Consider the following 144,179-nt stretch of genomic DNA (forward strand, 5'->3'; position numbering starts at 1 on the left):
TCATTCATCACTCTACACAAGTTGTCATAATTCCACCAAACTCTGGATTTTATTCAATACAATGATTCAGAGACCGGGTATTTAGCTTTGAGCATAAACAGAGCTCCAAGGTTTTGAAACCCTCATTATTGAGCACTTTTCCCAAACTGGGCAACTGCTGGTGTTTGGGCCTAGCCAAAAGTCTGTTATGGAACCATTGTCAACATAAATTTTCCGCCCGAGCGCCCGCCACCACCACACAGAGGGGGATCAGCCAAGCTTGAAATTCTGGGCCCTGTGGGCACAAGCTAGCTTTTGCCAACCCTCTACCTAGCCCACATTCAATGGCACACAATGGGTGGGTGTTTCCTGGTGATAAGTACCCAGGCTAGGATACCCCCAACTCCTGACAGCCAATGAGGGATATTAAATACACCAGTTCAACTCAATGGAAATTTTCAACAATTTAAAATCATTTTCCTCACTGGGGTGCCTTTATGACGCCAAATTATAGATGGCAGGCTAGATTTGACAATTTTCATTGACAATATCTTTTTCAATGATGATAGAGTAGCCTCACTATCAAATGAAGCGTACTTTACAGAAAAATGCATAGTTGTCATGCACTAGAAATCAGCTTTATGAGGAGCAATATCAACCTTAAACAAAAATAACAATGATTTTCATTTTTTTTTGTTTTACATTGGTTGTTTTGTTTTACCCAAAATTCAAACTTACTGAGTTTTCTTCAACAAGCACTACCCAGTGCAGTCAAACAGCACAGCATTTTTGTTGATAGTTTACGCTGCACAAGCAAGAGGCTCGACACCTCCTGAGAAGCCCTTTAAAGGATTTAAAAACAATGTTACAAAAATATGTCTTACATGCTAAAATAATTTTCGTCTGACTGAGACAAAAATTATTTTTGTGACTTGTTTAACTCACTTCTAAAAAACTACAGCACCTCAGCAAGTAATATTTTAAGGGAAGCTTTCTACTATCATTATCTTCAAACTGTTAGTTGAGTTTAATGTAAATCTGTGGACATTGTGTTTTGTGTTCTAAAAAATGTACCTTGGCCCTTTAAAGGCAATGGACACTATTGGTAATTACTCAAAATAATGATTAGCATAAAACCTTACTTGGTGACTAGTAATGGGGAGAGGTTGGTGGTATAAAACATTGTGAGAAACGGCTCTCTCTGAAGTGACATAGTGTTCGAGAAAGAAGTAATTTTCCACGAATTTGATTTAGAGACCTCAGATTTAGAACTTGAGGTCTCGAAATCAAGCATCTGAAAGCACACAACTTCGTGTGACAGGGGTGTTTTTTTCTTTCAATAATATCTCGCAACTTCGACGACCAATTGAGCTCAAATTTTCACAAGTTTGTTATTTTATGCATATTTTGAGATACACCAAGTGAGTAGACTGGTCTTTGACAATTACTAATAGTGTCCAGGGCTTTAAAATCGTACAACAGGCCCTATCTTCCCTCGCAGAGATCCCCTTAGTGCCGCAAAACACATCACTTCTAAAATAAGAAGAATCAGGCTTGGTGGAATACTTAAATATTATTTGCACATTTATCGATACACAAGGTGTATAGATTGCAAAAAAATATTCACTTTACAACCAAATCTCTGCTTCAAAGTCTGCCATGAAAGCTTGCAACACAGTTTTAAAATCAAAACTGTCTCCTATTGGATATTATTATCTTGCGCCAATAATTTTCTCATTTGTTCACAAAGGCAATCGCTATCTGAAGTGGAGTGCTGGCTATAGAAACAAGGTCACACAAGTGACTAAGTGGGGAAGCTTTTCAATCTGAGAAGTTCAAAAATTGACATGTCAAACTCACCATTGATAAATAAATTGGATGCTTGTTTGGATTTGGACTGCCTTTAAAGACAAAGTTGTGGATTATTTTTCACATTTTGTTGTTATAAATTTGTTTTAGCATTTTAACTATTCTTTTATCAATGTGCAATTCTTTTTTTGTGGGGGGGGGAGGGACATTTTGTTTTTATGTTAATAATTAATAAGTTTTAGAATAATTGTAATTTTGATTTTTACTGTGAAATTTCTTTGTGAAGTTTTTTGTTTTAGATGACACTTTTTTTATGAATTTAAAAAGAAATCACTCTTCATTTTCTTGATACAAAGACATTCCGTTCTACATCTCCGGTCCGCTGTTAACGTTTAAACAAAAGGGCTGCATCTCCTTTAATGCTGCAGAGGGTCTAAGATAAACCAACTGGAGCACCCGGAGCCCCGACCTGGAACAATGACCCCGGTTGACTCCAACTACCCCTGGACTTTGGTCTTGAACTTCAGGCATGAGATTTAGCTCATGATGATGATGGTGACGATGAAGTGCCAACTCAAGCACTGATGACAGTGTGTTCATGTCTATAAAAAAAAATACTTTTTTCTTTTTACACACCAAGAGTAATTATAAACAGCATTCCTCGTTTCCTAATACGGAGTTAATATTTCCACAATACTAGCATTTCTCACTGTCATCTTCGCCTGGTAGCTCATAACTCAAGCTCATTGATTGATACTTGAAATCTGGCCGAGTTTGCTTGGAAAATAAAGTTGGAAAAAATACAAGAAGGCGGATCGAGCATGGTACATTTGAGTTTCACAATACACAACATACACTGTGCATGCCTTACAGGAGCCTTTGTTACATCTAGACAGTACATTATTAATTCACTTACATTGTGTGCTGGCTCGATTTTTCTTTTGTCCTCCCCCAATTGGACTTAAGCATTGGACTTAAGCATGCCTCCTATTGGAGGCATGTCGCTGCCCGTCCCCTTTAATTGTTTTTCATTGATTTTCAGCTGACTGGGTTGTGGTGTGTAGTTAAAGTGGCTAACCTCTATGGCTTGCCTTTTGTCACAATTTATTCCAAGGTTTTAGGGTAGTGCGCACGCGGTTCTGTACTTCTACTCAACGACACTGCGAATGTTCACCGAATGCAACATTTTGAGAATTGCATTTTTACAACAACAACAAATTTACACAAGAAAATCTCATTTGGGAATTGTGTAAAAATATGTTGGCCTTTGCGTACACTGGTACAATGGATCTTTGCTGTACACACTATGAAATGTTCACACTAATTCAATTTTACCAGTGCGCAGCAATCTTTGTATTTCGGACTCTTGCATCTGCTCAGTGACAATGACATTTCTTTTTCTGTGTTTCTATTCTAAGTATTTTTTTAAAGGGCCATTTTTCGTTCCACATGTAGGTCTACATTCATTTTGGTTTAACAAAAAAGAAAAGGATACAAACACAAAATCAAAACACTCTAGTAATGTTTTAATTATGTGAATAATTTACAGCTCTACGGATGAAGAAAAAAAAATTGTTCAGAAATATTTCACGGGGCACCAAGGAATCCAAGGTTGCCCCCACTGCCTGTAGTGGAAGTGCCCCAATAATAAACCCTGCATCCCGACTCTCGCTTCTTCTTTATTTATAAATCTAATCAAGGAGTTTGAATCACCCATAGCCCATAGGAAGATGAAACAAACAAGCAATTTAAGGTATTTCCTAATTTTACATTGTATTTTAAAAGTGGGTCAATCCCTGATTCAAAACCCTTGCTTTTCTTTCAGTCAGGTGGAAATCTAAAATGCAAGCTGCGCCTTATCTTTTCCGTGAATCGGAATTTGTCCATGCCTGACCTATATCTTGCATTAGCTTTTAGCCCTACCATTTCCTTTTTTCTTTTCTTTTAAAGCTGGATTTCCAGATCAGCTTCTAGTATTCTACTCTCCTTCAACCTAAATTCTGCAAATACCTTTCGGAAATGCGCTTTACTTCACAGCAAATTTAAATAAAAGAGAGGTTTTTGCTACGGCACAAAAAAATACTAGAATATGCATCTAGTCACATCATTCCAATGCATACTGTAACGTTTCATGTCTCCATGCATGAACACAAGATCTATTTTTATTAAACAGCAGCTAAAACCGCAACTCATCCCCGACCGATGCAATATCTGTATGGTCCAGTTATTTCAGCCGGATTCTCAAATTGACGTCGCATATCCCCGGACTGTTTATTCATCGGGACCAGCCCCTGCCGCTGACTGCGAGTCGGCAGACGACAATCGTTCAAGGCGATATAAAACAAGACAACGCTGTCCTGGCAGCGGCATGTGCTGCAACCCATAGACTGTGCTCAATGTAGCGGAAGGGTTTCTTTACAACCAGGATCCCATGCAAATGTAAGAAAAAACCTGCTCTTGGAACGGAAGTTTTCTGCTTGTCTGCACTTGAATTGTGGGAACCCCGCTGATTAGCCCATAATAGTGGAGGGGAGGGTGAACTGTTACAAAATTTGGGCGAAATTCACAAAAATGGGAGTATTGATTGACAAGTACCACAGTGGATGATGATGTGTGCATACTGAGTTATAGTTTCAGTATCTGCTTGTTGGACTGTTTTCACAAGGAGATAGGCTCTCCCTACATGTTTGGTACCTTACACACAAAGACAATAATCTTCCTCAGTTGTGGTCGACTGATGGCTAAATGCTGCATAAAACAGCTGAAAACCATAGCTGGCAAATTGCTTTTTATAGCCAAAATTTAGTTAACAGCAACCTTTATGTTTTAAAGCAATTTCTCAAGAGCCTATTGAATATGACCTGAGAATAGGTCTCAAACAAACTAATGACATAGTTACCATGAAAGGCACTTGAGCTACTGGTCACATTCTGAAAGATTTAACTATTTTGAAATATGCAAACGAGTAAAATTAAATGTGGACCAAATAAAGCTCACTGGTCTGGCTGACAAGAGAAAGCACCGGTAAGAAAACGCAACATTTTCAGGACAAGTTTTGACACTCCTGGGATCGATTTCACAAAGAGTTAGAACTAGTCCTAACTTAGGACTAGTCCTAGGAGATATTAACAACGTATGTACAGTCCTACGTTAGGAAGGGTAACTCTTCCTAACTCCCTTACTCGAGATTACACTAAGTCTTAACTCTTAGTGAAATCCACCCCTGTCCTGTATTCAATGAACAATCCTAAGGTACTATGAAGGTACAATGTTGCACTGTACATTCCTCAAGAAATGGCAACCTTTCAAAATATAACTTGTTCAAAAATAATCCAGTAGAAGCAGTGAGAAAACAAGTCCACAAAATATCAATATATTATGTCACCCCCCCCCCCCTCCACCCCCAAACAGACACACTGCTAATGGTCCAATTACCAGGCAAGAAAAAAAAACAAGCAAGGCTAAAACACTTTCAGAAAGGCTGATTCCAAAAGCCTCCTCCAACAGCCTTTCTCCGTCACACACTATTGCAATGTGGGTTTCTTTTTATTATTATAAGGATGCTCAGGTGCAACACAAAGGAAACTACCGTTAACTATGCGTGATTACTGGGGTGTTTAAATCCACGCTGTTAAAAAGAGAATGGACCCGGACGATCTCATGTAAATGATGAGACCTTCGGAAAAACATTTTAGGATGTCTCATACTACTACAACAAGCAAAGCAACCTTCATTAAAAAAATGGAATAAAAAGCAAGTGCCGCTCTGAAGATTGACTTGTTTCTTTTCCTTTTTTTTCCATTCAACTTTAACTTCCTCAGGCAATTTGGACAGTTGGGGTTTCTTTCTTTCCTTTTTTTTACAACCACGGTGGTATGCATCTATAAATAGTTTCTATACCTTTACCAATCTCTAGTGATCACTGATGTCAGCCGAGTAACTAAATGTGTCAAGACCAATTCTCAAAATGATTATGGCTTCCTTTCTTATTGAGGGACCGCAGTGCACCTGCGTTTCTCTGTTCAGCAAAGGCAACTGCTTCTGCGAAGGATTTGGAAACAAATTGACAACGAAAACTGAATTACAAAGACAGACATATTCGGGGGATTTACATCAGTGTAACTTAGAAAGTAGTGTCCAACTCTGAACCAATCTTCCGCCCAATGATCGTTTAAAAAAACAGATGAAGATGTTATACGCTTGGAAAACATTACCTGATACTTTCTCCTTGTTTGGGCAAGAATACTTGCCCCCCCCCCCTCAATAAAAAAGGGGCTCCAAAAGATGACCAAAATGTGAACATTAGTACACAAACAAGGAAAAAAGGGCCGTAGACTTGGGCTCAATCTCAATTATCACGTTTAACAGGCATTCTTTGGAGGTTTAACTGCCAAGAAAGACTTATTCGGAAATCAAAGAACGCTAATGTAGCGAGTCATTTACTTACAAAAGGCCTATAAAAAAACTATGATCCAAATTTTAGACGGCATGTTAAAATAAAGGCACTTCCATAACAACCTCTTGAGGCAGTAGATTTCAATGAGCTTTCGGAAACAATATTCTCAGCACTAGAGAAGTAATAGATGTTAAATTTGCATCAGGGATAATACACATCGGTGTATGGGTAAAAACCAAAATTAATACTAGAGAAGTAGATCAAGAGCATAGTTTCTTGATTCTGTCTGAAAATGGGAAAACAGCTTTTTTGACCAGTCAAACATTAACAAAGTCAGCATTCTGATGAAAGTCTTAAATTTCTCTTTCCTGTGTTTGAATACCATTTTGCCTTGTGACTGCTAAAGCAAGGTGCCATACTTTGTTTTCTACTTCCATGGTTTCAAGTACTTGGTTGCCCTACTATGACTGGGGGCCAATGAGGTAATCTCAATAGAAGAGGGTATGTTCCTTTCTGAATGTTCAACCATGGAGCTTCCTCCATGGTTCAACCATGGAGGAAGCCCTCCATGGTTCAACTCAACCACCACTAATCAAATCAAGAAGCCTGACATACTACTCTCTATTAGAATAATAGGTTTGTAACCCATTACATGTACTCCCCATACAATGTACCAGTAATAAGGTGGAGGTGTTAAAAAAAACAGATGAAGAACCAACACAGGTAGTCAAGAGCTAACAACAGCCGTTTAACAACACCCCTGTATTCCCTCTGTGTTCTACCATCAGACTGTCTCTGGAGTATCCACAGTTATTTAGCTGTGTAGTACACAGTCTACACATCAAAGAGGTCTTCAATAGGCTATTGATCATGTACACCACTGGCCTCAGACACCATCTTGAAATATTTGACAGCGAGTTTAGGTCTCATGCTCTGTGTCCTTGGCTCTATGCTTTGACCTATTCATGAAACTCTTACTGGTCTCTGTGTACAACAAGCCACTGAATCATTTCTAATCTGAAATTATGATAGAATCTAACTCCAACCAAAAGAATTTTAACAACGCAGTATTGTTCAGATAAGTATCTGCTCAATTTCACGAGCACACCTAGCAGACACTGAGAACAGCAGGGGTCGCTCCGCATGATGCCTTTGAAAATGGCCGCCTGGTAAATTCCATTCTTCCTATGACCCAGTAATAGTGTTGAGACCCTTGGTGTAATTTCTCTCCTGTGAGGAGGTTCGAAAGAGCTGGACCATAAGGACTTTCAGTTTCACACGGTGCAGTCTACAAAAGTGTTGCCTGGGCCACAAGATGGTGGGAAATCTGAGAGGGCTTGTTGCAAATTGTTTAAAGGTGGCAGTCTGACATTGTCACAAAATATTGTGTGAAGATAACAAACCTGAAGCAGACTGTTTCTCTCACATTATTGTAAAACACAATGGCCTTGAACTTCAAAATACTGTTGTGACAGCTCAAGCACAGAATAGTCGTTTGTTCTTTGAACCAAAGGTAAATTTAGGAAAGAAATTTAGTAGAAGGAAAAAAAAGACAAATTTTCCAAAAGTCTGTGCAGCAATGACAGAATGATGGTTTTCATGAACAATGTATTTTCAAGTTTGTGTTTAAACTTGTAAGCCTGTGCTAGTATCAAAATCAACTTTTCATAACATAATTTTATTTTACTAAAGAACAAGACTTCCATGATTAAATTAACCTTGTTAAAAGGCATGAACTAAAATAAATCAGCAAAGTTGATAACATATGGCATCTGCTCTGTGCAAACTTAAGTTTATCCCCAGAAAATCTCAACACATTTAAAGTAGTTCAAAACAGTGGGCTGAGATGATTTATATGGAAATTTGATGTAGATTTCGCGAGAGTAATTAACTTGGATCCTGTGCAAAGTTAATCTTAAAAGGTTAATGCTTTAAAACTTTTAGTGCCGAGACTGTTGTGAGGAGTCTCTCTCGACGTTTAATTCATTTCCGGGTTTTGAAGCCTCAATGGAAACTTAATTAGTGAGTGCTGTCGCACACTGTTCTGTGAATGTAAATGAGGTTTTTTCCTCGGCTGACGCTTTAACTCTGTCGTGTTTTGACAGTGCCGCTCTCTGTCAACGAGTTTATAGAATTACAAAACTGATGCATACCATAAGAATAGTCATGAGTTTGTATTGAATTGTTTTTTAACAACACAGTTTTTCACTACTTAAAAAACTTGTTTTTTAGATAGCATAGCGTAGCATACCATTACCAATAAATTAACTATACTTTTTTTTTTTTTTACATTTTTCATTCTGGGTATTATACTCTTGTATAAATTTTGTTTTCTTACTGTGATATAATTTCAAGAATTTGTTGTCCAAACAAGTGAAAATGTGATGGTTGGTTTTATGACAAATTTTCCTTTAAAACTTTTGTAAGTTTTAATACACAGCAGTTTTTGTATCCTTATTCTGCATTACCAACCTCATGGTTCTAAGCGTACACTGGACCACACTGGGGGAAGTTCCGTTACTTAAGTGTTAGTGTTGTTCAAAGACTTATAATATCTTGTCTTCATAAAAGAAATACTGAGCTGCAAGGGAAGCCCTACAGTCTTGTGGATTGTTTTCGCCCAAATTGAGCCCTGACAATTAATTACACCTGTAACAACTTAAGACAAGCTTCCATGAAATATGCTCACAAACTCAGTCTTAATTGTGAAAGAATGGATGTTTTCGTTAAGGTAAAGAATAAGACGGTTTCCCAACATTTACATTGTACTACTACCTTTACAAGTAACAACATTGAACAAGGCTGTCAGTAAATACAGAGAAGATAATCCTTCCATCATGGTCCATAGGTTACCCTTTCTACCGATGTTGAAACACTACACTCATCCTTACAAACATAACAAACATCACAAAATACACAGCTTGGACCGTTTGTGGGCCCTCGACAACATTGACAAGACAGTTCCAACAGTGATTTGGTACTTACCATGGGTCGACCACATGCATAACACGATCACCACCGCACAAATCCTTCCGAACAACGACCCCATAACTGCCCCACCAGACATGCCGAGCTCACAGTTAAGGATCCCCGGGCGACTGCACCACATCAGCCCCGTACCGCTACAGTGTGCTGCCCCTTTCAACTGTTCCACGGAGGTATGCAGGCTCTCTCAAGATCGAGGGGTTCGTTCGAAGATCTTCACACGAGTTGTTCATTCACTTACAGAATCTCTCTAGATTTCTGTAAAGACGTGATTTCTCTCTAAAAGTGGCAATAGTCCAATCTTTACCACTCCTTTAGATCTTTTCACCGACAAACGTCAAAAATTACTGACATTCAGATTTATAAAGTAGGTTGCTGTTTTGTGTACACGATGTCCACTCGCACATCAGCTGTGATCATCAGCTTGTGACATTTCATGATCGATGTCACAGCACACACACACTGTACAGAGAGATAGAGAAGGCAGACATGTGTTGTTGATCTGGAAGATTCCATTTTGTATGGGTGCGTTATTTCTTTAACAATCAGAGTAAACCACTAAATTTGTATATGAATGCTCTTGAGTATTAAATAGTCGTACAAATAGTAATAATAGTTTCATGTGGTTTATAATTGATGTATTTTTATATAGATATATAAAAATACAATAAGTAATTAGAATCAGCAACACCCAATATATTGGAATATTCCTTTTCCTATAACCTGGACAGGGAGTGGCGATTGGTGGCGGTATATGAATTTCATGGGGCGTGCACTACACTCACAGACTAGACATCCACTAAAGCCCAATAAATATTATTACCAGTGCGTCGAAACTGCTGCCCTCAACTTTCTTCCTCGGTTTGACTATTGTTGGGGGCCATAATAATATGACAAGTTATCACAATTTTATATGCTTCAAATTTTGTGAAGATTTGGTAAATTAATGTTGGCTAAATTTGGCTAAACGTTGGTTAAACTTCAGATTTCTTCTTTAATCGAGGTGTTTTATCTTAGTGTAATTAGCAACAATTCCAGACGGTTAGCCTAAACAAGAAATCTGATGGCAGTCGGAACAATAAATCTAATTGGTTTTCAAGAGGCTGGGAGACTTTAATATTTTGCTGAATATTTTTGCGTTTTTGTCCCAGACCGACTCTGAGAATCCCCACATAATTGCTGGTCTTGTTTCGGTGTGAAAACTGCGCGAACTGGACACCAACGTTTTATTTTCTGATACAGTCATATTCGGGGAGATTTTTATCTAAATTGTGTTTCTCTACTCATTTGTAGTTCAGGGGTTATTGTCAAACATGCCCCAAAATTTGTAATTACGGCTCCCTCTGAAGTGGAGTAGTTTTCGAGAAAGAAGTAATTTTCCACGAATTTTATTTCGAGACCTCAGGTTTAGAACTTGAGGTCTCGAAATCAAGCATCTGAAAGCACACAACTACTCTGTGTGACTGGGTGTTTTTTTATTTTTATTATCTCGCAACTTCGACGGCAGATTAAGCTCAATTTTTGTACATGTTTGTTATTTTACACGTAATGTTGAGACTAGTCTTTGACAGTTATCAATAGTGTCCAGTGTCTTTAAATCCATTTGACACTTTCGGTAAACAGTATTGTCCAACGCCCACACTTTGGGTGTCACAACTTCTATAACATAATGTTGAGATACACCAACCGTGAAGACTAGTCTTTGACAGTTACCAATAGTGTCCAGTGTCTTTAAAGCCATTGAACACTTTCGGTAAACAGTATTGTCCAACGCCCACACTTTGGGTATCACAACTTTTATATAAAATAGCAAACCTGTGAAAATTTCGGCTCAATCGGTCATCGGAGTCGGGAGAAAATAACGGGAAAACCCACCCTTGTTTCCGCACGTTTTGCCGTGTCATGACATGCGTTTTAAAGGAACACGTTGCCTTGGATCGGACGAGTTGGTCTGTAAAAAGCGTTTGTAACCCTTTTTTACAAAATGCATATTATGGTTGGAAAGATGTTTTAAAAGTAGAATACAATGATCCACACAAGTTTGCCTCGAAATTTCGTGGTTTTCCTTTTACTGTGCGAACTAACACGGTCGGCCATTAATATGGGAGTCAAAATAAATGGCCGACCGTGTTAGTCGACGAGGTAAAAGGAAAATCGTGCAATTTCGAGGCATGTTTGTGTGGATCATTGTATTCTACTTTTACAACATCTTTCTACCCATATGCATTTTATAAAAAACGGTTACAAACGCTTTCTAAAGACCAACTCGACCGATCCAAGGCAACGTGTTCCTTTAAATAAATCCGTAATTATCGATATCGAGAATTGATAGTTTTCTCAAAAAGGAAAACATTTCATGGAACAATATTTCAAGAGAAGTCTTTTACCATTACCTTCTGTAAACCCTGTAAGTTATTTGTAAATCTGTGAATTTTTATATATTTTTTCTGTTCCGAAAGTATAATTGCAGTTTTACATGCGCGGTCAATTTCCCCGATCTGTAGATATTATACACATAATGAATGTTTATGAGTGCAATGGTGCGAATATGTTCATGAGTTGAAAGATGGAATGTTCTATTCAACGAGGCGGGGCCGAGTTGAATGGAACATTCCAGCTTTCAACGAATGAACATATTCGCACCATTGCACGAATGAAAAACATTCATTATTTGTTTTATATAACATCCAAGTAGATCTTTGTCATTTTGATTGAAAGATACAACTTTCAAAACAAACAAAGCGTAGGCCTACAATTTTTTATTGTATAATCCGAATGCTAGTAATAGTAATTTTACTAATATTATTCCTTGCAGTAACACTGCTAGCGTTACAAAGACGCGCACGCAGTGATGTTTTTACTCAGCGTGCAATGGTACTTTTCGGATGGAACGAAAAAGCACGGTGAGTGACTCAGCATGCAATGGTACTTTTATTTGCTATCACGTGACGGACAATCCTCCAATCAAATGGCAAGGATCGGCTTGGGTGTTATATAAAGGTTTTTATCACCACTCCATTCTGCCAATCTGATTGGATGATTAGCGCGTACTTGAAGATAAAGCGTATAGTGACATGACACACAAACAAAAATAAAAGAACTTTAACGAATGTTGGTCTCTGCAGCCAGAATAATAATGTGTTAATGTGTAGGATTTGAGGTATGTGATAATACTTTCTCAATTTATTTTACTATTTACATCAGCTATTAACGTAGCCTATAGCGTACTTAGAAATTGGCTGGGGACAAATCCTTCCATGCCATTATAGTTTACCTACAGTTAAAGATACATCAATATATATGTCTTCTGTATAAAAATTTTATTTCATCTACAAGGATAATATAAACTATACATTCAGTGTTCTTTTCCCTTAAAGACGGTCCCCATATATCGTGTTCCAATGTTGTTTTCTCTTATAACAGTACATTAGCCATCATACAAAATACATTACTGGCAGAATTGTTTTATTCGATCTGAAGGAGGATGTTTCAAAAGAGGGTGCTATCAGGAGTAGTTTGTACACAGTTGGCCGTATGGGAGGACAGGGGGGGGGGGGACATTCTTTCGTCCCCAGCGCCTTGCTTTAACCAAAGGCGCTGAGATTGGCAAACGTACCATGCACACGCGCGCATTGGTTGAATAATGCGCAGTCCCATCATGCATCACACTCACACTGCACCATGTTTGTATGCACTGCATACATGACGTACTTCCTGAACAAGAATATGTTCAAGCGATGAGCCCATCCCAGCGGTCCTGGATAGACTGGCCGCTGGGGCCGAGCGAAGGGGGGTAGACACAGAATCTCCTGCCACTCCCCCTCAATTTTATTTTACATTATGATTGTCTTTCTCTTTTATTGTCAAACGCTCAGGTTCTTTGTGCAGCCATGTGTATGATTTATACTGTTATTTAATTATAAAGCATTAGCTTCACATTTTGGTATGTTCATCATCGGTCACCATAGGCATGATAAAAGCTCCGTTTGTCGTTCCAGTGCCGTCATCAACCTCGTTCTCAGATATGACGTGACCGTTCTCAAATACCAATGTATCCTTTTCTCGTTTGTCTTCAGAGGCGAGATCCTTCCTGGACAGATGGGCAACGATTCCTGCTCCGATTGAGTCGCCCTCTACGTTGATCATGGTTCGAAGACGATCCCTACGGACAAACAGCAAGAGCAATATTCATAATCAGTTGATGTTTATCAGTAGGCCTACTCAGCTAACACTGCTTTCAGACGAGCGCTCTAGCGTCGTACTAAACCAAAATTGATTAGGAGCGACTCTAGGTCGACCCAAAAATATCTTGGTTTCGGACAGGCGAACTTAAAGACACTGGACACTATTGGTAATTGTCAAGGACCAGTCTTCTCACTTGCTGTATCTCAAAATATGCCAAAAATAACAAACATGTGAAAATTTGAGCTCGATTCGTCGTCGGAGTTGCGAGATAACTAGGGAAGAACAAATACCCTTGTCACACGAACTGGTGTGCTTTCAGATGGTTGATTTCGAGACCTCAAATTCTAAATCTGAGGTCTCGAAATCAAATTCGTGGAAATTTACTTCTTTCTCGAAAACTACGTCACTTCAGAGGAAGCCGATACTCACAATGTTTGGTACTACCAATCTCTCCCCATTACTAGCTACCAAGTGAGGTTTTATGCAAATACTTATTTTGAGTAATTACCAATAGTGTCCACTGCCTTTAACATAACACAATACATTGGCTCATGACAAGATCGACATTCGAAACCAATGCGTTCCAGAGTCGTTCCGAACGACTGCAACAGTCGATTTTTCGAATTCTAGCGCGTCCAGTCGCTCCTAACTGTTTCAGACGTCGACCTCTTGATGTACTTAATTCAGAATTGTGTTCGGCACGTCTCTGGAGCGCCGGCCTGTAACGGGTGTTGTTCGATTGTGGAGAAATTTTTAGAAAATACCAATTTGTTTGCATTTTCATGTGTAGCTCATTTCCTCATTTTCACAAAGACCTTCTGCCTGATACTTACAGAATAAAGTCTACCGCAAGAATGAGTGCGATGTCATCAGTTGGCAAGCCAACAGCACTCAGAACGATCACCATGGTTACCAGTCCAGCTTGAGGGATACCAGCAGCCCCAATGCTGGCAAATGTAGCTGTTAAACTAAACAATGCAATATTGACTGTTAGAAATACGAACAGGAAAGCTTTAAATAATTACTCAGAGACACACTATTTACTTGTTATGATGAATTGTTATGCAAATGAAGATGTTAAAAACTATACAAAAAGTTTTGAAATATTGACAGTTAGAAATAGGAGAATGAACGCTTTCAATACTACCCAGAGAAACATTATTTTGTTTGTTTGAAGGCACTGGACACGTTTGGTAGTTGTCAAAGGCCAGTATTCGCACTTATCCGTTGGTGTATCCCAGCAATCCATATGCATAAAATAACAAATCTGTGACCATTTTGACTCAATAGGTCATTGAAGTTGCAAAAGGATAGATGGGAAAAACACCATTGTTGCACATTATTGTGTGCTTTCAGATGCATATAAACGGCTTCAGAGCTGAAGTCTTGCCAATTGGTGACGTATTGTGCTCAAGTATAAGCAGAAAATAAACCGAAGGAAAAGTGTTTTTTATTTTTATTACAAACGATCAACAAGATTTCCCAGTGGATGTTTACGCGTCTGTACTTGAGTAAGAATTTACCCTTCCCCCCTAAACCACGTTTGCACTTCAGGGGGAGCCGTTCATCACAAAGTTTCAACATCTCTCCATTGTTCATTTTCTAGTAAGTTTTGATATATGGCTATTGATGCAAACATTTATCTTTAACATAGTTTCTAGTGCCTTTAAAGCAGAAGAAGCTTCGTCTTAAAAAATATTTACCTGACTGTGATAAGTTGGGCTAAATTCAGTGACACGTTGTTAATCTGCGCGATGAAAATGGCCGCCACTGCCTCGTAAAGAGCAGTACCGTCCATGTTGATCGTCGCCCCCACCGGCAACATGAAGCGTACCACCCGACTGTCTACGCCGTTCCTTTCCTCTAAGCAAGTGGTTGTGACTGGCAGGGTTGCCGAGCTGTATGAAATCATGGGCATTGATGAAGTGAAGTTGTGATTTAAATTAATGTCAACAAATCACCAGGGACAAATTTTCCTTACTGATTGGTCTAGAAGAGAACACGGTGAGCAGTGTTTATGGTCTGGGCATTGAGTCAAAAGAGGGCGCTAGCGAGGATGTAGTTTCTTCGTCCAAATCTGCTCCATCCAGCACCGTTGCACTCAGGGAGGCGAGTGAGATTGCCAGCTATAAAATCATGAACACTCATTGTAAATAGGTATGACTTATCTTGGTAAATAATGATTGTTTATGCTAATAAACTTTGTGGACTTTATACACATAGGAGGTCTTGCATCCAGAGACCAGGTGTCCACGGTGACTAATTGTTTCATTTCAATGCGTTGATGGCAAATATTAAAGTGCGTTCAGCTTTGAAGATGCTGTCTATTTTTTTCTGAGGTAGCTCGGAAGGAACATCACATTTCTACCAATTGTTTCCCTTCCATGCCACGTTGTATACCATACCTTGAAGATGTTCCAAGAGCTGTCACCAAAGCATAGGAGCATCCCACCAGGTACTTAAATGGATTCTTGCGGGTGAAGATGACGTATAACCCCGGTAGGAGTAGGAGTCCGTGGATGGCCAGACCAGCTATCACCGTGACCATGTACATACCAAGCTGAGCTAAAGTGGTAACCCAATCTTCAACCTGTGCCATACTACCGATGATCAGGAACAGGATACCAACGGGTGCGTACCTGTAGTTTGAGTGATAAACAGCTTTTTAAGAAGGCACTGGTAATTCTCAAAGACCAGTATTTTCACTTGGTGTATCTTACATGCATTAAATAGCAAATCAGCTGTGAAAATTGGGACTCAATTGGTCATCGAAGCTGCAAGGAATGATGAAACGAAAATCACCCTTGTTGCACAGCAAAATGTGTGTACTTTCAGATGCCTTTATAGGCTTGAGTGAAAAACTACCTCTTTCTAAAAAAAATACGTCACTTCAGAGGGAACCGCTTCTCAAAGTCTGTCTAGTGCTTGGTGAGCTACCATAATGTAAAGGATATCTGTGTTTACTCATTTTGCGCTTCCAACAAAATGGTGTGAAATTATCGTGTGCGAATTGATGTCCCCCACCTAGAAATTTCAAGGAATTAAGGCAAAATCTTACCACATAAGGGCCTGTACAAGCTTCATGATGATCGTGTTAACGGCTGTAAATAAGGCTAGCAAAATCTTCCCTTCCTCCGTGCGACCAATTCGCCCCAACGCGATCCCAAAGACGATACTGAAAACCACCAGGCCCATAATGTTCATCTGGTACACGTATGTCCCCTTGTAAGTTTTCTTCACCTCTCCTGTCGACTCACGGTGGACGAGGTAGTTAGTAGCCTCCTCAAGAATGACCTCAAGGTCAGATGTCATCGAGGTCATCTCCACTACCAAGGTGTTAAGGTCCATTATGTCAATGGCACTCATCGTCTTAGGCGAGTGTACGGTGGCTGATACTTGAGCGAGAGCAGTGGTTAGGTTACTCACGAGCGTGTTCACGGTTGTCATCATCTCTGTATCCATCCCCATGGTATCCATGAGGTACATGGTGTTCACTGTGAGGCGTGTGAGGCTATTTGTGAGGTGCCCGACGGCTAAATGCTGTTGTGAGTCCACGTCGTCCATCACGGCTGTTGAGAGGCTAAGGGTTGATACCGTCAGCTTGCCGGTCTGGTAATATGGACAGATAAAAAGGTTTAGATATCTTGTTTCTCGTATTCATGTAGAGTGTGTTTATCATAACGTTTAGGCCCTAGATATAAAATAACACATTTTGACAAGTGCTTACCTGTCGGTTCAGGTCTGCGGTAGTTAGAGAATCATGGTGCTCAAGAAGAGCCGTAAACTTATTCAGAATGGAAGTCATGTGCTTCATTTGAATTCCACGCATGCGTCCATCCAGTATATAAAGAGTTTCGGATAAAGCAGCCGTGTTCTCTTGTAAAGAAACGCCCATGTCTTTCAACATGGCCGCCGTGACGTCACTTGTGTCGAGGGCCATCAGGATGTCCAGCATCCTCATCTGTGCCTGGTGCATTTCGTCAAATGCGATGACCACGTACATCTGGAGTTGAGTCATATTGCTCTCGTGTATACTGGTAACGTTGAGGGCGTCTGTAAAAGAAGTCAGCTCCTCAAGAACCTGGTCAAGGTCCGCTATGTCCTTGTCCAGGTCACTTTTGTCGGGAGGAGGCGGGCTTGACGCCAAGCTGATACCGGTGATCGAGTCTCGGCTGAGCTCCATGCGGCGAAGAAACTCCTCGATGTCGATCATTACCTCCGTGTTGTTTAATCGTTGTTCTGCGAAGTCTATAGTCTTCATCCGGGAGCTGACAAGACTTGTCTCGACCATAAACAGAGTTTGGTTGATGGTCATTCCGGACATCAGGGTCAGCCCAAGGAGGTCAGCCGAGGTCAAAGGTAAGATGGGTATAACTTCTGTCTCCACGGACGTCTTGAACTGTGATGAGGAATTAACATGAGCAAACGATAAACTTTAATAATGATCTCTAATAATCAACCACTTTTAGCAGATAAGGTAAACCCTATGAAAGGAAGGGATAATGTTGCACATTATTATGTGCTAAAAAAGTCCTGGCGGCCGGTTAACAAAATAAACAATTTAGACTATTTAAACCCCCCAAAAAAACTGCAAGCTCTGTTCTGTCACCAATAAAGGTACTTAAATTTCAATTTTTAAAAAAAGGGGGGGGGAGTTGGTGATCAAACGTAGAACCAGCGGACCCTCGGTTTCCACATGTCTTGCATCTCTATGATAATAGAACCAAGAAGAAGGATGTATAGCGTCGTCACATACCGTTCTGAAGCAGGCCTCGACGATATTGGATGGAAACATATTCCTTGAATAGACAATGGGGTAAAATAAGATGAAAACAATTATTGCATAAGTAGATTGGGAGAACCTGTACTCATTGTATTGTGTACGCACATCGCACCATGACTGTCATGTTGACGACAGAGGACGTGAACGCCATTGCTAACAAATCGTTTTGGTAATGAAACCTAGGGACCCTCAAAGCAAATAGCACTGTGATCCGTGGGCCGGAAGATACATGGGCTAAAAGTAAAACAGTTGGAGACTTTGGAACGCTAGGTGGCAGCAGACTTGTCAGGTAAATGTGGGAGTGCAAACACAACCCATGCGAGGCTCCGGTCCCGGATAAGAACCGGGGTCTACAGAGCTGAAAGACAGGGAAGAAATATCTGAGCCAACCTATGTCCCCTCATTCCTAGTTGAAAAAGGAGACGGTGGAAACAATACAAACTCTACCTGGCAAGTAGACACACACATGGTGTCGCAAACCAACATATTGATACTTCACCATGCAATGCCACACTCCCTATAGGAACAAAATCATTAAAAAAGGGAATATTGCGGCTACGTTGCTTGTATATACGGAGGACAGAATATCAAATGGAGCAGAATGTCATTAACAGACTGACTCAAGTCTAAAGTTTATTTCTGATAGTGGAATGTGGCCATGATGAGTTAAGAAATAAATCCCACTTCTGACACCATGTAAAGAAGGTAACAATTTCTTATGTTGGTTGGGCTGGTCGGGCTTTATTAAAGATGATACGAGAATGTGAGCAGCCATAATGTTATGAGGTCAAATCATGATGAGAAATAAACATTGGACTTGAGTCAGTCTGCTGTTGGTATACTGCAACATCAAGTACACATACATGCACGTGCCTACAATAAAATCCTAAAGGAGGTGGATAACAAATATTTACGCCAGCCAATAAACCCGGATCTAGGCAAAATAATTGTCTTTATGTTATTATCCAACTACCCTTATACCCCCATGTTACATTGTTAAACAAATAGGCCTATACCCCATGGTTAATTTGCTATAATATTACCCAGAAATGAGAGGGTATATACAGTAAACACTGGTTCAATTCAAAACAGTTTTTATTGATATTATATGTACGCCATAAAACACAGTTCTGTTTGCAGAGTGTTTTGGTGCTGCGACGAGAAATCCATAAATCGGTGGAGGGTGTGTCAGTGTGCGTAGTAAAATGCACCGATTAACACTTTGAACCTTCAAGTTGTACTATTTTACAAGTTAAAAATTAGGGTAAGCTCAAGAAGAATGCAAAGCTGTAGCTGTAAATGTTTACTACACCAGAATTTTGTTTTATAAGAGCAGCAGCCGATTTCACGAAACGCTAGGGTTGACTATCTCGAGTTATATGATGATAACTCGTCCTACATCTGTGGTTACGGAACTTAACTCATCCACAGTCCTAAGATTAGCCCTAGTGAGGAAGAGTTTGGTGTAATCTACTACAGAAAAATAAGAAACACTTTCTACAAAGTTTCACATGGACCATATAAACTGTTATTTGTAAAAAGACACTGAAAAAAAAAATCTCATTTTTTTTAAGGGGTATTACTGCGTTACTCAACAGAGCAAAAAATACTTGTGAGCACAGAGTCTGATGAATAGCACAAGATGCATAAAAACTTTATAAACAATTTGTTTAGGGATGGACACTAGAATGTTGTTCTTGAAATAATTATTTGTTTTTTCCTATTTCAAGAACAACATTATTTTTATCAGTGTTTGAATGAAGAAGAACAAAAATGATGTATTGGTAAAGTTACGCTCACATCCGTATTGACAGCTTATGGTCCGGTTGACTATTCAAACTCTAAATGTTTTTTTGTTTGTTTCATTTTGTTAAACAATGACCAAGGTGTAAGATAAAAGTGTCTGGAAAAGGGCAAAGATACAAGGATGTGAGTGATATTATCAGATATTTTTGTTTACTCCGTTGTTTGTATAGTCCATAGCCCGCCTGCGATACGAAACCTACTTGTATTGTACTGTTAGCATACTGTGTAAACTATGATAAATAGTGTGTAGTTTATTGTTGTGGGGCTACTGTTATGGTACTCACCCTTTTTAGTTAGTAGCTGTTTCGTAGCGCAGCGCAGCGAAACAGCTATTGTTTTTGTTGGGTTTTTTATTTGGTTGTTTCAGGATTATTCAGTACTCGCATGTTTTTGCATGGTTCCTAAAGAGCAATTGCAATGAAACCGCAGGTTTTTGTTTGCGGAATTGGGTAGGGATAAATTAGGTCTTAATTTTATTTTGTGTGCGTGACCTCACATGACCTCTACTTCCAGTCGAAACCGGAAGTGCCCTCTAATTCAAATGTGCAAAAGTTATGAAGTTGGTTTAACGATGATAGTGTCTAGCAAGGGTGGGCAGTTCAAAACAAATATCGATGACATAACTAAACGCAACAGCGCCCACTAGCGGCAAGTTGAAAACTCCTTAAAACGGACTTTTTGAAGATGTGTGTGGTGAAGTTTAGTGTAATCACTTCAAATTTTACATACACCTTTACTGTCAGCAGGCAGGCATCATTGGTGTGAAGTTTCAGATCAATGACGTTATCGGGGGTCACGTGACGCGGCCTTAAAGGTGCACTTTTTGAAGTCGTATAACTCCCGAAGTAATAATGCGACTTTGTTGAAACTTGGTAGGTTGTTAGACATTGGCAAGTTCTTGTGAATTATGATATGACGTTATAATGCCGCCATCACATGATTTCTTATGATTGTTTTCATTTGTTGCACCTTTAACTAATTAATTGCTAACTGTACATGGTATAATCTAAATTATTTTTTTAAGTAGCCAGGATTGGTCATAACTGCTTTGTTTATTAAAATGTCAATTTCAGATGAGAAATTTGAAAATGTTGTTGACGAAACAGCTCTGCATTTGTGCACAAATGCAATCAGGTCTAGTTGTACTGTTGCCTATCAACGTGTTGTGACTTTGGCTAAAGTTGCTTGCATCACGGAGAAGAAAGCTTGCATGAGCTTCTAGGTTTTGAGCATATGTGCGAATACAAAGGTCTAGCCACACAGATAGCCAGAACCAAAGCCATTGTAAGGCACTGGACACCTTTGTTGTCAAAACCAGTATTCTTACTTGGTGTATCCCCACATAATATGCATAAAATAACGAATCTGCGAAAATTTTGACTCAATTCATCAACGAAGTTGCAAGAGAATAAGGAAAGAAAAAACATCCTTACTACACCCATTTTTGTGCTTTCAGATGCCTAGAAAGGCTTCGTGTTTGAAGTCTTATAATAATTATTTGAGTGAGAAATTACCTCTTTCTCAAAAACTACGTTACTTCAGAGGGAGCCGTTTCTCACAATGCGTTATAGTATCAAAAGCTCTCTATTGCTAGAGTAACTATTTATTCTAACAACTATTTTGAGTAATTACCAATAGTGTCCAGTGCCTCAGTAAGCATCTCAACGTTCAAAGAAAATGTGTGATTTGTCTTCAGATGTTAGACCCCTATGTTGTTGAACTCTTCATTGTCAGTAATAACTAAAACAAAAATTCACAACTACATTCAAACTTGCAGGATGAGGTCCAAGATAACGTAGATGATGTTAACCATTAACACCATCCCCTATTTCTAACATCGAATTAAACAAGATTGTCTCTACATTTAAACTTACAGAATGAGGTCCAAGACGGCGTAGACGATGTTAACATCATCTTCCTTCTTCTCTGAATCAACAACATCTTCTGAGCCACCTCCAGGTTGGATGATGAGAACCAAGACAATGCCAAGAACCACAGCGATGATGGTAGTAGCCATGTAGTAGATAACCGCACGGTAACCTAGCTTTCCGGTCATGGTAGAATCTAAGGATGCCAGGCTCGCCACGAGACTGGAGACAATCAGTGGGATGATCATCATCTTCAGCATACTCATGAAGAGTGTCCCGGGGAAGCTGATGTAGTCAATCTGCTCCTGCGTGAACTTCACCGTGACACTCAAGACGTAGCCGATAACGAAGCCCAATATGACAGATAGGATCAGCAGGCAGAGCAACACGTTCTCAGAGCTGAACCAAGCCCGGCGAGAGGCTCCTTCATGACCCTTGAGACTCCCACGGTCATCATCATCAACACTTAAAGTGAAATTCTGAACTTTCCCGTTACTTTCCATCCCCTTCCAAGCGACAATCTTCAACTTAATAATTCAAAGACTCAAGATTTGACTTAAGTCCAAATAATCCTTTGACGTTCAAAATTGTTTGCTCACAGCGCGCGAAAAATAATCCTTTCCTAAGCCCCGCGTAATGCTAACTATACTAGCTTTACTGCAAAAAATACCGCCCATTCTAACTCCAACTTCATCAAGGTGGTGACGTCATAATATCCGTGACCAACCCCGTGACGAAAATTTAGACATCCAGGTCACAAACCCGCCCGCAGTAATGTCAATATTAATACAGTGGTTAATTTTTAACCCGAGAGGGGGCCTTTGTAAATACACTTGTGAATGGCACACGTACTGCTGCATCAATAAAAGGTCGATTTAATCTACAAAAACCGAACACCTGGAAAGAGGTGATGGAATTTGTAACAACTGCTGCTACATAACTCCAGCCCTTCAGTCCGAGTGCGAGTCATGATTCCTGAAAAAAAAACACTAATGACAACCTTATATCGGATCCGGTTTGTGTCGTCATGTTTAATGATTCCTTTTTTTTTATAGAATTCCTTTGTGGGGTCCAAGTTGAACAAAGAAAAAACTTCTGATAGGGTCCTTTATCATATATTGTTAAGTACACTTACGATTAATAATATTCGTAAACACTGTGTGGACGTGTGTAGGTCCACATGGTGTTTCAAAGAGCGGACTTTGTTTCTGTTCTCGGGTCCTAACTTGTATGATAGCGCGATTTGAAGCCACGACCTATTGGCAACTCTCTTAATATCGCATGAATCATCATCATTTTTAAATGTTAGATGGTATACCCTCGCCTTGTCCTTGTGGTCTGCGAAGGGTGTAACCCCGAAGCACAGGAGTAGGTGGCAACGTGCCTTCTTGGTGACAGTTTGAATTGGGTTGATAACCGATATCAGTTTAGTGTATCCCTCACCTCGAAGTGGCCGACCGGCCTTGTGAGTATGGGCGATATCTCATAAATGAACAAAAAGCAAACAATAATAATCATAAAACGTGGTTATACAATATATACTAGTTTGACGGATCCATTGCGTGATCAACACAGTTTAAAGACAGTGGAAACTATTGGTAATTGTCAAAGACCAGTCTTCTCTCTTGGTGTATCTCAACATATAAAATAACAAACCTTCACAGGTTGAGCTGATGAATCGGTCGTCGAAGTTGCGAGATAACAATGAAAGAAAAATAACCCTTGTCACACGAAGTTGTGTGCTTTCAGATGCTTGATTTCGAGACCTCAAATTCTAAATCTGAGGTCTCGAAAACAAATTCATAGAAAATTACTTCTTTCTCGAAAACTATGTTACTTCAGAGGGAGTCATTTCTCACGGTGTTTTATACTATCAACAGCTCCCCATTACTCGTTACCAAAATACGGTTTTATGCTAATAATTATTTTGAGTTATTACCAATAGTGTCCAGTGCCTTTAAAAAGAACCTCACTCCCACTTGAATTTAATTAACAGAGAATATTGAACTTTTTAGTGGAAGTACAATCGTTTTTTTATTATGATCATTGTTTATAATATGGTATTAAAACCAGGGACACCTCATACTGAACTTAATTACTGTAGCTCACAAGCCTGAACAATGTATCCATAAACAAAGGTATACTAATGCTATTTGATTCAGAAACACAAGAATAAACCCCTACTATTACTCAAAGGCCTTTCTGTATAGTGAAAAGTTGCTTTGAAAAAAAAAAAAAAAAAAAAGTTTTCACCACTTGTGAAATATTTGCTGTGTTAACAGACGTAAAAAGTGTAGGTTCAAAGTAGCGTTCTGGTAGACCTTCCCTTCCGTCTGAAGTGATCATGTTTGTTTCCGACCTGGAAATAATGTTGATAAATAGGTCTGCTCACACGAACTGTCAATTTCTTGTGACACTAGTTCGGGGATAAGAAAATCCCCTTCCAGCTCTTTTGTTTTATCATAAAAATTGGGATAACCGTAACAAAAATCTATCGCTCTACTTTTACCCAGTAATTATTTTCTTTTTTGTAAACACAGACCAGTCCAGAATTTATTGGGTGTAAAACAATCATGTTATTTAGTATTTATCATTTCTGTTATCATGATCTTTAGGTTGCAACTTTGGAGTATAAGAATAATAAATGACATAATACCATAGTAACACATTGTACATTCCCACAGGAACTTAAAAGCTTAGAAACTTATTATATCTTTAGAGATTAGACCAATTGTTATAAATTCAGTATAAATATACATTTTAATCCGTTCGTTACTGGTATATAAGCCTCAACACCTATTTTGTGGACACAATTTTTAAGTATTTCTTCTTGAACAAGAACCCCTTTAAGACGGTTCCTGTATTGCCAGTAAACATGGAAACATACCGGCTAATTTTGGTGGTTGGCCTAGCCTTGGCTACTGTCTGCCAAGCATGGCAAGTGCGTAAAATAGCTACCCTTGACATGCCAAACGCTGCCATTGCAACCGTGCTGAAAGACCCAAATACCGGATTGTACGCTGCAGTGGTAAGTTGCTTCCCACCCGAACTTCCCCTCCCTCAAACTTAAATTGATTAAAAGAAATTAAAGGCACTTTATTATTGTGTATTTCAACATAAGCATAAAAAACAAACCTGTGAAAATTTGGGCTCAATTGGTCATCGAAAGCTCCTTTCACACGAGGGCAATTTAGCAAGGGTCCCTTGCTAAATTGTAGCATGGTTGTAAGATTTTACAAAATGCACCTCGTGTGAAAGGACAATATATTTTAGAGTGTCCAGGGTCCCTTGTCAAATCTTGTCCAACATTAGTTGCAAGAGAAAAGAAATTAAACACTATTGTTGTATTACGCTGTACGCTTGCAAATGATGCATAAAAAAAGGCTCCAGGTGAGGTTTTTTATTTAATGAGAAGTTACCTCGTTCTCACAAAATACGTAACTCACAGGGAGCCGTTTCTCACAATGTTGTATACCATTGTGATCAAGTGGCAGGCAACACAACAATAAAAATCAGGGTCTGAAACTGTGCTTTATTTTTTACATTCTACCATTGGAAAACAACTCTCTAAAAACCATCCAAAACACTTCAAAGTGGTCTCTTTATAAATACTTGTACGGGCAAACTAACACGCCTGTAATGATGCATATAACTGAACTCATTGTCTGGGTTTCTCTATCGCCAGGGGTTAGACTTTGGGAGATATCAATCAGCTGTACACTAAGTAACGTTACCGTTATTAAATAATACTGCATTTCATCATTAAATAATACTGCATTTCATTATTAAATAATACTGCATGTCATTATTAAATAATACTGCATTTTATATAGTAGGCCCTACTGCAGTTCTGTAGTGGCTGAATGGTTCGTTCTTGGCGTTATCATCCAAAACTGAATCAAATGGGCACATGAGTTCATTTTAACACATTACTAAATTTACCGCCAAATCAGAAATGGCTGTCTTTCACAAACGGTCTGATATTTGAAAAAAGTCCGCACGCTCAACAAGTTGTACATATTGAATAGTAATTTGCAACTTACTGGAACTTGGAATGACGCTAGTGGATTTTTTTCATCGGGCTGTGGCATGGAGCTATGCATCATTAGATTCGTTGACGGAACAAAAACGGGAACCAAAATAACAGAAAGAAAACGAAGGACTAAAAACATGTCTTGCCGCTGTTGCTTCTTGTGCAGGAATGATTTGAGTTAAGACCTTAACGCCTCAGCGATCTGCAAGTATTCTTTTTAAATAGAAGTTACTCAGGGAGTTGGACGAGTATAACGAAAGGAATGCGTTGTACAATGAATTAAAATAACCACGTAATCTTGCAATTGACTGGGTACTTCCAAGTCAGTTGGTTACACTATCTACAGCTCTCCATTGTTCGTTATCCCAAGTATAGACTTTTATGCTATTAACACATGAGTAATTACCAACAGCTTGTGTCCAGTGTATTTTAGTTACTGTGATTTAAATAATGTTGGGTTAATACAGCTGTTTTTGATACAGTTCAGTGACAGTAAGCTTGTCGTTGTAAACTTTATTAGGACCAATAAATTACTTTATATTGGCCGATAGTAAAATGACTATCATAATGTTTTGACCATCCTCGCCATTTTTAAAGTGGAAAAAACCCGCAAAACCTACATCACGTCTTTCCTCTGAATACTTAGAATAGTTTTATTCGAACCCACGACCTTTGCAATTCTATAAGTGTCTCACGCAGTTCGAATCCTATTAATTTAAGCAGCGGTTACCGCAACGATAGATGGTCTCTGAAACTTTGTAACACACCTTGCCTTATTTTATGCTAAGTTTGACCACCTTCCTCCACGGATCTACGTATTTGTAAGATAATGTATGGACCTGTGCGTTCGTTTAGCTTCCCTGGGTCGACCCCGGTGAGTGGCAGTTTTTTTTCCAGGACGAACGTGGGTAATTATCTGAACACGTTCGTCCTGGAAAAAGAAAACGCCACACATCGGGGTCGACCCGGGGAAGCTAAACGAACGCACCCGCACATCAGCAAGGATCATAGAAAACGCGCATGCTCACTTTAATCTTGCTACATCCAATTGAGCTCGATTTTTGCAATTTAAAATGTTGTAATGGAAACTGCATTTCCATTATTTGAAGGTGTCGACTTTCAACGCTATTCCCCTAACAACTGATAGCGTCTACGTCATTCGTGACGTAGCGGGACAGATCGAGGCAGGCAAAGGTCTAACAGCTGAGGTTTTGACGGACACGTTGGTATGGCCGAATGAGGTTGGAGAAGTACCCGGTGAGTGCAAGTGCCCCAGTGCTAAAATTCACTTTTCTCTTCCGTAATAGGTCAATAAAATGTGGTATATAAAGTACTCAAAGAGTTTCTTTTGATAAACAAGTCAGTAAAGTGTCATGACCGAGCGGTTAAAGAGCAACGAGCTCAAGCTTTGCTGTATCTGTTCAGCAGATTATGGGTTCGAGTCATCATGAAACTCGTGCCCTTAAGCAAGACACTTGTAGTCATTGCTTCGTCCTTCGGGTGGGACGTGAAGCTGTAGGTCCCGTGTTTTGTTATAAAAACTCAACAAAGGTAAAAGACTCCAGAACACTCTTCGCAAAGAGTATGTTTTTGCCCATGTGTGTCTTGCAGTGTGACTTTCTTCAATCATGAAGGCTGCACTAGAAAGGAAGAAGAAAACCTGAACCCAGCTCCTGACCCATGAAAATCACGATCATGTCTCTAAACACTACAACGAATACTCATTCAGCTCTAACCCCAACTCGTATCCTTGTAATAACCAACACCCTATCTCCAACCTTCCCCCTTTTCACTGACATCTTGCAGAGGAAGTATTTGGCCGAAATGATATCTGGTGGGCAGCGTCAGGGTTCCTGGTACCAACCAAGACCGATGGTGTCGTCGCTCTTCTGGATGCAGGAGTTATGGTCCCAGGTACAGGATTGGACTTAAACTATAGCTTAGCCATTAAATTTACAATGTTTTTAAACAAGTAGTGTGATAACAATTGGAGTTTTTGCCTTAAACCGAAAGAGTAGCATACTGGTTGCTTTACAAACCTTTCATCAGACCCACCTCATATGGTGGCATTTAAGGCAGTTAAAGAGCACCGGATTCACTTTCTGATGTTTCTGATCAGCAACGTGTGGGTTCAAATCCCAGTTGTGACACTTGTGTCCTTAAGCAGTACACTTAACCATGATGCTTCGCTTCAGATGGGACGTAAAGCCGTTGGTCCCGTAAAATTAACCAGTGCACGAAAAAAGAAGGGGTTCGCCCCCAGTGTTCCTGGTTTGATTGTCAGCATATTGTCACCTTGTAAACCACTACATGGTGCTATGTAAAAGGAGTAGCTCCCACATACCTTGCAGGAAAATACTATGTGTAAAGCGGCATGAGCGTCACTGAGTGACGGATATGCGCGCTATATAAGAAGCCATTACGTGAAGTATTTTAGACTAATGATAACTAAGGTCCAAGCGATGTTGATCCTATTACAACTAGTGATGGTTTTATTCTAATACTTAAACACAGTTTATGGAAGTCATAACTTATTTATGAATTTGAACCACAGCTACTACCTACGATATCTCAAGTAGCCTTACGGATAGAACCAAGTGGTTCTATCACCGTGTGGAATGGAATGATATGAACAAAGATGGCCGAATCGACGCATTGGCTTCAAGAGTCTACCTCAGTTCTAGTAAGTACATGTTTACGCTACATGACAAAAGTTATTGAAAGTAAGTCAGCACAATGTGTTATAAGCATAAACATAAGTTTTCCCGCCAGAAAAGTAATAAAGCATTCATTCACATTGGTACAAACTATTCTCTGGTATTTTGCTCATTTTATGGCTGTAGCATTGCAACACCAGCAACTTGTATAACATTTATACACTTTGTAGATCTATCTACCTAATTTTTCTTTGCAGATTTTTGTTCTATTAAAACCATAATATTCTGCTGAGAGCTCAATAGAATTGGACCGTAAAGCAAAGTCTATGGCTAACATTGGCTAGTCTTGGTGCAATACGTTTTTTTTTTAGAAGTAGGCTGCGTGCGCGGCGCGGAGTGGAGCACAGCTATAGGATCGCCAATAGTTGGGTGATAATGAACAACAACGTCTTGCAACAAGACCAACTCTTTACTTGTTCTCCGTCAATCTGTTTGAAGCCCTGTACCGTTAGCACAAATTTTCTATAATTACGGACGGAGTTCAAGCCGGTTGCGAGCCTAAGACAAAGCCAAGGTTCAAAGAGGGCCATAGAATCGGTATTAGCACGCAATCATCCCAATGTACGGTTTTCGTGATGTTTTCTAGACGGTACATCTGTAGCTGAGGCAGTTTGGTTTGAGCATCCACGCTTCGGCGAGCCTCTTGGACAACCCTGGACGCCACATGTCCTCTTCTCAGGTCCAGACTCTCTCTTCAGGTTCGAGAAGATGGCAATCCCTGGAGGCAGGCAACTCGAGGTCATCATCAGTGCCCAGTACTTCTCAGAGAAACTCGTAGTTTCTTGGGTTGAAGGTGAGATTTTACCAAGGTTTTCTTTTGATGCTCAAATTCAATCAGTATTACAAAAGAATGACAATAAAAGAGTCGATAAATGTCCGGTTAGATTCTGAAAGTCCTTTTTTACATTTGCTGACTCAACGGTGACTGATGGTTTAATCTACATTTAACTTATTCCTAATTCAAGTTATTCGATGTTACCAGTTTGTCAAATACTGTGAATTTCAGGACTATCATCCAGCTGGTCTGACCCGTCCAAAATCCAACACAGGGTGATTGAAGAGGTTGTGGATAACAGATACTTCGACATTGAGGTCAGTATTAGATACATTATGCTGATGTTAAAACCCCTGATATCAAACACTAACTTTCAAGGCAGATAATGGTGCCAGTTGCAAGGAAACACGTTTTGTTTTCTTATAATTTGTTTAATTATTTTTGTCTAGATATTTCTGAAGTAATTTTCATTTGAAAAATAAGGAGAGCGTGAAAAGCATATTTCGAAATTTTAAATTAGTTGCTGCAAATAAACTATTTCTTCTCCAATACAGCTGGTAGATCTGAATGCCGATGGACAGTTGGACCTGCTGGTATCTATTAACAGGTAATCCTTCATGAATAATTCATGTACTTAAAACGAAGACCTGTTGTCTCAACTTGTAAAATATTACTATTATGAAGACGATCAAAACATACCAATCGAAACGTCGAGATGTATCACTAGTTCCTTTCAGAACTAACACAACTCATCAGATAGTTGTTTGAATGGTGTTACTGCAAACTTGCTTGAGGAATCTTTTAATTCATCTAGACAAGTGAATAAAGTGATACCACAAACCATAGGAGCACCCGTTTCTTTTAGAACCACCACGAGACAACTGATAAGAGATGTGTTTATTATTAGGCCTTATATAAAGTGGCTTCTTATATAGCGCGCATATCCGTCACTCATTGACGCTCACGCGCTTCAACATTCAGTATTTGCATGGTGATACCACTTTCTTTTTAGATTTTAGAATCTGGAATTTTACTGGAATGAAAACAACCATTGCAATCACTTTGACTATTACCATTTTTCATTTGTTACCAATACAGTGACAGCAATGGAAAGCTCATCGCCTACGAGATTCCTCGAGATTTCCGTACAGGTGTCTGGAGACGTCACTTGATCGCCGATGGATTCATACCGAGTAATCTGATCATACTTGAGGGTAACGGGGCACCAGGCAGTGGCCATGCATTCTACCCAGGACCACCAGGCGACAGGTTAGTCAGACCCTAGACTGGTCCCCTGTCTTCATCCGCAAGGATAAAGACAGGTATCTTGTTTTCATAACCGGTGATTTCATTGGATACAATTATTTTATTGGATAAACCTGCAGCAGTGAGGTAAGCTTTCCGTATGTGTTTTGATTGGTCCGATCCGAAGTGACGTTTGACAGCTGCACTTTCGGTCGTCTGCTGCATAAACGTTAGGTAAAAGGTGATTATGGACGGGGATTGACCTAGGCTCCAGGTCACTCTCTGGCGTAATTCACAAGCCTCGGAGTGGGACGGCGGATGTTCAGGCTATCGGTACCCTCCCTCGTGGTCAATTTAGAAGCCAATTGAGTCAGGCACCAGCAACAACAATGCAAACTTATTGTAAATTTGGCGGGTAACCCGTTCTGCTAAGCAATCATATTCTGTTTTTAGCAAGTTTGTGCGCTTACAAGCCCTGAGCTTGAGTCCTGTGCTCTTATAGTATTCGGCAAAGACACCGCACCAATTTGACTCTTCTGATAACAAAATATTTTTTTGAATGTTTTTTTTTATATAATTATATTATATTTTTATAACTCTAGATACAAGCCCCTGATTCTCCTTACTGGAGATGACGACAGTAACGTCTACGTCTTCGAGAGCACCTCAGACAACGATCCGTCTGTGTGGACCTACACCATGACGTCTATATTCTACGCTAAGGGAACCATCGGAGGACCAGTCGTCAAAGACATTGATGGGGATGGGTATGCAGAGGTCTTCATTCCTGCCTGGTCTGAGGGGACACTCAATGTCTACACCTTTAAACCCTAAGATGATGAAAGTATACAAAACAAAATGCAGAAAATGGAAGATAGAATTAGCTGTCGCAAAGTACTTTATAAATCAATCAACTCCCTGTTCACATCAGAGATTCTTCTGGAGTACAGACATTCAAAAAACTTCAAAAAATCTTCCTCTTTTCAATTTTGTCAGCTTCTGTTGAGGTTCTAGGTTTCTGTGAAGCGCTTTGATTCTTGCTAAAAGTGCTATTTAAATACTCATTGATATTAAAAACCTAGGGTGTAAATGCGAAAATGGTTTAGCCTCCGAAAAAGGCTCTGAAACATCGGGCTGTTAATTATTTTTTTTGCAAAGTTAAAATATAATGGAAAATAACTTGGTTTGTGACACTAGTAGTAAGAGAAGATCAATCTTCACAGCTTTGTTTATTCTGCATTATGTTAGGATACACCAAGTGGGAATATTGGTCTTTGACAATTACCAAAGGTGTCACGTATACCTTTAAATAGTTCCAGACTGTTTTCGTAAACAATTAATAAACATTATTTTATTGTTGTCATTTTAATCACGCTCTTCCCAAAAATAAATTGAAAGCAATATCAAAAGATACTAACAGTGTTCAGTGATAATTTGTTACACATTCTGTGCAAGCTGTTTGATCTAACGGTTCAATAAAAATAGGTGAATTAATAGGTTTGTATAAATTGTCGCTCACGTCTCTATGTTAATTGTTATTATTATAAGTAGAACATTATACCACAAGACTGTTTAGATTAAATGATTAAATTTTATCACCATTAAACACAAATCCGATTTTCTCTTAAAGATAATCGGAGATCTTTTATTCAAACCATATTGTATTTTTCCCACAAGCTTAATTGGCTTAGGCAAATTGGACTTATTAAAATTGGTTTGTCATAGCAGTGATGTTGCAGTTGGGTATAAAATAAGAGTGAAGTTCATCAGTGCGTATAAAAAGCTAATGCGAGTTCCCCAGAGGTTTGTTTTGGGTCCACTGCAAGACAAAAATGAGACCCGATGCTCTGCTACTGTTGCTAGCCTGGGTTTCCCTCAGCCAAGCATGGCAGCTACGTAAGATAGAAACACTTGACATGCCTTTCGCTGCCATTGCAGAAGTTTTGACTGATCCGACGACTGGACTACTTGATGTTGTGGTAAGTCTATATCGTTCTCAACCCTATATAACGAGGCTAACTCCACTACCATATTACCCTAACACCCCGCTATCCACTACTTCACCTCGCTCAAAGCACGACACCCCCCTCCCCCTTCCAACATTGAAAGGTAAATCACCTTGCCTCTCGTGTTTTGATTGGCGGTCGAATTGTTCTTTGGTTTTTTAATCTTTCATGCAAATCAGAATCAGAATTGGGTCAGAAAATTATTTCAAAATGTCTACAAATGTTGTTCAGAATGTGTATTCGAATGCGGATTGCCCTTTGTGCGAGAACACAGCCGCTCCAGATCGGCATGGCTTAAACACGCTATCCCACCTTTTGAAATAATTATTTTTCACAGAGTAGTTGATTTACAAAGGATTCTGCTTCGATTGCAGGTATCGAGTTTCAACTCCGCTGCACTGTCAACCGACAACGTATACGTCATCCGTGACGTCACAGGACAGATTCAGTCCGGCAAAGGTCTCAAGGCAGAGGTTCTAACGAGCGTGTTGCTATGGCCAAACGAAGTCGGCGCAGTGCCGGGTGAGTTTGCGCAATACGCTTTCGTAGATATCAATTTCTTTTGTAATCGTTACTTTACCTACTACATGAGCATCGAGTTTCATTGGTTAACCATAATGTTTATGGGGGAAAACTAACAGTTCTACTTCAATACATGCTACACATTGTTGAAAAGAGGTGACTATTTTAAACAGTTGTACTTTAAAGGCAGTGGACACTATTGGTAATTACTCAAAATAATTATTGGCATAAAACCTTTCTTGGTGACGAGTAATGGAGAGAGGTTGATGGTATAAAACATTGTGAGAAACGGCCCCTTCTGCGAGAAAGAAGTAATTTTCCACGAATTTGATTTCGAAACCTCAGATTTAGAACTTGAGGTCTCGAAATCAACCATCTAAACGCACACACCTTCGTGTGACAAAGGTTTTTTCTTCTTTCATTATTATCTCGCAACTTCGATGACCGATTGAGCTCAAATTTTCACAGGTTTGTTATTTTATGCATATGTTGAGATACACCGACTGTGAAGGCTAGTCTTTGACAATTACCAATAGTGTCCACTGCTTTTAATACATGCTGCACAGTTTTGAAAAGAGGTGACTATTTTAATTCTTTTTTCCCCCCACTTTTAGAGGAGGTATTTGGTCGAGCGGACATCTGGTGGGGAACATCGGGGTTCTTAGTGCCGACCAAGACCCGTGGGGCTGTAGCGCTTATGGATGCTGGCATCATGGTCCCAGGTACGTAGACAATAACAGCCATGTTAATGTGGTCGTTCGGTGTTTTGTTTCTGTTTTGTTTTACAACCCAAGAAAAGGAGATGAAATACTGGTATAACAATGATGTTCTGAACAGAAATTTTTCAAGAATGGCTTGAACCATGGTGGATAAATTGGATTTTGCTGGGTGGAGTGGACTACTGTAACAAACATTTTAGCGTTGTGTATGAATACGAGTCAATGCATGAGGCAGCGGACCAGTCTATGTTGTCAAAAATCCAGCGGGTAAACGACCTTGCCCTGGCCACTTAAAGCCATTGAACACTTTCGGTACAGAAATTACAAATACCTTACAGGGTTTAGAGAAGGTAATGGTGAAAGGCTTCTCTTGAGATATTATTCCATGAAATGCTTTACTTTTTGAGAAAACATTAAAACGATATCAATTCTCGATATCGAGAATTACGGATTTTATTTTAAACACATCATCATCACACGGCGAAACACGCGGAAACAAGGGTGGGTTTTCCCGTTATTTTCTCCTGACTCCGATGACCGATTGAGCCTAAATTTTCACAGGTTTGTTATTGAATATAAAAGTTGTGATACACGAAGTGTGGGCCCGTTGGACATCACTGTTTACCGAAAGTGTCAAATGGCTTTAATTTTAACTATGTTGCTCAAGCTTATTCTGCAAGATGTCAGGGAAATGGGATTTTAACTTTTAAAAATAAAAAAATAAAAAAAATAAAAATAAACAGAGAGCAGAAGGTAAAACTGTTTTCATGGTTGTGTCCTTTCTCATTTGCTGTGATCCTCATTTACAAAAATGTCGAACAGAGATCAAAGAAACTTGTCTTTTGTTCTTGAATCTTGCCTATATAGCTACAACGTATGACATATCCAATAGCGTTCAGGATAGAACTGATTGGTTTTATCATCGAGTCCAATGGAGTGACATGAATAATGATGGTCGAATTGATGCACTGACAGCAAGGTCGTACCTCACTGATGGTAAGTTCCACATTTTTTTTCCTCCAAAATCTTATAATCAGAATCAGAATTGTCAATCCTATTTCAACTCCAAATAAGAGTGTTACAAGTGGCTTCTTTGTTTAACTTTGCTCAAAACTTGGTATTTCACGGACGGAAATCAATTGACAAAAAAAAGATGGTCTATTGATTTTTTCTGGTAACCATTAAACACACTTTTATTCTTGTGTATGAAAACCAAAACTTTACCCATTTGTTCACCTTCAAAAGGGATATATGAAATAACAGTTATATGGGGCAACTGGTTGCATTCATTCAATGATCCAACAACAAAAAACCATTTGCACATGTCAATTGAATTCTAACCCTAAATCATATGCATATTTTGGCATTGCATATTATTTTCTGCATTGTACTTATTTGCATTGTAGCATATTTTTCTTTTTCAAACACTTTCAGACATGATTATATAATCTAGAAAGTACTAATGTTTTGTTCTACAAATTCAGTATGACAATACTTTAAGAAGTACAAAAGTTCATTTGATTCCACCATATTCCACAAAAGTTTATTGTTGATGATGTAGTTGTCGCTGATGTTGTTGGTGGTGTTGTTGCTGACCATTGTTGTTGTTGTTAGTTTTTGCTGTACTCTCGTTCTTTCTCCCGCTGTTTTCGTGGTGTTTGTTGGTGTTGTTCTTCTGCTCATAACTCTTGCTGTTTTTGTTGTTGCTGCTACTGCTACTGTTGCTGTTGTTGTTTTTGTGGTGGTATTGGTTTTTTTTCTTTTCTTCTCACTCCTTTTGTTTTTGTTATTGATGTTGTTTATTGCTGTTTGTAGACGGGGAAGCTGTAGCCGAGATGCTTTGGTTTGAGCATCCACGCTTCGGTAACCCACTCAGTCGAGTCTGGACACCGCACGTTCTCTTCTCTGGCACGGACTTCTTCTTCAGGTTTGAGAAGATGGAGATACCGGGAGGCAGGGAGCTTGAGGTCATCATCAGTGCACAATACTTTGCTGAGAAGCTCGTCTTGTCTTGGGTAGAAGGTAAGAAAACAAAAATCTTCATCTGATGTAGGAATAATATCCTTGGGACGCAACAAGCTATATTTTACCGAACGATGATACTGTGTGACAAATGATTTGTAATAAATCGAGCTGACGATGACTAGAGCAAGCTAACCGAAACATTGAGACCCGAACTCATACCGCAGAATTGAAGTTTATAACGAGAAGTCCACTTAATAAGCTAAAGTAGTAGTCCCCTGTCGATTGTCAACCTTCCGCACAGGTAATAGTAAGAAAGCAGGCCAGTTCTTCTAAGAACTGGGAAGTCTTCCAAATTCTGAAAATCTACTCCGCGGTAGTGAAATATAAAGCAAGACAAGTTCTCAAAAGAACATAATCTTCCTGGCAAGTAGACACATTACCGCAAACCAAATTTACTATTTATTGATTTGATACCCCACGATGCAATGCCTAAAATTCCATAAAATGATCAAACTTTTTTAAAAGTTCTATTGCTTTGTTTTTTCTAGACCCTTCGTCCAGCTGGTCCGACCCTTCCAAGATTAAACACCGAGTCATTGAAGAAATCGTTGATGAGCGTTATTTTGATATCGAGGTGATTAGAGATAGTATTTTTTACAATCGAAACCATAATCGTCATCAATTCTTTTCAAGTAGCATTTATATAACATCTTCCGTTGCGAAAAGATTACTGGAGAAATTAGTAAAATACTTAACATGGAAGGTCAACTAATTCAAACTGACATTTATAGACAAGGAACATAAATTGGACCTCGATTTTGATAATCACTTGTCTTTTATTTATCTTTCTCTCGCCCCTTCAGCTTGTTGACCTAAATGCAGATGGACAATTAGATTTGCTGGTATCTGTAAATAGGTAAGTACGAACCATTTACAATCAAAATTCACAAATGTAGTTTTTATTCATTTTTATTGCCTCAGATTCTATGTCAGTTTAAACCATTTCTTGGTCATTTTGAAAATGTAACCGAGTCATATTGACCCAGAAATGGGTCAAGCTCAACTGGACTCTGAATCCGGGTCAATTTTGGCCCGGTAGCTTTGTTTAGAGTGTATGGAGCAGGGATGGGCTATTGTTGCCGGTCATGTTTTGCTGGTCAGAAGCTGTTAAACCTTAAACTGTCAAAGACCAGTATCCTCACTTGGTGTATCCCAACATGCTCAATGCTATCTGAGTCCTTGGGAGGGGGAGGGGCAGTAGTGCTGAAGAGGGGGGAGGTGATGGCACGTGCACCTAGGATGGGATTTGAACATGTACGATAACCACTCACTATAATGTGCTTATTTTTTTCTCGCAGTGACAAAAATGGCAAGCTTGTAGCATATGAAATCCCACAAGATTTCCGCACGGGTGCATGGAAACGTCACGTGATCGCAGAGGGCTTCATACCGAGTAATATCATCATAACGGAAGGGAACGGCTCGCCGGGGATTCCCCGCGCTTTCTATCCAGAACCACGTGGCGATAGGTAAGTTAGGATTTCACCTTTGACCTCAAATGGACTCAGTATACGAGAAAGGGTTGGAACTTGAGAAAAGGGTTGGAACTTGAGAAATGGGATGGCACGGTGCCAGTGAGCTCCAGCCGACATTAAAACTCTAAAAAATACATGGACTTGCCCTTAGCTCAATTAAGTGAATTTCAAAAAGTTTATCTAACAGGTGGAAGGGCATTATTTTCAGCTGCAACTGCTCTGCCAAATTTCGGCAAACAGTGATGACGAGCACAGCAAGAGTGAGAAAGGATCCAAGTAGTCACCTTAGGAAGATGGGGGGTTAATAGGCTTGCTGAAGGCAACATCATATCCAAACAATTAATCAAAACCAATCTCTATCTATTTCTTAGATACAAGCCCATGATTTTCCTAATATCTTAGATACAACAAGCCCATGATTCTCCTAATATCTTAGATACAAGCCCATGATTCTCCTAATATCTTAGATACAAGCCCATGATTCTCCTTATATCTTAGATACAAGCCCACGATTCTCCTAATATCTTAGATACAAGCCCATGATTCTCCTAACATCTTAGATACAAGCCCATGATTCTCCTAACATCTTAGATACAAGCCCATGATTCTCCTTATATCTTAGATCCAAGCCCATGATTCTCCTAATATCTTAGATACAAGCCCATGATTCTCCTTATATCTTAGATACAAGCCCATGATTCTCCTAACATCTTAGATACAAGCCCATGATTCTCCTAACATCTTAGATACAAGCCCATGATTCTCCTTATATCTTAGATCTAAGCCCATGATTCTCCTTATATCTTATATACAAGCCCATGATTCTCCTTATATCTTAGATACAAGCCCATGATTCTCCTAACATCTTAGATACAAGCCCATGATTCTCCTAACATCTTAGATACAAGCCCATGATTCTCCTAACATCTTAGATACAAACCCATGATTCTCTTTATATCTTAGATACAAGCCCATGATTCTCCTTACTGGAGACGACGACAGCAATGTCTACCTGTTTGAGAGCACCTCCGACAACAATCCTTCTGTGTGGACCTACACCATGACGTCTATATTCTACGCTCAAGGAACCATAGGAGGACCAGTCGTCAAAGACATTGATGGGGATGGGTATGCAGAGCTCTTCATTCCTGCCTACTCTGAGGGAACGCTCAATGTTTATACCTTCAAACCATAGCCTCAGAGTACTACAGTTTTTTATCCAAACCTGCTAAATATGCTTCTTCAATTCAAGTCCAGATTCAGTGATGCATGCGGTCGAAGAAAGGTTGAAATTGAACCCAAAGCTATTAACCCTATGAACTCCAATCCAAAGCTCTGCTACCACAATTTTTGAATCCGGTTTTAGTTTGAAATGCAATCGAGGAAAGGTGGCGATTAAACCCAAACCTTAACCCTGACTCCAAGCCCAATGTTAACCCTGCTATTAGAATTCTAGTCCAGTTTTACTGTTACAAGCATTCAAGGAAAGAATGAACCAAAGTGTATTAGGGTGTAATATTTTCTACCTAATTGTCAGAAGACAAAAAATAGGGGTTTGAATATAATATAATTAATAATAAAGTATAAGACAAATACCTATGATATATTATCATGCATCATTAAAAAATAAAACCCCAAGTGACACACTAATGAACTAACTTTGATGCCATAATTTAATCCCTAGTTTTGAAACTTGATCGCCTGTATAATGTCAACCTCTTCCTCAATGAAACAAACAAATGGCCAATGTGAAAATTCAAATAAATAAATTCAGTTGGAAAGAATTTAAGTATTTAAATTATATCTAATATGACTCACCAGGGACCAAAAATGAGCAGGATACCAGTTACAAATTGTTCATGTCACATTGTATTTTGCTCGTCAACCTTATTCTCGTTAGCATAATTTCATTTCACTTTTATAGCTTATTTTTGTGAAATTGGGCCCCTGGTATAACATTTTTTTGTTTTAGCCTTAATGGCTTTGTCTTTTGATGTAGGAGTCCCAAAACAATTTAGGCTTCTGGGCGATCCCAAGACTAATCCACGAACGAAGTTTGGAGTTGATATTCTAAATCTCTCTTAATTTATCGCTCGGATAATGCTTGCACGCACAATTACTAGTGCTGGGCGAATAGTGAAATTTTGGTATTCGGTTACCGCTGGCCAACTATCCGAAATTAACTGGATATTCGAATATTTTTTTTGCCGCTAGAGGGCGCTATTAAAAAAAAAAAAAAATAATAATAATAATTAAAAGTATTTTTTTCCGCTAGAGGGCGCTGTTCGTTTGTGAATGAGATCTTATGGGCGGATTGATACTAGTTTTAGACAGTGTCACTCGGTTCATTCATAAAAATAACCGGATCTAATTTAAAGATGGCGATTTGCTTTTTCTTTTAATCGTGATCGACTCTACGTGAAGGAAAACTTTCGTAATCTTTGAACAAATTATGTCAGAAATGCCATTGTTTCAACTCTTCACGGAGGTGAGCATAGTTAAATACTTAATTTATGCTGTTTTATGCTGTCTTAATAGAAGTTTCATAAGGATTCAGACAAAACATTCCTATCAGCTGTCGCCCGACGTCCGCGGATATTCGGATATTAAGGAATATCCGGTTACTTGGTTGTACATGTATATTACAGGACTATCCGGTTTATAAATAGGTATTCGAGCCCATTGCGGATGTCTGGTTAAGAAAAAAAGGCATTCGCGGTTACGGATAGGAAAACCTATTCGCCATCAACCGGATATTCGAATAATTCGCCCAGGCCTAACAATTACTAACTTGCTTCGCCGGCAAGACATCAACAACAACTTACAACAAAATACTAAGTTAGAACTTCATAAAAGTGATAGAAAAATAAGAAGATTATGGTGAAGAGTAAACAACAATTCAAAATCATCACAGATTGGCCGTAACCTTTAAAGGCACTGGATACCTTGGTAATTGTCAAAGACCATTCTCACTTGGTGTATCTCAACATAAATTAATAAAATAACAAACCTGTGAAAATTTGGACTTAATTTGACATTGAAATTACGAGATAATAATGAAAGAAAAAAACACCCTTAAAGCACACATTTGTGTGCTATGTGTGCTTTCAGATGCCTCAAAAAGCCTCAGGCCTTGAATCATTTAATGTTTTAGTGAGAAATAACCTCTTTCTAAAAAACTACATTACTTCAGAGGGAGCCGTTTCTAAGAATGTTTTATACCATCAACAGCTCTCAATTGCTCGTTACAAAGTAAGTTTTTATGCTAACAATGATCTGAGTAACTACCAATAGTGTCCATTGCCTTTAAATGCAGCCTTAAGTTAATTTCACATTACCCCCTCAAACGTTGAGTTCCTGAGAAAATGGCCGGCAGGTCATACAACATCAATGGCTGCAATTGTCTTCAATAATTCACTTTTTGTGAGGTACTCGATTGTTCCTTGGCGGGTTGTGTGTAACTCATAGAGAGGCTGCTCTTCAAGTGCCTGTAAATGCAAATAAATAAATGAATAAATACTCGGTAAATAAATTATCGAGCAATCCCAAGTTATTTTAAAACTTTCCAAGGCGCAGTTAATCAAAAACAAAACCGAAAGAAAACAGACACAACTAAATTAGTTTTTGAAAACCTGTGATATAAGATAAGTTTTTGAATTTTGAATTTTGTGGTACAAAGACAAGATCTAAGATAAAGTGGTAGAGAGTTCCAGATGTGTGGCGCAGCTGATAAAAGAGACCTGTCACCCCAGGAGTGAAATTGATCACTTGGACACAATTGTTTGCTTGTTTTATTCAAATGGCGACCCCCAAAAATAGGACAAAATAGTGCCCTCAAGAGTCCTATTTTCCATTCAGAAAAACTGGGGGGGGGGGCAGTGTGTTATTTGATTTCTTGTACTATAACTATTTTTGTTTAGGGATTTGAAATGGTAGCTAGTAAAAAGAGTTCATTGATCAAATTAAAGGAACACGTTGCCTTGGATCGGTCGAGTTGGTCTTCGAAAAGCGTTTGTAACCATTTGTTATAAAATTTATATGGTTAGAAAGATGTTGTAAAAGTAGAATGCAATGATCTACACAAATATGCCTCAAAAATGCGTGGTTTTCGTTTTACCTCGTCGACTAACATGGTCGGCCATTTATGGGAGTCAAAAAGTTGACTCCCATAAATGGCCGACCGTGTTAATTCGCGACGTAAAATGAAAACCGTGCAATTTCGAGTGATACTTGTGTGGATCATTATATTCTACTTTTAAAACATCTTTCCAACCATATACATTTCATAACAAACGGTTTCAAACGCTTTTTTATAGACCAACTCGTCCGATCCAAGGCAACGTGTTCCTTTAATGCATACATGTATCCTTGAAAGGGAAGGTATACATTCTGAAATCACTTTTAAAATTAATGGCAATAAAAACATACTTAGCAGCTTTCAGGGGGGAGGGGTTGTAGAGGGGGCACCAAGCTTCTTCAAGAAAAAGAAAAACAATCTGCTTTTATAACATACTCTATAAGAGGTCCTAGCCTGTCAGCCCCTACACTTATGACTCTGTTCACCTGAGGCAAACATCTCTCTGGACAGATGTGTGTTAGAACTCGGTACTTTCCCAATATTACTCGGGTGGGATTCGAACCCATGCCCTTTGCAATTCTAGAGCAGTGTCTTACCAACTAGACCTCCGAGACTGCCCGGTAGCTAGAGGCAGTTCAAATCGTATTACTTAGCAGCGGATACTGCAATGTTTTAATAGATGGAAATTTGCAGATAATTAAACTTACTCTCTTTGCTAAAATGATGACATACGGGTAACCCAGCTTTTTTGCATCGGTGAGCCTGCGACCTATGGTCATGTGATCTCTGTCATCCAATAGCAGCTCATCCTGTAGTCTGGGGAAGGTATGAACAATATCATTGCACAACTTGTCAGCCAATGGGATTGCCGCTTCTTCCTTGCTTTTTCTCTGTTGAATACCGAAAGTAAACAAAATAAAAATTAGTTGAGCTCAAAGCCTGGTTTACTTACAGTGGGTATTCTACTAAGCACAAATGACCAGGATACCAGTCACAACATGTACATGTGAAATGGTAGTTTGGCTGGTAACCTTATTCTGATAAGCAGAATTTTGTTATGCTTAGCTACTTTTTGTGCTTAAGCAGCTCTTTTAAAATCGAGCCCTGGAGCAACAAAGTCCATGGCCACCAAAGCACCCATGGAAAACCAGACCTGCGAATGTCAATGTACGGCGTTTCACGGCTGTTAAGAGCACTGGACTCAAACTCTAGTGTTTCTGAACAGCAGATTGTGTGTCCGAGTCCCAGTCGTGACACTTGTGTCCTTCAGCAAAACACTTAACCATGATGCTTCGTCCTTTGGATGGGACATAAAGCTGTTGGTCCCGTGTGTTGTGTAATGCAGGTAAAGAACCCAGTACACTTTACATTGTAACGTACATGAAATAGCCCAGTGTACTTATTGAAAAGAGAAGTGGTTCGCCCCTGGTGTTCCTGGTTTGATTGGCAGCAGTTTGCGCCAAAGCACCAAGTTAATCATTACATGGTGCTATGTAAAAGGAGTAGGTCTCCTAACTGAAACGTAGTCCCACATACCTTGCAGGTAAATACTGTATGTTAAAGCACTATATAGGAAGCAAACAAAATTAATATCACAATTTACCTTGGGCGGAATGACATAAACTTGATAAGGAGCAATCAGTGAAGGCCATTGGATCTCTTGTTCTGTGGATAACACCTCTATGGATGCAGCTAGGATCCGTGTCACCCCCAGACCATAACAACCCATCTCAGTAAATCTTAATGAAAAACAGAAACACAATAAGTTTTTTGAACAAAACTGAGAAGGCCATGTGAATGATAAGCAATTGTTGTTTGTCCCAGTTCTGTTTAACCCTTAAACACCGATGTGTGCTAAATTCACTGGACACTATTGGTATTTACTCAAAAAAATTGTTAGCATAAAAACCTACTTGGTAACGAGCAATGGAGAGCTGTTGATAGTAAAAAAACATTGTGAGAAACGGCTCCCTCTGAAGTAACATAGTTTTTGAGAAAGAAGTAATTTCTCACTAAAATATTTGAATTGAATTCGAGACCTCAGCTGAGGTCTCGAATTCAAGGTATCTGAAAGCACACAACTTGTGCGACAAGGGTGTTTTTTCTTCCATTATTCTCTCGCAACTTCAACAACCAACGAGTCAAAATTTTCACATGTTTGTTATTTTATGCATATGAGATACACCAAGTGAGAATACTGGTCTTTGACAACTTCCAAAGGTATACAGTGCCTTTAAAGGCAGTGGAAACTATTGGTAATTCAAAATATTTATTAGCATAAAACCTTTCTTGGTAATGAGTAATGTGGAGAGGTTGATAGTACAAAACATTGTGAGAAACGGCTCCCTCTGAAGTAATGTAGTTTTCGAGAAAGAAGTAATTGTACACGAATTTGATTTCCAGACCTCAAGTTTAGAATTTGAGGGCTCGAAATCAAGCATCTGAAAGAACACAACTTCATGTGACAAGGGTGTTTTTTTCTTTCTTAGTTATCTCGCAACTCTGACGACCAATTGAGTTCAAATTTTCACAGGTTTGCATTTATTTTATGTATATGTTGAGATACACCAAGTGAGAAGACTGGTCTTTGACAATTACCAATAGTGTCCAGTGTCTTTAAGCACTGTATACGAAGTACTTTCCAGAGTCCTGTTGGAAAAAAGCTATGTAAATATCACTAGGATGGGCTTCAAACCAAGGACCTTTGCCATGCTTGAGAAGATTTCTTACCACTAGCTTGCCTGATGGCTTGAGGTAGTTTGAATCCTATATATTAGCAGCGGGTTATGGAACAATTTCAATAGAAGTAAAATTTGCATGAGGATAAGGAATATTATAAATGCTGTTTGTTTTTTACCCTTCACCAATGTTGGGAAAATAATTAGTACACAATGCTTTTAAGCCATTGGACACTTTCTGAACAGAACAAAAATTAAAAGTTCACAGATTTACAAATAACTTACAGGGTTTACAGAAGGTAATGGTGAAAGACTTCCCTTGAAATATTATTCCATGAAATGCTTTACTTTTTGAGAAAACATTAAAACAATTATCAATTCTCGATATCGAGAATAACAGATTTTTTTAAAACACATTTCATGACACGTGCGAAACAAGGGTGGGTTTTCCCGTTATTTTGTCCCGACTCCGATGACCGATTGAGCCTAGAGGTTTGTTATTTTATATATAAGTTGTGATATGCGAAGTGTGGGCCTTTGGACAATACTGTTTACCGATGCTGTGCGATTACTTTAAAGAAAAGCATTCGCTTGGTAATCACTCTTAAAATTAATGTCAATAACAACCTATACGATAGTCTTTAAAGCATTTTGAGAATCATTTCACCTTGAAATCAGCTTTTATCCCCTAAAATTTGAATCTGAAAAACAGTTCAGTCAGAAACCTTTCTCAGATTGTGTATTTCTATTGCAGATTATGCTTCCTGCATGGACATAACTGCTCAGGGTTTTCACCGATACCACAAAAACGCTACCACCTTTTTAAAATGAAATTTTCATTTTTTCATTTTCATAGTTTCCCATCTATTAAATTGTCATAGTTATATTAACAATATTCTACACTCTGCTGATCAGAAAAACCAGAGTTTGAGTCCGGTGCTCTTAGCCACTAGGCCATGACACGCTACAAAGCTATTCCAGGATAAGATCAAAGAGGATAGGGACAGTTAATGTTACAAAATTAAAACGGGGGTGAAGGATCAGTGTAAAAATTAATCATAAAAGACATACTTCTTACTAATACTTCCTATTGGGTCCTGATAACTCGCGTTAAAGATCTTCGAGTATTTTGTCCCGAGTAGAAATGCGTGTCCGACTTCAATCCCTCTCTGTAATCTGATTTGACAAGCGCTCTCACTCAACCCACGTTGGCATGGTGGTCTGCTGCCCTCTGTTGGTGGATAAAACAGAAGTTAATGAAAAGGGAATTTGTGAATTTGTAAAGGAGTTAATCATTAAGGTCAGTTCTGATTGTTTCTGGACAGCTGGCTTTCTTTTAAAGATTTCACAAGCACATTAATAAAACTTTTTCTGCATTAGTGCCCCTACCTGATGTTTCTCCATTAGCACCCAGTCACCCGCAGACCCTAGCCCTATATAGGACTCTTCCTCTGTACACAGATACAGAGTCCTAACTGTTAAGGCCCATTTCTGGGGCGGAAAATTTTCAAAGCTTTATAACTAAAATCTTACCTGCAACAAGCCACTAATTTCAACAGATTCACATTCTATGGCGGCATACATTTTTCTGCGGTGGGTTTTGGTCCTCATATATTCCTCGCAAATCCGTCATTTTCGTGAAATAATGCAGCTCCCAACGTAAACAAATTTCCGTTGTGATCGTTTTCTCACAGTGTTGTCAGCTGCAGTACGTACGCGTAGACATTCGCGTGCAAGACGCAAGATGCAAGACCTATGAATTATTGGTCACAGACCGTATCTTGATTGCACAGGGTTAACACGCAAACGCAACGCAAGATTTGCGCGTCTTGTGTCTTGCGTATACACACGGCAGACTGGAGAGTACGAACACAAATGGGAATTCCTTAATGTTGGGAGCTGCATTATTTCATGAAAATGAACGGATTTGTGAAGAATATATGATGATCAAAACCCACCGCAGAAAAATATAAGCTGGCATGGAATGTGAATCTTTTGAAATTAGTGGTTTCTTGCAGGTAAGATTTGAGTTATGAAGCTTTAAAATGTTTCCGCCCCAGAAATGTACCCTGATATCCAGGACGTCACTGTAGTACAATACGAAAAAGTAAGGCCGCCAGGGCTACAACAGTAACCGCAGACCCCTACTTGATTCTGCATTAGCACCCAGTCACCCCAAACCCCTACTGAGCTGCCTTGTTGATATAGGGGAGGCTCTTATTCCTAGGGTAGTTGGGTAGGGCTGAGCTACGCTGCCATATGGGTAGAGGGGAGGCTCTAATTCCTGGGGATGGGTGGTAGGGCTGAGCTGCCCTATGGGTATAGGGGAGGCTCTAATTCCTGGGGATGGGTGGTAGGGCTGAGCTGCCCTATGGGTAAAGGGGAGGCTCTAATTCCTGGGGATGGGTGGTAGGGCTGAGCTCATAGAGTTATATATAAGAACTAGAGGGCGCACGAGTGATGCTTCGTGCACAAATGCCACGGGACCGCAAAATGACAAGCGCGTCATTCTGCACGCGCGTTGAATATGAAATACACATTTGAGGTGGGTTTTTTTTAACGCTCACGCGATGCTGTTTGTTCAACTTACAAAATGGCCGCACAAACACACGCTGTGAGATGCCAGTTTTGTCAACTTAGAAAATGGACGCCTGCGCGCATGGCCGGAGTGCGTATATAGGCGCCCTCTAGTTCTTATATATAACTCTATGGCTGAGCTGCACTGTGGGTATAGGGGAGGCTCTTATTCCTGGGGATGGGTGGTAGGACTTTGGGTATAGGGGAGGCTCTAACTCCTGGGGATGGGTGGTAGGGCTGAGCTGTGGGTATAGGGGAGGCTCTAATTCCTGCGGATGGGTGGTAGGGCTGAGCTGGGCCCAATTTCATGGCTCTGCTTACCGCCGAATTCTGCGATTCCCCGCTTATGTGCAAGCGCCGACTTTCTGCGCTAGCCTTGTAAGCGTAGAATGCCTAGTAACGTGGAGTACGCATGTGCAGAAGCCAGAATTCGCTGCTAACCCGTGAAATACGCTTGCCGTAAGCACAGAATTTCCTGCTTCCGTAAGCACCGATTCTGTGCTTACGGTAAGCAGAGCCATGAAATTAGGCCCTGCTCTGTGGGTATAGGGGAGGCTCTAATTCCTGGGGATGGGTGGTAGGGCTGAGCTGCTCTGTGGGTATAGGGGAGGCTCTAAATCCTGGGGATGAGTGGTGTGTCGTGGCCGAGCAGTTTAGGGCATCGAATTCAAACTCTGGTGTTTCTGATCAGCAGAGTGTGGGTTCGAATCCCCAGCCGTGACACTTGTGTCCATAAGCAAGACACTTAACCATTGCTTCATCCTTCGGATGGGACGTAAAGTGTTTGGTCCCATGTGTTGTGTAACGCATGTAAAAGAACCCAGTGCACTTATCGAAAAGAGAAGGGGCTTGCTCCGGGTGTTCCTGGCTGTGGCTGCTGTATGCGCCGTAGCACCTTGTAAACCCTCATAAGGTGCTAAATAATTGGGTCTCAGAATTCATCGCTACAAAAACCTATCTTTCTTAGAGTTTGTATATACTCAGCATCTTGAGTACCTTGTTTCGTGCGCAATATATGACTTCGATATCATTACTATTATTATTATTTCCCCATTAGCACCCAGTCAACACCCTAACACCTACCTGTTGTTTCTCCATTAGCACCCAGTCCACATATTTTGCAGTTGAATAGCTCATCCTCACCTATCTGTGCAGGGAAATGATACTCGTGGGATAGACTACCTCCAATGCTACCAGTGTCACCAACGACTAAAGAAAGAAAAGAAAAAAATACAAAACATTCCCATTTCTTTTCCAATGACATCTCTAACTAAAGGGGGTTCATAGGAATATCTCTTTTGAGTAGTGTTGGTTCTGAAAAGAACCGTTGGTTAACAACTCAACGTTTTGATCTGTCTGCTCTGATCTTTGTTATACATGTACTTTCACCATGCAATGGTTCAAATCCTACTTAATGATATTTCTCATGCTGCCATCATCTTTTTTGTAGCTTGTTATATTATTTTGTGCCGTGTCTCGGAATAGAGTCTTGGGCCGAATCTGAATTGGCAGCTGCAGCGAAGGGTGGTGCTGAGGACATCCTCTCCTTAAACAGCTACCTGAGCGGAATGTTTTCAACAGAAATGGTATTTTTACTTGTTTATAATGCACTTGTTCACCATTTTAATGTAATTTTGATATGTGTACGCTTCTGAACTTTTCGTAATTATCGATTAAAAAATCAGGCCCCTACCTAAAGGTTTTTTGAAAAACTAAAAACACTTCTGCCGTTGAGAGCGGGCGTCATAGGACAATGCCGCTGACGTCATTTGTGGGAGTTTGCTTTGTTATACATCCACGCTGCAACAAAGCGGCTTTATCTACTTATGACGTTTTGAGAGTGATTACGTAACGGGGCTTTTTCGCAAATCTCGCAGAAAAGCTCTGGACAAGGGCATACAAAATGATTGTTTTTTTTACACAATTGAAACCTATTTATAATCATATGACTCGATTTCCTTATTCATCGAAAACATTTTAAGTGGAATTCAGCAAAGTTCGCGGCTTGACATTTTCGTTCAAGCAGGTCTTTAAAAACATGATGGCGTGGCGATCCAGTCACAACCATAGCTGTAGCCCCCAATTTGGACATAGCCTTGTACACTTGATAGATGACGCATTATAAAGGCATTATTACTCAAGTATCATTATTATTACTAAAAGGCTCCTTGTGCCTGATAGCAATCTTAAATAAAGATTCTCAAAACATCAAGAAGAGGCCCTTACAGTCACACAGGGGGATGAAAATACCGATTCAGAGGAAAAGTAGAGAAGTCAAGTACCTCGAACACAGTCTAGCTTGAGTCTCTGGAAGAGTCTTGTGTAGGCTGCACACACACTTTGATATGTATCAACAGCTGCTTCAGCACTTGAGTCAAACGTGTACATATCTGTTAAAGAAATTACATGAGATTTACTAGATACCTCACACGAATTCTCAGAGTGTGGGATGGATCTTTTGTGTTGGTTATTAACAAAATTTCAAACGGCAAAGTGTGGTTGTATACAAATTACTATCAAAAACATTTCATTTGTGTCTTTTGTCATCCATCACTCAATGAAATCTGGCTTTTCCATTTCGCTCGGCTTCCTGAAATGAAATAGTCAAAATTTTACCCCATGATTATTCTGTGACGATGCACTCATATACATCCAATATTTCTACATCGAAAATGACAAAACAAAGAATGTGCACAACGCTTTATTCAAATTTTTTTTTCTTCCAGTTTTTACCTTTCATAATAAACTCCCTTCCTCTCAGTAACCCAAACCGTGGGCGTGGTTCGTCTCTGAATTTAGTTGTTATCTGAAAATGAAATTACACGATGAGTTATTGACTATAAATGTTAAATGCAGAGATTGGCTAGCACCTTGACTCACCAGCTGTATGATTTGTCAATGTAAATTGTTTGCTTGATAGACCTGTCGCAAATACTCAGTACGCGCGCGTTAGGCATGGTAAGAGGTGCATGCTGGTTGATTGCTAGCTAGATCAGCATGCACCTAATTTAACAGTTAGCGCTGGGCAATGGGTATTTGTGAAAAGGTGTATGCAGTTAGCTGTTTCAGCGCCCTCTGTTGGTGAAGTGCAAGTAAGTTGTTATGCACATAATTTGATGTTACACTAATTCTGAACCATAAAATCAAGCACGATATTTGGCCTTCGAAACAACCTAGAAAAAGTTTTTAGAGTACAAGGGCTTACCGACATTTAGCCTTTTCTCAAGGCCTTCGCGGCTTGGATGGCTCCTTGGAGCCGCGATTCCAATCTGAAAGGGGAGACCACGTGGGCCTCGACTGTGTGGGGTTTCCCTGGAATAATTCTCTTGATTTTTCCTCCCACACCTAAAACTGAAACTCTCTTCCTTGTCTTCTCGCTATTGGGCTCTTTGCTAGTACAGTCATCAAAGGCAGTGGACACTATTGGTAATTGTCAAACACTAGCCTTCACAGTTAGTGTATCTCAACATATGCATAAAATAACAAACCTGTGAGAATTTGAGCTCAGTCGGTCATCGGACTTGCGAGATAATAATGAAAGAAAAAAAAACACTTATCACCCGAAGTTGTGTGCGTTTAGATGGTTGATTTCGAGACCTCAAGTTCTAAATCTGAGGTCTCAAAATCAAATTCGTGGAAAATTACTTCTTTCTCAAAAACTATGGCACTTCAGAGGGAGCCGTTTCTCACAATGTTTTATACCATCAACCTCCCCCCATTACTCGTCACCAAGAAAGGTTTTATGCAAATTATTATTTTGAGTAAGTTACCATTAGTGTCCACTGCCTTTAAGTTTGCTTCACAAACTGAATAAATGAAATGAAATGAATAGAAACAAACTCCATGCTAATTACTTACTTGATACAGCTTGATTGGAAAGCGTTTATAAGACATGGTACCTTCAGCTGCAATGATGTCAGTAACTGCCTCCTCGTGAGTCTGAAAAGGATATCAGTTAAACACATGAAAAAGCTGACTAAAAGATATCAGAAAAATAACATGAGAAATATAACTACTTTGGAAGTGACCTTTCTCTTTTGGGAAGAAATCTAAAACTAAATTGACTGATTTAGTTGGTGCCATTTGGTTATTGAAAGATAATAAGTTCAGGGCCCCAATTTTTTGGGGAAACCCACAAGACCTCAGGGCTTGTAGCTCAAATTTTTTACCAGACCATAATTATGTGTTCAAGACCAGATTTGAAATGAGAAGAACAAAATGGCATGACAGATATTAGGGTGGTCACATTTTTTAAAGAAAACATTGAATATTGGTTACATCTTTTGCCATTGTACCCGAGAACAGTAAGTAACAGTTTCTTTGTAAACAAATTTGAGCATAACCAGAGCAGAACTTACTGGACCTAGACACAGCCGAGTATTGTGTCTGTCTATCAATCGGAATAATTCTGTTCCCATCTGTTCCCATCTACCTGAAAGAAAACAACAAAATATTGAAATGTTTACTTGCCTAACCTCAAAATAGAGGATTCCCAGCCAATTTCAACAAAAATCCATCGAACACCAGGCTCATCAATTTCATTTGAAAATGAATGCTTCGTTGAATCAGCACTCAAAAGTGAAAAGATGTAATTCATTTTCACTAGTTTAGCAATCTTTGGTCCAATAATATCCTTCAACATCGATAGGCTGCAAGACTAGCTGGTTCAATTTTGATTGCATTAAGCTGTGTTTTAACAATGGTATGCAGAAGTGTTATATTTTCTGTATTCCAGTCGCCTTTGTGCGATAACGGTATGCTTGAATCTTGGACTTGCCTCAAAATGCAGAGTATTATTATTATTTTATTATTTGTGGCTTCTTATATAGCGCACATGTCCGTCACTCAGTGACGCTCCTGGCGCTGTAACATACAGTATTTCCTGCAAGATGTGGGACTAAGTTTTGAATTATGAAACCTAATTCTGATAGCACCATGTAATGCTTTACAAGGTGCTGTGGCGCAATTTTGCTGCCGATCGGACCAGGAACACCGGGCAAGCCCCTTCTCTTTTCGATAAGTGCACTGGGTTCTTTTACATGCGCTACATAACACATGGGACCAACGGCTTAACGTCCCATCCAAAAGGACGAAGCAATGGTTAAGTGTCTTGCTTAAGGACACAAGTGTAACGGCTGGGGATTCGAACCCACACTCTGCTGATCAGAAACACCAGAGTTTGAATTCGGTGCTCTTAACCGCTCGGCCACAACTCTGAGTACACTGATCTCTGAAATCAGGGATTCAAAATAAGAAAAAAATGGATTTCAGACCCCATTTTGCGCATGCCAGTGCAAGGTAGAAGCTTATTTATGTTAGCAAGTCAACTGACTGCAAAGAGGACACCAATGCTTCAAATTTGTTCCGAACACCAACCAGAACTCAGTTTGAAAATTTTGGCAGGAAAACTTATAATCCAAAGTGAAGCGTGCCATGGGTGTCATGGCCTAGCGGTAAAGAGCACTGGATTCAAACTCTGGTGTTTCTGTTTAGCAGAGTGTGGGTTTTGAGTCCCAGTCGTGACACCTGTGTACTTTAAAAGCAAGACACTTATTCACGATGCTTCATCCTTGGAATGGGATGTAATGCTGTTGGTCCCGTTTGTTGTGAAACGCCTGCAAAAAAACACCCAGTGCACTTATCAAAAAGAGAAGGGGCTTGCCCCGGTGATCCTGGTTTGATTGGAAGTATATTGCACCACAGCACCTTGTAAACCATTATATGGTGCTATGTATGTATCATAATTCAAACGTAGTCCCACATACCTTACAGGAAATACTGTATGTTACCCAGCCAGGAGCGTCACTGAGTGACGGATATGCGCACTATACAAACAGCCACTATTAATATTATTAATAATGAGCTTGTGTCTGTACTCAAACTTTACCTGATTTCTTCCAGAGTGAGGATGAGCAAAGTGATGGCATTGTAATTTTCTGACCTCCGACCGGTCTCATCTCTGAATCGATGACCCTGATGAGTTTTTCTAGAGCTCTTTGAGCAAGAGGAAGAAGATGAAATGTGCCGGCACCTGCCTGTCTAATCAAACCGTTCTCGATCATGAGCTGGGTGGAAAGAAAAAAAACAGGGGATTTTGTTGAATTTTAAGGTATAAATGGGAACAATTGACTTGGCATGAATATTTTTGTTCTTATTTCTCAGGGGAGTCATCATCATCATCATTCGGCAAAGACTAGCGATCGTGGTCGCCTCATCCTGCGCCTTGAACACCCAGCAGGGTGGATATGTGCGCATTACAAGTCTTATTATTATTATTATTATTTATTATCCTCAACTTGTAACGGGGGCGCACTCCTGGAGTCGCCGCCATCACCTGTTCTCTTTCAATCACTGCTCTTCTCAGCTCTCCTACACTTTATCACTTCACTTTTTTACATTGTCTATCCAGCACAGCTTAGGGCGACCTCTGCCCTCAGGGGAGTGAGTGGTTGTAGAAAAAATGACAAGTTCTAAAAATTTGCAGTGGTTTCTTCTAGTTTAGAGGCTGAACAAACTATTGGGGGAAAGATATAGAAGAGTCATAACGAGTCGCACATCACAGGTTTAAAGGCTTCTGTTGCATGTAGGGACATAAAGCAGCACGCATTCAGCATGCGAGCTAATAATGCATTACACAGCATTCACAAAATAATGCTTTACAAAGATTGATGCCTGTCCAATTCACCTCACGAAGAAGGCCAGTGCCAGACCAAGTCAACCTTTGAAATAGGTCAGAATGATAGATAGAGAGCGGTTCACCGGAACCAAGCTCTGGTGTTTTGTTATTAGCGGAGTGTGGGCCGGTTCGATAACCGGTCGTGACACTTATGCTCTTATGCGAGTTAAGAATAAGAATAATTGCTTTGTAAAAAGTTGAGAAGGTATATAGTTGCAATAACATAATTGCAATTAGAGATGGGAGTGCATTAAGCTCTACCAGCCAGGCTCCTAGTTGATGATACCCATGCCTACATCCTTACGAACTGGCATTCCACTGTTTGTGTGATTATTTCTTACTTCCTGTGACATGAAACGCAACAATGATCTGCTGCTCTGGAAGAAGGTTTTGTTTGAACAAAACTTTAAAATAACACAGTCTTGAGGGAAGGACTTACTCGTTGACTTTTACAGCTCAGCTCCTCTTGCCGGGTCCCTTGAGGTAAAACGTGAGACGGTTGATACATTTTAGAAACTTGGTGATACCCTCTGCACGGCCTCCTTGAACTGTGCGATACCTCCGTGTTACTAATGCCAACGAGACATGACTGACTGGTACCTCGCCTCCACATTATGCAGCTTAGCTTGCTCCCTCTCATGTTGAATGACTGAAATGCATAATAAAAGTCTGATTATAATGAAGGGTACCAACTTTAGTCTTACAAAGTGGTGTTTGAAGCTTTGGATGGTGTTACCATGGACTATGGAGGAAGGAAATACTTCCAAGTCTACCTTCATCCGAGCATTCCGAGCATCTAAGGAAATATTTGTCTCCGGTGATGGCATCTCCGGACGCCCTCTACCTGTCTACCTAGCAAGCTCTCCCTCAAGACAAAGTCGACCCCTGCAAAGTCGCCTCCTTAAATTGAACTAATACAAAGTCCCCCCTGACAATGTCACCCCCAGCCACTGTCGACCCAAAGCAAAGTCGTCCCTAGTTGCGACAACGTAACCCTCCTCCAGATGGCAGTTCGGGAGAAGGGTTTCGATATCGCAATTAAGTCGCCCCCTGACAATGCCCCCTAACTGCCTAGCATGCCTAGCAAAGACGGCACTCCTACCCTCTAGGGTAGAGAGCAATATGAGCTTCGTTCGGCTCCTACCTAGCAAATAGCAAAGTCACCCCAGACCAGACGTTATTTAGTTGGGGCATGGTGGTAATGGTTGGGGAAATAACTTTAAAGGGCTTCTTATTTATCATGCTACTGAATAACTGATCAGATTGTGTATGTCTTTTGTCAGGCATGCCCAGGGGGACGACTTTGTTTTGTAGTTTGTAACAACCAGGCAGGGCGAGTCGGTTAGTTAGGGGTGCCACTTTTGCACGGGTCAGCTTGGTTGTGGATGGTTGGGGCGAGCTTGTAATGTTAATCAATGTTAAGTTTAGACTTACCTGGTTCCAAACAGCATGCACTCAACAACACTGAGAAGTACACACTCAATACACAGTCATCACCAACACGTGTGTGAAGATGTACCTTGAATGACAGTTATATGCGGTGATTGTGGTGCGGTGGGCTCAAATTGGTGCTCCATTCAGTCCTTAGTCTTGGCAGGACAGTCAAGTTTGTTAATCATACCGTAGGGGGCGCGCTGTAGCGATTAACAGCTGAGCGCGTAGTGTAGTACACTATCCACTATCGATCACTGACGTCTTGGGCCAAGACTAGCCCGACCGTACAACCGTATAATATATACGACGACGACGTGTTGCCGCGAAAACGGAAAAGGGGTCCATAATTTATTTATGACAACAAGCAACATGGCGGACGCGGAAAGTGAAGATCTCGAGTATCATGTCACTTTTCCGACTGCAATTTCGGCAGCAGAAGGCAACGAGAATGGTGGAGGTACGTCGGAACTGGATCGTCGAGAGCCAGTAGTCATTCTCTTGGGCTGGGTTGGCTGTGAGGACCGTCATTTGAGTAAATACAGTGCAATTTACCACTCGCTGGGTTTCACCACAGTTCGCTATACCGCCCCCACCGAAGACATTCTGTACAACCCTCTCAAATTGAAAGACATCGCAAAAAAAGTTCTGGAGCTGGTTTTCGATCTGGGCCTGGAGGAAAACGTCGTGTTCTTTCATATATTCAGCAATGGCGGCTGCTTTATCTACAAGCATCTCACTGAATTCCTCCACGACCCTCAACTTGGTGGGGAACTGTCGACTGTGAAAGTCGCCGGGTGTGTCTACGACAGTTGCCCGTGTGCCCCGTCTCTATTGCAGTATATGAAAGTTCGCAATGCAGCTGATAAGACAAGTGGTTTCTTCATGAAGATAATCAAGACAATTGCGCTCCTTTTATTCGCAGTACTCGCCATCTTTCTGCCGTCGAATTGGAAAAGTCAAAACGAAAGATCAAAGTTCATGTCAGCGATGAAAACTGACCCCTCCCGCTATCCCCAACTGTTTCTCTACTCGAAGACGGATGAGATATGCCCCTGGAGAGATGTTGACGATGTGGTCGAGGCACGCCGCAAGAGGGAGGTCCACGTGCAGCAAGTCTGTTGGGATGAGTCCAATCACTGTACACACCTTCTTGCTCACCGAGATGAATACATTCAGAGATGCCAAGACTTTGCACAAGGCTGTCTTCAAAACTTTCTTGAGGATAACTAAATGTTAAGCCAAGGAACCAAGGATGAGCAGCCACTGCAGTTGAGATGATCGTAGCCATCCATCCTCCCGTCTGTCGTGAGGATGGAGGGGTACGATTATTGCAACTATTGAACTAAAAAATTATGTGTGTTCTAGAAGAATTAAACGTGGTTCCATAATACTCACTGCGAATGCAACGCGATTGTCAATGTCCCAAATTCGCAAAGATCATTTCAGACGAGTTGAGATGTGCTGAGCTCCTGCAAAATGTGAAAACAGCTCTGTGAAGTAAAATTCACTTCACACAAAGCATTCGCAGGAAGTATGGCCCGGCCTTAAATAATTCAAATGAATGTTTTACATTTTGATGTCTACGCACCCACCTTAGTAAACACAGTTCCTGGAACATGTTTTGCAAAGTTAAATCATGTTATTGTTTTTAACGATGAGATGATTATAAATCAAAGTGCAGGATAGATAATTGTCAGGGGGGGGGGGTGTTATAATGTATAGTCGGAAAGCCCTTTTTAATAAGGTTGATACTAGTACTAAACATCCTAAGAAATATTTCTTACAATGCAACATACAAGGCACTATCACGGGTGGGGGGGATAATCTTGAAATTTAAAAGTGATTTGGTTTGTTTTTCTTAAAGATTGTGTGAAAATGGTTGCCTGTAAATTGCCTGGTTTTATATCGACTCTGTTTCAACAACATGTCACTGGGCATCAACAACAAATCCATTTGCATAAACAGATGCAACAAAGAGACAGCAAGGACCAAATAGTATTATTCTCACCAGTTTGCCGTTATATAATTTGTCAACTTAAAACTTCAATATATTTTTTCACAAAAATTACTTTATATTTATCAGAACCATTGTTGACAAGTATTAGCTTCATGTGTTTGGATTGTAAAGCCAGCAGTGCATTTAAAGGGAAGGTACACGTTTGGTAATTACTCAAAACAAATATTAGCTTAAAAACTGACTTGGTAACGAGCATTGGAGAGCTGTTGATAGTATAAAACATTGTGAGAAACGGCTCCCTCTAAAGTAGCATAGATTTTGAAATAGAGGTAATTTCTAACTAAAATAATAAAAGACTTCTAGCTAGAAGTCTTTTATTCCTATCTGAAAGCACACAAATTCGTCCAACAAGGGTGTTTTTTCTTTCATCATTTTCTCCCAACTCCATTGACCAATTGAGCTCAAATTTTTACAGGTTTGTTATTTTATGCATATGTTGAGATACACCAAATGAGAACACTGGTCTTTGACAATTACCAATAGTGTACCATCCCTTTAAGTGGCTGTTTAGTAATTTGTAGTAGTGTTTCAGCTGGCTAATGAACTGTGCTAAATGTAGGTGGTTGAAATTCAACCTGATGGTTGAAGCAAAACTAAGTGTACAAACTGACCAGAATGCACAACATCCACGTTGTGAGTTCTTTATACATGTAGAGGTTAAAGGAAACACGTTGTGAGTTCTTCATACATGTAGAGGTTAAAGGAAACACTTATAAATTACACAAAATTATCATTGTTTTACGTAATTGATTTTTCCTTTTTGTTAAATCTTTAAAGTAGGTGATGGATAGAAAAGACACATCAATGTGTAATATTAATTTTAATAATTGTTTACTAGATTTATATATCAATTCTTTGGCATTAGTTGTTGATGTGAAAGGAAAATTAGTATATAATATGATGTACTAACTAGTGTGAATATATTAAACAAATTGTGCTTTTATAACGGTTTATGTTTATCTTTGTACGTTTTTAAAGCCTTTTATAAAAGACTAATAAATATTTTATTTGAAAAATGTTGTGGCACCTTTTGCATTTTTTCAGCTGATTAATGATTTCCTTATTTTTCTCTTTGTTACAGTTGTGCCATAAAGCCTTGAAAACACTGTACAAACTATTATTTGTTTTTCAAAAACAAAGTTGTTCATGTATATATCTGATTTTGAAGTTATGCAAATTTACATTTTTGGAATGCAGAGTCGCAGACTTGGTACAATGTATATTTATGAAATTGTAAATTTGTTAGAATTGTGTGTTTGGATTTTTTCAGCTTTGCCAGTCTAAACCTTTGCCTCATTTATGGCATGTTTTGTTTTTTGCACAACTTTTGTTAATGCAAGTGTTAGTTGAAAAGCCACATTAGAAGGTACATTATTAATAAAGTGTGGTTTTAACAGAAACAGAATTTGTTCAGATATCCCTTTTACTGTTTGTAATGAGGTGTGAGTAATCATTTGTATTGCCCAATTATGCTGGGGTCAATTTCACTACAAACTTAGAACCATTTGCAAAATAAACAAGGCGTCGCCCTCTCCAAGATGAAACAACAGGCCTGATATTTGATTCCCTTAAAATAAATACACAACATTGTTCATATGATCCACACAAACAAGTAAAACACCATTTTTTTTTACAAAACCAAACTTTTTATTCTTTACCTGCTTGTCTTCATTAATATAATACATACATGTGAACATTTTTTTGGGTCATGTTTCCAAGTTTTGTTGATCTTAACAATCTTACAATTCATAAACCATTCTTTTTTTTATGTCCTGCAAAGCACAAGTTTGCTCAAGTTATCTATTGGACAAGAAATACAGTATGCTTACAAACGGGATGGTAAAAAAAAATCACTTTTATTCAAACCTACAAAACTTTGTTTGGTATTTTTCTCTCCCAGAGTATAAAAACAGACTATCTCTTGGTTGGTCTGTAGTTTTAGCAAAACAAGACTTCAGTTTGTAAAGTGCACAGAGCTAAGTATAATATTATAAACATTGAAGTGTACACTTCAAAACAGACCAACACTCGCTGCCAATCTATTGTACCTTCTTAGCATTTTTGAATACTTTCAGTGTAAGTAATTTTTAACCCAGTCAATAGCACTCTCCAACTTATCTGACCAATATACTTGTAAGTTGATCCAAGGATAGACACCAAAGGAAAAGATTTTGTACCTAAAATGTACACACATACGTAAGATCGTTCCCTCAAGAGACCAACACGCGGTTTGTTCCAAAAGGGTCCGAATACAAGAAGACATAAGTTAAGCAGTTATAAAATAGTTATAAAGGAATGAAAGATACACTGTAGTATAATACAGCCTGGTTACTGAATATCTTAAGAAAAAACAAAAACGAAAACTCAAAAGTCTTGTTGGAGAAGAGGAAATCAACATAACATCTTCTCCCGACAAAACTTCTGTCAGAGAAATTATTTGCACCAAGACTTTTAACTTTTACACATGAGAATAAAAAAAAATGTGATCGTCTAGCATCATCACTTATCAAGGCCTTCAGGTTTCAAAAACCAATTCATTAAACTGACATCAAATTAAAATAAATTTTGCCATTTGTATTGCCTGCATTTATTTCGCAACATTACAACAACAAAAAATGGCATGAACAGTTTGCAAATTTCTAGTCTCCCATCTTAAATGTTTTTCTTCTCTTAAAAAGTGCAAATAATTTCTCCAATGTGCCAAGTGGTCACCCTCCACAATGAAAACAAAAACCAAAAACCAAATCTTGGCACATTTATTTCTTCTCTCCCCCGTCTGTTATTAACCAACAGGTTATTATATGCTAAGAACTACACTACAGAGTATAAAGAATAATATATTACAGAGAGACAGTTTCATAATCAACAGCCTATATAGAAGTAAGAAAAAACCATGTAGAAATCACATGAAAAGCTGTAAAAAGCTATAACAGCGTACACATCTAGAACGGGATTAATGATGTTACAAGGCATGCAAATAACAAACTGGTTGCTTAACAACAAGAGGCCAAAGGATAGCTACCAGCTTGAATGCCGCTATCAAACAAAAGGAATTTCACTCATTGTCAACATGAAGGGGATAGGATGGTGGTGAATGGATAGTTTGTACAGAACAGCTATAGACCCCCTGCACCAAGTGGAACACACCTCCAAAACAATAGACCTTTTCGCAAAAAAAAACATTGCGCAAGCGCTACCTGTTGCAAAAGGTGCAAGCTGGTCTAATTAGCGATCAAACTTGATCGCTAGCTAGACCAGCATGCACCTCATTCCATGCCCATTACACACGTACCAAGTACTTGTGATAAGGTCTACGTGCGTCTACGATTTCCGCCATTTTGGGCATCAACTCGTTAATGCACATTTTGACTCCACAAAATGGCGGAAACAGGATGGGCGTGTGTAGGTGCGTTGTGCAAGGGGTTTATAGGGAGAGGTGGTAAGGATAGACTGACCACATGATGAGGAAGCAAGGGTGGGTGGTTCCAGAAAGGGGAACTCCCCCTAGGTTCCACCACTGCAATACTTCACAGGAATTCTTCTCTATGAAATTATTTTTCTTACAGAGAAAATGATTGAAATTTCTTTTGCAATAAGAGGAGCAATCGAAGGACAAGTCACATTCAGATGAATAGGATAGTAACAGATTAAAGTTAAAGTCTGCTTAGTAACAAGAAAGCTCTTTATCAAAAACTGATTACAGAAAATGAGCAATTTACAATTCAAGCATATAAATCATAGGCAATGGGGTTAAGCAACAAATCCCACTGACGTAAATAAATCTCATTTCTGCAATACCAAACATTGTTTTTTTTTTATGGGGAATGTATCACTTCAAATTATTTTAGTATGGTCACAGTACAGCAAATTATTTATGGTTGAACAATTAAAAAGCTAAGACACAATGGACAATTTGAACAGTAAATTTAGAATTGTTTAGCTATTTTGACTAGACAGAACACAATAAGCCTATGTTGAGTTTCAAACTTGAGACTGCAATGGCTTCTGTCAAGAACTAACACATTTCTCATGCTGTATTTAAATCCAAAATCTTGGGGTGTTTTTTATTTGTTGAAAAGGGGAAAAGATTAAAAGCATGACTGACTGGTATATTTTAAAGCAACGGGAGCTCACAAAAGGAGTAACTCAGAAAATTGAAGAGCAGAAAACACAATTACAGAAATAAACACCAAATACAACAGATATTGAAGAAGGTCATAGAACAAAGGTCAGAGGTCAGAGCACCAGCAGAATACAGGGTAATTAAAAACCAAATTTTCCCAACATCTGCTGGTGCAATCATTCCTAACTAGTAATAGAGCAAAGAGCGGAAAGTATGACACAGAACGAGAGAGAAATGCAGGAGAGAAAAACGCTAGAAATACCTGTACACTACGTCAGGGATGAAAAACAGTTAAGATATGACAGCAAGTTGTATAGATTTGAGGGAAATGACATGGACATAAGGCTGTTGATATGTAAAGAGAATTAGAAAGGCTGTGTGAAGGAGTGTAGGGAAAAAAACTAGAAAGCAGTGTTTAAGGCACACAGTTTTTATTTTTTATTCTTTTTTTTTGTTTTATAATTATTTTATTTTTTCAGCCTTCTTTATGGAATGATCTCCAAAGTTGTGGTCCAAAGTGGAATGTTTTATCAATAATTCACAATCAGGCAAGTTACATATTTTGATTTGGGGATGCCACCAGGATCCATGTCATCACCATGGTTATGACCTTCTTGGCCAGACAGTCAAAATTGCACATAGCGCTGCCATTGTACAACACACTCCAAATCAAAATACATAACTTGGTTCTGTGTCTGGCTTTGAAGAATTGATTTCAGAATAAAAAGGTATTGACCAACCACCCTAAGTGCCCTATAAGCAGAGACAATCAAACTCATCCTCAAGGTGTTCTCAATTTGTCTTTCCTTATATACAAGATTTTTCTTCTTCTAAAAAATAAAAAAGGTGCAGGAAATTCTATGCACTATTCAATTTAATACTGGCAATAATGCGTACAACTTAAGGGGTGCGTTATGGCAGTCATAATCAATAACCGTTATGGTCATTGGCCAATTCGATCGAAACAGTTATTGGCTATGAACGCCAAAATGCACGCTAGAATGGTTGGTAAATACAGATTAAAAAAAGCTCAACTTCGAATTTGACATGGAGCCAATTCCAATTTCAGGCAGTTCACGTCATTAATATTATTTTATAAAAAAAACAAAAAACAAAAAACAACAACATGCAACTACACGTCCCAACAATATCGTCTGTATCTACAAAATCTGAGTTTTTTATACTCTGAAAAAATCTTACACTGTATTTCAATCTACAAGAAATGGATTTAACATTACAACGACTGGTACCAAAATATATATGCAAGCCTCAAAAATCTTGTTTTATCTTCTTCTTCTTAACAAAGCATCCCAAATTGGTTTTTAAAAATCTTTAAAAAACAAACAAAATTTTGAAATCAAAGCAATATTCAAACCGAATAACCCAAACAAAATAGAAATGAACGACCCTGCAACTATTTCATGAATTTAACAGGATGCTGAAAGATCAAACTTTGTATATTGAAAAATTAAAATTTACGTATAAGTTGTACAATTTCGAGGGTAATGGCAACAAAAGGAAAAATCCATGTTTCATGTTTACTTTTGAAAAAAGAAATAATAAATTAAGAGAAAAAAAGGAGGAAAAAAACAGTAAAGAACTCAAAAACCATTTTTGGTTAGTGGTTTTAACATTGTCAAAACATGGAACAGTACTGACTGATTTGGGTTGGTTCTTGGGTTAACCAAGTTTTCCCACATGCTTTTTAGCTTGTTGTTTTCTTTTACTTTACAAATTGCACCTCACAAACTTATTTATAAACAAACGAAAGTAGCTAGCAATACCCATCTCAAGAATTGCAGCTTTGATGTTTTGCTTCTTCTTTTTAAGCCTCAGATATCATCTTGGCTCCAAAAATAAAAACTCAACTTAATTGCAAAGTTAAGCAGATAAATTGTTTAACTCGGTGGAAGCGACCCCCGAAACGATCCCTACCAAGTAAATACTAAATTGTAGTTCAAAATCTAGGATTCTGCGGCATTTAAGAATGACCTTTAACCTCATAAATGTTTGGGTTTATATGCACAAGTTTAAAAAATATATTGTAAGAACCTGTATTGGATGGATTGTCTAAGTGCGGTTATACAAACAGGAAAATCAAACACCACCCCCCCCCCCTCCCAAATCAAGGTTTTAGTCTTGTGTCTCCGAAAAAGACTCCATCGGCTCTTTGCTCTATTATCAGTATATACAAACCACCGTCCTCTCTCATTTATAATTAACAATATAATAATTATCGTTATAACAAATCTACGAATTATTGCCAAAAATGCACATTCTTAAATAAATTCATCTGCTTGAAACAGAAGACATTCAAATTCCATAAACTTTTTTTTTTTTAATTTGTGAATAAAACGGGACAATTTGTGGTATGCAGCCCAAATGTTAGAGAAGTCTAAATTAATATGGGTCTGCAAACAATATTTGGACCTCGAGATTTGAAATTAAAAGAAGTGAAGTATTTGTTTTTGTTAATTCATATACCTAAGACTACCACCTAATATTAGACAAACACAATCCAAGAAACCTTTTTTTAATAATCAGTGATCACTCATATACCATGTAAAACATCATTACTCTTTTTATTAAAAATTGAAAAACCGAAGAAAAGTTATTTGTGATAAAGTTTTTTTTGTTACAACTGCATTCTCAAGATTGATAGAAAAAAAAATTACAATAAATTTGTCAAAACATGCACCAAAACCTGTTCACCACAGCAAAATAAAAGACAAAATCCCATGGAAATATTACAATTTCAGAGACTTCGATAACTAATCTAGAAATTTATGAAGAGAAAATAAAAAATACTTCCAGACGATATCAAAAGGAGCAGATAATTCAAACATGTCTTTGCTCAATATATTTTCAAACAACACATCACACCGTGCCTTGACTAAGAACATAAAATGAAAGCCTGTTTTCTTGTTCGTAAAAAACTTGATTGTTCCAGTACTACCCTTTCAATTTCTGTTGGACTAAAACACTCCCTCAAAAAAAGACAATCGCTTTGTTTCGGGTTTTTTAAAACACGCTTGTTTTGAGATCAGATGATTGAATGATCTCCTCCTTTCTTTCACGAACACCAACAACAAAAATGATAAAGATATTTTGATCCACAGAAGTCTCACAGTAAACAAGTTAAAATAGCATCAAAGCATGCACAAAAAAGTCCCTTGTTTTTATCTTTTAATAAATCTTGGTATTAAAAAAATAATACACCTGACAGCTCTGTCCTGGTTTATTAAACCAAGAATACAATTTGTACATCAGTTACAATTACTTATATTCTCACAAATTCCTTTCAGTTCCACTGAACTTTCTGGACTTTTTTTATTGTTTCTTTTGTTTTGGTCCTGGGACCATTAAGGAGCACAAATTGTGCAAAAACAAACCCACTTTGTGTTTTCATGGTTACACAATTGGCTCCTTGTAAAATGAGTCAGAGAATGAAAATGATGGAAAATTTATCGTCCCTTGACTTAAAAACCCCCTCTACCAATCATGGTACACCCCGCAGAATCTCAATATAATACAAATCCATTTGAATTAAGGGTCTGCTCCACTCACTCTGTGGGGGTAGAGCAATAACAGAATCTTCCATGTCCTCTTAGTTCACCACCCCCATTTCTATAGTGCGAATGGAGAAGTCCTTATGTCTTATCATTGTCGAGGAGCATATTCCATGTGGTAAGCAGGGGTGGATTTCTATGACATCTGCGTTTTGGAGAAAGACACCCTCAAGTGGTTTGACTCACTTAACTGGCAGTTGTGCTGAGCCTGCAAGGGAGAAAACAAAGAAACTCATAGTAGATGATAACATTTTAAGACGCTTTGATGAAACAAAGAAAACAACTCAATCTTGCAAACAAATTACTTATTTACATTAATAACTGGCTAGTACCAACATGTCTATAAAACAATAACAATAATATAATAATAATAAAAAGATATTTATAACAGTTAAAAGGAAACTAATGCCTATAACTAGTGCCTGTAACTGGCCAGTACAAAAATGACCATAGTATCCCAACTTGTACCAAAATGTCCTTAGCAGGCTCAACTGGGCAGTAGAGCAAAAAGCAGCTGTACGAGGCCTGCAGCCGATTTCACGAAATGCTAGAATTAAAACTATCTCAAGTTAGGATTTATCTTAAGGTCTGCATGCTACAGTGCAGAGTTGGGACTCGTCCTAAGTCCTAAGATTAATCTTAAGTTAGGAAGAGTTTGGTGAAATCGACGGCTGCACCCAAATGACCATAGCACCCACCATAATAGCCCTGATAACATTTTCCTACGCTTTGATGAATCAAAGAAAAGGACTCAATCTTGAAAATAGATTATTCATTTTAATACAGCAATAAGAGTATTTGCAGTGAAAGGGTTTAAAACCCTGGGGAAAACATCGGTAATTGACAAAGACCAGTATCCGCATTTTGTGTGACCTTACATACACAAACAGTAACAAACCTAAGAAAGAGTAAGCTCATTTAACCATCTGAGATGCAAGAAAGTATGAAAACCCCAGTTTGTTTTCACTGTGTTTAAACATCCAGTTACTGTCTTGAGAGCTCAAAACTAATTTGCCGGTTTCAAATGTACGTTCATTACCTCGTACCACTCTTTTATTTTCTTACTATGAAAACTTGTTAGCTTGCTGTCTGAACTAATGTGATTTGAGATTTGAGAATTGAGAAAGAGACTTACGATGAGAGCGTGGGTGGATTCTTCCACAGAGTTCATCTGAATCAACGCCATACGACGATCCTTCCTGTAAGTTATAAACACAAATATCATTCACGGTTAACTGCTGGCTTTGCCCTGAAAGTAATTTCACTAAAACGGACCACAAGTATGTGAGCTTCATGGTAGAATTGAGCCTTTGATGACACAAGAATGGAATTCTAGTCAGTACATGTACACCACGACAATGCTCATCGCAAATTTGTCTATTGAAAATTTTTTTAGTGGTTTTCAAATTTAAAAAAAAATGGCTGCCATTGCTTGTTCTTCTACCTCATGATTTGTCAAAGGTCAAACCTGCATATGCATTGGCCCTATGCTCACAAACAGTGCCTTGCTGAGGTCAAAAGATCATCATGTTTTGGCTGAAACTTGTGCTTAGTTCATATGCACTAGCCATGCTAGCCACATTCAATCGTATGCACTAGCCTCATTCAACTGTTTACCCAGCAAGTAGCTATTCACATGGTGTTACCTTAAACCAAATATATAACCATTCCGGTGTTTGAAAAGGGTCTAAAAACATTTAGGGCAGAAGGTAACACTGGTGATGAAATCTATAGAAAAGGTTGCAAAAAGGGACAAAAAATAGATACTTACGGGAAAAATTTGAAAGACACAACTGATCCGTGCTGACTAAAGGCACTTTGAAGATCATCTTCTGTTACACTGGCTCTGTATCAACAAAAAGAATCATATTATCATCACTAGTGAGAGTTTACAAATTTGTTAGTCGGCAGAACAAGCTGGGGATCTTATCCCCTCAGCCACATTGCGCATTGATGGAGGAAAAGAACTGTACATGCACATGTACATGTATATCTGCTGAAGTACATGTACTTCATTAATCAACAGAATTGAAAGGTATTTTCCAGACTCATGATTTGTTTCGGTGAGGTATTGTTTTTCAATTGTAAAACACAAGACCGCTGGACTTGTCTGGCCCAACACTACAACCACTGGCCTCGGGCCTACGATCCAGTGTATGGTTTGAGCCCTGCAGCATCTGGAACACTCCTTTGGAGGTTTTCCAGAAGTCAAATGGACGGGTCCATGTTTGCTCACTGGACACTTAACCAAGAAGGGGTGAGTACATATTCACATTCAAACTGGGGACCTAGTATAACAAAAGAGGACAATAGGGTTCACGGTTCGGAAACCGTGTACAAAACCAATGGCAGCTGTTGCAAAAAAGTTAACAAAGTATAAACAAAAGACGGCGATTGGAGGTCCACAGTTGCACGCGTTTACACACGTATGTGGAGAGATAGTGGAATGATACCCAAAACTTACGGAATGTTTGAAAGATGCAGGGTAGCGGAGGGTGGGAATATGTTCTGGAAATTTTTGGAGCCAGGCTTCTTGAACCGATGGAGCGGTGAGTTGTTGTAGTCTTTAGTCAGACCAGCATCCTGAAATATGACGGGTACATTAAAAAGTGAACATAAAGAGGAATGTTACTTAATTAGCACTTCACTGTGCATAGTGGCCATAACTGGACAGTCCCAAAATACCCATAGTGGCCATAACTGGCCAGTCCCAAAATACTGGAAGCTCGACTATCTATGCTTAAAAACTCACAATGATGGCAAAAAGTGCAGCATATTGTGTTAGTAATAAAAAGTCACTGATGATGAATAAATGCATACAAAACGTCTGACCGACCAAAAGGCTGCATTTTTTATCGTCTAAAAAACAGATAAAAGAATTTTAAAAACTGCAAGGAATCATGTGTGTCTCACCGGCTGTCCCTCTCTCGGCATGGCCACCTCACGATACTTAGAGGGCGCTACCCTCAGCTGCTTCCCAAACAACTTCACACTATTCAAGTTAGCAAGGGCTAAAACAACAACAAAAATAAAAGTATTATCACAGTGACAATTGTTAAAGTTGGCAGGCCTCAAAATAACCCACCATCCACAGCAATTGCTGTGACGCCCTGTGCTTTTGCTGTGGTGCCCTCTGCAAGGTTTCAATATAAACTTACATTTTCCCCGTAAAAGTTCCCATAAGCCACTTCAGAGTGTCAGCGGCGCACGTACGTTACTGCTGACAACGGGGTTTGTCTATGTATTGTCAAAAGGATATGAGAGATAGACAAAATCCATTGTCAGCAGTAACAGACATGCGCAGCTGACATTCCGAGGTGGCTTATTACCACTAGAAAATTGCTGTACCCCTTCAAGAGCTATATCCGGGTGTTGTCTTACTTGTGGGCTTGGAATGCAGGCTTGGAATGCAGGGTTGGAATGTGGGATTGAGTGGGTAGGGTTGGGGAAAGGCAGGGTTGGGGAAAGGCAGGGTTGGGGAAAGGCAGGGTTGGGGAAAGGCAGGGTTGGGGAAAGGCAGGGTTGGGGAAAGGCAGGGTTGGGGAAAGGTAGGTAGGAGAAGGGGAAGGAATGGTGGACCCTACCTTTTTCAACCTGGTGCCCTTAAGCCATCTAAATAAAGATATTTTCTCACCTTTGGCGATTGGGCTTAGGTTAGGGAGCAGGGTTAGGGAGCAGGGTTGGGAGGATTGAAAGGTAATGGGAGGGGGTTATACCGTACCTGTCTGAGCCTGGTGTGCATCAGCCATCTGAATTAGTGCGTTGTCTCGCTTCTCGTACAAAATCTTAACTCTTTTCACGTCACCATATACCCCTGTAATAACCACAGCATTATAACAGATATTAACTCTCAAATTCTGGGGCAGATCAATAAATTTGAATATTAGTTTAAGTTAGGGTTAATTAGTAGTTACCACCCGGTTAATAACTTAACAATTCTTGTAAGCTTATAATTGAACACCTAAGCCGTGATCAAATTAATCCTTAAAAATGCCTAATTTCAATACGTCAATCAATCTTCTAAGTAGCATGAAAGAAATAAATTTGTTTAAAGAAGCTTTTGGCCAAAAAGGTTTGAAATGCCAAAAACAAACTTAAAGCAAGATTTTGAGCTACAATTTGTGCTTGTTCAAAAAGTAGAGAGTCTTAAAACAACTAAGGCTAAAATTTGGAAGTAATAATAAGAGTTATTTTTCAATGATTAACAAAATAATAACGACAACAAAACAAACCAAATCAAAACTATCAGAAGACAAATCTCCCAGAGGAAAATAAACTCAACCCAAACCACAAACAAAACTTGACTAACCCTTTCGTGAACCGTGAACCTAAATGTGTTGACTGTCAAATTACTTTTTAAAACCTACAAACAGTTTTGAGTTTTAGAAGCTACTGTACCAAATTTCGAGGTCCAATAGACCTTATGCACATGACGTCATTTCAGTACGGCGCCCCCGCATTGAGGTCAAAAGGAGGTTGTTCATTGGCCAATCTATGTGCGTTTCGATTGTATCTTCACCGTTTGACCTCAAAGATGGCGGCTGGATGACGTCAATGCATAAGGTCTATATGAATGGCTCTCACTGGCAGTAAATTTCAATCCAGGACGCTGTTTTCAAAATTCAAAGATCTGAAATGTCTTTCAAAAAGATGACATTTTACCACCACCAAAGGTTCCTCTTCTTGAACTTGTATTCCCCCCCCCCTTGCCACACCCTCAAGAAAAAAACATGTTAAAACAAAGATTGTTACAATATTTTCCCCTTTTCAATACTTTTTGGTACAGTATATTGGTAAACGAAAGGGTTATATAAACAAACAGACAGCAAAGCCATTGAGGGTTTTGAATCGTGGTGGCCGATAAAAGATAGGTGTTGTGCGAAGGGAGATTGGTCATGCAAGACTAATTTTATATCTCTGACTTGTTGTCAATTTTCTTAGTTTGTTTTCATAACAAAATTCTTATGAAAGAAGGCTTGGTGTAACACCACAAATTGTCTTTTTGAATCAATTTCATTCTTGATTTCTGTGTGCAACTATAAACAATTTTTTAAAAAAATTGGCTTTTCAAGAAGATTCTAGAAAATCCGATCACAACTTTTATCCTCAAGAACTCTACAATGTACAAAACCTTTTTAATGCTTTAAATTGAGATGATGTAATTTAACCCTTTTTTTTTACAGTCAGTTGTTAAGTGTCAATGTTATTTGTTTTTGTTCACAGCAAAGAGGTCATTTAAAAATCGTTGGGGGAAAACTACACATGCATCTAGTCAACACTTCCTATCAGGTCAAGAATCATGCAAAAGCCAAGAGATTTAGAGTTTTAGATGTTCTTATGTTTTGATTCCTTTTTTTTCTTTTGCTTTGTGTTACAGAGTTTCCCAAAGAAATAATAAGAGGGCTTAGAAACAGACACACCTAAATTCAGGAGTATTAGGTATATAAAACAAACCAAACCACAGCAAACAAAATCATAAATATACACCCCCACTAATGCAATGGATTATTCCATTCAATATCAAAATCAGATATAAAAAGGAGAGTCCATTTCGGTAGTTCAAAAAAATACTTCAAAAAAAGCTTTTAGTTATAAGTTTCTCAATAACTGTGCATCAAGTTTTTTTTTCAAAACAAATCCATCAAAATGTTGCTTGTGACATTTTTCTCGCAAATTGGCAAAAATTTCAAGCAAGGCAACAATGGTAGTTTTTGTTAAGGTTGCGATTCTAATCATGTATTGTTTTTTTCCACAAGTAAAAAAAAAAGCTTTTCTATTTGTTGGGGCGACAACAATAATAAAACCTGCACCACAAACTCTGCTAAATTCTGCTCAACTCTCATGAACAAGGGTTTGCTCTCTCAACAATGACTTGCTCAATACAACTTGTTATATTTTCTAACCCCAACAAGAAACATGAATATATTGCAAACCACAAGTTGAGAAAATAATTTCGCGTGAAAACAAAAGACCTTTCATTCTGGCATTGACATCTTGTTTAAATGTTAGGCCGTGTCCGAATTGGCGACTTCGGCTACAGCTACGGCTAGGGCGCGCGCGTCTGCTATTCTTCAACACTGACAGACGTGCTGATCTAGCCGTAGCTGTAGCCAAAGTCGCCAATTCGAACACGATCTTACATTCATTTCAGTGGCCTTTTTTGGAATCATGGCCTCCGGCTTTGGTTCCGGCTTTGGTTCCGGCTTAGGCTCCACAGGGACACACAATATTATTGTCAGTGAAACCAACAGCTACAGCCAAAAGCCGCAACCGAACTGAACGACTTTGGCTACGGCTATGCAGCAGCAATGTTGAAGGGTTGGCTTTTTCATCCATCTGGTCATAGCCACTACCAAAGCCGGACACAGCCATAGCCAACTGTTATCTTCAGTGTAATTTCAACAAAGATAACCGCCAATGCGCACCTTGAGTTGGAGAAGACTTGAGCAGAGTTTAACAGGGCATAAATAAACATAAATGCTAAGCAATGATACAAAGGTTAATTAACTCAAAACGGTAAGGAGGGCTGGGGAGTATTTTGCAGACCACTGCATTATTGACTTGTTGAACTTAAGAGTACCACTGAGGCTTCAGTAAAGCTGTACTGAGAAATTTGTGTAAAGCTAAACAGCTAAAGGCATTATTACACGATAATAACAAAGATGGAGCTAATGCATTTTAGTAAGTTTCAAATACATGGATTGTATTGGAAATCTAAAAATGCTCTTCCACCATAGGTTTCCAGTTCTAGTATTTTGATAGAATTTAGGTGTTTTTTGTTTTTTCCAGACTCTTTACAGGCATGATGTTCCAGTTTAGTGTGTTCAAAGTTTGATGTAATTTTTTTGAATAACATGTCGCAAATGAACTCACTGGACAATGGTCTGCAAATATGGGTAGGGGGGAGGGAGGGTGGTCTAGGATCTAGGGTATGGTTAAGGTTAGGATGGAGGTGGTGTTGGGGCAATAAAGGATTGGGTTAGGGGGTAATTTGGTCAAGGGGTTGAAGGGGTAAGGGGACAAAAACGTAAAATAGTGCATACCAAAGAGGGTAAAGAGAGCCTGAGGCGTGACGAGCTATGCGACACGTGTAGAAGGCGAGAGGTTGTGAGGGCGATACAGCGACAATATGACACATAGGAGGCAGAAAGAGGAGAGATGGAGAGAGAGAAAAAAATCAACAATTTTAAAAACAATAATCATGTTATTTTGAGGGGGGAAACATTTGGTGCATGGGCATCGTCACCAGGTGGCTAAACTGGGCTATATTATCACCATGATAACGCATCATCGCAGGCAGTGATCATCTAACTTTATCTAGTCAACTTTCTTTGAAACAGAATACAAAGGAATAATTGTAGTGATTGTTGTACTTTTGTGCTCCAGGTTTAACCAGAATTGTTTATGTTTGCATCTATAAAATAATAAGCTCTACATTAACACATGCATATTTTTAAAAATCGCTTTTTAATCTTCTGAAAATATTGTTACGATTGCTTTGAAAATTTCAATTATTTGCACTTTTCAAATCAATAAAATGACTAGAAAAATTGCAATGACAAAGCAGCCACACATGTCTAGTTTTCCTGATAAAATCAACCTTTGAGAGGGCAAGGCCATTTTCATTTTGCAAAGGGCACTTCTATTGGAAAATCTTAACACCTACGTGGATTTTTTGTAGGGCACCATGGCCAAGGCTAGAGGTCATAGCCCTGGCCTCGGTATAATTCATGAACGAACTTTCTACCCAAATTAAGAATGAATATACAGTTTTAAAGGTGCCATTCCCGCTTAAATATCACATGCCTCTGTCTCAAGTACACAGACGCATGTACAAAAGTCAAGATTGCCACTTCGTAAAAAGGGGTCTGTATGCAACATGGCAAATATAAGAATACGACTTGCGTATATACAAAGAAAAGTCATAAAAATGCAGCAGGGAGTATACACTAGGAGTTAAAATCCGTAGCTGAAGATAAATAAAAAGCCGAAAAATAAGAGAGAATACTGAAGCCCCTCTTACCAGGCATTCAATGAGTTTTAAGGACTTGTCAGAGATATAATGTCAAGGTATGAAACAACTGTAGGAGCTAAGAACTAAATTGCACAGACTCGGGGGCTGTGACATTAAAACATGCAGAGAAGAACTTCATTTATACATGTATGTGTCAAGACTGGAAGCTGCTGACTGTGTCTATAAAGGGCTGGGAAATCTGACAAAAGATAACAAGTTTCTAGTTTTGGTTTTGATCAAGCATAACACAAGGATTGAACATACTTATTGATTGAACCTGATACATGTAAGTCATGCACTGAAGAAAGCATTGAACATTGAATCTGTAAAACTTGTGTGGTAAATACATCCTTATGAGGAGTTGAACATTCAACTAATTTCCATTGTTCCATTAGATCACTGGGTTTCATAAAATATTCCTGAAATTAGAAGGCCACTAACTTATTTGAAAAAGAAAAACTTTTAGATTGTTTTTCGCTGAAAAGAAAGAGTGGTCCTGCCAAGTCTACTCTGAGAGGGAAGTGACTTTTGAAACTTTTTCTAGTGTGTTGAAGTTCACCCTGTCTATTATTCTTTTCTAAAAAGAAGGCCATCAACTGAGTTGGGAAGGCAAAGCAACTTACTTCAGTGTTGAGATTGCTGACTAACAGTACTGGTGTCCCTTGCATGTTGTGCATGCTTTGCATGCTTTGCATGCTTTGCATTCCCTGCATCCCCTGCATTCCGTGAAGGCCTTGCATTGCTAGAGTGTTTTGGAAACGCAGGGCAGCTGCCGCCGCTGCGTTCTGCTGCATGCCACCTCCGATGAAGGCACTACCAAACCCAGGAACTAACATGGCAGGGGATAAATAACATAGAAAAAGGTTAGATATATGGCAAACTCCTAGCCTGGTTACCATTCAACTGTTTACTTCACAAGTTTCTTTCTTAGTGAGCATATTGTTTTGTTTTCTCTCTTCAGATCAATATCAGATTATTCAATTCTCAGTCAGTTTTCAACAACAAAATATTTTGTATTTACATATCCACACACAAAAGTGGATTCCAAAAAGTTAAAAATACAGATCTCTTGAAACAGTTATAAACTTTGTAAAAACAAAAGTCAAAGTAATTCATATATTATAAGAAATGGAGGCTGAGTTAATGAGAAATAATATTTTCAGTAATTTAAAGAGGTGAAGAAAAAAAAAGTCTGAAAAAGAAAATGGTCCAAACAGATGACTAAGAATTGAGAATTCCCGCCTGAGAGAAGCAGTACATCTGAAGAACTACGACACCCACTTGTTGTGACCACCGCCAGTTCTGACCCCACCCACATTGCACATTCGTATGTATAAGTCAACGGGCTATTAATCAAAATGAAGCTGGTCTTCTTTAGAATTTTGCTTGTGTTTTGTCTAAACAAAATGTGAGATATATCTTCTTTTTCCTTGCTCATAAAATGTTTCTCCTTAGCATAAAGACGTATAGCCCACAAACTTGTGGTTTTAGCCTTCAAGAAAGGCTCTGCTAGGGTATAAATGTCAAAACTTTTCTTTTGCAGCACACAAACTTGTTACAAATTAGAAAGAAACAAGAACGAAATGAAAAAATGAAATGAAATTAAGAAGGAAACTTGGGGAATTGAGGGAAAAAAAACGGTCTGTGAACAAATTTAGAGGTTTTGCAGTGCAGGATTGTGGATGCTATGATTGCAGTAAACAGCCCAAGTAGAAGATGTTAGGACATTCAAAGCAGACCAACCGGTCAGGCCATTGCCAACTAGCAAGTCACGAGTCTCTCAATAGAACTAAGAAATTATCAGATTCTTTCCTGGAATATAGCTATTTTTCTACGGAATGAAGGAACTCTGTAATACTCTAGGGGTCAGCAGACTTCCTTGTCTCTTTCCATCTGGCAATGTTGCTCAGATCAAAACAAACAACAATGACTTTTAGAGGCAAAACTAACTCAATTGGACCCAAGTCACTGTTTTCTACTGTGCCAACACGTTGCTTTTGCACAGACCTTTTCGCAAGTACCCATTGCGCAAGCGCTTACCGCTGAATGAGGTCCTTTCTGGTCTAGCTAATGATTGCTAGCTAGACCAGGATGCACCTCATTCCATGCCTACGGCGACAATGTCTATGGTCAATGTACCACAGCGCCCTCTAAGGGCTATAGGTCACAAGATCTGATGTATTAGAGCTTGTACGCTAACACCACAAGACAAATTATGGCTTGCTATTGCTACGGCTATAACTAGGGCGGGACTGCATTTGTGACAAATGCAGTCCCGCCCTAGTTATAGCCGTAGCAATAGCAAGCCATAATTTTGTCTATTCTTCTTTGAGAGTGCAAAGCCAACAGCCACAGTTGTTTACATGGTCTAATGTTGTTTGCCAAACCACCTCTGGCTTGGGCTCCACCAGTCATTTTGATAGCTTCAAACAGGCAGGGGGGAGCCTAATGGTTACCCATGATTTTTATGAAGTGACACAGTCTGCTGCCACCGGTGTCTCTGATTGGTTGCTCTATCATGAGGTAATGATGCTGAATACTACAATCATAGCAATGAAGTGGTTTTGAACTATCGTAAGCACGGACCGTGACCGTTCGGTAAATGGAAACATGTGGGGAGGTGACAATGATTGAGCTCAACTACAAACTCATTAAATGTTAATTTTAAACATGCTGTCAGTGACAGAGCCTTGTGGTTAATGGAACTTTGCATCAAAACACAACATGCCCACATTAACAAGAACTCAAATTAGAAATAAATAAACTGTGATTTACAGATATTAAACTATTTTAAAAACCTGCTCATTATTTAGCTTGGTTTTTTATTAATGCAAAACTCAACTCCCCCGTGACTAAAGTGGTACTGTCAAGAACACTAAGAATCTAAGGCATAGGAACATTCCAACACTGAAAGAAAGGTAAGTGCATAAAGCAAAAGAGCACCAAAAAGTTGAGATAGAAAATCAGAAGCTTCAAAATTTCAGAATTAGATCGAGCTCTACGAAATGGATTTGTTTGGGTCAACTTTACAACTCATCAAGTTGCCAAAAAGTGTCCAAAAAACAGAAAAAGGTTAGAGATTGAAAAGGTCGGGAGAAAAAGATTTTTCCCAAAGATTTTTAGTTGGTTTTTGTTTTGTGGGTATACCTGCCGCCGCTGGAAAGCCCGCTAGCGTGGCAGCTGTCGGACTAAATGGTGACTGACCCATGGATGCTATCTGTGAAAACGGATTTGACATCATTCCGTGTCCTAAACAAAGGGGTAAGAATACGCGTACCTCTTTACTGATTATCAGTCTCAAAATCAAAATCACAAAATATACCAAGAAGAAAATAATACTGTAAAATGCCACAGCAAGATGGAACTAGTTATTGAAAGGAAGCTCGGCATGATATCAAAAAAAATCAAATTAAAGACAAAAATGAAGCATTTGTAAGTAACTTCATATTATTCAGAAGTGGTTTACAAGACCTGAGGTTTTGCCTCTTGAGATTGTAACCATCCACAAACTATACCATCTGAATTGTTTTCTTTCGGAAAGTTTGTCAATAAGCTATTTTAGAATTAGATTTTGAATAAAATGTTTGGTACAACGACTTGATTGGCCACTGGAAAGCCATGGGATTCAAGTGACTGTCTCTCTGCTTGATAACTTTTTTCTGAGGTATCTGAACAATTTTGGATTCATTTACAAAATGTGTCTAGGATGACAAAAAAACATTGATACTAACAAAGATAGTTTCATGCATTACCACTTCAACATTGAGGTGTAAACAAAACAAACAAAAAAATTATGAAACCGTTTTTAAAATTGATTGTGAGAAAATTGAAATTACATGAGTTAGATAACAATTGTTTTCCACATCTAAACAGTTAAATGTTTTTACCAACATCAAAAATTGTTAATCAATTAAAAAGTAAACAAAAATTGATGAATTCTATAAAATAAATAAAAAAAGGGGGGGAAATGGGTGAAAAACAATTAAAATGTGTGAGGTTACATTAAAAACAAAATATTAAATAAACATCAACATACTTGTAAAATGTAAATAAAAACAACAACAACAATCATGAGGAAGTTAATATTGCAGGGGAAAATGGTGTTAGATAGATTGTTAGGACTTGGCAGCCATTTTGGTCTGGTTCCCTAAACGCACTGTGTTCTTCCTCACAATGGGAAGGTGTCAACATGAGAAGTACCAGTCTATCTGATTCAGCCCTGAAGTGCATTATAAGGACAAAATGGCTGCCATTTCATAAAAATCTAGGCCGTGTCCGAATTGGCAGCTTCAGCTACAGCTACGGCTAGATCAAGCACATCTGCCTATTCTTTAACACTGACAGACGCGCTGATCTAGACATAGCTGTAGCCAAAGTCGCCAATTCGGACACGGCCATACACTGTGAGGAAACATTAAGGCCAGTTGGACAATGATGCTAGCTTTAAAAATACTATTTTGGTGAAAGTGTAACTTTCTGCACAAAAATGAAATGCATATTTAAACAAAAATACAAATGCAAGAATGGCAGTTAGCATAGTGAAATTATTGAAACGTGTCAAACAAATCAAGCAAACATTGATGAAGACTGCCAAGAATTTGCCTATATATTCAAATGGAAATGAGAGGGCCCTTTTGCTATGAATTTGGCTTTCAAATAACCAGCCCAAATTGTGCCACTCTTTTTTACCCCAATACAAACAGTTGTCAACCCAGTGGTACCCATACTTACCCCATATTTCAAATGAATTGACCCTTTATTGTAACAATCCTTGCGGCAATCCCCTAAAAAATTTCCATTTTTCACCCAATGAGTCAATCTAGTATATCCCACATGTACCCATCATTAAGCTAGTTCCATCTAATCTCCAAGGTTCAATTAATGAGTTAACCCAGTAGATCCTAATGTAGCTATTAATGTCCCCAGTTCCATACAATCTCCAGGGTTCACAATATGATTTTAAACCCAGTAGATCCCACATGTACCCATCATTGGCCCCGATTTCATTCAATCTCCAGGGTTCACTCAATGAGCTACCCAGTAGATTCCACATGTACCCATCATTGGCCCCAATTCCATTCAATCTCCAGGGTTCACTCAATGAGCTACCCAGTAGATCCCACATGTACCCATCATTGGCCCCGATTTCATTCAATCTCCAGGGTTCACTCAATGAGCTACCCAGTAGATTCCACATGTACCCATCATTGGCCCCAATTCCATTCAATCTCCAAGGTTCACTCAATGAGCTACCCAGTATATTCCACATGTACCCATCATTGGCCCCAATTCTATTAAATCTCCAGGGATCACTCAATGAGTAAACCCAGTATATCCCACATGTACCCATCATTGGCCCCGATTCCATTAAATCTCCAGGGTTCACTCAATGAGTTGACCCAGTAGATCCCACATGTACCCATCATTGGCCCCGATTCCATTCAATCTCCACAGTTAACCCACTGAGTTAAGCCAGAACCCAATGAATTAACCCAGTAGATCCCAAATGTACCCATTATTAGTCCGAATTCCCTCCAACCTCCAGTGTTAACCAAACAAGTTAACCCAGTGGATCCTAAGGGTTTCCCCCTCCTTACCCCCTAATCCAATGCCATCTCCTGGGTGGATACCATCTCCCGTTGGTAGGTCACGTGTGTAATCTCTGCTCTTCTCATTGTTGTATTTGACAACGAGTGCAGGGAGTTTAGAGAACTCAATGTGCAAGGTGCAGCAAGCATTGTAGATATTCTGTCCGTCTAAGGCCTACAAAAGGAGACACAAACATTCTTTAATACCAATAATTCCATGGCCTTTTTGAGGGATGGTGGACACACTAGGAGTGCAGTTTGGTTTGGGTATAATATAAGTTATCACACCAGCGCGAGTGGAATACAAAAAAATATAGCGCTTCTGCCTCCCATATCCAACGAGGCCGAATGCCGAGTTGTATATGGGACGCAGACACGCTATATTTTTTCGTATTTCACGAGCGCGTGTGTGATAACAAATTTATCTTCCAGTCTCACTTGCAACGTGCAAAACTTAAAGCTTAAGAGCATTAGTTAACGCGCACAAAGTTGAGAATGTAATTTTTGCACTGTCCATATACGGAGCGTGACAAAATGACATTTCACAATACGCAGAGAAAGTAGGATATAAAACAGAGGTCGTAGCATATATGTTTTTACCCCCCTAGTAGTTCGAGCTTCTGATTGGTGGATTAGCGCGTACTGGAAGATAAAGACCATTATCATGTTGCAACCATCTTGGACATGTTCCCTGCCTCCATAACAGTAATGAACACCAGTATTCATTGTAATAAAAGGAACCAGACTATTTCTCATTCCAGCCTCAGTTTGGTTACATTAACTTGAATGGGGGACACTCAAGATGGCCGTACCATGACAAAGGTCAATACAGACAGATTTACTCAAACCCAACAGTGTCATACATGTAGTATTGTGTCCACCATGTCTCAAGCCTGGCTTATGCAAATGGTTCTGTAGTCACCACACAGTTTGCTTTAATTGCAAGATAAATGGCTCAGTGGTTTCTTTTCTTCCCTTTATCTCTGCGGACCCTAGTTCGAATCCAACCTCAGACCAGAGCCTAGCATGTGGATTGGGTTTCCATTAAGTCCCTACTGATTGCGTGGGTTTACTCCATTAGGGTTTTTTATCCCATATAAATTAGTTTGACCACTTTGTCACATTCCCTTTAAATGTATAAAAAACTAATAATAATAATAATAATAATAATATTTGAGCCCTAAACAAATACAAAATCTTACAGTTTCCTAAAGAATGGGCTACTTGTGTACTTACAATTTTGGCATCATTAGCTTCTTTGCTATTGTTGAACTGGATTAGAGCTTGGAAAACATCTGTTTGGGAAGAGGACAAGTTAACAAGAGATTAGTTTTAAAACAATTACAATTAGAGCGGTTTATGATATTTAAATGAGGGCCGAATTTGATATTTATAAACTTAATTTGCTTGGCAAAAAACAATGTAGGGAACCGTTACAATAAACATCACAAACATCCTGGGTACAAGGTTTGGTAAAAATGGGTCATCCGTTATTTAATAAGCTTGGGCAGTTTTTGTCTATGGTTAACCATCGCCAAACTATTGGGGTATTCAAACAAAACTACAAACAAAAACTGTGGAATTCAGTGCTTCCAGCACCAGCCCTTTACAGGGCTAAGCGTGGAACTCTGTGGCAAAAAGTCCCATGAAATAGAGCCCAGGTAAAGCCCGGTTCATACTTTTGATGTCACATGGCTGTTTTTGCAGCGAATGTTTCGCAGGAGTTGAGCATAAGTCAACCGACGTAAATTATTCATTGCGATTTGTGACGTCAATCGTGTCGCATTCACATTCGCAGGAAGTATGAACTGGGCTTAAGATGAGAGATCAACACAGAAGACTGACTTCATTTAGAAGAACTTACTGTTCTTAGTGAAGGTGACTACCTTCAAGATTGTTCCATACTTGGAGAAGATTTGGTGTAAGGTGTCCACATTGACGGGGTAGATCATGTGTTCAATGACGGCACGGAGTACGTGCTGAGGACCTCCTGGGCTGTCTGCTACTTTGGGTGACGAGCTTATGGAGGAAAACTGATGCTGAGGCAGGAGTGCTTGTGTTGCTTGTAACGCTGCCTGGGCTGCCACGTTCTGTATAATAGAATGCAGGGAAACAAAGGTGTTAGGAAAACAGTTTTTTTATATTAAACAAATCGCTCATCTCGTTAATTTCTCCAGACATTTATGGGGGTTGGTTACATGGAGCTGTTATAAGCAGAAGATATTGCTGGGCAAGTTTATTGGCTTAGCAAATATCACCTTAGTACTTGCAGATTGTAAACATAGAATAGATTGCCTGTTTCTGCTATACGGGAATTGTACATTAAGCAGCTTAGATAAAGCTTAACATGTTAACCCGAGTTGAATTTCATCCGGTAACAAACTTACTAATAAGGCTTTATTTAAAGGTTGCAGCCTTTTGGATTTTATTTTGAAGTTGAGGAGAGCGATAAGATTTTGTGAAAAAGTGCGAGAGGGTGAGATATACACAGAGATCATAAACAGATAGTATGAGTTTCCAGATTGTTTTTAAGAAACAGAGTACAATAACAGAAATAGTGAAACAATATCAAGTACAGTCAGATAGGTATGGCACTTAGTTTTTAAACAGGCCTGGAATCACATTGAGGTCGTGACCTTTGACAACCCCTGTGGTCTTCGTTTTTACATGGCCACCCCTGTTCCCATAGACGTGTTGATGTTCTTTTGGCAACGACCCCAGCCAATGTTCAATTCCAGGCATGTGTAAATGGACTTTACAGATGAGATTGAAAACTGTATACAGGTTGCTCAGAAAGGTCTTTGAACGAACTTTAACTGAAAAGTCAATGCCTGGAGTGAGCATTTCTAAGAATACATGTACAGGACTCCAAAATTGACACTTGACTGCAAGTCTGAGGCCAGTGATTTCAGAACCTAGGCATGTTGAGCTACAAGCCCTGAAGTCTTGTGAATTTTCGCCCCAAATTTGATAATATAACTTTTCTGTGCAAGTTCTCACCTTCAAATACATGCACTTTTTTTTCTTCTTTTTTACTTTGAATTTGTGTATTAAATTAGCCAAAGCCTGTCTGCTCACTGTATACAATTTTTCTAAACAGATAATATATGTTCCATGCTCAATAAAAGTATTCATAAATTATTCTCATCATGGTAAATTATTCTAGGGCATGTGAGATAATTTGACACACAGTCAAATTATTCAGAGTCGCTGGAAAGACTTTACTGCTTAAATTCACTTACTGGGGAGTTTCAGACAGTATATGGCAACATACAAACCAGGTAATGTTCCATTGGTTATGTATTTCTAATGCACAATCAATATCGATCGTCTTTATACGTCTGCCACTACCAAGCAACCCCAAAACACTCCAATTGAAAACTGAAAAGCATTCCTTTCAGGTCTGATACTTCAAGGAGGCAACCAAGGTGATTACCTCCTTGCCCCCTGGTTATTGCCTTGGTGCCCTTGAAACGCTCAAGTAGTAACTTACAGTTTCATCATAGGGTGCCTTGCATCCCATATAAAATGCCTTGGTGCCTTTGCCCTTTCAAAAAAAAACATGCATGATTGTCTAAAACAAATTTAGTGGAGGACAAATTTTCCCCGTACATTTATATACATGTATGACTTAATAATGCGGTTTTGCCTTGTGCCACAGCAGCATAAAAAGTGTGCAGAGTCACTCGATTCCTAACATATGGTGACTTTCTGGCATTTAAATGTCAATGTAACATCCCTGAAAGAACAGAGCACCGTGTAGTTTGGAAATTAAAATGTTAATTGTATCTGGCATGACATCCAGGAAGTTCAAATGAATCAAATTTCACTCTTTTTTTTCTAAAGCTGAAACTCTGTCTTTTTTTTTATTTTTCAACATTTTGTTTATTATCAATATCAAGCATTGTGTTTGGGATTATCACAGGAGGACTAAAACAGTCACTTTAAATTTTGTTTGTGGAAACACCACGTGTGTATTGCCAGGCAGATTTAGTTCTTTCGAGGGCTGTCTGGCTTTATATTCTACTACCGCAGAGTAGGTTTTCGAGAAAATCGATCGGCTTTTCAATTTGTAAGGGTAGACTTGAGCATGGAACATATAATACGTTGTTTATTTTATGTGTAAATGTCTTAAGGTGAAGAAGATGGAAATATAAGAAAAGATAAAAAGAGACACCAACAGACACGGTGTTCTTGTCCAGATTGCCAGAGTAGGAGTCACTGTCTGGGAGGAGAGTCCCTGACGAGGAGGGATTGTTTAGCACAGCATTCACAGCAGCAAGGGCAGCCTGTACCGCCACCGTCTACAAGAAGTAGGAAGTTGAGAAGAGACGAGGCGAAAGGGAAGAGGGAGGAGGATGAGGAGTGTGGGGAGTATGGTGAGAGGTGGCATTGGAAGAAAGAGTATTGGATTGAGGGAGATGGGAGGAATTTAAAAGGGGTAGAAATGGGAGGAGTCATGCAAAATGGGAGGAATCATGCAATGTGGTTGGAGCCAGGCATTGTGGGAGGAGCCAGACAATGGAGTGAAGCCATTGAAGTTGGATTAAAGGTGCAATTGGATTATTTGGGATGAGATGAGATTGAACAACGGACAGATTCAAGATTTGATGAAGTCAAAGAAAGAGAGATGAGCAGAAGACAAGTATGGTTATAACATTGGGGGATCCAAAATGGGTTGGGTTACAGTAGGAGTGGATCAACAGAAGGGCGGAGTCACAAAAGGGGTGGGGTCACAGAGGGGTGGAGTCACATGAGGGGCGGAGTCACAAAAGAGGGCGGAGTTACAGAAGTGGTAAAAACAAAAAGTTGACAAAGCAAACAATCATGATCAACATGACACACGGGGAGGTCAGCAAGTGAGATCAAACCAAATGTGGGTGATATAAAAATAGACAATTTATTTTTTTTAAGTGAGGTGAGGTGAAGGAAGTAGGTGAAGCAGAACAAAATGAGGATTTGAGCCAGATGGCATTGTATGAGTTCCACAAATAGAGAAGCGTTTTGATTAGTGGACCAAGGAAGGGTCAGGTAAAGGAGGAAGAAAAGACAAAGAGTTAAATGACAGATCAAGTTGAAATCAAAGAATTATAAATGTACATGTTTTTTTCAAGAGGAACATGTTTACATCCATGATATAATAATTAGGTTGTGATGTGAAATGAGAAAGAAGTTGATAAGGTTATGTCAAGATGGATTGGAGGAAAAGAAATTATGAAAAGAGAAAATAAAAAGAGAGTTAAGGCTGATTAGAAATTGATTTCCACATTTGGTTTATATTTCTTTCAGTAATACAATATTGAAAACCAAGACTAACAACAACTTGTAGAAGGTATTGATGAACTAAAACTGGGAAAAAATGTTACTATCAAAAGTGACAAAGTTGTTTTCTATTAGGAGAAATGGTTTTCGACATTGTGGCTTTTTGTACAATTATCTTGTTTCCTTAATGCATTAAACATCATCGCAACTATAGTGAATGTGCGTAACTGAAGTCTTCGATCAAAATGAGACACTTCTCATTTGCCATAATTTGAAGGTCTCTGGTATTGTCTGGACTCTGTCCTATTAACTAAAATGGTCTGAATTGCTACAGGACTTTGATTTGAGTCCGTAAAACCGAGTTGATTTTGATGAATTGCAGAGTTAAAGTAAGTACCGTTGCATTGTATTGTGAGTTGCGCCCCCCAGTGTCCTATACACAATAAGATGTTATAGTGTTAAAGGATTGTTAAGAAAGGATGCAATTTATTTTATTTTTTCAAACAAACAGCGAGGGGAAAATTAATGAGAGTAAAAAAACAAGTTAGCGATAAATCATACAATAAGTTAGGAAATGAACGTGAAAGTTTAATAGATGATTTTATAATGATGTGAAATAGCGGTTGAAGTTAATGTTGAGGATGAAGGATTGAAGTATACGTTAAGAAATGGTTTAAGGCCAGGAGTAAGAGAGGAGGGGTGGTAGGTAGAGGGAGGAGAGATGATAAGGAGGATGAGAAATTAAAGAAAATTGAAGGTGATGGGAGTGACGCAACCAAAGGAAAGACAAGATGAGCAGGGATGTGGAAAACGCATGAGTACAGAGATGAAGACAAATTCAAGATGAGGAATCAAACGGGGAGATATGGGGGAAAGTTGGAGGAGGTTTTCAAGAAAGATGAAATCAGAAATGAAGGGGAGAAACAGAAAAAGGAAGAGGAAAATGGGAGAGATAAAAAAATAACAAGATGTTAGCATTCAAGGCATCAGATATGAATCAAAAAAGATGATTTGCAGAGAACAGATGCATAAGTTTCTTTTCAACAATTAACAAAAGAAAAACAACTTGTGCTGAAAAAGTTTTACAATGTTTTCTAATTACCAAAAAAATTAATTCAGCGAGAAGTTTGAGGGTTTATTTTGAAGTAAGAATCAGAATGGATCGGGATGCATGTGAAACAACATAGCATGATGAAGCACACGAATCGACACACAATCAGAAGGATACTCTACAACAGTAATCCCCGGTATTTTGAGGGGACAAGCAAGGACGAACAACCCTTTTTCACAGCATTCCTTTCTTTCTACACACACACAAAGTATTATTCGTTTTCAATGACAATTGTTTGTCAAAAAGCCTTAGGACTGGTAAGAGTGTTGGCTCTAAGGACGGTCGCCCATGGTAACACTACACGTTGTTATTTCAAATGTGTGTAGAGCAGTACAGCAAACCAGAAGCCTTTGATACAGTACACGGAAATTGTGCCTAGCGGCCCTGATGCCCCCCCCCCCCCCTCCCCTCCCCTAAATAGAATTGGGACTGGTGAGACAAATTTCTTTCGTTTTTTTCCCCCGCTTTTTTTTTTTTTTTTTTTCAGCACCTTTTCTTTGCTGGACAATGGAGGAAATGTTGTTCCCTACTGGGATGAATTGTGTGACTGTCTGGAATGTACAAGGGTGTCTGGTTAGGAGCGATAATTGGTTTACATTAGCACCGGTATAGCACAACAGGTGTATTGCTGAGAAATTGGGGGAAGGGTGGGGGAAACAGCATTGGAGATATCTAATGAAGGAATTTTGCAATCTTCTGTATCCAAACAGCTTTTCTTCTACTTTCTTGAAGGTTTTCTTCATCTAGTGTCAATACAAAATAACAACAAAAGCAACAACTAATTAAATACAAACACACAAACCCCCCCCCCCCCCACCCAGACAAGCAGACCAAAAGAACGGTTTTAAATTCTTCACAATTTAAAGACGAACCTACATTTAGACTGTAGAACTTGTACAGATGTGTGGTTACTGGCCAAATGGTAAAGTTAACTGGTGTTTGGCTAAAAGTGGTCCAGTGGGTATTTCAAGCAATGGCATTCCTTTCTAAATCTTGACATAGAACTTTCATTTACAAAATGTCTTGAAAAAAATTGGGACCCCCTCTTTTTGTAAAAAAAGAAAAAAATTGCAAACCCCAATTTAAAATTATGCTTAGAACCCTTACACAGATATCTACCCCAACCCTAATTACATACTTTACTTGGAAGGTTCTTTTCTTTCACATTCTTCACCTCTACCCCTTATATCATAAGCTGTGTAAACACAATAAGTAGCTGAGCAAAAAATAGTGTCGGCGACCAGAAATGGTTTACCAGCCAAAATACCATTTCACATGTACAATAATAATTTGTAACTGGTTTCCTGTTCAATTTAGCTAAGCCAAAAATTTGTTAAGCACTTTTCTTTTGTGGCCTTGCCGGTAACATTTGAGTTCCGTCTCCGAAGTTACACTAGTTCTTGACATGCTGGCCACAGACAGTGGCTGAGACAATCTTGCTTTTAGTTCAACGACAACTAAAACTCTCGGCCGGCCTCGCTGATCTTGTTTACCTGTATCCCCGATAGATGTTGTCGTTTTGCGCAGCGATTCCTTAATCCCAAACGAATAGATTAACGGCGCCTATGAGTGGTTTGTACACCAGGGCTTGGCTAAGGTGACATATTTGCCGGGTTGCCGTGGTTACAGTCTATTCACGGTTTGGTCTGAGAATAGCGTATTCAAGAGTCGTTCCGCAGCAGTGCAAACTTGACACCTTGCGAGGGGGAATTAATCATGCATGCTTGGGTTTTAATCCAGCCGGTGTCTTTGTGCATTTCTCGACAAGATGGCCCAATTTTTACGATGAGAAAATGCATTTTATTACATACACATTAACTTGAGAGAATCGGGGAGTGATGTTAAGCGGATGCTGGCTTGCGCATTAAAGCGGATTTGCACCCCACCTTAACGGTCAAGGGTTGTGAAATCAAACCAGGATGGAATTTGTGAGAGCGCTTTAAATTACCCCCCCCCCCCCCCCCCCAACCCAGAGGGTATTATGTGTAATCTGTAGTACTTTTATATATAAATATTCAGGTACTTCGCCTTTTTAGGGGTATCATGTTTTTATATGCAACGGCAATAATTAATTATGGGCCACATTGTTGGCAAAGAGAAACATCTTTGAGCTTCAGTCATTGGTAAGGCATTGCAGATTATTGCAACATTATTGAGATCGACCAGTGCAAAAAACTTGAAAAGCCCAATGTGAAAATGAGACCAGTGAAACAAACTTGGAAAATTCAATGAAAAAAATAGGACCGGTGAAAAAACTTCCTCTACAAAATGAAACCTGTGAACAAAAAAATTGATGGCTCAAAGAGAAAATGAGACCAGTAAAAAATAACTTGGAAAGCTCAATGCCAAAATGAGACTGGTGAAAACAATTTAGAAAACTCAATGAGAAAATGAGACTGGTGAAAGAAAATTGGAAAGCTCAATGACAAAATGGGACCAATGAAAAAAACTTTAGAAAATGGGTCGTCATTTTGCCATACAAAGGTGTCGCATGATATCATTTTGTTGTTCTACATGGCATGTCACATCCATTGCATCCATAGTTAAACACAGAGTATAAAATTGAGCTCAGCTTTCTATTTCCAGCCCTGATACTTCAAGACGGCAAATAGTCCTATTGCCTCTAACTTCTGCCGCAATGCCCTTCAATATCCCCTTTTCACTGAAGTTTTCAGTAACCTATAAACTCAAATCCAATTTATGGTGTCAAATTTTGTCACTGTTTCTCAAAGAAATTTTGCTTTTGACATTACAATTTGTGCAAAAAAACCGCTTAAACTTGATACAGTACACTTTTTTAAAGTGTTTATGAAGATCCTCTCAGTCTCTTGCCGGAAAAAAAAACACAGAGCAGGTTTTCATTGAATTTATCTCTTCACAAATATCCTTGGATTTTTACAGCATTAAATAAATCCTTCAAAATAATTGCGTTCAAATTATTTTGACAAATAACGAAAACAAATCGCACAACCGGCTAGGCTTGACATAAATAGTTGGCGGCAAGGCCAGCCTCTTTACGGGACCATGAATTATTGCCTGATTGCTCCCGGACAAAATGACGGCTGTCCATTATTAAATAATAGCAAATAATAATGACGTCTTTATAACGTGGATATCCAAGAAAGTGTTTTGGTGGTTTTTTATTTTGATTACATAGATGATGACTGTAAAGTACGATTTGATTGATCAGTTTGTGAAAATGTCTGCAGGAGGGAGGAGGGGGGGGGTTCATTATTGGCAAGCACTGAGCAGAAAAGAGGATAAAACGGGAAAGGACTCAAAGGTAAAACAATTCTTTCCGCCAGCTCTCTGAGAGTAACATGGGGGCATAACTTGGATCATCCATTAGGACTGTCTCCTCGTTCGATTTTAATTCAAAGGGATAGAGCGGGATGATGCAATTTATTCTCCAATATCTGAGATTGACGGAGACTGATCGGCCATTGATTGTGCCCTGACACAATCGCATCTAAATTAGCCGCTCATGTTGTCGTCAACGGGCCAAGGTTGTTTTGTGGACACTCATCATTTCCATCTTAACTGCCCCCAGTGAGGAGGCAATTTTATTTTCAAGTCAAATTCCCTCAAGTAATTTTTTTTTTCTTTTCCCAATTCCCAAAAGGTCACTACAAAACAAATTATCATCGAACCATCTCCAGTTTTTCAAACTCCCAAGAGTGACCAATCTTCTGAATTGCAAATATTGTTCTTATTTTTCTATATATACATATAACAAATCTCAGAGAATCTATCAGTTCACGCAACATAGATTAAAAACCCTGTTATGATTCTTCTCGAGGCTTTAATTGGCTCAACCCTTTAAAAGCAAACCCCTACCCCCCCCCAAATCCCTCACTTCGAAGTTGAGGTGTTTTCTGTGATAGCACAATTTAGCAGCAGCTTAACTCCACTCCAAATACTGCCAGTGGCATAGTGCTATACAATTTCACCGTCTTATAAATTATGCAACGACGTTCAACGTCGTCATTGGATCGGAAAGCGGGAAAAGCCTGTATCGGATAAGCGCAAGGTCTTAAAATGCACTTCAGGTTGTACCCAGGCGTAATAATGAGTTTGCGCAACGTTACACCGAGTTAGAACAAGTTCCTGTTCAGTTGGTGTGAAGAAGTTAATGCATCTAATACCCTGCGCCCTAAATTCATATTTTGTTACACACGTCAAATCCACTGGCACTCAACGGTACTTGATTTTTCACTGAGTGGTTCCAGTACTAGGATGGACTCGTTGAAAATTCACTTTCTGTGTTTTCGGGAAAATACTGTCATGCTTACTTGGAACGGGATGGTAGAGCTCTTTTGTTTATAAAAGAAATCTGACTCCTGCATATTCTGCTTATTGATATGTGTCATTCACAAACAAAATTATGAAAAGGCAAATTTTATGAGCATTCGTGTACAACTATGTCGCAGATATAAATGTACAGGTAATTGTTCTGTGCAATATGTTCCACAACAACACTTTTGTCAGACTGTCCGTTCTTTCCTCAAAAAGAAACTTCCCTTCAAAAAAAAAATAGTGGTTTGATCCCTTGTTAATTTATAGGTAAAATTCAACAAAATAACAGAACCAGACCATTCTGTGGGCCTTTTATGTAACACAGCAATTAAATTTATACATTTTACAAACAAATGATAACAAAATAGAAGCAACCAGGTTAAGAAGCCATTAAAAAATATTTAATTTAAAAAGTTAATTTAAAAAACTTAATAAGCAAAATTGTACTCTGAAAAATTGACTAATGGAATTTGTGGAGGAGATGGTGAACAGCGCAGTAATGTAATATTCGTGTATGCCTCGTGCAGCCAAGTAATTTCCCTGTAATTGTAGCAATTACCTGATTTCGATCAATATGAGGAAAGGTTCAAGGTATATTCAGGTTAGTCTAATGTAGTTAGTCATGCAAGGTTATCAGTAATCGTTATTAATTATTAGTATCGGCCTATATTTTATATTTTTGACTTGGTGCTACTTAAGTGAAGCTTTGTATGGTGTCAAGGATCAGAATCAACTATAAGTAATAGTGGACTTGCAGGTACAACTATGTAAAAATTCTCCCCCTTTTTTTCCTCTTTTTTCTGAGGGAGTGTTGGCTCTGAAACGAGCCAGTTTTGGTCTCGATGCTCCTAACTGCATACTCTGGTCGCCTTCGGGAGAAAAGCTGGAAATCTTCCTCAGCTTTCTCCTGAAGACGAGCAGAATATACTAGTCGAACACTGGCTTTTTTCAGAGCCAACACTCCACTAAGAGAGAATCATTACATGGTTGTACCGGTAAGTTTAATTTCTATTTATAGATTATTCTTAGTGCTGCTTTCCAAAAACCTTCTTTCCAGCGCAAGAATGCATGTTTGTTGCATGCAAGTTTGTTGTGAAATCTTAGTCTCCATCCAACTGATGGTCTGATTGAGTCAGTGAAAGCGTTATTCCGTGTCTGCGACGGTAAATTATAAATGTGATTCCACGACTCCGTTCGGCGATCTTTTGGAGTTTGTGTTGGCTCTAGGGGTATCTGGGCTTCATGTACACGCACATCAATCGAGCCAAAGTAAATTACAATCTGATTAATACATTTCCCACGGGGAACTCTTGACTTCAATGATCTATCAGAATACTTTAGAGCAAGGTAACGCATCGCTAAATCATTTGTAACCTGCTGAAAGATGCAGGATGTCTCATTGGGTCAGGGAAAAGCTCATCGGCTTCCATTAGTGGCGACAGGTAATGGAGAACGTTTTATGCTTTGTCAGAGATGCTGTATACGTTTATCTGTTTACATGTAAAGGCCTTGGGGAAAAAAGGGAACCAATAGCAATGGCCAGGGTGCCCTGTGCTTTTGCTGTGGTGCCAGCTGCAAAATTTACATTTCCCTCCTAGAAGTGCCCCTTTCCAGTGGAAGATTGCTGTACCCCTTCAAGTGCGAAGTTCAAGGCCGCCAATAGACTTTTCAGGCGATTTAATATTAATTTTACAGATATTTCTGAGTGCCAAAAGAAATCGGTAATCAATCTAAAATAGGAGAAATATCATGCCTTTTAAACTTTGACAAAAACAGAGAATGGATTTTTGGAACAGTTGGGGTTTGTTAGGAGTGGAAGTCGAAGATGGAAGATGTTTAAAGGTTGAGAATTGAGATGGAGCTTAACAGCGGGTGTGTGTTCCTGATGATGAACCTACCTGATGTGCCGGGGAGTTATCTGTCTTCAACTCCTGATGGGTGGAGAACTGGACAAAGACAGGCTTGCCGTGCAGTGTAGTCGTGACTTGGTTGTAGTAGGATATCATTTTTGTGGATTGGCTAACATCGGCAAGCTCTATAAATGCCTGAAATAGTGATAGGGGAGGGACATTGAAGAATTATTGTTAATGTGGGCCGAAATGAATTGGAACACAAATGATCCAAGGGGATGATAACTCCAACTTTAACTTCATTTTTTTCTAAATTTTATTTTATACTGCAATCAAACAAAAATTACAATTCGATACAATTTAAATTTTGGTCAAAATACAACTGACAAACAACTTGTTGTCCTTAAACTGTCTTACTTGTTCCAACATTGCATGCTAAATGCATTTCTAAATTTAAATAAACTACAAACCATTCAGCTTCTAACCACTTAGCAGCTTAAATTTGATGAGCTATCATTCATAAACATGTATGTGTAGTCTTAGTGATGTATCATTCGAAGTGGTCTAGTTTGCCGGACCCAAGCTCTTGTGTTGTCAGCAGCAGCAGAGTGTGGGTTCGAATCCTGTGCCCTTGAGCAAAGCACTTAACTACAACTGCTTTGTAAAAAAGTTGGGATGGTAAAACGCACTCTGTTCTACCACTGTGAAGAGGGTAACCCAGTCTCAGCCCCAGGAGAAGGTGGCAATGTGTCCCCGGTGACAGGTCGGTTTGGGTTAAAGGTAGCCCTCACCTTCAAGTGGCCATCCAACCTTTTGATGATAAGCGATCCCTCATAATAATAAAAAAACAATACAAATACAAATATTTTTGTTTGAGAAGTCCACTCACCTGGCCTTTGTTTCTGATGCATAGGACCTTGGTGATAGTTCCAAACGGAACACCTAGGCTGACCACCTCAGCTTCATTCACGTCTGGCGCTAAGTTACGGATGTGAACCACCCGGGACGGAGGTGCCGCCTCCCTCTTCACCTGAGCAAAGAAAAGACAAAACAGAATTGAGGATTAAAATTTCAGTTGCCTTAAAAGAAAAGACAGCTCGGTTGGGCTATACAGTTCGTCAAGGTGGCTTGGAAGCAGCTGTTGTGGAAGGGATGCCAGAGGGATATCGCTGTTTCATGGGCCGATCATAGATGCACTGGGTAGACAACATCCTAGAACAATCGGGTTGTGATATCACCCGGAAAGACGAGCTGTGTTGGGAGCGATGTCAGTGATCCAAGGGGTACAGTTTGAGGAGAGCACAGGTCTACGTCTACTGGAGAGAGAACGATCTCACTAATCAAAACATTGTTCATCTGACTATCTCCGGCTATGGCTAAAGCAAATAAAATAATCTTGTACATACATATTCAATGCAATCACTTGTCAGAGCCAGATCCAAAGCCAATCAATTTTTACAAAGACTTATGGGATGAGGTTTGGTTAAGTAGTTTCTACGCAGCTGAAGTCGCTGTTTCTGAGTTACAGCCTCACTTGAAATGATTCCGTAAGTGCAGAATTATGCAGTTAATAGCGCCATAATATTAGGCCCTGATGAGATCCCATTAACCCTAACTCCTCAGTGCAATCCATCATTGCTCATAATACATGTAGGACTCATATAGGCTTTTTGTTAGTGTAACTACCTTTCACAGGTAATGGCTTCTTAATATACATCTTACACAAGAGCCCAATTTCATATAGAGGACTTAAAAGCAGAAAATATAACCTTCTTCTGCTAAGCATAAAGGAGCTGGATACCAGTCACACATGTGACACAGCACTCTGGGTGGTAACCTTATATTGGTAAGCATATAATCATACTTTTTGCACTTGAGCGGATCTAAGAAAAAGGGATCTGGCCTGGAACACAAAAAAAACAGTTCCTTGAATTACAAGGGCTCATTCCATGTGTTTTGCTTGTTAGGGCAAGGCTGCATTTCCTTGGTATAACAAAAATAGGCTGCGTTTCCTTGGTATAACAAAAATAGGCTGCGTTTCCTTTGTATAACAAAAATAAGTAAAGGACGCCTCGATCTACGTAGGAAATAGTAAATATCTACAGGATCATTTCAAGGGGCACCAAGGCAATGACCGGGGCAAACTCCCCTGAAGCAATCACGCCTGCCATATTTGTCTTAACACTCAAGGTGTCCCTTAAGGTATTGCATACAGCAGTCAGTGAACACTTTAAATGCATAACGATGATACAACAACATCTTATTTGTCTTAACACTCAAGGTGTCCCTTAAGGTATTGCATACAGCAGTCAGTGAACACTTTAATGCATAACGATGATACAACAACATCTTATTTGTCTTAACACTCAAGGTGTCCCTTAAGGTATTGCATACAGCAGTCAGTGAACACTTTAATGCATAACGATGATACAACAACATCTTACAACACATCGGTGTGAATGAATGCTCAGACCACCAGAACAGTCCACCAAAACGCTCACGTTCCTAGTCTCATGAATACCACTTGTCTACTTTTAGCATAAACGGAGCCAGACTAGACGATTGTTCCTAGCCTTGGTTTAACTATAATATTTTATAATAACCAACTGATAGTTGATACAAGAATGGTAAATAAACAGAGGTTGGAATATTAATGCAAAACAAAAAGGTCTGAAATTGAAATCTAAATATTATTAAAAAGACAGTATGAATGAGGGCATTTCCCCCTTTTGATAACCCATTTTTTTCCAGGAACTTTTAGGAACAACATCCTCAGCGCTAGAGATGTGGATTATAAGGCAGGATTTCTTCACTCACATTGGAAGAAAACAACTAGCTCCTTTTTCTACCATACCAGGCAGAAGTTTAAAAAAAGTCTGAATTCAGATAAAAATAATTCATTCTCCACCCTGGTTTAAAAATTATTGGTACAAATTTCTCTACACTAAGAAAAGTGAAAGTATTTCCCTCGGCTATCACTACTGTTTGCTTTATGTGTCATGTTGTACATAATTATTTGTACAACACTTTGGATCCAGAAATAAAATACAACTAAAGAACACATTACTATGGTTCTGATACTGCCTTTAAAAGCATTCCAGTATTTTTTGTGTGATGTGACTGGTTTGGCCTTGCGGTTATGTTAATGTGTCCAACAGGTGGTAAGTGTAGTGGAAGGCTAAGCGAGGGCACTGAATGGAAACACTGCTATGGTTCTGAAGAGGGGAAAAACTACAATTGAACGTATGTTGATGATGAATCCATGGCAGAAGCAGCCATTGTCAAGTTATCATAGGGGGACACGATGTAAAAGCTACATTATTTATAGGCAAAACAAATGTTGGGTTTCATTTAAGATATTACAGCAGCTTGTGAGCATTTGTTCTTATCGGTTACTTCCTCTATTGGGGAAAGAAAAGTTATTGTTTCAGGTTTTTATTTTTCCTACATGGGATTGTCGGCCTCAGACAGTACAGAGTACATTTTAATAATTAGCTATCTTTATTTATTACACACCTAACCACTCAATAAGCGCCAATAACGGGATTGATAGGAAACAAAGAAGAAATGTTCAGTTTTAGATGTGGGAGGTAAACCCCAAATGGGGATAACCCAAGCAGTCTGGTATGGATGGAAAACCCAATCCATACATGTACATTTATGCAAGGCTCTGGTATTGATGGTAAAGCTCTGTGATCGCACAGTAAACATTGGTGTTGAGTAAAAACTCAAAACTAAGGTTTATCCCAATTCAGGAATTGTTCTCATTTCAACCTGGGAATATGGGGTAAAAACAAGACAATTACTAAAAAAGACTCTTGAAAGACAAAACAATGACATGAAAGATGTCATTCGGAGACACAAAACAAAAGGAGAAATACATCATCAATAGTGCTATCACTAATTACTAGGTTTGGATGATGACGAGTCAGTTTTCAAACGGTACGTGGAAACTATCTGAACTTGACACCATATTGATAAGCTCAAAGATAATATTTCTTCCATTACATACAGACACTAGATGTGTAGCTGTACTACCAATGTTGTATGTAGTACTTGCACAAAGGTGTATATTAAAGCCAGTGGACACTTTCGGTATACAGTGTTGTCCAAGGCCCACACTTCGTGTATCACAACTTATATATACAATAACAAACCTGTGAAAATTTAGGCTCAATCGGTCATCGGAGTAGGGAGAAAATAACGGGAAAACCCACCCTTGTTTCCGCACGTTTCGCCGTGTCATGACATGTGTTTACTCAAATCCGTAATTCTCGTTGTCGAGAATTGATAATTGTTTGAATGTTTTCTCAAAAAGTAAAGCATTTCATGGAATAATATTTCAAGAGAAGTCTTTTACAATTACCTTCTGTAAACCCTGTAAGTTATTTGTAAATCTGTGAACTTTTTTTCTTTTTTTCTGTTACGAAAGTGTATAATGGCTTTAATCCAACTGTGCCATATTTCACATAGTAAAAAGAATGTTATATTAATATCCGAGTCACACATATTATTTTTATTGCGTGGCCTCTACACATACAACAACATTTTAACATTCTCTCAGCATTGTACCCAACTAACCATTATCAACATTAGTAACACACAGAACCAACGAGGCTTAGAATAAATACAAACTAATAATGATAGCCCAAAACTAATTAACAATATAACAATTGTTTCTTTCAACTAACATGTATTGCAATCCTGTTTTGTCTCAGCACAATAGGTGGAATATGTGCACGTGTACAAACAAAAAAGCAGACATGTAAAAAACCGAGCCATATGGATGTAATACTAGCGTGTCATGGATGGTTGCACAATTCTCTTCAGTTGAACATCTGAAATTTTGATGGCGACTGAGTGAGAGGACATTGATAATTCATCAGGAATAACAAAAAAAATGTACCACTGACAAGCTAAAGGGATGTATGGATAGAATTGGTTTGAGCTCAGTAGACAAGTAGGGTACTTAAGGAACTTGATTAAAGGGACACGTTACCTTGGATCGGGCCAGTTGGTCTACGAAAAGGGTTTGAAACCGTTAGTTATAAAATGCAATATGGTTAGAAAGATGTTTTAAAAGTAGAATATAATAATCCACTTAAATAAGCCTTGAAATTGCATGGTTTTCATTATACGTCGTTCTCCAACGAGACACGCCAATTTGTGGAGTCAAGCTTTTGACTCCACAAAGTAGCCGACCGTGTGAGTTCGCAAAGTAAAAGGAAAACCATGCAATTTCGAAGGCATGTTGTGTTGATCATTATACTCTACTTTATAAACATCTTTCTAACCATATGTGACCATCCACCACCAATGGGCTGTAAAGTCGCACTTGTACATTGCAGAGCCTATTAAATAGAAATCTGAATAAAAAAGTAGGTGGCTTTGAGAAATCATAACTTCGTCAAGAAAAGTCTGATTTAAATGTGGATGGTATCATTTTGAAGCTGATTACACACTCTCTCCAAAAATGCATTGAGCCCATAACAGTAAAAGTGTCAACTTTACAGCCCATTGGTGGTGGATGGTCACATATACGCATTTTAAAACAAATGGTTTCAAACACTTTTCATGGACCAACTTGACCGATCCAAGGCAGTGTGTCCCTTTAACGGACAGCGAAATGAGAGCGTGGACAATGGACAACATTGTCTGTTAGATCGTACTAGACCTACGTGTAGGGTTTCGTACAACATGCTATCCACTCAAGATCCTACATTTATATGCGTGCAATGTACGTCATTCCTAATTCTTAATACCATGAGATTTGTTTTCCCCAAAATTATCCCATTGTTCAAACACTGTTTGCGTGTAGGAGGGAAAAGTGAGTTAACATTATAACAAAAAACATTTTGGTTTTTATTTTTTTGGTCTGTTCCATTGAGTCTTAATCTAATTGTCCAAATGGAATCCAGTGTATTTTTGCACAGTATTTCCATGGGAACTCTTGACTTTCTGTTTATTCTGAGTACAATGTTCAATCAAGCAGCCGAATTAAATAAAACAGGTCAAATACACACCAATCCAATCTTTGAGGAATAGTCGGAGACTCTTGAAAGATTCTTTAATTTCTTAGCTGGCAGACTAATTTGGACTAAATTGTCCTTCAAAATTGTTTACTCTTTTCCCAGCATTGTGGATCTAAACCATTTCTTATATTCTGCTGTTAAAAGGTACTCGTTCTATTCCTTATAGCCATCTATCTTAATCTTTAAAGGTAGGTTGTGCAAATTTGTGATGCGATCAAGCAAAATGAGTCGTCTATCGACCCAGGTCATTTTGATTTGCTTATTCCTATAAATTTGAAAAGACAAGGGGAGAACCCTGGTTGGTCGTGTCTATAACAATGGTGAGAGCATACACAAGTACTTTTAACATTGACACTGAAGTCAATATACGTAGTCCAGCCTTGATACTTCACGGAGGCAAGGAAGGCGATTGCATCCATGCCCCCTGCCTTGGTGCCCTAAAAATGTACAACTTCCACATAGAGTGCCCTTTACCCCCTTGCCCTTTCAAAAACGAAGCATACAGGCCTGATAGCCACACCCCAGACACAGACACATTCCCAGCCCTAGCCACAACCACATTGAGAACTATTCACACCATCAAACCATGGAAGCTACCTCCATGATAAAACACTGCAGTAAATTACTCCTTCAAGGCAAGCAAAGCCATGCAGAAAAGATAGAGGTGTATCAACCCTAACCTCATCAAAATATCACAAGTTGAAGTCCACATCTAATAAAAGTAATCATCCAAGATCGTCACAAGGCTAGACGACCATCTATAGAGTGGTGCCACCATCTTCATCTCAGTGTTTGGAATAACACTAGTCAGGGCACCAGACAGGAAACAAGCCTTGTACCCGTTGCCATGGCACCTCTCCTCTACACAAATGTAGCCATGTAGATACAAGTAATGAACTAATAAGCTTGCCTCCTATTGTAGTCATAAAAGCCACGTTACGGTTGGAAAGCCCCGTAAAAAGACGCCACTGTCAGCCTGTTCAGAAGGGCACCCATTAGGAAAATGGCCTCCATGTAAAGAAAGTGCATGTAATTACCATTAGGCTAATGGTCATATACGCTAATCACACATTCATTAGTAATGAATTCAATAATTTATACGTGGCTTACTAAATTACAGTAGAACGGGAGAGTCAACTCAGAAGCTTAAATGTCAAGATGGCTGACCCATATTGCAGGCTGGAGTACAAAAAATACAAGGTTCTACTCGTCCCAAAATAGCTTCTTTTTTCTTCAATGCGTCTCATTTCTTCATCTAAACCTTGCATGTAAAACCACATTAGGTTTGAACTTGCAGTTATCTTAATGACAACATATGTATGTATGAGTGCCGCATACTTTCTTTTTATATTAAGTGGTTTGTCAGATGACGCTATTGTCCAACAAAATTTAATGGTGCAATAACGATGATTCATTCTACACACACGCAAGTTCTGAAATTGCACTTAATCTATATTTCACTCCTCGTGGAAAAATTTACATATTTCCTAATAGGTAGGGGTGCCCTAGAGCCGACAAATTCTAAATGTATTTGTATTTACGAATGTGAAATTAAAGAACGAAGGCCTTTCCGATGTTTAAAGTGATTATCATTTGACCAAACCAAAACTAACACTTTGGGTCTGGTACCCTCTCAGAAGATTGGTATTGAAAGATTTGCGAAAGAGGCACCAGAGAAAGAAACGCTGTTTCTGAATTTAACAGTGGATGTGGCTGGATCACATTAACATGTATCTGCCTTTTCACAAATACTCGGTACGCGTGTGTTAGCTGTGGAATGGGGTTAATGCTGGTCTAGCTAGCAATCAAGTTTGATCGTTAGCTAGACCAGCATGCGAAATGGGTATTCCGAAAAGTTTTATTGAAGCATAGGTTCAGTTAGCAACAACCATAGCAGCCGATTCATACGCAGCCTTAATACATTGCAAATATTCTGGTTGTTTTCAAATGAATGTGCAAAGAGTTCTGGTTACAAAGACAGCTAATGAAAACATGTTCCCATCTGGAAACACTTTCTTCAAACTTACGAACCATGATGCACTCTCTGATAACCTTCAAGCTCTACTTCACGTTTTCTCACAATTTTCTCATTTCAAAAAATTAGTCTCCTGTTGTTTCGACGCTCACTGTCTCATTCTCTTCTATGAATCGTGTTTTTATTTAAAAAATCCTTTGTAGCGTAAGTAGGTCTCTTTGTCAAATAAAAAAAGTATCCGAGAGATGAAACAAACAAAAAGAGGGAGAGAAAGCAACCATCGATCCGCAACCATGATTTATTTCAGCCATCACCCGACACAACCAGACATCATATCTCTCTGAAAAACATGTACCTGGAATAACCATTTCTCCAGTTACAAATTGCTTGGATGCAATTAGGTGAGAGGGATTGGGGTACCCAGCCAGCCAGTGCGGACTTGGACTGCTGTTTAATAATACAACCAGTGGGCCGTGTTGGGCGATATATAACACACTTAGAATAATCATCGCAGCGGGTGCTTTTGTAATTTCTTGCATGGCCAGCTCTGGGATCGGATTAATTTACACTGGCAGACTCCGCCGTAACAGTCTCAGGGAGTATGTTTCTAGGAGTCGACACTGTGAGAATAAATGTTGTTATTGAAGTTTCCTGAGAGAAACGATCGGGTAAAACCCAGAGGGCTGCGGAAACCTGTCAAAGGAATCATTTCGAAGATTGCAGAAATGTTTACCTATCAACAATTTTCAAATTTATACAAGTTTGAAAAACTGAAAATTTGTATTCATCACTGTTTTTAAGGGGGGAAGCAAGTCATTTTCAAACATCTAGTTTTGAATCATCATCATCATCACCATGTCCCATAGCCTTAAGGTCGGCCTTTTGGGGCAACCCTGCTTTCTTGACGATTAGGCCCCACTGTTTTTGGACCTCCACCATTTGTCTAGTGCTTGCTAAACTTCCCTGTGTGAACTTTCACCATTATTATGACCAGAACAAAAGAGGTCCACGTGATGTTGGGACTTGACACACTATGTGGACTTAAACACGTCCGCCCAGTGTTATAGGAGAAAAATGTCTAAGCTACATGGATGCAAAAAATAGGCTGTGAGTATCCATGTGTGTGTTTTGTTTGTGCTTGGTATTTTTTTTTGCTAATCCAACAAGTCCAAACAACAGAGGATAGTTTTTGAAAAAGTAATCGGACATGGTATGTAAATAATATGATGAACAAAATGTAGGGAAATCGTCCTGGAGTTGCTGTTTGGACTTGTTGGATTTTTTTTTCTGTACCGAAAGGGTCCAATGGCTTTAAAGGGATGCTGCAGTGAATTCAAATAAAACAGTTAACTTTGCTGTCATTAATTTCTGATATATGTATTGAACATCAATAAAATGTGTTTTGTTTATTCTCGATATATCTTACTTGCGTAATAAGCGAATAAGTCATGCCCCCCCCCCCTTTTGTGGATTGTTACCGCCCCCCTACCATCGATGTCACGTCGGGAATTCAAACATATCGTCGGCAAAAAGAGTCTGGTCCCTAACTACACGCGCCTAGGTACCAGCCCACACTGTGCACACGTCTCTATATGAACACAGCCAGGGGGCCCGACGGCTCGGGTTACCGACATGATGTCACGTTTATGCAAGAAGGCTCCCTTTTAGGGGTGTGGTCGGTTCCCCTAATCTCTTGAAAACCATTTTTAAAATACTTGCGCATTTTATACAAAAAAAGAAGAACAAAAATTCAGGTTTAAAAAGTCATGTTTAATCATTTAAATGAATAAAAAAAAACACTGCAGCCACCCTTTAAAATCCAATAAGTCCAGATAGCAACTCCGGGACAATTTGTTCTAAAAAAAATTCATCATATTTTTCATTTATCATGTCCTTTTACTTGAACACAAATGACCCTTTGTCTATTCATTGGGATAACCAAGTTTGCTATAGAGGCTGCCATGTAGTAAAGTACATCACTCATCAAAACAATGGGAAAATGGTCTCAGTAATTAGTGTTTGTGGCGGGAATTGCACGCTTCGGCAGCCATGGAAAACTGGGAGTGTAGCATATTAAGACTGAGTGCATGCTTTCATCATCTGCTTTGGTTGGTAACTACAGGCCTAATCTCTGTCAATGGAGGTGATTGCCTCCATGCCCTTTGGTCATTGCCTTGGTGCACTTGAAATGCTCCAGTAGAAGTTTATAATTTCTTCACAGGGTGCCCTTTACCAGAAAGAAAATACCTTGGTGCCCTTGCCCTTTTAAAACTGAAGCATACAGGCTTGCACTACATTAACAGTATTGCACAACAGTATGACATCCAGTGGCTGAGCCATCTAGGGCACCAGACTGGTAGTCTGATCAGCAGAGTGTGCACTCTGGTCCTAGTCCTGACACTTGGAGCAAGACCATCGTCCATTATTGCTTGGCCCTTCGAATGCTGCATAAAGCGATTGGTGTGAGTATTGTCAAATGCATTTTAGAGAGCCAAACACACTTATTGTTAGAGAAGGGCTTGCCCAGGTATTTTGTGGCATAATGGCTGCAGAATGCACAACAGCACCTTGTTAAAAAAAAAAAATCTTTTTAATGGATCTCATAGTTCATAGGTCTGTGATATCGTACAGTAAAAAGACTTGCAAGCGCGCAATTTTGATTCATTGGTTCACAAGTCCAGGCCAAACCAAGTAATAAGTAGATCTCCCTGTTTTGTTCAACTCACAAGCTAGATCCACACTTTGATGTGGAAGCTTCCAATGACTCCCATGTGCATCTCAGCCATATAATGCTTTCCAGTGTGAAATCAAGCAATGGGTTTGACCCCAGGAGACCCGAGAGTGTTCAGAACAATCAGTCAGGTTCTCCCTCATATCCTGTTCCAAATAGATAATGTCCCTGGAAAACCCTCGGCTGATTTTACCACGATAGATCGATATGATTAAAGGCCTAGGCCACAGAGAAACTACAATCCTGGCCAAAATGCTTGGGCCAGCCATTCGCAATGTGACTGCATAGAGTAAGGACAGAGAAGGAGTACACCGATCCAGTAGGCTCCGCCCACGACGCACTTGTGAGCAAGAACACGTGGGGCTCTCCGATGCCTTTCTGCACAACTCTGCCGCGCGCGCCAAGATACGCGCACGCATGTCGGACCTTATTTGTCGAACCTTCGTTGCGTTGTGATTGGTCAATACGCAATGGGGCGGAGCTTAGTGGATCAGTCTGTTACAACTAGAGTCTGTGTCTTTACTCTATGGTGACTGTCCCCCCCCCCCCCCCCCCATCACAATGAGAGCCAACATTGAAATGAGGCACAGTGCGGGGGCCGGGATTGTACAACTAAAAAGTAATGATTTTGATTTCATAATTGAGTTCAGGCTGTGGGTCATTTGGCACTGGGTTCTCCCTTGAAACATCACCCTTTTGGAAGAGCTAGTTTGTAAGGACTACATGTAAATGTAAGTTCGCGGCGAAGACATCATGTGAGTGTTCTCTTCTGAATATGTGTGGTTCTGAATAAGCTTTGCGTTTTTTTAATTTTGGGATCTACTGAATACCGTCACCAAAAATACAGCCTTTGCTTTGTATATCCATAAGTTTTCTTTATTTTTATGTAAAAACTAAATCAGATGCAGTATTGATTTTGTTTATATCGCGGTATTGAAATTGAATACTGATCATTCCAGTATTTCTAAAACGGCTCTTGGTATTTTTGTATTGAGCCAAATATAATATAGAAAAACCCTGGAATAATTGAGACTCGACACTTGAAATGAAAAGCTTGCCAAGACAACAAACAGAGCATACCATTTTCATTTTCTCAGAACCACACAAATCTACAAGAGAAAATTAACATGGCGTCACCGTGAACTCTTATTCCTTATTTGACTAACCACAGTGCAGAGCTATTTAATTTACTCTCAGCCGTTGTCATGTCTGGCAAAGCCAAAAAAATCAAACAAACATGCATTTCATTCAAGAAAAAATTATCCCGCCCTGAAAAGAATAAAACTCTAGGCTTGTAAAGACTCGTTTATGTTGGCTGAACTCTTTTGCCTGTTTTACCATCTTTAACCCTGTTTTAAGGAACCAAGCTTCAGCATCACTGACATGATTCTATGTCATCCATTGTCATGTCAATGAGAGCCTCTTTTATAATAAAATGTAAATGAGAATCTGAACTAAGTGTTTGTAAAGATAGTTTTGTATTGATCATTGAATAATATACAGGCGTGATATAAGTGTAAGGCAGAAAACACTTGAGTATTTAAGACTGACATTTGGACCTGGCCAACGGAGAACCAAAATGGATCAATTTCATTCCATATCGGAGACTACAATTACGGTTTGTTGGCGACGGCCGATTTGCGATAAGTTTGTTGTTGCAGTAACACTGTACGGGCCTAGTAGCCGAATTCTCAACAAAATACTCAATTACCTGCATGATTGCAGTCATCAAGCTTTGGTGTACTCAGCCTATTGGCTGCGTATGTGGAGTTTTTTGTGTGTTTTTCAGGGAGGGCATCTTAATTCCATATGGCTAGGCCGCTTGGGCAATGGAAAGTTATTATCATCAATCACATGTCATTGTCGTTTCTTGTTCAGGTATTATATACTGTACAACCATTCCACTCTGGCTCACTAAGGGACGAAAATCACTAGTTTAGTTTTTCCTTATTTGATTTTTTTCTTTCTTTTTTCTCTCTTTTTTTCTTAGCTGAAAATCTTTAAGTCCCCATTGACATGTTAACTCAGAATAATGCATTGACAACTGTAGGATTTATTTTGTATTCATTTTTTTTTTTTTTTTTTTTTTTTTTTTTAGTATCATTTTCCAAAATGGATAAAAGGTGTATTCCCTCTAGAGCTGGATTGAAACATTGCCTGATGAAATGTAGGTGGTAAGAAGAAAAAGACTTCTTAAAGACCGGACCTCAAGAGATATGGATTACATGTTACACTTGAAGTCAATGTCTGCATTCTAACTAGAAGAGACAGTCAGTAGTGAACTGATGAGAAGTTGACTGAAGTGCAGTAGAAATAAAGACTTCATTCTTCCAGTTGAGTAACACCAAAGCAATATTCTACTTGGGAGTTTGTTTGGATTTTTTTTTCATAGGTAACTTAAGGATACTGGACACTAATGGTCATAAATGAAAGTAATTGTATAGCATAAAACAAAACTTGTTGGTAATATGAGCAATTGAGAGCTGTTGATAGTATAAAACATTGGGAGAAAGAGGTAATTTCTCACTCCAATATTATAAAAACTTCAGGCCTGAAGCCTTTTATTATGCATCTGAGAGCACACAAATTTGTGCAACAAGGGTGTTTCTTCTTTCATTATTCTATTGCAACTTTGATGACCAATTGAGACCAAATTGTATGAATATGTTCAAGATAAACCGAGTCATAATACCGGTGTTTGACAATTACCAAAAGTGTCCAGTGCCTTTAACACTAGGCTTGACTGTAGAAATGTTGTCAATGTTGTTGTTTTTCTTGTGTACAATTATAACTATGATCAAATTGATTGAAGAGATTGTAATAACAAAATGGAACGATCTGAGTGCATTGGGACACAGGATATCAACGATTTCCTATCCAAGGAAAACAAACCTAGAATGAAAGTAGAAGGATATAACATGTTTCATGTTTTGTCAAAAAATGTTAAAGAAATTGAAATTCTCTAGTATGAATATTTTGACAAGACAAAATAAACTACGTTATGTTTTGATTGTGCTATAACGGATAAGAAAAAGCTTCCCCTGGACCTCAACTGATAAATAAAAAAAAACACGGATATGGAAAAATAAGAACAGCTATAAAATCGTTTAAATCTCTAAGCAGTTATCTTTTTCTGAACTGTGGAACTGTGATTATTGTTTTGGCATTTTTATAAAAACTGTTGCTGTTGGCATATCGACCCAGACGTTTTTTTGTTTTTTTTTGTTTTTTACACCATTACTCCTTGTGAAGTTGTGACTATCACTGTATCTGTTATTACACAGATACATACAAAATCTGATGCAATTTATATTCAAGCAATATAATCAAGTATTTTAAAGACAATTTGAATGATGAGTACCCTCAGGTAACTGTGTATTGTGAAGAGTATAATTCATGCAGCACTTAATGCAGAGCCATTGTTACTGGTAGTGTGGCGCCTGTAAAAAAGAATTCCATGGAGTAAAACAGATAGAAAAGCTGTATGAATACATGAAATATATAATTACAACAAAGCCTGTTAGTTAGTAATGACGTTAAAAACGGACAACATCATTGTTCTCCCTCGATGACCATGGATTACCATACAGAACACTACAGACTGTATTTTTGGGAAAGGTTGGTTTATAACAGGTGCATTTTCCAAAAAGATTTTGGGGTTTGGAACGAATTGCCTGAATAATAATTTGTTGAATTTATATTGCCTTTATAAAGCCCGGTTCATACTTTTTGCGAATGCGTATGCGAAGCAAATGTGACGTCACACCCTCCTTTCGCAGCGAATTTGTGACGTCAAGATTCGCTTCGCATTCGCAATCGCAGGAAGTATCAACCGGGCTTAACTGCCCTCTTCCCAGACCAGCCTGTTTGAGGGTGCCTTCAACTTGTTCAGTGACTAGCCAGCAGGACTAGTTAGTTTGTCTGCCAGCTTTTCCACTGGTCTATTGAACATGTATACTTGTCAACATTGAACTGGCCAGCCCGACCACTAGGAAAGAAGTTGGACTGGTGCTCAGGTGTTTTGACCAGAATAAAGTGGATAACTTTTAATGGGAAATGCCTTCATGAGTGAAGCTAGAGGACAATATTATAAACAATCTGAGTTTTAGCTGACATTGACATTAAAAAAGGGGAGTGACTTTTTGAAATAATCACGCTCTCCAATTAGCAGAAAATTCAAAGAGCTGAATACAACATTTGTTGCTTGAACATTCAGAAAGTGTTTTTTATCTTTTGTCTTTCCAGTTATTCTTTACCATTTTCCATGTTCATCTGAGGAATCAAATACACCAACTAGACAAACATGAGACAATGTAGGTTTTTAGACATGCTGATGGTATAGCACAAATGGTAACCCGTACAGGCAGATTATTCAACTCATGGCTAGATGTAAAACATACACATTGAGCACTTTTTGCAAGGCAAGGAGGGGGAGAGGGGATTGAGGGGAGAGGGTAGGTGTCTAGCACCTGAGGACACACAAAAACAGACAAGACAGACTGAGATTAACAGGGGAAATATTTAAGAAGAAGAAAAACAAAACCCTTGTTACCTTTTTGGCATCGTTAATGGGTGAATCACCACCGCCGAAGGTAGAGGCGAGGGGATTAGTGGTGGTACCGTTTGGTGTGAACAACTCATCTGAGCCCCGCTGTGGTTGGTGGACGAAGGAATGGAACGAGCGAGTGTAACGAACGAGCGTACGCACGTACAGGACGGAGGTGAAGAAGAGAACCGAGAGGAGAAAAAGAAACAAAAGTGGAGAAAAAAAATGCGGCAAGTCAGAAGAGGGAAGTATGAATGGACAGAGGATGGTTAAAAACGACGTACATGCAAATGGACCTTGCCCCCAAAACATTTCATAGCAACACACTGGTGATATTAAGCAGCTTTTTGGAAATTGTTGAAAATGATAAGATAAATTAACCTTTTTGTTGTCTGACCAATAAGACAATTTAGGTCTTGTTCCTGAATGAAAACACAATCAATTCAGCTTTGCTGACTGACGACAAAGGAGCACAAAAAACGCTGTCATGTTAATTAATTTCAAATGACAGGTAATAAAGGCTCTTTCATTAAACTGTTTCTGTATTACAATAATTTTTTAACACCATGACTTTTTTTTTCTTTCATGGGCGCTAAAATATTTTGGAAAAGGTCCATTTTAAATGTAAGAATATTTTAAGCATAAAAGAAACACAGTTGAATAACAGTTTGTATTTAGGGTACCATAACCAATCCAGTCCAAACAAAAACAGCGATTATCCTACAGCGACTAACACATAGAAAAAGTGATTGTTCTTGTAGTTATTAAGGTAAATAACTGCATAAATAATAAGACATTAAAAATGGCAAGAGATGTCCACCCCCTCTGCGCAATGGAATGCCCCAACGAAAGCATGATTTCCTACACGTATGGGAGGAGGATGCAAAACAATGTGCGACCAGCAGGGGTGTGTGATAGAATAACATCAAACATAATGTAGTATTAAAAAAGCACGGGCGGGGGGGAAAATAGCTGTGATGAAGAAGGGTAGTTATAATTAATCAAAAAATTCAAACTACAAGAACATGCAAAATAAATGCAGCTTTTACGTCTGAATTCGTGCAATGATTGGTGTTAACGAAAAAAGGATGAAACTTGTTTTCACTCTCTGTCCTCGAAAAAAAAATATATATAGTCAAGAAATAGTTTTGAGAAGTTGACCAAGTTGAGATGATGGACACCCACAGCGCTTAGGTTACAAAGTATTTGAAGACGATAATTAGTCAGGTTTTAATGGAGCAGAAGGCCGGGGGGGGGGGGGGGGGGGGGGGGTTTCAGAACAGGAAAAAAAAAAAAAACTTTTGAAAGAGAGGATGTGGAAAGTTTACGTCCAATTAATTTGCAAAGGTCATTTCACGGGATGGACTTTCTAGAAGACTCCATCTTTGTTTTTTTGTCAGTGACAAGAACTTTTCCACCTGTATCCTAACATAAGCAATAAATTATCTGCACTCTACACACACTAATTTATACAAGTTAGCAATACGCATCCTGTGCTACATTAAACCCCGTCTCCTTTTGGTGATTTACTGGGATCCTTCCTCAATCTAACAAAATCCAATACCAAATGGTTACTCAACACTGAAATTGTTGGACTCTGATTATTATAGTACGCATTCTCGAGACCTGGTCTCAGTTTTATGACTGTCTCACGACAATTTCTCAAGATCGTCTTAAGATCGTCTTAAGACCGTCTTGAGACTTTTCTTAAGAAATTTATTGTGGTGAGGAAGGTTGTTTTTACATTAAAAACAATTCCCAGATAAAGAACGAATTTATTTAAAAATAGAAATATATATTGGAAATGAGATGATGAAATCCAAATTTCTATTGAGCTTCTCACATACATTACACATCGATCCTGTTTCAGTGCCAAATCAAAACCTTCCCATCTATTATAAACTTCCCACCAGAGCCCTAGTCTCGAACACTGTAAATGAGATCTTTAATATGGCTCTTCCAAGACAAGATTGTTAAGTGGAAAGAGATTCCACAAGTGGTTTCCTCGGGCTCCTACTAAAGCGCCTTCCAATTCCACCAAGTCTTTTTATTCAAGAAATAATCATCACCATGCATCATCCTCCTTTGAGGAGCAACCCATCCTCAAGGACCTTCTACCAATAACCACCTTTATAAATCTCTTTCATTAGTTCCTCTTTTTGTCCGTCACAAAAGACCAGGGATATTTTTTATATACATAAAAACCATCCCTGTATAGATACTTAACGAGGTACAGTAACAGCGTTACCATATTTGCGGATCATTTGCGGATCCGACTAGTAACAAAAGGGCTTTAATTCTCAAGGGGACGGCAGACACAGCACCGTCTCCACTTCTTATTCTCCTCTCCTGAAAAGCACAGGATTTTAATTTGATTTGCTCTATATGTCTTGGGACAGACGGAACATTTCCGAGACAGTCCTTTGATTACACAATCTAAGTGACATTAAAAGGACCTTCACAAGGACTAGAGTAAAGTAGGGACTCTGGTCTGGTACGACGAAGGACAAATCCAGTCCAGCAGGAAATCTTAAAGGGTAGACTCATAAATTTATGTCAAGTTCCTAAAACATTTACAGAGGAATCACAGTAACCCAAACACTGAGTCAGGGCTGGAAATACTACTAAATAGATCACTGGCTAGAGTGTAATATTTTCCAGTTACCACCCCACCCCTTTCCACAAACTGAAAAAGTGTTGTTGTTTCAAAACACATAAATTGAAGATTACCAATATATGCCTGCTTGAGCTTTGTATACTGTGAAGGCGACCGGCCACTTAAAAACTCTGCAATTATGTATAAAAAGAGAAACATAAATACTTTGGGTTTGGCGTCAAATCTTCTGCCAAGTCTCATGACATTTATAATCTGCAAATTGTCTACTGGAGACTTTCTCACATATTCAAGCCCTGCAAATCTAGCATTTGCATGATACACAAAACTAGCCCCTCCTCCTGCCACTAAACATAAATGGTCTATTTACCCAGTCCAATCTTACCAACAAACAAGTCTCAGACAAACAGCCTTCACACAGTTACTATGTGATGTAGTTGTCAGATACACAGCCAGAGCTTTAGACAAAAGCTAGCTTTTAGTGACACTTGGCTTCCTCTTTTGTTGTGGTTGGGCCGTTTATAATACTGCATTAGGATTCCCATTCAAAGAGTAAAGAGTTTCCCTGCAAAGTATAATATTAGTTCCACAAGCACATGGTGACACAATTGACTCGTGCAAACACCCAAGTACAGCTGTGCAAGTTTTGTGAGCAGTCCTTGAATTTGTTAATCCTAAAGCTTGGGATTGGAAAAGATTACTGGCCAACCATGGATTTAATTATAAAGAAGAAATCTGGGAGGGGATAAGCTGGAATGAGAATCTTTTTAAAGTCTCACTGAAATTTAACTCACAGTGTCAATACATATGCATAGCAAGACCCAGACATTTTCTATTCTGCATTCAAAGCAAAGTAACAATATTGGTGGGGAAATAGTCTGGCCCATTTTAACAGTCAGATTTCACTATTTCAATTGCACACCAAGAACTAGACTTCGGTGGTAGCCTTAAAGTCTCAAATAAAGATCCAGAAAGAGCTATTTATAGCCATGTAACCACACCAAAGGCACAAAGTTACAAAAAGCCTGGCCCCTTTTTAGAAAAACAGGTTTATTTGTCATTATTGTATAGAAAACTGGGTGTATGACCCTCCAGTCAACACTCTTTCATGGTGCATTTTGAAGGGAAAACAACCAAGAACCAAGACAAGGCGAGCATAAAAAGCTTCTAAATCAACAATGACCCTTTTCAAAACAGTGGCTCCAGCTTAAGGCTCAGTCAGCTTGTTTGAAGACCCTCACCACAAGTACAAACAAGTTAATGTTAGCCTCAGCCGAAGCCAAAACATAAGCCATGGAAAAGAACCAAAGTATTAGAGTAATAGCACCAGGATAAAATATGCTAATATAAATGGAGCTTGTGGTGCATCTCCTTGCAACCTTCCATCAATTTGTCGCAAAGCAGCGGGAAATTGAGGTGAAAGAGGGGAAGCTACTTTTTACTTGGATCTATTATTGGCACATTAATCAAATAAACACAGCTGTAGACTCTCTGATCACACAAGTGGAAGTTTAGCTAATCTCTTTATCTACCTCACAAGCTATGCAAGTAGGCCTACCCCCATGGACAAGTTAATGTAGCATGGTCAATACTCATGAATGATAAGAGATTCAAAATTGGGCTCTTTCCAGTGTGCACCGATGACAATCTTTGAACATGGACCCCGCTTACAAGTTACACTCAATTGACAATCAAGGATTGAGATCCAACTTTTTTATCATGACCACATATCAAAATCTTATGGTATAGACATCTGGTCTAGAATGTAGGTGTCATGTGGTTCATATGTTTCCAGTCCTTGTGGATCCCACCCCCAGCCCCTAGCTGTTTCCCAAGACAGCACTAAAATAGTCATATACACTGTTTGTCACAATCATGTACTGGTGTATGGGGAAAACCATAGCGAAAGTACCACACACTATAATGGTTTGACCATTGTAAAACCATGGTAAAACCAACAGTCTATTCTTAATCCATAATGCGATTATTCATTCAACTTTATGGGCAAGTTGCGAATGGGCCATATTTTTGACCGCGTGAGGGCGCTCTCAATCACTTCCGGGGGTATATTCATTCATACGCAAAACAGTTTTTAAAGATTGGAACACATTATAACCACAGACATCTAATCCATCACAGACAATAAGACTTTTAAAGGAGCCGTTATAATCCACCTCTAAAGCAAATTGAAACTACGGCGCAACAAAAGTGACAGAACGCCTATTAATTTGTGCAGGGCGAATCGCGTGTACCCTCGGAAGTGATCAAAATACTATTTATAGCGCCCTCGCGCGGTCAAAAATAAGGGGCATTGCAATAGACCGAAAAACAACAAGATCTGAATTGAAATATCACTAAATAAGCACTTCAAATCTCAAATGAAGACAAGTCAACAAATACATGCTGGTTAAAGGCAAGGTAAATCTTAGGTTTTGGGATATTGTCGGTTGTTGTAATCCTATGTATAGAATAAAACTAACCAGTGACAATTTCATTTCAAAAGGTGGTAGAGTTTTTGAGATATCCCCTTAAATCTAGAGCAGCTATGTCCACCCAGGAAGAATAATCTGTCATTGAAAAACACACAAGCTGAGAAACCCTTTCATCCAGAAAGGTTTCTCAGATTGAAATGTTGTTGAAAACCCCTTTCTCTCAAACCACATTCCTTTGAAGGGAATCGTTTCTTATAATGTTTCACATTATGAAAAGCTGCAATGCTTAGTATTTTAAAAGAAAATTCATATGGTCATTAATTTTTGGAGCAATTACCAAAGGATAGCATCCCTTTAACAGAAAATCAAAACCCTATGCAAAAATCACTATCATTTAAAGGTGTCAACCACTTTCAATCGAACTACCATCGGGAAGAATCAAGCTCAACATGAAAATTCACTTTCACCAAAATCAAATCCTCCCCTTTGCATAATTAAGAAGTGTTCTATGGCAAAAGCAAACTCTGTTTACCTAGTACCCAAGCATACCTGCTAATGTATGTTCCCATACCTTTAGTACATAGCCAAACAAAGCGCTTTTACTCGCAAATAAACCTAATCTCATGAATCTATACACAGTGTATAGCTACGCAGGAATCAAACCACTCTCACCTAGCAATTTATGTTAACGGAGAGAGGGCGAAAAAAATGGCAGGCGACGATGGATGGGAATAATCCAGAACTTTTCGAAATCAGATTGTGGCGATTTAAATCCATAATTGCATTTTGACTTTCAAGAATATTTTAGCTGGGGCCAGGGTTGAATTGCATTTTTGCTGGGGATTGTTTAAAGGGACGTGTAACAGTATAATATAGAAATATCCCACAGAATTAACCAACTCATTCATTTGTTTAATATAAAACATTGTAACATAAATTCAAGCCCTTGCAAGTTGTTGATATGCTGGGTGGAATGATTGGTATCCTTGCTTCTGATTGACAAGAGCTACAAAGGCCTACCTCATAAAATATTCCATTTCACAATATGGCAATAATCAAAGTAATAAACCACAAAAATTGGCAATAACAATGCAAGCTGTGCTAGATCCCCAATGCCAAAACAAAAATATTAATCCCACCACCCCCAACACCAACCCCCCATAATTCTGTACCATTGTTCCTCATACAAAGCTTGGAGTTCAAGGTGAAACCCACATAACAGTGCAATTATCTGGGTGGATGCTATGAAGGACCTTACACGCTCAATTCTGAATCAATATTCATCGCTACAGCCACATTGCTGCCGTTATTGCTTGTTAAAAGCCTCTTTTCCTAGCGGCTTCCCGAATAAAAGACCAAGGGCAGTTCTAGCAATGCCAGTCCCTTATTTAATTATTCCATATTTGACCCGCACTTCCAGACAAAACAAAATGTGAATTTTTTGTATTATTAAATATGTTGTGAGAGAGACGGGTTTACATGTGTAATTTTAAGTAGATACACAATCAATCTTCATAAAAGGTTGTCTTTTGACTACATGTACGCAGTTCTACATGTAGATATATTGTTTCTTTGTCCCCTTGTGGCATTTGTGATCCCCAGGATTCAGAATTAATATCAATTTCAGACCTTATATTTGGCACAATCAAACATTTATTCATAATTCAAAGCAATGTTTATAGTTTCAAAAAGCTTTACAACTTGGATGTGCAGTAATTAAAATGCGAAGTTATCCATTCGATTCATAACCATTTTATTGTTTTAATCCTGAACAATTCAATTTAACTAACCTGTGAAAATTTCAATTCAAAAGGTGGTAGCGTTTTGGGATATGTTCTTGCAGGAAGAATAATCCATAATTGGAATACACAATCTGAGTGTCTCAGAACGACATTTAAATATGGAACCACATTCTCTAAAAGTCAAACCACATAAAAGAGAATCATTTCTCAAAATGTTATACACTCCACAGCTGCAGTGCTTCTTACCCAGTAAGTTTTTTGGCCATTAATTTGTGAAGTACATCTCATTACCAAAAGTATACTCCCCTTTAACCAATTTTCACTAACTGTGTCTGCCGCTTGAACAACACACAATTCAAACCGTCTGGCAAATAATTTTCCCTCCATCATATGAAGTGTTTGTCACTATTAGCTCTTGTACTACAATATTATTTCAAAGGGTGGAGGGTTTGGGTTTTCTTTCTAAAGGTGAAATTTTATGTCAACATGTCTTTGATCGCCAACCAACCATGAATTTGAAGAGAAAAAAATGTGCACTGTGGAACACAATATTAGCCCTGGGACAACATTGATGTTACCCCAGGTATACCTAATAGGGTCTTAACCTCTATCCCAAACAATACAAACATGTGAATTCATCAAGCAGTCCACTCCGATTACCCCCGGCAACAAAAAGAACCATTGAGTCTGGAGTGGTTCTTTTATTACACACGGGGAGTGTACAACGTAACCCAGGCTGGAATAGTTTCAGCGATATTTGGAAACCCAAACCCTGCCAATCTGTTGAGACGTGGCAGTCTAACAATTGCGAACAACGATAACCAAAACATCAGCCCTGGAGAAGTGAATTTTACTTTACTAAGTTCAAGAGAGAGTATGGTCAAAACATGACCCTGAGGTCAACGCTGCAAACAAGAGGAGAACTTTCAACAATATTGATTCAAAGTTACACTCAAAGTTTAATTGCTTTTTGGTGGTTTTGATACCTGATAATTTTATTTATACCTGCACCATGGCTACAAAGCTTGGCAATTAAATTAATTCAACGCCACAACATTTTAGGACCAACAAGCAGTTGCGTGGCTTTACAAAAGTCTGTGAAGTTTTGGTTCCTTACTATTTTTAATTGAGCCAAAGAGAAAAGAATGAAGGTCTGAAGAGAGCTCTTCAATAATTAGGAGAGGGTTAAACTTTTATTTTGCGCAAATCAATAAAAGAATGTTTAAACAAAGTTGGCCGCTTTTTAATGAGTCTCAGAAGTTTCTGTTCCTTTAAATTCATAATGTAGCCAAGAAAAGAATGAAGGTTTGAAGGGGCGCTCTTTAATAAATAGGAAAGGGGTTAACATTCTATTTTGCGCTATTCAATAAAAGTACATTTAAAAAAATAAAATAAAAACTATAAAATGAATCAAGTTTAGCTGCCAAGTTAACGTTTTGACGACTATTTTTTTATTGATACAGTGTTACAGTTAAAGGCAGTCCTAGGGGACACAATTCACCACTAGAAAACATCTGTGATTTCAGTTAAAGTTTTATACTGCTACAACATTACTAGCTAGCATGGTCACATGTCCAGCATCTAGCAAAAGGTCTCAGCTGAACAACCTTGAGCCTATCATAGATAAGCCGCCAGCCTGCTGTTAACCATCACATCAAGTTCAGGACAGAAACCCTCACAGAAAAAAAAGATGTACCAGAGAATTTAACAGCTGCTTGTAATTGACCTCCGAGGCTTCCCCTTCAGAGACAGTGAATCTACCTGGACAAAAATAAGAAACCCTGGCAAACTAAACTAACAACTTTCTTTGCAAGAGAGATCTATTCTAAGTTACAGCCATTGATCCTACAGAACAGGACAGAAACCCTTGTAGATAAAGAGAATCCAACAGAGAACCAAACAGCTGCTTGTCATTGACCTCCGAGGCTTCCCTTCAGTCTAGAGATAGTGAATCAACCTGGACCAAAAAAAAACCTAAACTAACAACTCTCCGCAAGAGAGATCTATTCTGAGTTACAGCCGTGGATCCTACAGATATACTAATTCCATAATCGTTTCCACCGAGCAGCCTTCACCCCCAAATACCTCCGTGTCATCTTTTCCTCCCACATGCCATAAATGACTAACAATATTGAAATCATATGGGGATCGGGGCTCATTACAGAAAGGAAGTGGCCCTACAATTTCTGCAAATGTTATGTCAACTATAAAGCCGAGTCCACTTATCGCCCCCAATTACTGTGGTTTATTCACAGAGTAAGAACCGGACTTGGTTGTAATAATCGAGTACCGCATGTATGAAAGGCAAGCTGTGGCCATGATGAACAGGGCACCGGACTGTTGTCATAAAGTTAGCTTTTTCCTGAAGACGAGCAAAGTATATTGTTTGAAACGTCAAGACCAAAACCTGCTCTTTTCATAGCCAACACTCCCGCAAAAGAGAATGAGGAAAATCTCAGACTGCTATCATAAAGTTAGCTTTCTCCTGAAGCCAAGCAGAGTATACCGTTTGAAACATCGAGACCAAACCGGCTCTTTTTAGAGCCAACACTCCCGCAAAAGAAAATTAGGAACATCTCTGACAGGGGCACCAGACTGTCATCTTTAAAGTTAGCTTTCTCCTGAAGCCAAGCAGAGAATACTGTTCGAAACATCAAGACCAAACCGGCTCTTTTTAGAGCCAACACTCCACCAAAAGAGATTTATTACACTGGTTGTACCCACAAGTTTACTATTATTTATGGTTTAATCTAACCCTTTTATAGTGTACACATGCAGTGACAAACTCTAAATCTTGCCATGCTAAAAAGAGGCCATATTGATTTGCCTTTCTATGTGTCTGGTCACACTGATTTGAAATCTTCAGGGGTTGAGTGCAAACAATAATAAAATCCTGCAAATGGTTTACCGCGAGCTCATCTTAGTCAAGCGATAAAACCTCCCTGGACATTCAAGGTGTTACAGTAATGGATTGAATCTACTAATGGGAAAGCTAGAAGCTTGGAAGATAAATCTGCCAAGAGAACATTTTAGTGAAATAAAGATCTATGAAAGAAAACTGAAATCCAGGAGAAAATACATCCTGATAAATCACAGGCATGTTTTTTTGTTGGTTCTAGACACAAAGATGGCTGTGCCACAAAAAAAAGATCTATGGATGTTAAGTCAACAAAAACAAACCCACAAAATGTTGAATATGTCTGTTGCAAAATTTAGAATTTGATACTTTTTCATAACAACATTTGTTCAATTGCCTTGATATTGTACTTAGATCAAATTTAATGAATTAATCATCATCTGGACAGTTGGACTAATTAAAAACAAATAAATCTACTGTTTTTGTAGTTTTTGAGATTGTTCTCCGTTAAAAGTTTGGCTACTTTCACATAAAGTTACAACTACTGTATAACAAAAAAATCTACATCGTTAGAGACATTGGTGTGTGAAAGAAACCAGTACTTTCCAAATGAAATAGACTTCCCCCACACCCTAAAAACACAAACAAACAAACAAACTAACAAACAAACATTAACGGGAAAACAAACCTAAAACGGAGACCTAATGACTAAATCCCAATGCACAAAAAAAAAAAAAATCAATATGTTAGCAAAACACATTCTTGTCAATATTGGTCTGTACTGGTCTGGTACCCTAAATCAATCCATTAAGATCTATATCATCATTACAACTTACGAGCACATATCCAGACTTAACATCTGGTAGTTTGGTAAATTATTACTTTGCATATTAACAAAAATATTGAACACAAGTGAAGAAAATGCTTCGGGCAAAGAGAAAAAATAGCAATATGGCCACATGTTCAGTTTCATGAAGATTATAAGCAGAATTAGTTTCAAATTTACCACCAAGATGGATTTAATAAGCATTTAACCGAACAATTATCTCAATTTCTTTTTAAATAACCCAAGAATTTTGTATTGGTTGGTGCGTCAAACATTATTCCATGCAATATCCTTACCAGTCCTCTCTTTCGTGTTGACGAACTGTAGACATAATTAGCAGCAGGGTGGGAATGGGGTACCGCGACCAACGGTACCGTCCCGTAAGGTGCACCGCTTGGCGCAAGTATCATCTCACCACCGGCGTATGGATCAACAAAGTACATTTGGTCGCAATACGCTCTTTCAAAGTAAACTCAATGCAGCTGGTGTTTCCCTTAATCACATGCGATACAGGGCTCTCTCTCTCTCTCTTTGATTGTACAGTTAAATACAATTCCAGCTGGATTTGGAACTCCCAAAGTGTGACCACACACAACAGACGCAATGACACAACTGGAAGAATGACTCTAGCTGGATACTTTTGTGTAGCTGCTGAAAGCAGATCCTGTTCGACCAGAGTTTTTTTCCGCCTCCTTTTATTGTGTGTGTGGGATGCTCAACACAGCAAGCCTGTCTACTGCACACCGTCAGAGCTTGACTGAAGTGAGTGAACAAACGGTACGGCGGCTGTGAGGAGTGCAGCGCTACTCGCCTGGCATGGTTGTTTGCTCGGTAAACCGTGTCGCTATTTAGCTAGGGTCAATCCTTCAAACTCATAAAGGAATCACTCGACTAGAACCAGCTTCATCCATCAAGGGTTTTTCTTTTTTTAGCCGTTGAGCACACCAACTGACTCCAGAAAAATCATCCGAGTTGCGTAACCGATAGCTCAAGCATACAAGCCTATTATATTCCAGTTGTACTCTGCAAGCCACTCTCTCCTTCTCAGTCCTTCAGCAAACACTGAGAGTGTTTTCCCTGAAGCTACAGCCAGCCCCAGTCAAATACCCCAGCTCAGGCAGAGATTAAAGAAAAGCAACCCAGGGTCATCCATTCCACTGTGTATTACCTTTCCCTTCTCTGAGTACCATTCATTCCAGTGCAGATTTACTCAAGTAACCTTCCATTCTGAGACAGCATTTACTAAGCTTCAGCGAACTCATGATTTCTTTGCATTCATGCAGGGATTCAACAACAGATATTGGTAAAGTAGCCACAGGGTTGCAAGGCCAAACCCAACAAAGGGAAATAATCCCAGTTTACAGACACAATAATGGCTGACAAGGACCACATGAATATTCACACATGTGGCAAATCCTTTAAAATAACAAAATCACTGTTTGGGACAGGTAAAGAAATTATCCAAAGCATGCAGAGAGTAACTAAAGGCACGCACAGCTTTTTAAAAAAGTTTTTCTTCATGCAAAAAAACAAGTGTCTACTTGCACTTTATTGGCGTTATCATTCCTTAAAGTTTGTTTTTCCAACAGGTTGTCCAAACAAATTGAACTTTTGTTATCTCTTCAGTTTCTTACCTATGACCTTGATGTGATTTACTTATCGATAAACAATTATAATCCCTCTCATGTTACGAAACACAGCCAATTATACCTGTTCCTCTCCAGGCAAAATCACAACTGTTAATCTGAAATAGCGCCCTCTCTGGCAAGGTTTTACTGAACCAAAGACTTTCTTAAATTTTTATTGAATATCAAATGCTACACGTGTCTGAAATTTCTGTTCAGAATTACTTTCCTTTTTTGTTTTGTGTGTACATGGTGGGAGGGGGAGGGGGTCAGGGAAAGACAGCTTAAAAGACACTGGACACTATTGGTAATTGGGTCATTCCGTGTCAAATCTACCCCCAAAAAGCCAATTTTGTCAAAGACCAGTCTTCACAGTTGGTGTATCTCATCATATGCATAAAATAACAAACCTGTGAAAATTTCAGCTCAATCGATCGTCGAAGTTGCAAAATATTAATGAAATAAAAAACACCCTTGTCGCATCATGGGCACACGAAGTTGTGTGCTTTCAGATGCTTGATTTCGAGACCTTCTAAACTTGAGGTCTCGAAATCAAATTCATGGAAAATTACTTCTTTCTCGAAAACTACTTCACTTCAGAGGGAGTGTTTCTCACAATGTTTTATACTAACAACCTCTCCCCATTACCTGTTACACTGCCTTTAAATCTATTAAACACAATGGTGATGTGACAGAGTAATCAAAACCTGCATGGTTCTCCCCATGGCACTAGCTAGCATATTGGGCAGATAAGCGCAAAGTGCGTGCCAGTATGCAACAATCTTGGCAACTACGCAAAAATTGTTTTTATTACATGTATTTAAAAAAAATTATCATCAAGATAAAACCATTAATATACCCAAGAATACACATAAAATCAAGATAAACACCAAGTGGAAAATATTCCGAAGACCTTGTTTCAACTCAGCGTCCTTCGGACAAACTAAAAAAAAATTGGTTCCTAATGTCGACAAACAGTTTCGAAAAACCCTGGGGAAACCCCTGACCTGTCTACAAACACAGCTATTCAGCACGTATATTTTGAAGTGTGACACCATTACGATTAGGCAACAACACGTGCATGAAGTTTGCTATTCATGCTCCAGATTGCACACATACAACATTTGCACATTGTAGTTTTTATCAATAGATTTAATATTAATATGCACATCATGTGACAACATGTGTGACAACATGTAGATGTGGTTGGATATATCCCTATAGATCAGTCACACAGAACAATGGGGAAAACAAAATACTAATTTAGCCCAGGCCCAAATCAGCAATGATGAAACATGTCATCAATAACATATTTTGGCACTGAAGCGGCACTGTGAATTGCTTTTCAATATGATTAAAAGCATTCAGCCATACGATCAAAGAAGAAGGGGACAAAACCAGGTAATTAGGAAGAAATATTGAAATCACCTGACATTGAAACGGTCAGAGGGACTAGACTTGTGCGAGTCCCCTATTGCGATGTCTGTTAATGGTGTTTGTTATAGTTGACTTCCTCGTAAACAGAAACAGAGAGTATTATGCTCGTATCAACCAAGTTTGGGTATTTTTTACTGATTTTATTTTTACGTGACGAGATGATGAAATGAGAGCCACTTGAAAGAATGACATTTTAAATACAATGCCAAATGCCATGCATCTTTTAGTACTTTGTTTAGACATTGCCACTAAAACTCAGGAACCGTGACTGCAGTTAAGCCATACACAAGCTCAAAGCTGACTTCCTTGAACTTTCACAAAGGTCATTATTAGTCACGTGTTGTGTTTTAACCAATAAAAATGTGTTATAAATAGGGCCAAATCAGATTGGAAAAGTCAACAGCGGCGCTGTTCCATTTGAAAGCGCCGATGCAGACTGAATCGCCCTCGTACATTCATAAATAAATTAACACGTAATAAATCCTTGCCTTCAGATGCAATATTGGGGTTGCGTGATGAGATGTCTCTCAATCTATTATGCCTGAATGAGCTTAATCACTCCCACTAGAAAGTATCACGTGAGACCGGACAGAATGGTTCCATTCCGTGACAAGAGGAAACGAAGGACATTAGTTTCTAATGTTGAATGAATTGTGAAGATCTTAAATTTAATTAGTTTGAGCTAAGCACCAAATAAGAGCTTGAACTAACTGTTGGCCATTGAGAATGTAATGTTGTGAAAAAGTATCATTTTAAGCCTCAAATCCGGGCTCAAAATTAAAAATGGACCGCAGGCCTGACGTCAGTGTTTTTGTGGTGGGTCAGTAAACTTAGGACCGGACAAGTCCGGTGGTCTTGTGTTTTTGAATAATTATCTTAATCAAATATGACTACAGCAATTTATTAACCCCTATTCTCTACCCACAACATTATCATCTTCCACCCTCCACCTTCCAGAATGAATACCCGCCCCATTAACCATCAATGCCTACCAACTCACACCCCTCAAAATGCCCTGCCCACATCATTTGAATACCCTCTGAAACGAGGCGCGTTTTCGCTTCAGGAAAAATTGGTGGACTAATCTTCAGGAACAGCCCCCTCAAGTGGTCATGATGATACCCTAACACCATTCTCTCCAGGATCCAACCCAGTAACATTAAACAATGTCAACCCTGTTTAACCCCTACCCTGCCCATTATCTCAATACCAACAACAGTGCTCTCAAAATGCCCCACCCACATCATTTGAATACCTCTGAAACAAGTCGTGCTTCCACTTTCAGATAACCCTCACTCTGCATCTTCAGTAATACTCAAGCTCATCTCACTAAACCGACAGTACGTTTTGATGAAGCCTTCACTAAATACACCTAAGAGCAAATTGGTCCAGACATAAAATTACTCGCAAATTGATAATTTTCCCACGGGCGGGCGGACGGCAGAAGTTATATGGCCTTGCTGTTTACAAATTGAACGTGAGTGCTTGTGGAAACAGTGCCGTTTGGAGACTGATATTTGAAAGTGCGTTTACCTTCAACAGAGAGTCAGATGCATTGGGGGGGGGGGGGGGGGGGAGACCTTGTGGTGGCCGAGTCTATACTTTTAATTGATGAGCCTCAATGCATGATTTGATTGGAAATTGGGGGGGGGGGGGGAATATAGCGGCACGTTAAGAGCATTATCTATGTCTACCCACCTACAAGTAAGTAAAATCTAATAGCAAAGCCACCAGACTTCCAGGGACTGTGCCTTTGAAGAATGGCGACAGTGAGTCAGGAATCTGGGATCAGACTAAGCAGAGCGAGGGCGCTCTTCAACTTTACAAGGGCATGCATGTAGTTATAATAAAAATGGGTATATGATTGTTTGGGGTTTGCTTTTAAATGGTAAAAGATACCAAAGAATTGAGTGCACGCTAATTTCTCATCTCAACTCATCTGCATAGACCATTGCCCCCCCCCCCAAAAAAAAAAAAAAAAAAACATTTATAATGAATCTGGGTTAAAACCTTTAGCTTTTCAATTACAGGCAGGGTCTCGAGTGATGGATAAACACTGTTTACTTACTTAATTCCCATGTTTTTCTGCCATACCCTGTTTATTTCTTTGGCTGAATGTATGTTAGGCTTACGCGAACCTCTGCGCAAAGCTGTCAAATCCGCCATGGGACAACTCCCGGTAGTGGCTGAACCACTGACCTGCTGCGTTTTAAGTGCAGTTGTGTTAAACCACTCAGCGATTGAGCCTGCCCAGTGGCTATATCATCAGCTTGATACCAAACGGAAACAGGTAGAACTCCAATTTGCATTTAGTCTACCAAGACTTGATAATCACACAATCACTTGTCGTGCTGCGGAATCGTTAGTAACATTAAAAATATATTGATCTGAGCTGGTTGCTATTTAAAACAAAAATTAAGAGCTTTCAACGTTTGCATCTTGCAATCAGGAAGATTTCAGACAACAATCAGGGAGATACTTAGAAATACATTCAACATAACAATTAAATAGGGAAACAGTTTCCAAAATCAGGGGGATTTTCAAACTTTGTTCATCAGAACACGGAAAGATTGGTTTATTTTCAGGGAACTTTCTGCAGAATCATGGAGAGTTGGCGACTCTGCAAGTGCACGAAAATCATTTATCAACTCTTCTTCTGGTACTTCATGCCAATTCGGAACAATGCTAATTACAAATGCTGAAGTTTTACACAGATCTTCATTGCTATGGTTTTGGCTTCAGTGCCCCTTTGAATTGCTACCCTAAACGTTCCTATTTTATTAATTTTCCTTAAGGAATTGTAGACCGATAAACAAATTGCAGCCCATCAAAGTTTTCCTGACCTGACAGCTCAAACTTGGGTTTCTAAAGATGGAAAAGGGCATTTTAACACCTTTTTTTTGGCCAGTGGGGCTCAGCCGTCCAAGATTTTCTCTTTTTGTTTGACACACAGAAAAATACACCTGTTCCAAAGATGTTTTTCAACCCGGGTGCTAATCAAAAGTCAAAGAGGTAAGTTTCTGAAAAAAAGGCTTAAATCTTGTGATGATGTTTCTGGGCTGAAAGCCAATTCCCAAATCAATACAAATGCACAAAATGATTGTAAATTATAATGTTGAATTTTAGTCTCTTTTGTTTCCGCTCTTATTTTGAAAAGCTACAAACATGCATTTAATTTTACAAAAATAATATTGCAGTGTTTTTTTTGCATGCCAAAAGAATATTCTGAGCACAAAATATAATCAGGAACAAAAAAGTTTTTTTTTTATAGCTAGTTACACACACTGTATACACCTGAATGGACACACCTGTGTATTACAATTGTAGATGTTCACATGGAATTATTTAACCTCAAACCTCCTCAATAAAAATTATCATAATTGGCAATTATAAAGAACTTCTTGCTAAGAGCTGAAAACGCTTTTGTTTGGTTAAATCGATGGCCTTGTAGCAAATCATTATTGCTCTTTTATACTCCAAACTCCCTCAGGAATAAGCCATAGTTTTGGTGTCAATTGGTGAACCACAAAATTAGCCATCATCAAAAATACAATTCTCATTAGATAGAAAAATATTTTTGGGGAAACTGACGTGAATACTTGCCTGTTTAAGAAATAGCCAACAGCTATATAGCAGGTACAGGAACCAGAAAAACGCGAGGCCTTCTAAACAGTTGTTTTTTATTCCCTTTTCCAGTAATAAATTTGATTCTGTTTTTGTAATTAAAACCCTCACCTTCCCAAATCCCCAAACAATCCTTCTCAGGAAGTTGTGCGACACTTTTTTAGGATACAGTACTACCGGCCCAAAATAACAGAGAGCAGGCACATCGATCTCATATTCAAGTCCAACCGTTAGGGTATTGAGTAATTTTAGAGTGGTTAATTTGAGGAGTGAGGAGTAGTTACAACATCTCTAGCCCCTCCCCCCCCCCCCCACCCAAAAAAAGAAAAAAAAAAAAAAATGGGGTTCACGGTTTTATTTTATTTTGTACCCAACCCAAATCCTACACAATCCATCCCCTTTTAACTACTGAATCAACTTTGACCAGCGAAGGATATCTTGTCTACGGCAAGCCTGGATCTTCAAAGGTGCAAGTCCATGTTTATACTGCACAGGGCAATTCCAGATGAAAACAAAAATCATCCCTTTGGGAATAATTTGGAATGGGCCATTAATAATTTAGTCACTTAGGCCAAGACCAAGGCCACAAACAGAAGACATGGCCTCTGTACCATGGTTCGATGGATTCACTCTATTAGAATCTATTGGTTAATTGAGACGGTGCAGGTCTCCATTAAGCTGATGGATTATGACTGATGCTATGGTTCCGAGCTGCCAAAACACCAAGCAGGTTCGAAGTTTAATAAATAAAAGTCCAATTAATACACGCTTTCAACAGTTACAAGAAATCGCCAATTAGTTGTGTTTGCCTATTATTACATCACAGGGTATATACAAAAAGTAAGAACGAACCATATCCTGTCACCAATCGGATATTGACAAGGTACACCTAATTAAAAGCATATTAACTTTTCTGTTTCTTCCCCAATTAACAAAACAAAGCAATGGATTTGTCAGACAAACAGAGAGCGAGGTTGCCGCTTTAATTGGAAAACGCTGCAGGAGATCCATGACTCCTTTGAAGACGGCTCGCAGTGGCCATGTGACACCGAAGCGGACGTGGAAAGCGCGGACTCTTATTGATTGATGACTGGCGGGCAATTCTTAGCAGTGTGTTAGATTACGGAGGCCGATCTATTACCTAGACTACAGAGAGAAGAGCGGGAAGAGAGGAGACGGGGAGAGCCAGAGAGCAAGGCGGTATTGTGTGAACCGGGTACACACAGGGGGGTTGATACTCGATAGGAGTTTGTGAATAGGGCGTAGTTTGTGAACATCGTGTCCAGTGTAACCATTTTGTAGTGTGGTCGGGTGGCTCCAATTTCATAATAAACTCCTGAAGTGTCCTTTACTCTACATGCTGCTGTTTGCTGTGGCGGCAGTTGAACACAGAATGAATGGGATTACTACTATTAAAAAATGCGTCAACTCATGGTAAAAGGAAGTAAAAATGTGTTTAAAAAAACAATTGTGAACTTGTTTGGTTTCCTCCTTTTGTTGTTTGTAATGTATTTGGATACATAGATCAAGGTGCATTATGTTAAAACTATCGCCAAATGTTTCATTCATTCACTATGTCTAAAAGAAACAAGGGTTTCAGAGGTTTCTTTCTCCAGCAATGTGAGCAACCCTAAGCAGTGATGAAGAGTCTGGGTGCCAGGCAGTGTTTTCACACATTGTTTGATGGTGCGTCAACTTTCTACCCAGGATGGCTGAGGTGCTCAAACTTTGCCAGTGACAAACATTTTTACAGTTCATGTGTTGAATATGTATGTATTTCCACATCCATAGTAAACCATGCAGGACTTCCAACTCTAGAATGGTGCAAACAGTACTCCGACAGCAAGCGACTCTCATTGTTTGGTGGAGAGAACAAAAAGAGCACTGCACAGATCAATTTATTAAAATATTGATATGTTGATTTAGTGCAGATATCACGTACATTGCTCGGTCTCAAGAGGTTAAGTTGAATGGGCTGTATTATTGATCAGTCCAGTCGTGGTATTGACAAAAACGAGCAAATACAGGGGGTGGGGGGGGGGTATAAACTAGAAATAAATTAAAGGGATGATACAGAGAATTATTATTTCAACTATTCATTTCATGCTCAGTTGCTAGTAATAAAAGTAGTTTAATAATAAGTTTGCAACGAACAAGGATAGAACATTTATTTTGGTTTTACCCACATACACCGATGTGTTAGTGCTATTTACTCAGAAATAGAATAGAATAATAGTGGTAATGTGGAAAAAAAAAATGATCTGAATTCACCCTACTCTGATAAATATTCACAAATTCCTGAATGCAAATTGTTTTGTATTTTACCCTTTACATCGTTGTGTACTAAGCACCGAGTGCTTCATACTTCCCAATTGCTGTTCAGGGTAAAAACAAATTATAGTCTTTATCCCCGATGCAAAACTAACAATTAAAAAATTATTGACCTTGCATTTTATTTATGAATAGAGAAGACACATAACTCAATATGGCACATGTGTTAATATCACATCCCATCACTTCTAACATCTGGCGTACTATGAAAGGTCAAAGCTCGTGTTTCTTTGTTTTCTGGCTTCTTTTTAGTACACTGAATTGACTGAGCACTGCCGCTCTTTGTGAATTAACTGGTTACGTATTTCAATATAAAACTACAACAGCTGCAGCTACCATTAAAATGAACAGGGAACACTTTGATGGGATTTAATACAACATGAGAACAAATTTAGCGTTAATGTTCAGGAGTGAAGATGATATACGACATTCTTATCTGATCAATTTGAAGCTACTACAGCGTCGTTGCAGGATAATTGATAACATCACAAGGAAATTAAGTTTCAACACGCTTGTTTTGCAATACAATGTAGCTCAGACAAACAAAATTAAAAACAAAAACAGCTGTTATCAAACCTTAACTTTGTTAATAATAAAAAATTAATTAGTAAATCTAGTTGAATATATTTCACCAAGATGTACTTTTAACGGGGTGGGGGGGGGCAGTTGCTCTCAAGGAGCTACTACTGTGGCAACAACAATCAGTATTCACTTGATCTTGCTGTTGCTATTCTTGTGGCTTTGGTCATGGCCGAGAAGCTAAGTGCACTGGACTCAAGCTCTGGTGGTTCAGCAGAGTGTGGGTTCGAGTCCAGGTCATGGTCCCTGAGCAAGATACTTTACCATAATTGCTTAGTACTTTGTACTGGGTTGGACATTAAGCCATGCTAGAACATGGCAGTGTGGGTAAAAAAGAACGTAAGAGTAGAGGTTAACCTCGATGTTCCTGGTTCAAATGACAAGCACCCTTGTTTTACAGGGTTGCAAGCTATATAGTGATTAAGTTCACTATGAGGTATCCTTAGTTTCATTACCAGCATGTATAATAACAATAATAACTCTGAAAAAACTCTAGAGCACACTTGTTCAGTGATGTTTGAAGCTTTGTATGGTGTGAAGGAAAAGAACCAACTATAAATAAAAGTAAACTTGCGTTGACAGCCATGTAATAATTATCTTTTGAGTGAGTGTTGGCTCTGAAAAGAGCCGGTTTGGTTTAGAATTTTTGAACAGTATCCTCTGCTCATCTTCATGACTTGTGGAGTTATAGACTGGAGCAATGAGTTCACATCTTGTATTCATCATAGATGTGTATAATTGGATGTACAAGTAGAAATTTTGATCCAAATTGGATCTGACAGTCGGTGATATCGAGATTGTTCAACACTGGTATACCGCCATTAGAATTTAAGACTAATTTCCCTAAATTCAAGATAGCATGACATGATCCATTTCAAACACTACCCTCCTGAATAAAATGTATTGATTACTGGTTTCAGTAGACAGTTGGTTCTTAACCAGCCGTCTACAACATGTAGGCTTACATGAAGCCCAAAGTGAGGATCCCAACTTGGTCCCGACATGATCATGCCGTGGTCCCGGCATGGTCTCACATGGTCCAGATTGTCAACACAGTGTACTGCCAACAGAATTTAAGACTAATTTCTCTAAAAATGAACCATAGCATAGCACGATCTATTTCACACTCCTGAATAAAATGTATTGATTACTGATTTTCAGTAGACAGTAGCCTACATAAAGCCCCAAGTGAGGATCCCAACATGGTCCCGCCATTATCTTGGCCGGGAGTCGTCCCGCCATTATCCTGCCGGGAGTCCCCAAAACTTCCATGGTCTCACCATGGAGAATGGTCTCACTAACCAATGCAACAGGTGCCATCCTCATCCTCCATTGTTACAGTGTCTACCAACCATCAACAGATCAATCCAATACCCTGAATGCCACTACTACACTTCGGTTCCCGCCAAGCTACAACTAGAAACCTGACAACAATGGAGACATGGGACAATAAAGGCAACAATGCGAGAGCCCAGACCATCATCATGAGCCTTTAACTATCAATAGAAACGCTGTCTGGGACAACACATCGCAAGCCTGTAGACAACCAAACATCAAGGATCCTTATGTGAAACTGTTCATACAAATACCACAAACTGTGCACTGCACATGACTCCCATCATTTATGTGTGTTCAGTGCAAATTTAACGGATGAAGATCTGCTTTTCATGTTCATTCTGTTAACATGGTTAATGTTGCAAAGTGAATGAGACAAGAATATATTTAAGATTTGCCAGTGAGCACAACACCACTCTAAATCATCCGAGTGCAATGTAAAGCCAATCATATAGGCCTCCACTATACACCCACAATCATCTTTAGGGTGATTCGAAACAACACAAATCCATTCTCTAACAACAATTTTTTGGCTTGTCAGTGGATGGCAGAGTTGCCCGCATTTACATCTTGCAATCAGGAAGTTGTTGTACAACAATAAGGGAATAAGTGTTCACGGGTCGATTAGGACTAGTAACTCGTCCTAACTCAAGATAAGACTAGTTCTAACTCTTTGTGAAATCCACCCCAGATTCAGGGAGATTTTGTAAAACAAGAACTGAGATATTTAGAACTACATTCAAGGACATAGTGAATAAGTTTCCATAATCCAGGGAACTTTGTCTTTGAATAATCATGGAGATGTTTAATAGAACTACTTTCAACAGCGAATAAGTATCACAAACACAGAGATTTTGGCAAACATTTAGAACTACATTCAACAAAATATGGAAGAAGTTTCCATAATCAGAAAGATTTCTTAGATTTGTTTATCAGAAAATATTCAAGCACTCCATTATCGTCTACAACAAATAGGGAGAAAATTAGAACTGCAGAATAAGTTTGTTATCAGGGAGATTTTCAAAAGGCATTCATCAGAACATGTTCAAGCACTCAGTTATCCTTATCATGCTTCTGGATTCCTTAATACATTAAAGGCAGTGGACACTATTGGTAATTACTCAAAATAATTATTAGCATAAAACCTTTCTTGGTGACGAGTAACGGGGAGAGGTTGGTGGTATAAAACATTGTGAGAAACGGCTCCCTCTGAAGTGCCATAGTTTTCGAGAAAGAAGTAATTTTTTTATGAATTTGATAGAGACCTCATATTTAGAACTTGAGGTCTCGAAATCAAGCATTTAAACGCACACAACTTTGTGTGACAAGGGTGTTTTTTTTTCTTCATTATTATCCCGCAACTTCGATGACCGATTGAGCTCAAATTTTCACAGGTTAGTTATTTTATGCATATGTTGAGATACACCAACTGTGAAGGCTAGTATTTGACAATTACCAATAGTGTCCACTGCCTTCAAGAGCAATGACCCCAAAATGTACAAACTGTATCCAACATCACAAACTCATAACAAGCGAAGGTCACACAAGTCCCAAATGGAACCAAGGTTCCAGTCATTTCACAAGTTTAACATTCCAGAGAGTCTTGCCAGATTGAAGAATAATTTCAGTAATCTCCGGGGAGAATGTTATAGTGGTTGGACACACTGGAGGGAGTAACAAGAGATGCCCAGACGGAAGAGGGATAATTGATGATGGCTGTAATTGCTTCCATCACCCAACCCCAGAGTCAGCATTGTTGGTAAACACTCACATGTGAGCAAAATTGTAAATGATTTCATTTCAAGAGGTAGGTATGGGTTTCAGATACCACTATTTGGAGTGTTTTGGACTTGATACTTGGCTTTAAGAGGCACTGGGGTGGATTTCACAAAGGTAGTCCTAACTTAGGACTAGTCCTAGGCAATGCTAAGAGATAGGACTGGTCCTAAGTTAGGACCAGTAACTCATCCTAACTTAGGACTGGTCCTGTCTCTTAGCATTGCCTAGGACTAGTCCTAAGTTAGGACTACCTTTGTGAAATCCACCCCTGGACATCTTTGATAATTATCAAAGATCAGTATTCTCACTTGGTGCATCCCAACACAAGCATAAAATAACAAATCTGTGAAACTTGGGCTAACTTGGTCATCAAATTTGCAAGAGAATAATGAAAGAAAAACACCCTTGTTTGATAAATGTGTGTGCTTTCAGATGCCTAAAAACTATTAAAAGACTTCAGGCCTGAAGCCTTTCAATATTTGAGTATAAGAAATTACCTCTTTCTCACAAACTACATTACTTCAGAGGGAGCCGATTCTCACAATGTTTAATACTATCCACAGCTAGTTACCAAGTAAGTTTTGATGCTAATAATTATTTAGAGTAAATACCAATAGTCCAGCGCAGTGCCTTTAAGCAGCACTATGAAGTCTGTCCCTGGTCACTAGCCACATATACAAAATATTGAGGTCGTCAGACAATCAACCAAATAAGGAATGCTTTGCCCTGACCCAGCTTCAATCTTCAGGATAGTTTGAATCCACACAAAAAACAGAATTGTTCAGGCTAACCACAATGAGATAGCAACTAATTTCCCCCGACAGAAAAACTGAAATAGCTCATTAAACCCCCAAGGAAACCCTTTCAGCAGCTACAAAGGGAGCTTCAGATTCCAACCACCTACATGTACCTATGCCTCAATTGGAAGAGGGTCACTGTAGGTTCGCGGAGGATAAACAATAAACTTACTTGCAAGAGGGAAAAACAAACAGTGATTTCTCTCTTCTTGGGGGAAGCGACCCTTGGGTATTGCTGTCTAAACACCAATAACTGGCTCCCCATCCCCACTGCCTCTTTACTGCCGAGAGGTTTTTTAAGACAGCAGGGACAGTGCTCCAAAGCAAGAGTAAACTAAGCTGTTTATATTTCCTCCCAGTTAATATAAAAGGATCTGAGCGCACGTACTCAATGGTTGGAATGGCTTTGTATTATTGACATGGTTCTGGGTGACCCTTAATTACATTTTGAATTCACAGAAACAGTCGAAATCGATTTTTGTTTTTTCAATTTAAGAGTTCTCTCAACATAGCAGCACTTTTGATTGAACTTAAATGCTCTTTTAAAATAAACGCGTCTTGCTCAATACCATGGTGCCCCTGTTGTAGTAATGTTCCAGCAAAAATTACAAGTTTCCTTAGAGAGGTGCCCTTTAAGGAAAAACATTCTGAAAACCAGATACCCAGTCTGTGCACATTGGATCCAACAAATGTAGCCGGCCGTCTAACTGCTAAATACAACCATCTCTACACTATGGTTAGAGCGATCAGGGCCCCTACACTTTGAACAGGTGCATGCATTATTTCAATTATTATAAATTTGAACAAATTTCTAGCCATCGTAATCTACCTGAGAATTTTAAACAGCGCGTTTCATTATCAAATCGCCTGAAGGCTTGTTCAACATACAAAGCATAATCTACTGTACATTTGAACCTATTCCAATCTGTATTGTTAGGATTATGATTTCACGGCATGTTTTTTAGCATAGTGGGAACTAAAAAGTGCAGCTGTTGTTACAGTGTATGATTTTATAACAATTATCTATATGTGCCGAGTTGTTTAGTATGCTAAAATGAAAACAGTGAAATGTGAGTGTGTACATGTACCAGGAGAAAGCACTGTGCCTTGGGCATGTTGAGCAACCTGTAAATAAATACATGCAGGGCCTTGTGGAACATGGGTGCCTAGGCAATATGGAACCCTGGCGCCTAGGGCCTATGGAATACTGGTGCATCTACATTATAGGCCTATGGAACACTAATGCCCAGGGAGCATTGGTGCCTAGGCAATAGGGAACACTGGCGCCTAGGGCCTATGGAATACTGGTGCATCTACAATATACTGGTGCATCTACATTATAGGCCTATGGAACACTAAGGCCCAGGGAGCATTGGTGCCTAGGCAATAGGGAACACTGGCGCCTAGGGCCTATGGAATACTGGTGCATCTACAATATACATGTAGGCTAGCCCATGGAACACTGGTGCCTAAGGCCCAAGGAACATGGGTGCCTAGGCAATATGGAACCCTGGCGCCTAGGGCCTATGGAATACTGGTGCATCTACATTATAGGCCTATGGAACACTAAGGCCCAGGGAGCATTGGTGCCTAGGCAATAGGGAACATTGGTGCCTAGGCAATAGGGAACATTGGTGCCTAGGCAATAGGGAACACTGGCGCCTAGGGCCTATGGAATACTGGTGCATCTACAATATAGGCTAGCCTATGGAACACTGGTGCCTAAGGCCCTATGGAATATTGGCACCTAGGCAATATGGAACCCTGGCGCCTAAGGTCAATGGAACACTAGTGCCTAAGGCCTAAGGAACATTGGCACCTAGGCAATAGAGAACCCTTGCGCCTAGGGCCCATGGAATACTGGTGCATCTACATTATAGCCCTATAGTGCCTAAGGCCTAAGGAACATTGAATACATGCAGGGCCTTGTGGAACATGGGTGCCTAGGCAATATGGAACCCTGGCGCCTAGGGCCTATGGAATACTGGTGCATCTACATTATAGGCCTATGGAACATTAAGGCCCAGGGAGCATTGGTGCCTAGGCAATAGGGAACACTGGCGCCTAAGGAACATTGGCACCTAGGCAATAGGGAACCCTTGCGCCTAGGGCCCATGGAATACTGGTGCATCTACATTATAGCCCTATAGTGCCTAAGGCCTAAGGAACATTGGATACATGCAGGGCCTTGTGGAACATGGGTGCCTAGGCAATATGGAACCCTGGCGCCTAGGGCCTATGGAATACATTGGTGCCTATGCAATATGGAACCCTGGCGCCCAAGGCCAATGGAATACTTGTGCATCTACAATATAGGCTAGCCTATGGAACACTGGTGCCCAAGGCCCTATGGAACATTGGCGCCTAGGAAATAGGAAACACTGGTGCCTAGGGCCTATGGAATACTGGTGCCTAGGGCCTATGGAATACTGGTGCCTAAGGCCTAAGGAACATTGGTGCCTATGCAATAGGGAACACTGGTGCCTAGGGCCTATGGAATACTGATGCATCTACATTGTAGGCCTATGGAACACTGGTGCCAGAGGCCTAAGGAACATTGCCACTTAGGCAATAGGGAACACTAGCACCTAGGGCCTATGGAATACTGGTGAAAAGGGCTCAAGGAACATTGCTGCTTAGGGCCTACATAACATTGGTGTCTAGCACTGGTACCTAGATGTATGCAGGTCCTATGGAACACTGGTTCCTACATTCAGTTCCTATGAACACAGGTGCCTTGCTGATCAGTGAAATGATGTACCAACTGAACTGGTCTCACTGTCTACATGTAGTCACCATTAGAATTGCACTTACTACAACTTAGACAATCTCTATAAGACGCTGTGCCAAATGTACAACATGTATGGTGGCTGACATACCATCAGAACCTTCAGAAAAATGCATACTGTATGAAAACGCCTGGAGTGACTTTCTAAATATGGTATGCCTGTAGTGATTGTGACATTGAGGAACTGTGTTTCAGCAAACAGTTATTAGTGTTCACCAAGACTAACACGTCTTCAGAGAAATGTACCCCTAATGTTTCATTGTGTAACCGGGAAGACATTGGAAAGGACTGTTCATTTCATATTGGAAGACCTCAACATGTTTAGAGCAGCATGTGGCCAAAGATGCAATAATATAACAAATCTTCAGCTGAACAAAACAAATCCTGTTAAGCGAAAGACAAAAACAAATTCCCCAGTACCAATTCACTAGTCTTAGTATCTTTAATATGGTACAATATTGAGCCCACAGTTCAGACCAAGAAGTCACTCCATGTGTCAAGCCTGACTTGGCACATTAATTTTTGTTCTAATACGTGTAGCTATGTACATCAATTGACTCTCGTCTACTACAAGAATCGTCTCCGACCGTCCAGGTCTCTGTAAAATACACAGAACGACAACAACCGAAACTGGGAATGTGCAATTTGCACAATGCTATGCTTCAACAGAACTTGAATAAAGGCCCGGTCCTACTGCAACGATAACGAGAACGATAACGATGCCAAGAGAACGCATTCTAATATTGGTTGAATGAGTGTGTGCGTATTCTGCGTGGAGCAATTCAACCAATAGAACGTGTTCTCTTTGTGTCGTTATCGCTGCAGTGGGACAGGGCCTTAAAGAGTAACACTACACATACATGATACTATGTTTCCGATCAAGTAGTAAAACCAATGGAAGATAGGGAGGAGGGGGAGGGGGTAAATCTTAGTATACCAAAAAGGGGCCAGACTACATGTGTTTGGCACTTCCAGCCTCAGTCCTGTTCATTGGTCTATAAACAAGATGGCTGCTCCATGTTCTCTATCCTGTCTAAACACAACATGATTTACCAACCTTGTACAACTTCTATGTTGTTCACCCACAAAATTGACGCAGTGTAAAAAACACAATACTGGGATATTTACCTTAAAAGCCATCTACAAAATGAGCCAATTGGACGGGAAAGAGTCCAAAAGTTAAAGTCCAATCACTAAAATAGGACTGCACCTAGAGGAAATAGCCCACATAAAGGCAGTCATTAAAAAATAACCATCTCAAACGAGAAGACAAACATGCAGTAATGGCCATACTGGAGTTCATGAATGTTTAACACTAACTGCATACCAATAATTCCCCCCCCCCCCCCCTTAACAGGCTGCGATACTCAGGAATGACTTAAGGATTCATCAATAATTTAAGGATTTTTTTTTTTACTTCTTCATCTCAACTTGCCTCTCAGCAGAATTGAAAGTAATTATTACAATTTGTTGAGCTAAATTCCGTCAGGTATGGGCAGTGTGTTTATGGGTTGGGGGGGGGGGGGGGGTCTACATGGCTCGCTTACCAGTAACAATGCCATCAGCAAAAGCCTGGCCAGCCTAATGAAATTTGCATTATGCTCCTTAGGCCCTGTGATCAGTGGAGAGGAGGTGAAGGGAAAAGATAGTGGCATCTTAAACCAAGCAGAGGATGCCGAGATGACGATCGGTATCGGTTCAAGGAGGGAAGACGAGCTAAGCCGATTAGGGCAATGTCGACTGTGATCATCAGATGACACGGCTGCTCACTTATGAAACAGTTTAGAAATATAGTTTAATGTCCGAGTGAAATGTAAAATAACAATAATAAAACTAATAATATAGCCTTATAAATATAGTCTTATACAGCACAAGTATCTATCAATAACGTACCAGGGCTCGAATTTCACGCTGGACCGCAGGCCCTAGGCCAGTGATTTTAGCTTCGGTCCAGTAAACTTTATGCCAAACAAGTCCGGCGGTCTTGGGTTTTTTTTATGCATACTTATATAGTTACTATTAAAATAATTATATGAAATATATTATCTTTCATTAAAAAATGTATTTCAATCTCATTTAAAATAAAAGTTTTTGTTTTACTTGTAGTCAAATCAGTGTTCTGATCATGCCTGCGGAACGTCAATCCGTCCTTTTTTCACATGCATGAGGCTGCATACAAGTTTTCCATTCAGTTTACTCATGCCCACACCTTGTACATCTAGTCTCAAACCATTCATGTTTATGCACCCGGGGAGTGAGCGAGCGGGGACGAGGGAGTGATGTGTTGGTACCTGGCACACCTTAGTACAGCGATGTTTGTTTACCACTGACCTTGTGTAAAGTCTGATACCTTACAAAGGAGTGTTGAATTTGCATTAAGAAGGTCTGGTTGCAATACCACACATCCCTGTGTTGCATGGATTGAAAGTAAGGTCTTGTTGCCAAACGTCTTGCTAAGTATGGCTACCAACAGTGATGAGCTTCTGACTACTGCTGTCAAATTTTTGGTCAATCTTTTTATGACAAAAAAAAATCAGATTTTTTTTTTTTTTTTTGAGGCGGCGAGAATGACGTGAAGTAGGTATATGGAACTTTATTGATTGGGTTTCACAGCAAAAAAAAGCCTCCTAAGGGATGAAAAAGGCCTGCTGTTCTATCGTGTTAACTTTTTTTTTTTCCTAATAAAATTTTGGTCTTGTAAAAAATCTTCCGGTCCAGTAAAAATTCTGAGCAACAAGCCCTGCGGTCTTGTGGATTTTTTCCCCAAATTCGAGCCCTGCCGTACTCAAGGTGTAATAGATATTAAATTTGCATCGGGGATAAAGAATAAAGTACTCAAGGTGCTTGAACAGACAAAAATATTCTTTGACAGGTTTTTAATTGGAGTCTAATTTTTATGAGACCAAATTTGTGTTGTACCATAGGGGTTAACAAGGTTCTACAGCGCATTCTGCAGCCACTGCCAGACACGCCCGGGCAATCCCCCTTCTCTTAGCGATAAGTGTAACTGGGTTGTTATTTGTGCACTACACAGCTTACGGGACGTACATGTACATTAAGTCCCATCCGAAGGATTAAGTATCCCAAGTAGGACTCGCACCCAATCTGCTAATCAGCAACACAAGAGCTTTCAAGAGCACAGTGATTTAACCACTCTGCCATGAAAGCTTCGGAAATTGTTCGAACATGTACAGAGAATCAGCTAAAAATAAAACACAGCCGGAATTAATTAAATGCCAAGAACGTATATAAATTTACCACAACCAGCACTTCTAAAAAGAAAATAAACATCACTTTATATGTTTGTTTTCTTTTGTCAGTATTTTTATATTTTGTCAGCACTTAAAAAATAACATGCGTGTCATGGCCGAGCGGTTAAGAGCACTGGATTCAAGCTCTGGTGTTTAATCAGCAGAGTGAGGGTTTGAGTCCCGGTCGTGACACTCTTGCAGCGTAAAATTGGGGAGGTAAATGCTTTCTGCTCTACCAGCCAGGCTTCGGTTCGGATTGATGATACCCAAGCCTACATACATATGAACTGTAAAGGGGGTAACCCTGTTTCAGCACTAGGAGTACGTGGCAACTTCCTCTGGAATAAAATGACTGTAGCCCACACCTTGAAGTGGCCTTCAGGGCTTGTGTGTCTTGGACTTGCATAAAAACAAAATACAAAAAAAAATTATTTTTAAAAACGAAATTGTTCCTCTCCCTACATACTCAAATAATCTTGAAAATAAAAATATTTTTACTCTCAAAATATATAGGCCTACTATTGAAAACAAAATAAATTCAAATATTATTATCTTATTTTCTTCCATAAAAAAAAAAGAATTTAGTCACGTTTCAAAAATCCAGGTATCAATATACTACTTAACCTCAAGGTTTTTCTAATATTAGAGATGATGCTTTATGAATTTGAAATATTTCATACACACATACTGTACACACAGTGAATAATACTACACATATACCACTAGATTAATTTATTTGGCCGTGACACAATTACTCAGGCCATGTACATGTAATATGATTCCATTCCCAAAATAATATCAAATGAATTTTATGTGCATTCAAGATACTACAGTATGTTAACATGTACATTAGGTAGAGTGCTAATACTGAGAGTGTATGTAGGACAAAAACTGGACAAGTTCACATTGAGATTACCTGGTAATTTAACCAACTTTGGAATACTGCCCTCTCCCAAAACGTTTATGAATATCAGGGCTTGCAATTGTCTCTGCTCAGAAAGTTACAATTTTTCATTTTGAAGGACAATGACAGTCTTTGAAAAATAAAAATAAAACAGAATAAATGTTGAAAACTGGTATCCATACTTGACACAAGCATATGTACAAACTTACCAGGGAACCAGACATAAAGACAACAAATCACAAGTCATTATTAGTTGGAAATCTATCTCAGTCTCAAGCCTGAATGCTTGGTTTTTGAAAAGGGCAGTGGCCCAGGGCATTTTCTTCACGGTAAAGGAAACGTATGAGGAAATTGTTAAGGGCACCAAGGCACTGACCAGGGGGCGTGGAGGCAATTGCCTGTGTTGCATCTGTGAAGTATCAGGCCTGAAGTCTAGCAAGTTTGTGTGCTTAGCATTAACTTGAACATGGCCCATGGCTGTATTTGTTGCACTATACAATCCCTACACTTCTGTATAAGTGGTTAAAGTATGCGTGGCAATAGTCGGGTCACAATGATAGCGTAGGCCTAATACACTTAGCTCCGTGATCGAACATGTCGAAGACTACCCTTGCGAGAAGACTGCCCTCGCGAGATCACTGCTCTCGCCCCAGGCTGCTGACTCCTGACTGCTACTCTTTATGTTATAGTAGTCACAAGAGCAGTAGTCTCGCAAGAGCAGCAGTCTCGCGAGAACATCACCAGAGTCGCGAGAATCGCGCACAGAGTCTGAGCGCTATCATCGCGACAAACATTTAACGACTTCTCTAATCCCTGGGGTGGTGAATGATGATGATCTTACATCAGTCATGTCCACAGTCTTCTAGTCATTTCACATTTTACTCATAATCACGATTCTATCAGTAGTTAAAAACAATGACTGTGTGTTATGGCACTCAGTCTCAATGTCAATTATGTAATTAGTGTGTTACTTTGTCTGGGAGCACCTGCGGGACTGTTGATAAACTAAACATCAACCAGCACAACTTGGCTAGTTTTATTATTCTAACGTTTTATCTGGAGTGTTTTACTTTCAAGGCAAAAAATACATATCATGAAAGAATTATATAATGACATAAATACCAGAAACTTGGGTGTTCAGAAACTTGGGTGTTTAGAAAGCAGCAAGATTTTAACATAATTAATTACAAATCATTACTAATTATCACAACCGGCTCAAGACTCCATGACATTTGAAAATCGAATGTGGTAATTTTTTTTGAAACAGCGTTTCTGTCAAATGAGGTCGCACTGTAAACTGGATGTGCTTGTAACAAACGATGCCGTGCTTTCATGACACTGGCAATTCAAAACAAATTTTGGGGGTTGGTTTTTTTTTTCTTCAAACCAACAAATGAACCACCTCAATATGGCTCAGACCAAGGGCAAAACAAATCAGAAATATAGGGAAAATATCGTGCCTCATAAACACTCAACACCACAACTGGGCCCAATTTCATAGAGCCACAAAAATTTGCTTAACATGAAATTTCTTCCCTGATAAAGACAGATTTACCAACCAAATGTCCATGTGATTTTCAGGATAAGCACACAAAAGCTGATTACCAGTAACAAGCACTATGCAACAAATGGAAATTTGGCTGGTAATCCTGTTTTTATTGGGGAAGAAATTTCATGCTTATCAAAATCTTTTGCTTAGCAGCTCTATGAAATTGGGCCCTGGTCGGTTACTTCTTCCTGCTGGGTTTATGAACCAACCAACCCATGAATGAATCCATACAAACACACAGCGACATCTAATGATATTTTCACACATTTCCAAAAGTGCCCTGGGTGCAGTCTGATTCTCTTATCTCCTCTATTAATAATCTCAACACCGAAAGGAGGGGGGGGGGGATATAATCCAGCCGTAAATGGCTATCTGGATCAATCGTGTGGAAAGATTTCTCCGCAATGCCGTGGCTGACAACAGGAAGAGGTGAGAAGATTTGCTGAATGGTAAATCTACTTCACCGTATCCAACGAGCCTCAAAGAAATAAAACTGACTTGGTGACCACAGCTGTCTCAAGTCTAACATGGCAAGTGACATATGGGACATTGTGTAAGATCATCCCAATGAGAAGTAAATCAGATAGACATAAATTTCAGTGATTTTTATTCGAAAGTCAGGCCTCTGTGAGAATACTCACAAATATTGATCGTAATTTCTTAACAGTAAGATTTTTCTTATAAGATGCCATTAAAAATTAAGAAGAAAAAACATACAATAATCAACCAAATATTTTCATCACAAATTTTTAAAGGGGCTGATCCATGTTGAAATTTGCATTAATATTATCAACATTTGCATAGACTTTAATAAAGGTTATGTTTCTTATGCTTTTGCAAAAAGAAAAACTCAAGATGTTGATGTTGTTGTAAAATACAATGAGATGTATAGTGGGTGAAGAATCCCATGCATACTGTGTGCTATTGCAATCACACTGCGATGATGACATCACATCTATTTGTGGATCCACGTACAACCAGATGTGTCATCTTAAACATATCCCATAATTCCCTCAGGCTATCAGCAAAGAAGCTGAAGTCATTATATTGCGCGTTGTAGTGTGTTTGCTGAGTTTAAAGGAAGAGTTTGATCATCGCTAATAAATATACAAAACAGTTCAGTACTTTTTAATAAATTTCTACCATAACCAATGGCAGGACCTAAACCTGAAATAGGCAGTTGCCCCCATGACGGAGGGCTTAATAGAGCTGCTTATAAGCATCAATATTTTCTGCTTGGCAAAAGTAAGCGAATACCATGCAGTCACAGATGGCTGTGACATGGTAATTGGCCGTTAATCATATTCTGGTATTAAGCATAATTTTGTTGTGCTTAGTTAATTTCTATACTTAAGCTGAAAACTGGCCATGGTCATTGCTTTTTTGTGCTCCTTGCAATATTCCCGTCCAAGTTCACATTTTCCTTACATCCTACATGTAGAAGTGGACAAACTGCTTTGGCCTTCAAAAACAAAGTTTCTGACCTGCATTGATTCCTCTGAAATATTACGATGAGCCGAGAAAAATGTCTATACCATCAGCCTCTCATTACGATTTGCCAACTTATCATGATATGCATCATGAAAAGAAAGAAACCGGAATAGTATCACTAACCCTATCAAAATTGACAAAGTAATTGTGTTTTCTTGACAGCGTGATTACTTTTTGATGACACAGTGACAGGTTGGTTGTAGGGTGTGCTTATAGGATTTAAAGCTTCAGAGGGTGACATAGTATAATATTAAATATTCTGCAAGTAGAGGGAGTGTTGACCCTGAAAAGAGCTGGTTGGTTGAGCCAGGGATGATATGCCGGATGTGCAAACTCCTGAAAAAGGCTTCTGGGTTCCCCCCGTTATCAAGACCCCAGAACCTCCCAGATGTTACAATTCAGGTGGTTTACAGACTCATCAGAAAGACAACAGTACAGGTTTGAACACAAAGTGCAACTATCTCCACCTCCATTTGGCATTAAAATAAGAGAATCAGCACTTACGGAAGCAGGGAACTTCTTGCTTACTTTAAGTGTATTTCAAAGATTATCAGATAACTTTTGCTTGTGCCCAATCAAACTCCACTGAACCAGGCATTCTTCACTGAACACAGCTAGCACGGAAAACAGTGCTTTCCCTGGTAAGCAGAGCCATGAAATTGGGCCCTGGTTGGCTGTTGTCAGCATTGCATCAGGGCGTGTGTAACCAAAATTAAAGGAACACGTTGCATTGGACCGGTCGAGTTGGTCTTTAAAAAGCGTTTGTAACCGTTTGTTATAAAATGCATGATTGGAAAGATGTTTTAAAAGTAGAATACAATGATCCACACAAATATGCCTCAAAAAGGCATGGCTTTCCTTTTAACTCGTCGATTAACACAGTTGGCCATTTATGGGAGTCAAATTTTTTACCCAATAAATGGCCGACCATGTTAGTTCGCAAAGCAAAAGGAAAACCATGCAATTTCAACGCAAATTTGTGTGGATCATTGTGTTCTACTTTTAAAACATCTTTCCAATCATGTATTTTATAACACATGGTTTCAAACGCTTTTTTTTTTTACCAACTCGTCCTTTAACAGGATGGGAATGAATTTACTACTCTTCAAAAAGCCATAGTGTAATTGATGAACATCAAACCATTACACAGCTTCTTTAAATGTAAGGAGACCAACCCACCTCACAAGTGTTATATCCATAATAGACTTGCCAATAATTAATGTCTATTTACTACAACAGGAGAGCTGACAGGTTTGACCTGTATTTGACCTCTATGCAAATCGATGTAGGTTGAGATGGATACTGGTATTGACAAGCTCGATCTGTTTGTCATGCAAATGAACCAATAGTGTATACTCAGGCCTGTATGCTTTGCTTTAGAAAGGGCAAGACACAGAGGCATTTTCTTCTTGGTAAAGGGCACTCTATGAGGAAATTGCGAATTTCTATTGGAGCATTTCAAGGGCACCACGGCAATGACGAGCGGGCACAGAGGCAATCGCCTTTGTTGCCGCTGCGAAGCATCAGGCCTGCGATATGTGGACATGAGACATCCAGATATATCTTATTGTACTATACCAGCAGGTGGTGGGCTTGAACCTACATGTATGGTGGCAATTTCTTGTTGTGATTGGTTAAGAAGAGACAATGGGATTTTTCCAATCCAATGTACACAAAATATATCAAATATTGTACATTTTTTATAGAGCTGCTTCAGCACAAAAAGTATCTAAGCATAACAAAATGAGGTTTCCGGCCAAGGCATCATTTCACAAGTTACAAATTGTAACTGGAATCCAGCTCATTTCTGCTTAGCAGAAAATCGTTAGGCAAATAGTTGCTGCTTAGGCAGCTCTATGAAATTGAGCCTAGGGTAAAGGAGGTACATGTAGTGGTCTCAGTGGTGTTTGTAAAATAATAGACCTACTGATAAAAAATTAAAGAACTTTGTGCTACAAGCGATGCACATACTCCTTTAAGTCTTACAGACACAACAATATAATCCCCCTCCTACCAGGAAAATCCACTCCAATGAATTAGGCCGAACCACCATGATCCAACCGATGAAATCTCATGAATGTCATGACCCTAAAGCCTGTCCTGAAAGTATACTATCAGTAAACACAACAGGCTTAAGTCAAGCATTCCTGATTGGGTTTGACACTTTGCGAATGTGAGTTTTAACTTCCCCTTTAACACTGAAGACAACCCTGAAAGGTCTCTGGCAAAACAAGACATGTGCGGAAAGGTACGCTGCAGCATTTGGGTATTGCTGCTCATGTGATAACATCTATACCAACACAAATGATTACAATCATTATGACCATTATATTGATAACATTTTTGTTATGAAAGCATCTTCTTTGTTACAAAGTTAGTGTGCTAAATTCAGTGGAAATACATTGTAATCCATCCAATGCTAGATAAAAATGTGCTTAAGACAAATTTATATTCTCTTCAAGTTTATAAAAGCAACTCTTTCATTTAAAATCGTTATTACCTGATCATTACAGTGTAACATTATTTCATGTAGCACAACTTTAAAGCCTTGTCACCCAAAAAGTCTGTTTATTCTATTGACCCGACAGCCCCTTTATGAGAAACTTGTCATTTTCAAAAGGACAAAGAGCCTCTTTTAGAAAAAGTTGGCGTCTTCAAATAGCCAGAGAGCCCCTTTAGATTAAGAATTTTTTTCCTAGAAACAGACAGTCCCATTTATGAAAACATTGGTGTCTTCGTCTTCAAATAGAGACAGAGCTCCAGGCCTGATAACTTCACTGGGAAAACAAGGGCCGCCCTTTACCAGGGAGAAAATGCCTTGGTGCCCTGCCCTTTCAAGAACGATGCATAAATGCCTGTAGCCCCTTTGAGAAAAGCTGGTATCTTCAAATAGACAGAGAGCCCCCTTTAAGAAAGACGTCGGCCAAAGACAGAAGATACATCACAGAGAGGAAGGATGAGTTTCTGCTCAGACTGTACAATCCACTTGTCTTCCCTCAAAATAAATCATCCCAAATAGAATTGATGGTGACATTTAAGGGCAGAGGTTTAACAACAACTGCTTCTTACCCTCCTGTTGTTTTTCCATGAGTCATTATAGGCCTCATATTCCACTGGCTCTTTCTTCTTTTCTTTAAAGGCACTGGACACTATTGGTCATCACTCAAAATAATTGTTAGCATAAAACTTACTTGGGACCGAGCAATGGAGAGCTTTGTAAAATGTTGTGAGGAATTACTCCCTCTGAAGTAACTAGTTTTTGAGAAAGATGTAATTTCTCACTCAAATATAGAGAGTTCAGGCCTAAAGCTTTTCACTATGCATCTGAAAGCACACAAATTTGTTCATCAAGGGTGTTTTTCCTTTCATTTTTCTCATGCAATTTCTCTGGAGGTTTTTTTCAAGGGGAAGGCGTAAGACTGTGCCTGCAGGAAGTCCAGGTTATGTCTCTTTTAGATATGGTGATGTCACCCTCAATAAACTAAAACGTCTATTAGATTTGTTTAATTTGTTCATCAAACAGTAGTCATACTTCCAAACAAACATAATTTCATTCCACATCCATTACCTTCAACCATAGGCTTCTACTGGTCTACATTTAAAGGAACACGTTGCCTTGGATCAGACGAGTTGGTCTATAAAAAGCGTTTGTAACCCTTTTTTATAAAATGCGTATGGTTGGAAAGATGTTTTAAAAGTAGAATACAATGATCCACACAAGTTTGCCTCGCAGTTGCGTGGTTTTCCTTTTACTGTGCGAACTAACACGGTCGGCCATTTATGGGAGTCAACAATTTTACTCCCATAAATGGCCGACCCTGTTAGTCGACGAGGTAAAAGGAAAACCAAGCAATTTCGAGGCATGTTTGTGTGGATCATTGTATTCTACTTTTACAACATCTTTCTACCCATATGCATTTTATAAAAAAACTGTTACAAACGCTTTTCAAAGACCAACTCGACCAATCCAAGGCAACGTGTTCCTTTAACAGTCAACCAGGAATGGAGGATCATCAAATTGATTACACTTTCAATTAGATATGCAAATGAGGTCGTCTGGCCTTCAGTAAAATTGACCTTCACCTGGGGGGGGGGGTCTACAGCTTTAAGAGAGAATTGGTCAACAGAGTGAATAGAAAATAATGCGCCATGTACCTCTGGAAGCAGTTAGCAATTAGCTGGTTCCATTTTGTAACGAACAAGGACATGGTGAGGATGGACTTTCAAGGAGCAGAGAACTTTTGGTTTGGATTCGCACGTGAATGTGCATTATTGTACCAAATCCATTCCAACTAGCTAGTTATAGAAACAGTACAAAGATAAAGTTGAAAGA

At 39.1% G+C, this 144,179-nt stretch overlaps 6 protein-coding genes across 12 annotated transcripts; 3 read left to right on the top strand and 3 right to left on the bottom strand.

The window, feature by feature from the left end:
• Positions 1–12,974: 12,974 nt before the first annotated feature.
• Positions 12,975–25,936, bottom strand: LOC117297995 (excitatory amino acid transporter 1-like). Of its 3 annotated transcripts, none has more exons than XM_033781208.1 (8): positions 25,855–25,936; positions 18,111–18,153; positions 17,082–17,753; positions 16,413–16,963; positions 15,760–15,993; positions 15,058–15,252; positions 14,188–14,322; positions 12,975–13,331 (listed from the first exon to the last, which is right to left on the bottom strand). In XM_033781208.1, the coding sequence occupies exons 2-8, from the start codon at positions 18,147–18,149 to the stop codon at positions 13,103–13,105; spliced, it is 2,055 nt and encodes a 684-aa protein (XP_033637099.1). In that variant the 5' UTR covers positions 18,150–18,153; positions 25,855–25,936; the 3' UTR covers positions 12,975–13,102. The 3 variants fall into 3 exon arrangements, with proteins under 3 accessions (XP_033637099.1, XP_033637097.1, XP_033637098.1); XM_033781206.1 differs by lacking the exon at positions 25,855–25,936 and adding an exon at positions 21,818–22,598; XM_033781207.1 differs by lacking the exon at positions 18,111–18,153 and having other exon boundaries at positions 25,855–25,923.
• A 737-nt stretch (positions 25,937–26,673) lies between these two features.
• LOC117297703 lies at positions 26,674–31,415 on the top strand. Its single transcript, XM_033780852.1, has 9 exons — positions 26,674–26,685; positions 26,954–27,101; positions 27,651–27,758; positions 28,399–28,527; positions 29,148–29,354; positions 29,568–29,653; positions 29,891–29,943; positions 30,435–30,605; positions 31,133–31,415. The coding sequence occupies exons 1-9, from the start codon at positions 26,674–26,676 to the stop codon at positions 31,413–31,415; spliced, it is 1,197 nt and encodes a 398-aa protein (XP_033636743.1).
• LOC117297570 (probable proline--tRNA ligase, mitochondrial) lies at positions 31,334–54,938 on the bottom strand. 2 transcript variants are annotated; one of them, XM_033780668.1, is made up of 13 exons: positions 54,772–54,938; positions 53,777–53,986; positions 52,549–52,726; positions 51,020–51,093; positions 50,520–50,600; positions 49,395–49,467; positions 48,944–49,051; positions 47,745–47,870; positions 45,156–45,315; positions 43,010–43,145; positions 42,114–42,296; positions 40,667–40,816; positions 31,334–31,411 (listed from the first exon to the last, which is right to left on the bottom strand). In XM_033780668.1, the coding sequence occupies exons 2-12, from the start codon at positions 53,975–53,977 to the stop codon at positions 40,706–40,708; spliced, it is 1,431 nt and encodes a 476-aa protein (XP_033636559.1). In that variant the 5' UTR covers positions 53,978–53,986; positions 54,772–54,938; the 3' UTR covers positions 31,334–31,411; positions 40,667–40,705. The 2 variants fall into 2 exon arrangements, with proteins under 2 accessions (XP_033636559.1, XP_033636558.1); XM_033780667.1 differs by lacking the exon at positions 31,334–31,411 and adding an exon at positions 35,753–35,838.
• Positions 34,581–39,516, top strand: LOC117297704. Its single transcript, XM_033780853.1, has 6 exons — positions 34,581–34,824; positions 35,644–35,850; positions 36,342–36,535; positions 36,657–36,709; positions 37,125–37,322; positions 38,292–39,516. The coding sequence occupies exons 1-6, from the start codon at positions 34,596–34,598 to the stop codon at positions 38,521–38,523; spliced, it is 1,113 nt and encodes a 370-aa protein (XP_033636744.1). The 5' UTR covers positions 34,581–34,595; the 3' UTR covers positions 38,524–39,516.
• A 144-nt stretch (positions 54,939–55,082) lies between the features above and the next one.
• On the top strand, positions 55,083–56,983 carry LOC117297317 (transmembrane protein 53-like). The gene has a single exon (XM_033780284.1). It carries the CDS (start codon positions 55,126–55,128, stop codon positions 55,999–56,001), a length of 876 nt encoding a protein of 291 aa, XP_033636175.1. The 5' UTR covers positions 55,083–55,125; the 3' UTR covers positions 56,002–56,983.
• Positions 56,984–58,882: 1,899 nt separating this feature from the next.
• Positions 58,883–117,351, bottom strand: LOC117297913 (polypyrimidine tract-binding protein 1-like). 4 transcript variants are annotated; one of them, XM_033781093.1, is made up of 18 exons: positions 116,653–117,351; positions 105,892–105,990; positions 91,491–91,631; positions 90,650–90,796; positions 83,742–83,777; positions 82,264–82,386; positions 79,947–80,172; positions 79,319–79,377; positions 78,092–78,257; positions 75,642–75,743; positions 73,118–73,323; positions 71,524–71,557; positions 68,202–68,294; positions 67,394–67,491; positions 66,945–67,063; positions 66,252–66,326; positions 65,616–65,679; positions 58,883–64,688 (listed from the first exon to the last, which is right to left on the bottom strand). In XM_033781093.1, the coding sequence occupies exons 1-18, from the start codon at positions 116,797–116,799 to the stop codon at positions 64,617–64,619; spliced, it is 2,007 nt and encodes a 668-aa protein (XP_033636984.1). In that variant the 5' UTR covers positions 116,800–117,351; the 3' UTR covers positions 58,883–64,616. The 4 variants fall into 4 exon arrangements, with proteins under 4 accessions (XP_033636984.1, XP_033636985.1, XP_033636986.1 ...); XM_033781094.1 differs by lacking the exon at positions 83,742–83,777; XM_033781095.1 differs by lacking the exon at positions 75,642–75,743.
• Between the last annotated feature and the right edge of the window lie 26,828 nt (positions 117,352–144,179).

Source organism: Asterias rubens, chromosome 12 (assembly GCF_902459465.1).
Source record: "Asterias rubens chromosome 12, eAstRub1.3, whole genome shotgun sequence".
Classification (NCBI taxonomy): Eukaryota; Metazoa; Echinodermata; class Asteroidea; order Forcipulatida; family Asteriidae; genus Asterias; species Asterias rubens.

What these genes read in the sequence shown, in the direction of transcription:
- LOC117297913 (XM_033781093.1), bottom strand. Translation starts at nt 116,799, where the DNA reads ATGTACTTTGTTGATCCATACGCCGGTGGTGAGATGATACTTGCGCCA. An exon ending in ACTCACAATACAATGCAACG is followed by an intron (nt 82,387 to 83,741) that starts GTACTTACTTTA and finishes TACTTCTTGTAG; the next exon opens with ACGGTGGCGGTACAGGCTGC. An exon ending in AAGCTAATGATGCCAAAATT is followed by an intron (nt 78,258 to 79,318) that starts GTAAGTACACAA and finishes CTCCTTTTGTAG; the next exon opens with GCCTTAGACGGACAGAATAT.
- LOC117297703 (XM_033780852.1), top strand. An exon ending in CGTAGTTTCTTGGGTTGAAG is followed by an intron (nt 29,355 to 29,567) that starts GTGAGATTTTAC and finishes TGTGAATTTCAG; the next exon opens with GACTATCATCCAGCTGGTCT. An exon ending in ACAGATACTTCGACATTGAG is followed by an intron (nt 29,654 to 29,890) that starts GTCAGTATTAGA and finishes TCTCCAATACAG; the next exon opens with CTGGTAGATCTGAATGCCGA.
- LOC117297570 (XM_033780668.1), bottom strand. Translation starts at nt 53,977, where the DNA reads ATGAGAGGGAGCAAGCTAAGCTGCATAATGTGGAGGCGAGGTACCAGT. An exon ending in CAAGCTAGACTGTGTTCGAG is followed by an intron (nt 47,871 to 48,943) that starts GTACTTGACTTC and finishes TTCTTTCTTTAG; the next exon opens with TCGTTGGTGACACTGGTAGC. An exon ending in TCATCATTTTAGCAAAGAGA is followed by an intron (nt 40,817 to 42,113) that starts GTAAGTTTAATT and finishes TTGCATTTACAG; the next exon opens with GCACTTGAAGAGCAGCCTCT.
- LOC117297995 (XM_033781206.1), bottom strand. Translation starts at nt 22,314, where the DNA reads ATGGAAAGTAACGGGAAAGTTCAGAATTTCACTTTAAGTGTTGATGAT. An exon ending in GCCGTCTTGGACCTCATTCT is followed by an intron (nt 18,154 to 21,817) that starts GTAAGTTTAAAT and finishes TGTCTATTCAAG; the next exon opens with GAATATGTTTCCATCCAATA. An exon ending in CTTGCGGTAGACTTTATTCT is followed by an intron (nt 13,332 to 14,187) that starts GTAAGTATCAGG and finishes GTTTGTCCGTAG; the next exon opens with GGATCGTCTTCGAACCATGA.
- LOC117297317 (XM_033780284.1), top strand. Translation starts at nt 55,126, where the DNA reads ATGACAACAAGCAACATGGCGGACGCGGAAAGTGAAGATCTCGAGTAT.
- LOC117297704 (XM_033780853.1), top strand. Translation starts at nt 34,596, where the DNA reads ATGGTTGTGTCCTTTCTCATTTGCTGTGATCCTCATTTACAAAAATGT. An exon ending in CGTCTTGTCTTGGGTAGAAG is followed by an intron (nt 35,851 to 36,341) that starts GTAAGAAAACAA and finishes TGTTTTTTCTAG; the next exon opens with ACCCTTCGTCCAGCTGGTCC. An exon ending in TTGCTGGTATCTGTAAATAG is followed by an intron (nt 36,710 to 37,124) that starts GTAAGTACGAAC and finishes ATAACCACTCAC; the next exon opens with TATAATGTGCTTATTTTTTT.